This window comes from Cryptomeria japonica, chromosome 6 (assembly GCF_030272615.1).
Source record: "Cryptomeria japonica chromosome 6, Sugi_1.0, whole genome shotgun sequence".
Lineage (NCBI taxonomy): Eukaryota > Viridiplantae > Streptophyta > Pinopsida > Cupressales > Cupressaceae > Cryptomeria > Cryptomeria japonica.
In genome coordinates, this window is record NC_081410.1 from 30,986,228 (window position 1) to 31,130,406 (window position 144,179).

Below are 144,179 nucleotides of genomic sequence, written 5' to 3' on the forward strand. Positions count from 1 at the left end.
GGAACTAGAGGGGACTGTGTTTCAGATGAAGAAAGGAAAGGTCCCTTGCCCTGATGGTTTCCTGATTGAATTCTTTCAAGAATTTTGGGACATTATCAAGTTAGACTTATTGGTAGTGGTTCAAGAGTCTCAGAGGAGTAAACAAATGTTGAGGGCCCTTAATTCTACTTTATTTTCTCTTATTCCCAAGTACAAGGGAGTTGATAGGTCAAGCCACTTTTGTCCCATCTCCCTTTGCAATGTTGTTTATAAAATTATCTCTAAGTTGATTGTTAACAGGTTGAAAAAGTGGCTAAAGGTGTCCATTTCTGAGGAGCAAATCACTTTTGTGGCAAGAAGGCAGATTTTTAATGGAGTTGTGATTGTAACGAATACTATACACTCTATGGATATCTCCAAGGAGAAGGCTATGTTTATTAAGCTGGACATGGCCAAAGCTTATGACAGAGTGTGATGGTCCTTCCTATAGAAGATCCTAGCTATTTTTGGTTTTGGAAAGGAGTAGATTCAATGGGTCATGAGTTGTGTTACTTCGGTCTCTTTCTCTATTTTAATTAATGGGGAGCTCTTTGAACTTTTTGGTGCCTCTCATGGGCTAAGGCAAGGAGACCCTCTCTCTCCCTACTTGTTCCTTCTATTTGTTGAAGGTTTGGGATGTTTGAAGAGAAGGCATGTGGATTTGGGCTTTATTCAAGGGTGGAGGTGGGGAGGTGATTTACCCCCTTAGTTTCATTTGCAGTTTGTGGATGACATCGCTTTGATGGGTATGGCTACTAGTTGTGAGGCTATGAACATGTGTAAGGTCCTGGATATTTATTTGATGGCCTCGGGGCAATTGATTAATGAAGACAAGTCTTCGATATTCTTCTTCAACACTTCAAAAGCTATTCAGAGAAGGATTGCTCACATTTTTCATTTTCAGATTGGGACCCTCCCCCTGTCCTATCTTAGGGTTCCTATATTTGTTGGTTGGTTACCTAGGGAATCGTGGCAACTTATTTTGGACAAATTTTCTATGATAGTTACTCATTGAACCCACCGGTGGCTATCCTTTGCTAGCCAAGTTTAGTTTCTTAAATCAGTGGTTCAGGCTTTACTAATCTATAGGTGTATGATTCAAGTTGCCCCATTGGGTTTTGTTAGGGAGTTAGATTCCCTAGCAAGATAATTTTTATGGGTTGGTAGTTTTTTGTTGTCTAAATGGAACTTGGTCAAATGGGATACAGTGTGTTGCCCAAAGCAGTATGATGGTTTGGGGTTACGACATTCGTTGTTGTCTAGTACAATTTTGGCTGCTAAATTATATTGGTGGTGGTGTGTGGGGTGAGATCGAGGTTAGGCTAGGATTCTTTCTAATAAGTACTTCCATGGTATTCCTCTGAAGGAGATCCCTCGCTATCCTTTGGCTGGGAAGGGTTTGACAATTTGGACTACTGTTAAGAAGGGAGCTTCTCTTGTTAAGGATGGCTTATTTTGGATATGTAAAAAAGGGATATAGGTTTAGTTTGGTATGATTCTTGGGATGACCATCCCCCCATTGTCTTCCAATTTCCCCATTTGTGAAAATTGTGCCAGAGATTTTGTGATGCAGGTTGGTTGAGGGTTAGTGACTTTAAGTCTCTCTCTTTCCAGGGATAGATGATTTCTGCTAGGTGGAAGAATCCCAGTGAGTGGCATATAGTGGATATGGAAGAGGAATGTGAGGAGTTGCATAGTATTCTTTCTAGCAGGCATTGTAGTTCTCTCATGGGGATGGATGTCCTTTCGTGGGCTCCCAACTCGAAGGGTTCCTATACTGTTGCTTTTGAATACCAAAGGTTGTTGTCTCAGAGGATCGAGGGGGTGGAAGTTCAGTTGTGGAAGTTTGTGTGGAACAAATTTTATTGGCCAAAGTGTAATTCCTTTATTTGGACTTTGGCTTGGAATAGGTGCTTGCCATGGGATAATATTCAAAAAAGGGGCTTTTGGGGCCCCTCTATGTGTGTTCATTGCGAGCGTGGGGAGGATGATTCTTCTCACCTATTTTTTTGATGCCCCTTTTCTATATAGCTCTAACACTTTTGGTGGGGAGTTTGGAACAACCCCTGTGTTCATGCTCACTCCTTAGTGGACTTTTGGTCTAGCCTTGGCAGACCCCCCTCCTGCAGGATGTTTGGTATGTTAGGCCTATCTTCTTGTTGTGGCAGGTTTGGCTGGAGAGGAATAGGAGGATCTTCAAAGGTGAAAAATTGTAGGTCCAATAGGTGTGGTATATAGTTTTAAGTATGCTTCATGAGACTATTGAAGCTAAGGGGAGGTGGTGCTACCGTTGAAGAAATGAGATGCTAACATGGTGGATAGGTTGGGTTTTCATGGGTTATCGTCGGGTTTTGTGTGGTGTAGGAGAAGGACACATGTGAGGTACAGAGTTCAGAGGATGGGGAGACCGTAGCCCCCTTCCGACTGACACATTGAAGATTAACACAAATGGTTCTTCCAAGGGCAATCCAGGGCCTACTGGAATTGGTGGTGTTGGTCAGGATTCTCATGGTCCAGTGGTGGTCCTCTTTTCTATCCATAAGGGTGAATAGACTACCAACCTCATGGAAGGTTTTGCGATCCTTCATGCTTTGGAGCAGACCTATGTTCAAGGGTGGTGCAGGATTATATGTGAGTTGGATTCTCAAGTTTTGATTGATTTGATTAATAAAAAAAAGGTGTCAGGCGTTAGTTGGCAGTTGGCGGTGCTGGTGTAGCATATTTTGTAGATTGGCTCCTTGCTGGAGATGGTGTATTTTGTCCATATTCCAAGGGAGTGGAATAGGGTTGCAGACTGTTTGGCCAAATAGGCCTCTAGGCATTTGGACATATGGAAATTTGTTGAGTGGAATCAAATCCCTCATGAGCTTTGTTTGGATTTGGAGAGGGTTCTTGTGGAGGACAAGGTTGATGGGGGCACTAGTTGATAGTGTCATTTTGTTTGGTGGATCTTGTTGTGTTTCTTTGGACTCTAGCCCTTTGTTTGGTTGCAATGCTTTCTTCCGATTAATAAACTTTTTACCCTTTTTATTTAAAAAAAAAAAGGATATTTGTGCATAGAGTTGTAGGTTCCAAATCACTAAAGCCAAACATCCCCTTTAGTGCTAAGAGTGTCATTTTGCTTCTTTTTCTTATGAGTCTGGTCACAACACCACTATCCCCTTTAGTGGAGGGTCATTTAAGTTATCTATGTTAATTTACTTTTTTTTTTTAAATATAATAATTATTTATATTTATTTGTAACTATTTTAATTATGAAGTACATAAAGTCTACTAACTTATATTATGTACTAAAACATGTTTGAATTGTCTAAAATTTTACTTATTATAAGCCATAATTTAGAATTCAAAGTTAAAAAACAAATGGAAAACAAAAGCTTCCTATTCTAAACTATAACAAGCCTCAAATAGAGCATGCAAATGGAATAAAAAAAATGAAACAAATAAAAGTTACCATAAAACTCCATCGCAAAGTATGTTTTTCTCCAAGTGAATTGAGATGTGAATGTACTTTGCATGAAACAAAGCTTGTCATCCTTTGTGAGGAACTCGTTATTGGTTTGTTTGACAACTAGTTGTGAATTTGTAAAGCCTTGTAAATGTTCCATTGTATTTCTAGTTTTAGATCACATACTAATACCTCATATCTTGCTATGTTGTATAACAAGGGAAGCCAATGTGGAGTGCTTTTGGGATGAAATCACCTCAAGGGGTGATCAAAAGGATTTCAATATCTTAGTCATGTGAGGTAAAGGATCCATGAAAGTATAATGTACATGGATTTAATTTATCAATGTGATAAATTCATCTAGAAATTATGTGATCAAAGGATGATGTCTTTGTATGAATTGAGATGTGAATGCTCTTTGTATGAAACAAAGATTGTCATCCTTTGTGAGGATCTCATCATTTATTTATTCAGCAACTACTTGTGAATAGCCAAAGCCTTGTATATTTTGGTGTTTCATTGTATTTATACTTTTAGATCAAATATGAATACCTCATATCTTGCTATGTTCTTTATACAAGGGAAGCAAATGTAGAATTATTTTGGGATGATATCATCTTAAGGGATGATGAAAAGAGTGCCAACATCTTAGCCATGTGAGGTAAAGGATCCTTATAAGTATAATATCCATGGCTTTAATTTTTCAATGTGATGAATTCATTTGGAAATTATATGACAAAAGGATGATGGTCTAGAATTAGACCCTCTACTAAGTAATTTGTAATGATTTACCCTTTAATTACCTTCTAATTTACATACTCGGTATGAAATTCACTAAAGTGCATGACCCACTTTGTTATTTTTCCATTGAGGTTTTCTTTGGATAGTAGATATTTCAAAGGCTTAGTTGTCGAAATGAGATGGGTAGTAGCATCAAGCACATAATGTTAGAGCCTCAATAAGGCAAAACTGCTAAAAGGAAATATTTCTCTGTGGAGGAACAATTGAGCTCACATCCCATTAATGTCATACAAAAGTAATAGATGATATTATCTAATTTAGGTAATTATTGTGATGCACTAAGAAGGAGCCTAATGCATGTTGTGTAACTAAGATACGGAGCAACAAAGGCCTAACTAGTGTAGGTCTACTAGAATTGGTAAATTAGAAAGGCATTTTATGATTAATTCAAATGCTACTTGGCATTACCATTCTCATTTACCATTGACATTATTTTTAAGTAGACATGAAAAATGATGAAACTTATCTACTAACTGGGAAATTTATCAACCGATAACTTGGAGTTTTCCTTGTAAACTATGTAGTTTTGTGACATTCCTATGAGGTTGCATATTTTTGTTACAAATTTTACCTTATTTGGATCTACTTGAATGCCATGTCTAAGAAGAATATAAACCTTAGGAGATTTCCTAATATGACTCCAAAGACACATTTTTGGGGATTTATTCTAACCTTATATTTTTAGTCTCTAGAAGATACACCACAGGATAGGATGTCATCCATATAATCCTCAACAATATCATGTAGCATATTGTGGAATATAACAACCAAGCCTTTCTAATACATAGTGTCAATATTTTTTATGCCAAAAAATATGAATCTTTTGTAGAATGTTCCCAAGGGGTAATAAAAGCTATTCTTTTTGGTCTTCTCGTGATATATGAATTTGGTTGCACCTAAAAAATTCATCCATAAGGGACAACATCTTTTAGCTAGCTGTCAATTTTTTGATCATGTCAATATTGTGAAGAGGTAAATTATCTTTAGGACAAGCATTTTTGGTATCTTTTAAACCTAAATATACATTGATCCCCTTAGTTTTATTTCTTTTTGAAATAAAATTGGACACTCACTCTAGATAATTCATAGGCCAGATAAATCCAACTAGAAACTTTTGAAGTTCTTCCCTCATTAAGAAGGCCACCTTACGATGTATTTCTCTCATATTTTGGTGCAATGGTTTAGTCTTGGATCAAACCATCATATGGTGAATGACCAAGGATGAATCCAATACAAACCATTCAAAATAAGACCATGCAAATATATTTGGATAATCTTAAAGTATTGTGGAGACGTCTCTTTCAAATCATGATCTAAAATGGTTGTTATGTATGCCAACTTAAGTTTTTCCTCTATACCAATATTTATGTCTTTGGATTCATTAACAAGGAGTAGTGATCCATATTGACATGGGACATGATCCAATAGAAGATGGAGCTCACTATCAATGGGTATATTTGTATGAAATGTAGATAATGACAATTCCTTTGAAGGACCTACTTTTTCTCTAGTTCAAGGATAGCCTCATCATAATTGAAACATATCTAAGGTGGGTGATCTTGTTGTTCCCAATTGATGAGTTCTAGATATTGTAGGTTGAGATGGATAGAAAGGACAATATTGTCATGGAATAGGCCTATGCCAATAAGGCTTTTGAAAGGACTATAAATGCCATCTACTTTGATTTCATCAAGGTTGAGGAGAGGTGTGCCTAGTGCTATTGGGAAATTATACAAGGGCATCATAATACTCAACCTGGACACCATATCCTAAGCTAAAAGTACCATTATTACAAATATGTAAGGAAACTAGAAATGTATATTCCTTGAAGTAGGAAACATATTGTTAATATCTATAAATGTGTGGGATCAAAGCCTTCTATGTCTTCATCAGTAAGATAACTGCTAAAAATGAAGGTGGTGGGCCCCTATTATAGGACGAGGAAGGGATCTTGTATTTTTTGGCATGAGTGATTAAAGGATTGTGGCAAGGTGAGAATTTTGACAATATCAAGGGATTTATGGATTTGATATTCTCCACATCCTTTCTCAAGGACTTTAATTGTGGATGTTAAAGATTTCTACTTAGTAGGTGGAATGAAATATGTGGAAGGTAGATTGCTAGGATTGATATATGGTAGATTTTGTGGAGGTAGGTTTTAAAACAACATTAGAGGATGTACAATGGTTATCATATTAGGCTTCCAACATCTCACAATATCAAAAGGGGTGGAAGTTTATAGGAATAGTAACTTTCACATTATTGTATGGAAACTTAAGGCACTAATGGTAGATGGATGGTATGACTTTTCACAATATGAAACCATTGTTGACCAATAAGGAGGTTGTATAGAAGGAACAAATATAAGATATATAATAGAGTATACTACAATTAAGGTCCTAACTCAATAGGAAGGTAAGTGGTTCCAACTAATTCTCTATCTGCATTATCATAGGGCTTGGTAGTGAATCCAAGGCTTCTACTAAATAGCGTAATGTTGCACATATTGAAATGTACAAAATTCTTGACCTGTTATCTATGAGAACACACTTTACTTTATGATTGGAAATATTAGCCTCGATATAAAGGGATGATTATGTGTTTGGAAATGACAACTTAAATAGGAAGGGAAGTCATTTTGAGTGAAGGTGAGATGATGATTGATGGAAAGATGGTCGAACATGGCTTAAACATGCGAGGGATTAATGTTATTAAGCACTCGCATTTTTTGAAGGATTCAATTCAAGATATCCTTATGCATGAGATGTTCAAAGAAAATCAAGGGTGGAAATATGAGTGGGTGTTTGAAATTGAGATGGTTGATGAGGTTGTATTATTTCTTAGGATTCACATTGGATAAAGTGGGCCTTTGGATTATGACTTTTCTATGTCAAGTAGTGACATGGCATAATCATATGCTTTTCTTTTAATGGTATAAACTTTTTTGCCATATTGCCCAACATGTACTTGACGATTGTAGGTGTGAGATATTTTTGGCAATGGATGGTGTTCATACAAGAGTCTTGTCCTCAAGTGTATTGTTGATTATTTTTAAAGAATGGGTTTTGATAAATCCTCAAGTCTTGATTAAGAAAGGAGTTGGATGGTCCTTTGATTTCAATTTCACTTTTATTTATAAGGTGTTGGATATAATGTTTTAATTTCATACACTTGTTTGTTGTTTTACCTTTCATTTGATGGTAATCACAATATTCATCCTCTTTATACTAGGAGGGTTTGGGATAAATATCATTAAAGTGTTTTGTGAGCCAAAAGGTGACCATTTTAGTCGGAAATTGATGGAAAACTACCTCAATAGGCTCTCCTAGGGGTGTGAATTGTCTACTTTTCCTCTCAGGATTAGGAGGTGTAGATGGAATGGTGATGGATGAAGGATATTGGATGGTTTCAACATGTTTCAAGTCAATGATTCCATCTCCAAATACATTTATTTTTCCCTCTTTTGATAAGCTCATAAAATGAAGTGGCACATTAAAACATGTAAGAAACGCCAGATTTTGGATTGAGATTTGTGAGATAGATATATATGATTTGTTTTTATAGCATTGGTCATGGAAAACGAGTAACCAAGGCTCTCCACCATTGAAGACATTATGAAAATGTATTCCTTGATTTTTGTTTGTTATTACATATGTCCATCATGGTTAACTCATGGTCCATGTTATAGATAAAGTGTTAAATGAACTTTTCAACTATGTCTTTAAAGGATGTGATGGACCCCTTAGGTTGGAACAACAACCATTAGAGTACTTTCCAACCTAGGATGTAAAGAAATAAATACAATAGGTATACATCTTTGTTTGCTAATTATTGGCTAGCCACAAAGAATTATTTTACTTGTTTCCGAGGGTCTCTCTTCTATTGTATTTGTTAGATCTAGGAATTCAAAAGGAGGTAGGGAATTAAATTTATGATATGGACCAATAAAAATGGTATGAACATAATTCCACAAAGGTATATGATTTATTATGGCCCCTGGTTAGAGTCCTTAAGTGAGGGTTTCTTTAATGGCCTACCATTCTTGATCGAAAGATGATATAGGTGGAGATGGAGATGAATAGGTGTATTTATGATGTTGCATCTTGCAGTTATTTGGGAGAAGTGAAATGTTGGTGTTGGTTTATGTTACTCGAGGTGTTGAGGTTGATATTAGGTGGAGTTCCAAGATTTAGAATGGTCATATTGGGAGTGGGGATGTGCGAAGTATATTGATTAGAGATGGGAACAAAGATGGAATCCATTTTAATTCCAAGTTGGGTACATATTACTGATGTGGATTGCCTAGTGGATAAAGGATTTTGAAACCCATTATGAGGGGCTGCATGCATCTTAGGTGGGATAAATTCTGGATACAAAATTTTACTTCTAATGGAAAGGGTTTGTTTTTATTAAGAGGGGGGTGTTATGGTCTAAATGAAGGTCAATGTGGTCATGATTGGGATGAGGGATGTTATGTATTATGGTTGAAGGTTTCTCATGGGTATGATCACAATTTGAGAGGTCAATATGCATTACCTGATCAAGATGGGAGCTATCATAACTAGAAGGCAATTTAGCCCATTATGAACAATGACTTACCTAGAAGGATTGCATCTTTATGAACATTTTCAATGAACCTTTCCATGAGATCACACCCTTGTTCATAATTGAGCATGGCATTGGGATTAATAATATATTTCAGTTGATTAGGATTGTCATTATTGTTGGAATATGAAGTCAATTCTAGTGTTATTCCAATAGTGACAAATAATCATCATGGGGTACCACAGTATAGTCTCAGGTTTGCATTTGACCTAGTTGTTGAAAGTAATAAGATTTAAAATGAAGATTGGAGGTCAAGGGTTGCAGGGGGTTGGCTATGCCCCCCCTGCTACATCGAAGGCATTTGGGCAAAGCTATGATTATTTGGTGACTTACTATGTGTTGACGGGTGTTTCGACACACTCACCAACAGTCAGGTAGTTTATGCGACCACTCACCACCTCTCTTGAAAAGAAATAAGTTTCGAGAAACTAACTAATCCAAGGTCTCTATAGTCAGGTCTTGATGGTTATGGGCAACTCAATGGTTGATGTGGTTGTACTTGTTAAGGGGCCTGCTGGTTAAACGAATCCCAATAGCTTTATATTTTTTTGTATTTTATGATTTAAAACTCTTTTGAAATAAAATGCGAAAGATAGATCAAGGAAACAAGAAAATAACAATGAAACTAATGCAATCACAACTTAATGAACTACTCAATTAGTACCCTGCAGTCCAAAAATCATCAATATTATTCAAACCAACATTCAATAATGGACCTCCAATAAACCTGCAAAGTCAGCAACCTCACAAATTCATGGCAAGAATATCACCACAATATCGTCTATCCCAGTAATTCTCCTACACCACTTACATGCACAATATGATTCATAAAGCAATAAACATAAAACCAAAACACATTGTTGATTTCAAACAATAGACGTTACTAGACTGCAAAGAACAAATTAATAGCACATACACATAGATCAGGCAATCTATAAGCTGCTTCTTGCATTAATTTCAAAGAATGTATCACAAAAATATTCTAATTCATAACAATATGCATAAAATAATCTAAAATCTCTAAGTGGGCCTCAAATAATAAATTTGTGGACCCTTACAAATGAATCGAAAACTCCAATTTATAGAGTTTCTTGTCCTACTTTCTAGGAAATAACCCTATCTAAATTAAGCCCTAAAAAAAGAAAGGAGTTGCAGTTGACATGCATGTCTTTGGCTTGAACTCCAGTTAACTATATTACGAAACTAGGACTAGAGGATCATTACGAAAACGGAGCTGCACGATCCAACATTTTGTAACCATGCAAAACCCATTCCATAATCCATGTACATGCTGAAGCAATAGTCAAAGTCCAAGGTCTGGTGTCATGCAATATTCCAAAAACATGATGCTATCATTAACATCTACCTTTTTATTCTTTACTTCTTTTTATAGTTCTTATAATTGCTAATTATGCATGCAACTACTTTCACAGGAGGATCTGCAACATGCTTGATTATGAACTTATACTTCTTCAAAATCTCCTCTGCATTCTTCCTCCTATCTTCTAATTTTCCTATTATTTATGCAACTTGTTGACATTGAGTTATTAAATATGTATATATGTCCATTAACTCAATGTTCAACTCAACAGGAGTTGTAAGATATTGTGCCACATATGCCTCCCATTGATGAAGTACGTTTCCTTCCTCCATGTATCATGCACTACTAAGACCGAGCCCAAAAATACCCAACAACTGGGCTACAAACCTTTCATATTTATTCACTACACCTAGGAGAGGAGAACAAACATCTGTTATATCTTTCTCATATTGTTGAAGCATTTCAATCTTCAACTCCAAAATGTATATATATGATTGCACATTGTCAATGCTTTCCCCTCCTAACAGGTCCTCTCCTAATATGATATTCGCTTCAAGGTTCAAAACCTTATTCAAAACTTGACACTGCTTACCAAAAATGTTAAGCTTCTACTCCCATTACTGAGAACATGAAGCTAAAGTTGTCGCAACCTGTGTAGCTCTCTTATATACCTCCATAGTATTTTGCAAAAATAACCTAATCTTGGAGGTATTTGCTTACACCCATGCCTTTGTAGTGGCTGCCACCTTCCTTACCTCCATAAGTGCTTTCACATCTGCTTCTGGTAGTGATGAGGTTGAAGGTAGGTTATCGTCCATCCGTACATCTAGGGGCTTGCTCATCTCTACCAACAACTGCTTGTACTGCTACAACTGTGCCTTCACCTCAGAGTGAAAAGTGTGTTCCTTTTCTATCCTGCTTCTCACTACACTGGTTGCAAGCTCCAATGTATCCAATTCTCCCTATTTGGTTTGTTTGCCCGATTTTACTTGAGAAACTTGGTATTTGGGGGAGCTCTGGCCTTCAGCTTGTGTCGGAACCACAACATCGACAACCACTTCACTAGAACTAGTTCTTGATAAATGATGCATGGTCTTGGATTTCTTCATTTTCCTTGGCTCTTCAATGATTTCTTGTTGTAGTGTCACCTTAGGCATTACCACTTTCTTTTTCTTATCGAAGGTAAAGCTTAACCATTGCAGCATGTCATCATCCTTCTCACCTTCATGTGGCATGATGTCTGCAGTCACCATATGTACCTTTGACTGCTCTTCTGCTTCATCCTTCTGCTCTTCTTCCTGTTTGGGGATCTGAACATCTTGGGTTGAAGTACCCGGTTGAGCTTGGCTGGTTCGAAGAGCGATATCAATATTTAACTGTTGCTAATTATGCAACTTCCCTAACCTGTCACTTATTTCTTCCTCAAACTCTTTATCCCCTATGTCTGTTCCTTTTATTTCTCCTCCAACAACTATCTCTTTCAACAAATCCTCTTGGTCCTTTGGAGTTAAGACCGATCTCTCATCTTGTGAATCCTTAGGCTCATTTTGTTCCCTTTCTCCCTCAAGTGGTTGCTCAACTAGTAAACCATGTTCATCAATGTCCATGGGGTCAACCGGTACCTATTTCTTGAGCTTGGTAAACTTCTTTTCTTTCTTCTTTTCAGTCCTTCTTTGTACCAACTATACCACAAGTTGCTCATCCTCCTCGTCAGAATCTGACTCAATGTTATGAATGCTGACCTTTTCGGTAGTGGGAATACATTTTTGCATTAAGGAAGGCAATGTTGTCAATATCGTAGCAAAAGTATGAGTTGGGGCAGACACGGGTGCTATCCCAGGAATGGTAGTGGTCGATGTTGGTTGTACTGTGGAAGTAGATGGAGATGTTACCATGGTATCAGGAGGAGTTTGTGTACTTTCATCAACTTTTCCTTACTCATCTTCCTCCTGAGCACCTTCTCTCGGTGTTTGCCTAATCGGTGCTATGATAGGATGCACTTCTACTAGTGGCACAACTCCTAACCCTTCTCTTATTCTAAAATCGCCAGCCTTCTTCAAAATCTTAGCCTTTCTCATCTGCTCCTTGACTTGCTTCAGGAGTTCCTCAATACTTTTTTCAGGTTGGGCAGCTTCCTCTGGGTTCATGGACGTATTCTTTCTGGAGCTAGACCTTGTCATGTAGGCATACTCTTTATGAGCCCTTGACTGAGGAACACCAAAGGTTGATTCCTTTTGCTTCCCTTTTGAGGTGCTTGATCTAATCCTAAAATTCAACCACTGTCTAGTCCTCTCTATAATATTTTGGGTTACTGGATCTATGTCTACCTCCTCCTGTCCTGACCATATTATTGGAGAGAGAGACTTCTTATCAATTTACTGCTCTTTATATTTTGGATCTATTAATTCGCCATCATCCCTCAATTCTTTAGGGAGATTAGTTTCTATTTCAAAATTTCTTATCTGTGGCACTGAGAGTCTAGAATAATTTTTGTCTCACTTCAAAACTATCTTGGAGGTTAGCCCAAAAATCCTCCAACCTTGGCTTATGCCCATCGTATGCTTTTGGCATTATTTGCTTTAGTTTACCATATGGGTCATAACATTCCCAAGTATAATTAAACTCCCTTGGATATAGATCTTGCAGCTCTTTCTCTGCCAAATTTGCTACTTGAATTTTGGAACAAGAAAAATAACCAATCGAAATAGAAAAGTAAACACTTGTCTTGTGCTTTGAAGACAACAAATATTGTAGCCCAAGCATCCGTCTGGCATACTCTAAGAGTATGATTATATCATTACAATATATGGGGAGCAACATGGGGTTCCCTGTGAATCCACTGACCCTGATGTATGTGAAGCGTTGGTTTTGAATGAACCAACATGCCCATTTTCTGATTATTGCCATGGCCTCCGGGCTTATTCTGTACCCTGTATCACCTGTGAGTTTTATTATAATTGGGAAGAGGAAGGCATCATTTATTCTCTTGAATTATGTCTTTGCATTGCTTAGCGAGAGTTGATTATAGTACTCACATACCTTCTTTTGTCCCTCTTCATCTCCGAGCCGACCTTCTGTTTGCAACCCTGGGAATTTGCCTGCTTGGGTAGCTACCTAGATAACATATGAGGTGAAGAAGAATTTCTTCGTTCTGTGTACATCAACCAATTGCTTAATTATATTGTCTGATGATGTTTGAGCCCAATCAAAGTATCATTTCCCGATCAGAATGGTTGTCATGAATTGGAACATCCAAGGATGAAACTGTTAGTAATCTATCTTGTCGAAGGCCTTGCTCAACATAATGATTAGGTCTCGTTGTGGCTCTTTGAAATCAGCCCTTAGAATGTCATCAACCTTCAATCCCGTCTTTCTCTCCTCTTTGAGCCAATTTTGATTCATGTGTCTTTTACAAGAGGCGGTATCATTATTCCACACCTCCCCAACTTCCTCCTCAGTTATCAACAACATGTCTTCCTCTTTTGAAGGAATGCCAAATACAAGCCCTCACATATATGCTGACAAATCTATTATAATTTTGCCTCAATCATCTGTGCACTTCCTAGTGTTTGCGTTATAGAATTGTGCAACAGTCATGATGAACTTGGGGGCTTGGACAAATTTGTGGAAAAATGGTAGCCTCTACTAGCCCTGATCTCCTAATTCTCCTTAAAGGGGCCTCCAACCTCGGTCTTTCCAACTGTGTCCTGATTTCCTCTATTTCAATGTGTTCGACTTTAGTATCCGTCACCCATTTAACCGGATCATCCAGCTTGGAAGCATAAACCTGCCCTTGATAATGGTATTTCATGGTTGTGGGGAGTTTATCCAATTCCTTACCTTTCTTGTTGGAGGTTGGGTCCATCTGATTGCTCTGATCTGCAAGAAAGAACCACAAATTAGCCTATCACATAAAAAATATATCAATAATATCACCCACTTCAGAACTATGGAGTTCCGGGGTGAGCAACTCCTAAAACAACTGACTTCGGAACTCTAGGGTCCTGGGGTTCCGAGGTTCTAGGTAATTTATCGCAACAGGGGGGGTTTGGAAGTTCAGGAATCCAAAGTTCCGGGATGAAGGTGTGACCCCAAAAAGATCAACCTCGAGACTCCGAGTTCCGGGATTCTGAGGTGAAGATAACTATAGAGCCTGAAAATTCGAGGTTTCGGGGATTGAAAACCTAGGGCACGCAGGAAGATAAAAAGACATGCAAAAATGAGGAAAACCAAAAAGAAAAACATATGCTAAAAAACTAAAAAAAATCTAAACAAGAAAACACAAATAGGGAGATAATCCACCAACCTGGTTGAAGAAAGGCCACGAAGAACTTGGCAACACGGAGGCGCGAATTTAGGAGATCACAACTGGGAGGCTAGAAAACATTATTGCACAAATGAACTCAAAAAAAGTTCACTTCTCCTATTTATACCCCCCTGATACTTTGTCCGTACAGTCGCCTTAAACACAACCTCGGGAGTCCAGGGTTTCAGACTTCTGGGATGGAAAACATAAAAACCAAAAGTACACCTCGAAACTCCAGGGTTCCAAGGTAAAACACAAAAAAGAAAAGAACTCACTTCAGGACTTCGGGGTTTCGGGGTACCCAGGCAAAAACAAAGCAAGACACCTCAGGACTCCGGGGTTTCAGAGTTCTGAGGTAAAGACATAACACAAACAGAACATGAAGAACTCAAAATTTTGGGACTCCGGGGCTTTGAGGTAAAACACAAAAACAGAATCCAACCTCGGAACTTCGAGGCTTCGGGGTGAACTTCAAAAACCAAGCAAAGAGCATCTCGGGACTCCGAGGTTCCGAGGTGCAAAAGGCAAAAAACATAAAACAAAAACAAAATAAGGGGACCCATATTTTCAAGACAAGGAAATTAATGGGGCTAGGTATGCAGGGCATAACACTATGTTTAGCCATTTTGACATTTGTTCAACATGTCATTGCACAAGTCATACTTTCTATTTTTGGAAAGTTGTTTCCAGCAAGGACTCTACAACTTGGATGTCCTATGCTATGAGAAATCATGTTTTCTACACACTTTTTTTAATATTATTGTAATTGTGAAATTCCTAAGAAATACAATATGAAATATATTTGCCGGTGGTTTTTCCCTAGTATATTTTTAGCAGGTTTTTCTACATAAATCTATGTGTTTATTGTTTATTGTTTTCTCTACATAATTTTGTAGTATATAAATTTTCATAACAATTGTCGGTTTCACTACCATCATGTTAAGGTTGAGATGGTTCTCCTAGGATGGGAAACCAATCTACGAGGGTTTGATTATGGAAAGGATTTTTGCAACCATTTTGCATCTAGTAGTTTTCCTTGTGCTAGGAGCCATTAGTCTTGTTTTAAGATTTGATGTGGTAGAGGATGGGTTTGGAAGACGATGAAATTCAGACTTGTCAAATAAATGACAAAGGGGAAGTTATTTGGACTCAAAGATTTACGACGAAAGTAAATAGACTTGGATGATTATGCCAAAAATGATAATGAATTTCTAAATGTGTGATAGCCTTAGCTAATCTTTTGAATGAATTTGGAATAACTTGGATGAACAATTAGGATGGATAGGATGATTCTCAAAAATAGGAATCGGTGGTTAGTGGATCATGTGAATCAATTGATTGGGCAAATGTAGATGTTACACTTTTAGATCTTGATGATGCTTTAATTTGAATAGGATTTTGGAATCCATAGATGGTTGTAGTATTCCAAGGATTGGACTACGGGCCCTAAGGTATTTTAAGGGTCCCAGGTGATGGTTTGGATGATTGTTTGATTAAAAAAGATTCGAAGGTGTTGTTTCAAATAATCCAAGAATTACTTTTGAGGATGATAGGATTTTGGATTAGGAAAATGCGTATGGGGGATGGTGATAACTTGATAATCAATGATAACCTAATATTTTTAAAAATTTAGATTTGATTTGAGGATTGATAAGGTTGTGAATCATTTTGGACAATGGATTAGAGATTAAGAAAGGATTGAGCCCCTTGAACCCAAAGGTTTGGATAATGATTGGGAAATGGATACAAATTGAGATTTGGATAATGGATAAAAGATAAAGGCTTCAGGGTTGTGGTTAGGATGAATAACTTGATATGTACTAAGGTTTTGGGTTGGATAAGAGATAGAAGATAGCCCTATATTTAAGACTTTCCAAGAGATTTTGTTCTTTCATTATCACCTATGTTGGTGTAGATATTATTTACAAACATGGATGGTGTCTTTGAATTCACTTGGTGTTGAGTTGCATCTTCAAAGAAATCTTGGCCTAGAATCTCCTGAATCACTATCATAACATCTTCCTCTTGGAGAAAAAAAACTTTTTACCAACTGAGCCATTATTATTTCTCCAATAAAGGATACTAGTTGGACACTGGAACCTAACAAAAATAAAGGTTTTGTGACCATCAAAAAGGAAAGAAATGAATGCATTCCTACTTCAAGTTGAATGAACATACATATTAACATGAGAGAATGAATTTCAAGGCCACCTTCATTAGAAAATGATTGCATCCTCCTTGTCATTATCAAGGAAGTACTAATAAAGATTGTTGAGAAGTAAGGATTACCTCATAATCTATTTAGATCCTTCCACTCTTCCAGTTTATCATCGATGATAATATCATCTAGTTGATCACTGACATGATTGAAAAGAAAAATGGCTATTCTATTACCCTCCTGATAATAATGGTTGATGGAAAAAGAAGGGAGACTATTTAGTAATGACCATGCTTCGTTGAGACTTCCAATTTGCTGAATGCTTATTGTTGAGGCAAATAATGATAATTGTTGAGTTGCCTTCAATAATTATGTTGTTGGGAGAGCAATAATTTATTAGTTGTAATTCAAGCAAGTGCTTTTGCTTTCCCTTCATTATTCATCCAAGGAGTTTTTTTGAAGTTGTTGTAATCAAATTATAGAGGAGTCATGAGTAACACATCCTACCTTGGAGGAACTTGGATTGTCATGGGAAGTACCATCTAAGTTCATCTTCTATCTATTGTTCGGGGGAAGGATCCATTTGATTTTTGATCTATCAATAGAACTAAGATGAGAAAAGGACACCCCATAAATGAGGGAAGGTACACACATGTTCTATTTACTAAAGTACATAATCATTTAATTAAAATCATTTTATTTACTATAATTAAACAAAAATAACCATATATATAAATAAATAATTTTACGACATTTTAAAATTTTCTATCTACATCATACATTTTATTTTCTTAATATTTAACACCGTGAGGCATTCTACAATGACAACAAAGGGTGTACTATGATTGCATGAGTGTGTTTACAAAAACACATAGCTTTTATTTTAATTTTGACAATTATTTACATGCTAAAATAATAATATTTAATAATAAATAGAATATTTTCAAAATAACTCCAAATTGATATCTTTCAACATTTTTTTAAATAAACGCATTTAGGCTCAGTACCATGGAGGAGGGCTTCAATGAGTGTTGACGAAATATTATTTTAGAGTGGGTGGTCCCACGAATTTATTAATGTTGTTGAAGCTTAAAAGTTTAAGCTCCAAAATTTATTATGGAAGTGAAAGATCCCATGAATTTATTATCTAACATATTTAATTTAACAAAACAAATAAATATAAAATAATAAAAAACCAATTGATGAATGAATGTTTTTAATAAAGTCCACAAGGCCAAACAGTCTATGTGACCCATAGATAACTAGCAAAGAGAGCATGCAAAGCCCAAACAAAACACTGTGAGTGGTAAACTTCCTTTTCCTTTAGCATCTTGGATCTTCTACTATGTATCTTGAATAGGAAATTTGCAACTCTTGTTATATTTTCTTTGCCAAAATAGGTTACTCAAGGTGTTTACATTTAGTGTCTTAGCATAGTTGATCCAAATATCACTGTAGGCTGGAGACTCCATGATGTAATGTCATTTTGTCTCCACCACCCCTGGAGTGCAATATCTACATCTTAGAACTATCTTCCCATTCTTCTTTATATATCATCCATCTTCCTATTCCACATCTAAGTTGATGTGAGCTAGTTCTTATCTGAGCAATTAACATTTTTGCTTTCCATTTTATTTCCATTCCTATGTAGTTCTTTTGTTTATGGTCACTTGTGGGATTGAAATGTTTGATATAGTATTCCTTTTTCCTCTCTATTTGACCTTCCACATGTTTTCTTTCAATTTTTCTTGCACATACTTTTTTATTTCTCTATTGTTATTTGGACAATCTTTTATGTTAATATCCCACTTATTCATCCATTTAATATTTTGTTTCATCCACGTGCTCTTCCTTCTGTCTAGTTTCTCTCCCACTGCCATTTTTAGCTAGCAATGTATCTTTATGTTTTCTAATCTTCTTAGATAACATAGTAGCGAGAACACCGATGTCTCAATAGGAAACGCACCACTTCCACTAGGACAATCTTATATGGGATAGATGATTTAATCTTGAGGCTATTCGTAATTAAATGTTTTTGTGATCCTTTATTTGTCTCTATTTCCTTGCTGAAGTGTTGCTGCCCCATACCTCACATCCGCATAGTACCACTAGAACCACAAAAAGCCCAAAAAGAGTTTCCTTAGTTTTCTAGTCGCATAGTTCAACTCTTCTACATCTATTTTGGAGTGAGCATAAGACTTTCCATCCTTGTTGAATCATTTTTGTTCTACATGTTTCCCATCTGAATTTATTGTGAAAGTCAAAACCAAAATACTTATATTCATTGATCATTTATAAGAAATTACCCTAAAAACAATTTCTCTATGAATCTTCTTTCCCTTCAACAAACTTCCTCCATAAAACTTCACATTAACCTCCACTATAATTAGGCCTCTCTATAAGCTACCATCTTATCCAAGCATAAGTTGAAGTTACATATGGCAGACATCATAGACCATGATAACGGCTATTAGCCTTTGGGTATATGATATGTATACTCTTGCCGTAGGCAGATATATATTTCTGTGCAGAGGCGGCGGGGTAATAGATGGCAAGCCCGAGCAACAATAGAGCTGCTGTACAGGGCACGAACGATGACGCCACTGCCAGCAAACTGTATGAACGCCCTCCCCATTTCGCTTAATAAAGGGCTTTAAACTATTTCGTTGATTGAATATGCGTAAAATCGATGTAAGGGAAATTAGCTTTTATAAAAATCAAGGATCTCTGTTTTTTTAATGGTCAAAACTCATACGCCAAATGAGCCCATGTAAACCCCAGATCTTAAATACCCACGGGATGCTTGTTTCTTTGATTGCATTTCTTTTGCCCTGTTTGTTCAGAATCCTAGTTGAGTTTGTAGTTTAGCTTGGGTTAGTGTAATTTTGTTCTTTCTTTGTGATTTTGGTAAATTCGCCCACTAACTTTCAACTAAGTATCCTCCCAGTAAATTGTATGCTGTTTTTACTCAAATTTAACGCTTAAGCATGTCTTGGGACCTGATTCTGATTTGAAAGCGCAGATTCTTTTGCCATTCGAGCTCTCAAGCGGTTCAAAACTATAACATAATTTTGAGAGCAATCGGTAATGTCTTCCCTAAACTTTTTAAGCACGCTGCTTAAAATTTTATGGAACTTTTTTCCGTGGTTTTTTAATTGCTGCTCAGCTTGTAGCATAAAATTATAAAAAAAATTATTAGCGGAAAATGTAGTGTCTAGTTACATGGAGAAAAACTCATAAGCAGTGGCTGCTATTTCAATCCCTCTCTTTGTTCATGGTCAAATTCTTAGTCCCAAACTTTAACTGCTCATCTTTCTAGTAGAACATTCCAAAATTTAGCAAATGGTATCATGGAATCCCTTATAGGAACTATTTTCATGGAGCAGCACCACCATTTTAAACCTGGGTCTCAAGCTTTCATAGAATTTTTGAAACTTCGTCTTTGAAATATCTTGGTGATAAGCGAGAGCAGTTTTTGGAACCAAGAATATAACTCTGCAAGTTGCAAATCACTAGATGACCTTAAATAACATTATAGAATATACAAAAAGAAAGTATTCCATTGGAAACCTTAAAAAACAAAATATATTAAAATTGGTTGTGAGATGTGACATTATTGTAATTGACATGGCGCTTGTAGGGGTGTCACCCTAATTTAAATACCCTTCACCATACCAAGGTGGTGCATGGCCATAATTCTGTTTTACAAATTTGAAGATTCCAGTCCAAGCTTGCCCAGTACTGAGCGTTTGTATCACGAAAACACTAGCATCAAAAAAGCAAGCAGAAAGACATGAGAACATATGAGGCAAAGTTAGGATTTAACTTTTTAGTTGTGCAATTCTTGTGGAATGTAGTTGCTTATTGCTTATTTTTTACGGTTCAGGTGGTCGCACGTAATTTTTTAATATTGCATCTACGACTCAAAACTTTTATAATGAAGTAGCTATAGTTTAGAATTTGAAAGCTCAACTCTGGATGGAGAAAAGGGACCAAATTATGCAGCCTTTGCTTAACCACAAATTTGCCAAGTTCCTTTTCTTATCTTTTAGATTATACCTCCAAAATTCAGTAATTACAAAAAAAAATCATAATTCAGTCATTACTTGAAATAAAATAGAAAAAAACTCATGGAACCACTAGCTCCCCAAAAATCTCCTAAAGATTTTGAGCAGTGCCTGCAACAAATTTAGCTAAGTGGCTGCACAGGACCTTGCTGTAACAATGTGATACCATGTGAGGCTGCTATTTCAATTTTTAAGCCAACAATGGTTCCTGTGACGGGGAGCTACTGTTTCTATTTTTAAGGCACTAGTGTTTCCCATGTGCATTTTTTAAACAGCCTACATTAGTGGATCCATGGAAGAAGGCTTCCTAAAATATCTCAGTGAGTGCTGCCGAAAATGTTTTTAAACACTTAATTATTAAAGGGAACTATTAATCCAAAGGCTTAAAAGAGCGGTTCTTGGCTTCATCTAACATCTTGAATATATTTGGCAAAGATTTTTCAAAGACAGTTTCCAAAACTCCATCCAGAGGCTATATGTGACCATTTATCATATCTATTGTTAACCAAACTGAGTGGGAATGCCACAACTAGGTTCTATAAAGAGGCCAAGAGAACTTTGTTTTCTATTAGTGGAGGTTTCCTAGGGAGGCATTTCAGCCTTATCCATTGTGCCAATGTTAATCCTCAGCCCCATGTTTTACCATTTCATATGTCTTATTGGCTTTTTCCAAAAGAGATTGCTGTCCGTATTGTATATACTATATGGATGAAACGAAATAACCCAATGGTCAACTGTTTTGGATCTCCCCTATCTGCCCATCCAAATTATTCATCCATGATCAAGTGAGGTATTTAGCAAAAATATGAGCCAATGGATTTCCTTGCCTTCTCAAAGGCGTCCCCCCACCTCAAACATTCTATACCTTTGAGCATGTTGAGTGGTGGAGGTGGTGTGGTTCCCAGCTTCCCTATATTAATCAACTATTTTTATCCTTTTAAATCTTGTTCATAATAAGGAAGCTCTTGATTTGGCAAACACATACATTGGAGCGCAAACTTACATGAACAAAATTTGATTTCAAAAGTCATGCAAGAATTTTGTTATTACAGTGGACATATGTTTGTGATGTAAATGTCAGCAAGGATGCAAGGAAGTTTTCTTATTCAATTGAGGAATATGAAGAAAGGAGAAAGAACCTAGAGATATAGAGAAGGCAGAGATAAGCTTCTGGGTAGTTGGTTCCTCCAAATTGAGCACTTATCTGAAAGCCTCTCCATCACCATTTGAATGAATGATGCTCATGAGTCATGCAAGAAGTTTGTCAAACTTGTTATCCTATGTCTTATTCAAATCCATACGCTCGAGCAGCAAACTTACATGAACGGGATTTGATTTCAATAGCATGCTCATGAGGCATGCAAGAATTTTGTCATTATAGTGGACACATGTTAATAATGCTAATTCCTTGGTAAGGATCTAGTGATGTATGCTAATTCCTTGGTCCACCTAGTGATGTATGCTAATTCCTTGGTAAGGACCTGGTGAAGGATGCTAATTCATTAGAGGAATTTGAAGAAAGGAGAAAGAACCTAGATGTGTTGACAAGGGAGAGACAAGACAAACTTTTGGCTAGTTGATTCTTACAAATCAAGCTCCTATGACTTATCCAAAAGCCTCCATATCACCATTTACCCAAAAGCCTCTATATTACCATTTACCCAAAGGCCTCTATATCTCCATTTACCGTGTCGTGATATTCTAAGCTTCAATTGCTCCATTGGCATGCATGTCAACTTCTAGTCTCTCGATTACAATTTGGTTGAAGTTGAAAGAGGTCAGTTCCTTGGTCTCTATGGTTCCAGTAGCTGATTAAGTGAGAATCCACTTGTTGGTGTTAACATCAGCAACGTGGAAGGAATTGAAAACCCTCCTTAGGATATGACCACCAATGGGAGACACAATTTAAAAAGTTCCACTTAACTTAGGTAGGGTAATTATGTGTCAATTTGTTTAACAATGTATACAAGTAGTAGTCACCTATAGCTAGGTAGCATTTTGAAACTTATTCCAAAAAACTTGGTAATAAGCATTCATAGTTTTAGATCTTAGTGATCGATAATACTTGAGTTTTGAGAATGAATTATGGGAATAAATAGCATCAAGGATTTCAGTTTGGTAACAATTTGTGGTTTTGGGTGCAATCTAGTTATTGTTTCAACCAAACATTGATAGGGCCATAGTGAAAGTGGATTTAAAATGGTTGGATTGGGCAATGCCCAATGTCCAAATAAGAAGAGTGTTTGGCCATGGGATGAAGGTGGAAGTATATTGTAGGAACCTTGATCCTTCTAGATCCCAAGTTTGACATGAGTGACCCTACCATTGTTTGGGAGTGTAACGTTGTAAATTGTTACCCCTCACAAGTTCATGCTGTGTTTAGCACTCATTTTGGCATATGTGATTGATCATAATAAAATGTGTTTGTCATGGGCCTTGATTAGCAAACTTGTTCACATCCAACAGTGCCAAATAGGATAGGATAGTAGCGCCCAATGCTAGTGTCCTCCCAATTTGGCCCCAACTTTCAAAGTTTAGATGTCAACTTTGTGCTCTTAACGGTTATGACCTTGTTGTCAGTCTTTCCCAAATAGTTATTTGTGAAAAGATTTTAGTTGCATATAGAAGCAACACATTTGTCTGATTTAGAAGGCCTTCTAAGAATCTCTCTCTCTGAAGCTCTAGAATTCAAGATCAGGCAAGCTAAGAAGTTTGACGCTATTGTCAACGATATTGAGATCTACAATCTGATTTCAGCTAAGCTATTGTTTCTTATCTATTGTTATTATTGTGTTTTTTACGAACACTTTCAGGACTTCATCATCACCTTGTGTGAATCCAAGCAAGGGCTATTATTGTTATTTCAACATTCATGTTATTTGTTTTGCCTCTGCTCCCTCAAGAGCACGTGATTGTTATCATCACCACCATTGTTGTTGTAGAGGTGGGAACACCAACATGGGGTTTGACCAGGCAAGCCTTTTATACAACACGACCTTTTCCCCTCTTTCATGTGTACAGGTGCAGTTTCAGAAGATTCAGACCACAATAGTGGTACAAACAAACAAAACAGGTTATGATAGACAGTTTCAAACTTTGGATGGTGAAAACCCTATGCCATTAGAGCCCCGTGCTAGTGTTTGAACACTTTTGCCACAATATTTGAGGATAGCAACCTAGATCCTTGTTGATAGCCCACTCACATCTCTAATGTTGTGTAGGAGAAGGATTGACCTAGGTTAATGCACATGCTAGTCTAGGATCACTTTTCTCACATTTCAGGGGAGTCTAAAAAAGTAAAAGGAATGGGTGAAGGGTGTTGATGGGATAGACCTTGGGTCTTCAGTAGCCCTATGAGTGATGGTAGGATGAAGCAAGCTATTCCACATGGATCAATGGCATAAGAAGCCAAAGGAAAAGAAATTTGAAGTTTAAATAATAGAAAAGTTGTGGCCTTGAAGGGGGAAGGATGGTGGTAAAATTTTTTCACCTGTTGACAAATGAAAAGGATAATCAATATTTACACAATGTATGGAGGGTTTGGATTTCAAGATATCAAAAGGCAAGGTCATTGCCATTTTAACAATAGGTTCAGTTAATAATAATGACTACACATAGCAGCACCCGAGGCCATCGAATGCTGGGGTATCAAAGATCCCAACTCAAAAGGTGGATGATTAAGTTAAAATGAAAGAGGGCCAATGCATGACAGATGAAACAAAGTGGTTTATACAATTACAAAAGGTCTTCAAAATGCAATAGCTAGAACGCTTGGGAAAATTATTTCTCTTAGGAATTTGTATGTAGGAACTTCAGCTTAAGAGATAGTCTAGGTTGCCCCAAAAATCCATAGTTTTTGGGATTAATTTGGGTACACATCCTTTTATGCATTGGTGTATCAAATGCACCCATGGATGTTAGATTTTTATTTTTTCTATTAGTCAAATAAGGGATTCCCCTGCCGTAAACTTGGTTCTAAATATGGATGGTCTTGTACTCACTTGATCTTGTTGTAACTTGTAGTACAATTGAGCTATTTATGCCACATAGCATTTTTCTTTTATATCTTTATTATAGTTGCCTTCCTTTTCATGCATACTACACATTCAGTTCTATGCCATTGCTCTTTTATAATGTTGTTTTTTGCCCTGGATATCTTACTATTTTGTAATCCATAGAGGTTTGTACCCCATCAAAATCTTTTTAGTCCTTTCCTTTTTTAAAGTGATAATACTGGATTCAGTTGTGTTGTATGCATAGTATTTTGTAAGTTGTCGAGTATCTTTTGGGGATCATTTCAATGAGAGCCTAAATATCTGATTTTCTAAAAGCTTTGGGAGCTTGCATATGGAGTATGATGCTCTCAATTTTATTTTTGTCAGAAGTTAGAATTATTGGCCTGGAAAAGACAAGTTCTACTATTTTTAGCTCAACACAACAATAATGGATGCTTAATTGAGACATTGCGGTGGCAATATTTGGCACAAAAGAAAAATTCGCACTCTGGATGTTCTCATTCTTGCTCCATATTTATGTATAGTTGGAAGCTTGTCAAGATAAATGATTTTGCTATGAATGTTGAGAAAAATGAAAAACATAATTTGGTACACAAATTAGCATGAATTGAAGATATATTCCTTAACAAGGTTACGATCTAAAATCTCATTTAATATAGATGAGTTTAATGGTTTCATGGCTGGTAGGTGAAAGAGAATTTGTTGCATATTTTGCTTATTATTAAAACAAGCTCTAGAGTGTGTTTTTACATTAAGCAACCTGAATTGATTGCCCTTGATTGATTGATTGATAGATTTGCGTATCTTTAGCTTTTAGAGGTGTAAAGTGAACAAAATGCAATAGTTCTCCCCAGGTTTGGTTGGTGAGACAAATACTATTTACTAGAAGTGGGAATTGCAGTAGGTGTCCATGGGCAGTTAACCCTTTTAAAATATATTACATTGAATGAGGATGGCAATCCATAGAAAGACAACCATCATGACCTTTCACATTCCTCTTCCATTCTGATGTCATGACCCCAACCAGATTCAACAATATCTAATTAGAAATTGTCTGATGATAGTGAGACTTAACAATTTCTTTATCGTAAGACTGTCTACAGCAGCCTGTAATCACTACCCTGAACAAAATCATAACCACTGTGTATTGATCATGTTCATAACTAGGAGCGTTGCCTTATGAATCACCTCTCTCTCCTCTGCAAACAACGATCTTACCTTGACCAATGGCACGATTAAGCATTAATCAATGGGTAACTCAGGCATTAACTGATAGAGTGATTAACAAACACAAATTAAAGGAGGTGATTAGGTGAGAGGAGGTGCGATGGGAAAATACACAAACATGACCCTCACATCGGTTATGATCCTACAAGAAAGACACCACTTTATGCACCCAATGGAAGGAATATATATATATATATATATATATATATGATCAAGATCCAGCAGTTCAAAGATACACAAGGAAAAAAGGGAATCAAATCACAAGGAAGATATAATACTCAGTAGTGCGATTTATATATATTGGTTGTGGTATGGATTTCCATTCATAATGTAATAATTTTGTGTATATCTGCATACTCCTGAATTAATATGCATTGCTGTTTATGTTATCTGACATAGCATAATAGACATATTGTTGATTCATGGCTTGCTACTATCTACGACTGATTTAATATAGGAAATATGTGATTATGATATAAGATGTTATGCATATTTATTTTGTCTGACAGCTGTAACCAGCCATGGTAGAGAAATTGAGGAATTACAAGTAGGGAAACGGTGATGGGGTCATCTTCTAGGTATGCCACTACATGGTATAAGACCGGGGAGTATCATGGGGCCAAAGGGGTACAAAGGGTCTGCCTTTGGGCTTAGAAAGGATGGACTTCCAGGGCACTCTATTGTGAATGCTCCTCATGCTCTCTATCATGGTAAATGAATGCATTAAGAATGTTCAATCATGGGAAGTAGGATAGAAGTGGCAAGATTGAGGGAAATGGTCATAGGACACCTCACTAGGTATTCCACCTCATATGGATGGCATGGGCCACATGAGGCCAAGGGGGATAGTGTTCTGCCCTTGGGTCCAGGGTAGAGGATCTCTAGGGCACCCTATCAAGTTGCCCTATCTTAGCTCTTCTATGGTTGAGCCTTCTCAAACTGATTTAAGCAATCTTGTATTCTAATATATGTTTGATGATTTCTAATTAAAAGATCTATTTTATGAATTATGATTGTAAATGATTCCTAACTTATTTGTTGGATCTCAATCAAAGTGAAAGGAATCTCTAACCCTACTTTGTTTCTAATTAAAAATTTTGATCTAGTGCAAAAAATTTGGGTATTTATAATTTGGGGACATTACATCTGAAGTTTTAATGTTTCCTATTTTGTCAATTTGCTTATTTCTAAATTTGAGGGTGTCTCAAATGAGATGCATGGCTGCCTTACACTCTATTAAATATTTCTATTGTTTAAAACTCAAACTAACTTTACATTGGATGAACTATCCAACTCATCTCCTGTGATCCAAACTTGTTTTTTCACCGTCTTTGAAGATGCCTAAACTTCTCGAATTTGACTTTGTCCATTGAAGATATCTCCAACCTCTTATATTTTTAGGACAAGTAGATGTGATCATTTACCTCTTTTATCTCCAATATTCTTACATGGTGATATTTCACATCAATTTGTTTTGTTTTTGCATGTACAATTGGGTTTTTGATATTTTGCAATTGTGAAATATATTTTGCTTTGAAAATGAAAAATAGCATTTGGTTTTTGATTTATCTCAATTTCTGGATGGTGGTAATGAATTCCCAATCAGTCGTTTCAAATCTTTCTCTTAATTGTCATTTCATAACCTAGTTATGTTCTTCATCACTTCCTATCAGCAAGAGATCATCATGACCACAAATTTGTTTCTTTGTACCCTGATGTAAAAAGTATTGTTTGACTCACTTCTTACAAAGGCAAATTGGCATAGATATCTGTCAATTTTTGCATACAATGTTGTTGGAGCTTGTTTCAACTCATGCAAAGCTTTTACATTACCACATACCTTGCTTTTTGACATTTTATTTTTAAAACCTTTAGGTTGAGTCATGTATACAGTTTCTTGCAAATTTCCATTCAAGAACACACTTTTGATGTCCATCTGATGAAATTTCCAGTTATTTGGTGCTGCCAATGGAAGTATCATCAGAACCATGTTCCATTTTGTTGCGTGGGCAAAAGCTTCCTCATGGTCGATATCTTCTTGCGCATGTCTTTTTGTAAACCAGTACAGCCTTATGTTTGCCCACTTTGCTTTGTTTGTTAGAATTGAATCATATTCTTTTGTCATTGCATCTTATCATTCTTTCAAATTTGTTGCTTCTGCAAATGATGAAGGCTCAACAGTCATTGCAGTTAAGAGTGCTTACTTCACATATTTCCTTACGTTCCATGGGCAAAGTGAATCCACTTGTTTCTTTGCCCACTTAGTCTTTGAAGAATTCTATTTAGGAGTGTTGAACACAACATAGGACTGGGAGGGAGGGGTAAATCAGTCTGGACCTTAAAACATTTAACCATAAACTTTATCTTTCCAAAACACAATTAACTAAACTTCAACTTTATCAGCAGCAATGAAGAATAGAGCAATGAAACACCAATGCACAAGAGAACACCGGATTTACATGGAAAACTCAAGCAGGGAAAAAGCACGGTGAGAGTCTCACAATATATGAAATGATTACAAATCCATTTTAGGCTCACTGCCACCTAAAAGACTTGCAGGTTGAGATGCACCATCCATGGGCAAGATACACAAGGACTTGCAGGCTGAAGCTCATGGCTCCAAGGCAAGATACATCAGGATATGCAGGTTGAAGTTCACTACTCTAGGGCAAGATACAAAGACTTGCAGGCTGAAGATCACCTCTCCAGGACAAGATACAATATCTTAATATTTGAATCAGTAAGATAAAGACTTCTCCAGATATGAAGCTGCACTTTAACTATTGTCACAAATAGCCAACTCTAACAATAATCACCACCCCACTGTCACTGCCTTTGCATCACATAACTCTGCAAATCATATGATCATGAAAGCACATTCACACGTATTCTGATTTCCACACTTACATCACAACAACCACACTTCTCAACTCCAAATTGATCTTCTATAAATACCATCTTCTTCAATACAAACATCAACTAGGTCGGCCAAAACAAAGGATAAGCATAGGTCCTATTAAGCTGACCACCAAACATAATTGTGGTGAATGCGGTCCAATCTAGGAGATAGAGAGGACCTAAAATATCATATTATACTTCTTAAAGCTCCAAATAATATACACGCTAGTGCACATCCAAGGATGACAACTAGGTAATGTGTAGATAAACAATGTAACACATAACTGGTTGGCCCAAAAACATAGCATCCAAATGAATAAGCTCAACGCAGATCCTCACACGCCAAAGGTAGGAGCCAAATACAACTTAACTGACTCCAAAGTTGACAAATATCATTAAGATCATAGCACAAGTTGGAAAACAAAACTCTGTCGGCCAAACCACAACAATTACCCAAAAGACAACATCAGACACAATGTAGCACCATCCAGAACATTGAACACCATGCGGAACACATAAGGACATTCCCAAAACATCCAACAAAATTCCTAAATACTTCTTTCTCATTGTCACATCTATACGTGTTGGCGCAACACAAATAGACACATAACACTTCATTGCTAGAATGCTAGGGAACACAATCTTGAACAAAACATCCATAAATCTTCTTGCTAAACACTTCAACACCTAAAACTGGAATTAAGACAAAGCACAAATATCACAAGCATGTCCTCCAAGTCGCAGCACTTGAAACATCAATGCGGAGCATTTTTTGGACCAATCAAATCCACTTCTGATAGACAACCAGGCTGTCAACAAACAACAATCACTAGGTACATCAGCTGCAACACTAGGAACTTGAAAAGATAGTAGTGCAATGTCCACAGAGCATAAACATTATGTCCAAATCCGCAGGACCAAATTCTCAAATGCAGAGGAATGCGGAGCATTCTTCCAACTAGACTTTAAATACTCTATCTTGCATATCACATCTCATAGTGAAAATATTCCAAAAACAATATTAACGTGAACAAGAGTGCCAGGGCCAAGGAAAGCACATCCTAGTCATCATCATCACCATGCTACAACATTGCTTCAACATTACATGCTACAACATTGCTTCAACATTATACTACCATCATTAACATATCAACACCTCATATTGAATGTAGACATTAGACATCGAGGTTGTGGACATCCACAACCTAAAGCTATTGCAGTTAGTAATAACTAGCTCCTCAAACCAATACAAAACATATTTGACATCCCAATACAAGCTGCAGGTTGACAACAAATGACATCACTGCCAACACTCTCTCCATTGACATCATCAACAACACAACAACATCAATGACCATATAACAACTGCTCAACACCAAGAACACTCAAGGACAACACATATAGTCAGACATCAAGTTGACATCAATGACAACACATATTGCCAACAAGGAGTTCGCTCTTAAGGCATCTTTGAAGATTAAATGTGTAGACTATCTCTAAACTCGTCGTCCTCCCGAGGTTGAGAATCAATAGTGCCATTAGAAATGTATTGTCTGGGAATAAACACTCTTGATGAACTAGAATTTGGTTCGGTAATTGAATTCAATCCACTAGTGGAGCTGGAAGATGCTAGTGGAGGTGTTGAACTTCAACCGTTTTCCACAACCTTCTTAGAGTCTACAACTTTCTTTATTTTTTCCCTTAAAAGACTTCTTGTAATGTCCCTTTTTGGAATTTACTTGAATTTAGTCTTGAAACAATAATTCCAACTTGTTGGCGTACGTTTTATCATATACCGAACATTAGAATAAGATACCCAAAGGTATTCTATCCTCTCCTGAAAAATCACTGCTGATTCCAAGGTCTATATGTGCGAACAAGCGACTATAGTGGGATAGCTACTTGGGTAGTGTATGCTGAAAATCTCAAGGGGGACTTACGTTTACGAATGTCTTCCAAGCTTTTGGACTTAGATGGATTGATCAATTTTAGGCTCTCTTTTTTTGGATTTTCCGGGATTTAGACTTTCAAAAAGGGGAAAAGGGGATAGGGTTAAGAAAGCTGATCTAAACCTACGAATTCTGGAGACAGTATTAACTGGGTGTTCTCGGGAAACTGCATTTTGCTTCGCCACACTAAGGACAAGTACACAAAGCGGGTGCAATCTTCAATGGGTTGTGCTTATGATTGAAGTTTTGGTATACACCGGGGATGGGCTCAGACTAACTTTGCACAGTGAAATGGAAATCATCCATTCGCAAAAAGTATGAGCCGATATACATCGTTAATTAATACTTATCAAATCCTTTATTCAACTCTAACAACTTTGAAAGAAAATCTAAATTAACTTCTAATTAATGTGTTGAGGAAATTGAAACCATGCTAATCACTCAAATAACAAAGATTACAAAGCCTTAAGAGAAAGTGCACATGCAATGTATTATTTGAAAAATGACCTTCAAGCGACAATATATCAAAAACCTCACACTCTCCAAATGAGAGGAGGTAGCCTTATATAGTTTTTCAGAAAATAATGAACGACCAAGATCAAACAGTGATCAAGGGCCCAGATTGAAAGTTATAAACCTTAATTAGGGTTTCCCAAAACTCTAACAGTTAGAATGAACAAGAAGAAGACAAGTGGCGTAGCTGCTATTATTATTGAGGTGAGTGTCTAGTTTCCCCTTTTGCAGATTCAATGTATCTGGACACAATAAGTTGCATTTCCTCTATGGTCACACTGGCAAATTGCTGATTTGGAAATCGACCATATCCACGTCATCAGTACAGGTGGCGAGAGTATCTTCCCAGCCGAGTGATTGTGTCAGGAAATCTTCGTCTATGTGCATGAAGCTCAAGACTCTGGAGAGATTTTCCTTGAGAACTGGCCTTGTAACTTTGAAGAAGTTTCCTTGAACTTTGTCCCTCAAATTCTTTGCACGCAGATGCTTCTCTCGCACCTCCTCCTGTTGCAATATCTCAGCTGCCACAAGGAAAACCTTGTCTTGAATATCTTTGACGGTTTTTTCAATATCCACACACTTAGCCTCGAATTTTCTCAGAGATTCAGCCCTTGTAACCAAGGCAAAGTACCAAGTACTGAAATCATACAGGTCACCAGGATGGATGACTTTTTTGTTTACAAGATCCTGCCGAGAAAGTCCTCTGATTACCTTCAGATATGGAATAATCCTCTTCTGAATATTCTCCATATCTTCCCAAGTTTCAGCTATGTCTCGAATTCTGCTTGATAAGGAAGATGTGGATTCATGTGCTGCTATTAGGTTCTCAATGAGTATGTCAGCACGTTTTGAAGCATCCACAGTCCATTCTCTCACTTCTTTGAAGGTTGCCTTCATGTCTTCATAATCTTTTAACGACTCTTGTGGAAGAGGTATGGGCGGAGTAACAGGTACCTCCTCTCGATCTAGAGGTTTCGTCAAATGTTGAACATATTTCTTCCATTGTTGATTCTCTTTCTCAACCTTCATTCTTTTTTCCTTCTCCTTGGCTAGTCTTGCCTTGGGGGTGTTGCAAGAATCATCAAAATACTGGATCTCTTGAGCTTGAGTAGGCTTACCCAACTCTACTGTAGCGATCTTATAATCTTTCGGAGCAACATTCTCGCATGTTTTACCTTCTTTAGGTACAACTACCTGCATTGTTCTGAATCTTGCAGTATCTCTTTGAATTAAAGAGAATCTCTTGGCTGGTTTGGGCGGGGTCTTATCTCAATCGGTTTCCTCACCATAGCCAAGAATGCTGATGTGTTCTCCTCTGAATGATCCTCTTTAGGAGCCTGAGCCTTTATTCTTTCCTTTAGCCAATCTGGAATGGTTGACTGCTCCATGCCACTTTCATCAAACTTATCCTCTGTTTCCTTTGGTCCTGTAACTATACCATCTAGGAATTCCCTTGGAAACTCAGATTCTTTAGTTTCTACATTCCTAGCAGAATTTGGCTCTTGTGCTGGTTCTTCCATTACCTCTTCCACTGAAGGGGAAGGGATACAGTGCTTAAGGTCGAATGACCCTCATCAGATTTATATTTTTTGCTTGAATCCCCAACTACTTTCTTTCCTTTACACCTCAAAAAATTTTCAGTGGGTTCTTTCCTTTTTCTAGATCCAACACTTGACGAAACACCATGGTTTGAAGACATTGATTCATTGGTCCCCATGAGATCATATGTGAGATTGGTACCTTTGGATTTGAGATCCTTTGTCTTCTCACTTTCCCACCATTTCGAATATTCAATTATTGGTCTCATAAGGTTACTCAAGTTTGACCTTTCAGAATCTCACCAATTAACCAAGGCAAGGGGCTCATTTCTCAATTTGTCAAAGTGATGCTGCTCAAACTCGGGATCATCTTCAAGCTGATCTGCTACTCTAAACACTTCTGTTGCTCTAATCAAATTCAGGGGAGGTTTGGATCACAATCTCTTTCTAACTTCAAAATTGTCAGCTGCATCAGCCCAATAGTCTATGAGATCTAGTCTATGCTCAAATATTTCTCCATCAACCTTTTTCATCTGGTTAAAAGGGTCAAAATGTGTTCTAGCCTTATACTGGAAGAATAGGTACCAAGCAAGCTCCTTTTCAACACTAGCAGTAGCCTGTGACGATGGATATGTCTCCAATCCATTTCCAATAGTGAGAGAAGATGTTCTTGCCTTCTTCTGCTTCTCTCTCTGAACAATCATATAATTTTCTAGCTGCCTAACAACTTCAAGCAACAGTACCTTGTTGGTGGGATACACAGGTAACTTGTAAGGAGATCCAGAGAATCCTTGAATTCTTAGATAAGCAAACTTAGGATACTGGATGTACCATTGCTCGAATTTGTTGATAAAATCTTTAGATTCCTGGGAGAGCCTTTGATGTAGACCATCTTGGAGTGTCCTAGTAATGTGCATTAAGAATGCATCATTGACTCTTTTGAAGTGAAATTTTTCCTCTAAGTGCAATTGCGGGTAGCAATCGCAAGCAACAAACTAATTTTCTTTATTTCCCACTTCTCCTCTACAGGTGAGTCCTCTATATCTGTAGGTTCGAGCAAGAGTGTACACCAGATAGGAACTCATATAGAATGTCCTGTTTTTCTCTAAATTCTTCAGTTGGTTATCAAGATTATCACTTATAATCCTTGCTCAATCAATCATCTTCACTCCGGTATTTATCTCATTGATGAAGTAGTACATCCAAGGCTCAAATGGTGCGCCTTTTGGACTACCTATGACCCTGTTTAACAAGACTATCAAATCTCCAATATCTTCCTTGAAATATGCTCTTACAAGATCCTTAGGTAACTTGGAAGCACCTTTCCTTGGCTTTTCCTACCATTGATGATTGATGTTGGCCTCATATTCTTCGATGTTATCCTGGTACAACTGTGTTGCTTCTTCCTTGGTCATGTAAACAGGGCTATGATATTCAGGGATGCGGAAAGCTTCCCTGATAGCAACATCATTGACATTTGCCAAGACTCTCTCGGCTTATAGAATTGTAGTGCTTAGAGCATTCTACTACCAACTCAATACACTGCATCGTTGGAAGGAAACCAACAGCCTGCACAATTCCATTTCTCATCATCTTTCTGGCAGTTGCTGTAGGCATCAAGTTGTCTAGGCCATACATTCGCTTCTTGAACTCCCTCAGGTTGATATGTCCCAGGTTCGTGTCTCCGACCAGCTTCCACTTAGACCTCATTTGGATTCCGGAGGGGAATCATTATCCACCTGAAACTTCATTGCGACCGGAATTTGCGAAAACATATGAAGCCTAAGTTAGAAATCAGAATGTAAACTTAAAATTTGAGGCTTTGGATGATTAAGTGGTTGAAGTTTTACTTTCATGGAGTTTCCACATGTAGGAATTTTGAAAATGATACTAAAACTCCGCACTAAATTCTGATTTTAATCCAAAAACCAGGTCTACAATCGAATGAATCTTATCCAAACTTGCTTTGAAAGGCGGGAAATAAGAAAGAAGGTATGAATATTCATTCCAAGATGATCTTTCTTATTGAAATTTTGGACAAATCTGACAAAATTACCTCCAACAAACTCAGAGAACTCAGAAAATCTAATAAATCTGCCTTCAAAACCAACTTCACCTTTGATAGAATGAGAAGAAAAAAGACAAGAAGATAGAAGGAACTCGATAAAAACTCAGGAAACTAGATGAATCTGCCTTCTATCAGCTGGTCTAACTCCAAAATCTGAGAATGCTAAGGTTTGGAATGATAGTCAAACTCAGAACCTGCAAAAACTTCTTCAAATCTCCCTCAACTTGCAAGAAAAATGCTCTCAGCTCCTCTAGAATTCGAACTATTGTGTAAAAATGAAGGAAAGAATGTCTTATTTGTATTGAAGTTGAATTTGATAATTAGAAACACACAGATCCTCTTCCAATTCATGTTTCTAATTGAATTTCAGTCTTAGATATTCATGGAGAAAGCTTCTAATTTAATTTTGAGTTGCATTGTCATCCATATCTAGTTTCGAATGAAAGTTTCTAATTTGATTTCTAGTTTCAAAATCCACTCAATCTGCCAGATTCATCCCACAAGAAACTTTCTATTTTCACTTCTCAGTTCGCATTTTCCAAGATCTTGTTAACATCACTCAGAATATTCCAATTTTCAAACTTAGTCAACAATCTTTGACTTGTTTTGACTTCAATTGTGAGCAGGGCAGACCTTTGGAGTTGGAGTTTTATCCTTCATCAGTTTCAAGGCGGACTTTTCTCTCTTCCATGGTGGACTTTATTTGGCTTCCTTGTATTTTTCACTTGTTTCCTACCTTAGGGCGGACTTCTTACACCTCACCTTTGGCGGACTTTGGAGTTTCCCTCTTGTATTGTCTTCCAAAGCGGACTTTACTCAAGTTGAGAACTAGGGAGGGCGGACTTCGTTTGGCTTCGGCACCATAGTCTTTGACCAAGGGTGAACTTTGTTTGTCTCCTCTCCTTCTTGGGGCGGACTTTTCTGATCTTGAGTACCTTTCACTTGCAACCTAGGCGAACTTTTCACTTCCTCATACCTTAACTATTCATGGCGGACTTTGAATATCTTGGGAACTTTGGAGGGCGGACTTTTTAAATCTTGTTCAAGGCAAGGGAAGGGCGGACTTTTGGAGCTACTTTGAGGAGGTTATGACCATGCTCCTTTCACCCTTAGGCGAACTTTGTTTCAATGCACTTCATACATCTTCCTCCTAGGGCGGACTTTCTTGCCTCCTTGGACCTCTTTCATGGGCGGAGTTTGTGAGACTTATGCACTTTCACTTCACCTTGGGCGGACTTTATGAATCTCGTTCAAGGCAAGGGAAGGGCGGACTTTTTCATGTCCACTTCCCACTCACCATCTCCTTAGCTAGACTTTCTTATGCCCATGCCACTTTGCTTGCTTCCTCCAAACACTTTCAACTTAGACAAGGCGGACTTCTTGAGTTAGGCACCCTTACTCACCACTTTGCTTGGGCGGACTTTTTGAAGTTCACACACCCCTTTGCTTGGGCGGACTTCTTGAATTTCATGATCTTCTCCATCATCCATAGGGCGGAGTTTATAGAGCTTGATCCTTTGGAGGGCGGACTTTTGGAGTTCACCTTCTTGCATGTGGTGGACTTCATCTTACTTAGGTGCTGCTGATTGCAAAGCAGGGCGAACTTTGAGATGACCATGACCATGCTTTTGTACCTTGAAGGCGAACTTTTGGAGTTCCTATGACAACATTAAACACCATACATTAATTAGCCAGACTTAGAGAAGTATTTGGAAAACTTTAAAATTTGATAACTTCATCAATTTTAGCCAGGTTAACATGAAATTTGAAATCCATACTTAGGTAACCTATCTGAAGCGTCATGACCCCTAAAATATAGGAACTTAGCTTTTTGGGTCAAAACTTGAAAGTTCTCGATCGCGATTGATACAGGTCAGTGGTGTTGGTGTAAACCCTAGGTCCCCACTCTGAAAAAGCAAAAAGCAAACATCCCAAAAAAATAGGGAAAACTTTCTAAAAATAGCCATCTCGGTGATCGAGCTAAAAATGCCAAAAACGAAACTTCCTAAAAAATAGGAAAAAGCAAAAAAGCAAACTTTCCAAAAATGTTAAAGTCCCAGGTATAGTCTGTATATTTATTATTATTATTATCTTCCTCACCTCAATGAGATCACACATCTCATAATATATATGCAAGAGGTGCCCTTCCACCAAGGGACACCATACTTTATTATAATATTAAATAATTAAATATTAATGATTATATATTAATATAATATTATTATATTATTATATATTATAATTTTAGTTATTATTATCACAATTAATAATATAATAATTATAAAATAATTAAATTGTAACATAATATAATTATATTATCTCATAACTAATAATATAATAATTATATTATCAATATAATTATTATCAATATAATCACAAGCTTAGTGTTATTTAGTAGGCTTGTGGATTCCGACCACAGCTACAATAAAATCAACACTCCCTCTTAGCTAGGGAGGAATCCTACTATCGTTCAATAAGTAATAGCACCTTATAGTAAACACAATAGCTCCATTTATTGTGTGAGAGAAAGATATTACCTCACTGTTATATCAGAGGTTATGACATATCCATGGATATCACGTCACATGATATCCACCATAACCACATAATTTAATATCCACCATTATGGCTTGTCCACAGATATCACGTCTCATGATATCCACCATTATGGCATTTAAGGATATTACTTCATGGCATGTCCACAGATATTACGTCACATAATATCCACCATGAATATCTCTCTATGTAATATCAACCTTCATTGCTTATCCACAAATATCACATCTCATGATATCCATCATGATGGTATGGTCAATCAATATTGCAAGATCGTCACCTTACAATAATGATCAAAAGTACAAGTGTTCATCATTGTGAGATCGTTACCTCTCAATAATGTTCACAAGGGCTCAACAAGCACTGAACCAATGAAGTCATGGAGTCACACACATGACATCCACCATGAACCATATCAGAGGGTGGAGATAAGGACTTTCACCTCAAGTCTCTCTCAAAGAGAAATATATTATTAAATCACACAAGATCACTAATGTTGCCTCCCTCTCAATTAGAGCTTCATTTTTCCCTATCTCCAAGCTTGTCTCGAAGGTTTGTATCACCCTTGGTGAATCCCAAGCCCACCAAGTATCCATCCATCTAGGGATATCACATGGAACTCTATCTCATGAATCATAGATTCTTCTAACTGCTACAATTTCCTAATCACTAGAGAAACCATCTCGACATGGTGTACTCCCTCTAAATCAATATGATCAATATCCTTGGAAATCAAATAAAGCAGATTCTCTAGCTGCTCCCTCTGAAGCTTGAAGTACTAACCTCAACCTCCTGACCTTCTCGTCCAAGGTTGCTTCTGTAGGTTTGTTAGACTCCCTCTGAATCTCCAAGTACTTGCATCAACCTTTTGCTTTTCGATTCGTTTAGTGTGTAAGGATCCCCAGCCATTTGAGTGGAGTTGCGACGAAATCTGTCCTTGTGAGTAATAATAGTCCCACAATTCTGGAAAGCAGGTATGCTCTCATCAGACACACCCAACTTATAGTGTTCACCACCAGTATACACAACTCCAGTTCTCAAGTCATACCAGTACTGTGAACCTGGAAAGTAGATTATGACAGAAGTAGCTCCTTCATTGAAGATACCCTGCCTCTAACCATACATGCCTCTTCATTAGAAAATGTCAATTCATCATTTTGGGAACTCCATCCATAGGGGAAGCATGACTGGAGCTCCACTAATGCTAGCCTCTCTAAATAGTGTGTAATAGTAAGGAAGCAATGCATAATGATTTCCTCTCGAATCAACTCAGTCATTCGATCCCCAAACAACCAGATTCCTTGGTGACTTGATGTGCATGAGCTCTAAAGAAAGGGTAGTAGGCACCTAAATGACACCAACGAAGAATAATTCAGGCTCGGGATTTTGAAAGAATCCACCTCCTCGTCTCAGAAGATCATCAGCCGAAGCCATGTTAAAGTAATAACCATATGCATTGTGAACATTGCGATGCTCAACATCTCCATAATGAAGAGCATCTCTAGGCATGGTCAGCTCGGGACCATTGAACACAAAAGACTCGTTTATATCATTCTATATGTATAGAGAAGGTGTCGAACCACCATAGTTGCCAAGGAAGTTATAACTCGATAACAGATCAAATAAAGTGCTGATCCCAAACCAATATACACGGGCCTATGGATTGGCCAAGTTTGGCATGGACCTGTTGTGACCTAATCACACATCACCCCATCCTAGATAGGGACCCCCCTAGCTTTTAGGCCCTTTCGGTTGTTTGGTCTTGGTTTTTGTGTGTTGGTAGCAGTCTCTTCAATCTCTCCGCGTTGCGGTTGTTCGGGGGTCAGTTAGTGTTAGTTTGCTTCTCTGTTGAGCGAGTTCTGTGAAGTCTAAGGCCTGTTTTGTCCTTTTTCTAGGGTTTTGCCTTTTGTCCTAGATTTTAGGGGTTCTTGTTAGGGTTTCGGGAAAACTAAGCATACGACTGTAGTCAGGACCCTTCAAGGGACCTCCTAGCAAAATTTCAGCCCAAATGGAACAACTTTCTGTTTTTATAAAGTCCCTATTTTTTAGGGATTTTTTCGAGTCCCGGAATGTCGCCATTTTGCCAAAACTCAAACTTGCTATTTTTAGTAATTTCTATTTTTAGTAAGTTTCTATTTATAGCAAGTCATTATTGCACCCTGTTCGGGGATCTAATGCTGACACCTGGAAAGTTTCTATTTTTGGAAAGTTATTACAGGCAGGGTCAGTCAGCCAAGGCGACAAGGATCAGGCATTCACAGGCATTTCTAATTCCGGAAAGTCAGATAGCAGACAAAGGTAGCTAGAAATGGGTCAAGTGCTGGAAATCCATGCCTAAAATGGAAAGCTTAGGAAAACACTCCAAAAGCACAGGAGGTCAAAATATTCTAAGTCTGGAAGCCATTCACAGAAGGAAAATTCCATGTGTCCATGGATATGTTGAAAATGCGCCCAAGGCTGGGTTGGGGCGCTAAATTGATGAAGCCATTCACAAGTAGGAAAATCCACCAGTCCATGGACATGGCCAAAATGCGCCCAGGTCTGGGCTGGGGCGCTGAATTCATGAAGCCATTCACAGAAGGAAAATTCCATGTGTCCATGGACATGGCCAAAATGCGCCCAAGTCTGGGTTGGGGCGCTGAATTGAAGAATGCATTGAGGAAAAATCCATGTGTCCATGGACATGGCCAAAATGGGCCCAAGTCTAGGCTGGGGCACTAAATTGATAAAGCCATTCACAAGTGCAAAATTCCATGTATCCATGGACATGTCTAAAATGCGCCCAAGTCTGGGCTGGGGCGCCAAAATCAAAAATGCATTCACAAAAAAAAATTCCATGTATCCATGGACAAGGCTAAAATGCGCCCAAGTTTGGAAAATTGAAAATTTCGCCCAAGGTATGGAATCCAAGAAGCTAGGGAAGAGTAAAAAAAAAGCAAATTTCCCCTCGGGCGAATTTTCGAATATGCTATTTTTAGACATCAAATCTCGACCAAATATGGAAATTTTTATAGATTCAGAATCGGGATGAAATTCTCCATCCAATGAGCCTCACTCCTAAATTTTAGGAAGATCCCTAAAAAATAGGGATGTTGAAAAAGACATGAAAATTCCTTCGAAAGCAGGAGATGACAAGTTGGAGTAGACTCGAGCAAATCCTGGGAAAGATCCTTCAAAATTGGAAAGAATGAAATCAACGAGTTGGCAAAGAAGAATCTTGGAGCATTTAGGGAAAATTCTAAATTTGAACTCACACGCATGGGAAACTGCCTTTGCATGGCGTAGTAATTGAGGAAAGTATGACGCGTCATGAATGCGGTTACTAATTAATGCTTCGTATGAATTCTATATAAGTTGAGAATGGCATTTCATTTCTCACGTGCAAGATTCAAGAAAGAAGAAGTGCAATGAAGAATATTCATACTTAGTCTCTATTTTCATCATTTCGAAGTACTTCCAAGATGGCAGAGCCTAGCAAGGTAGCTACTATCTCCAGGCAGGCGTTGATCAAAGCGGAGATGAAGGGTTTTCTTCCCCATTCTTGGTTGAATTCAAGATGGGAAGAAATCAGCGATACTAACCTTGGCACGCTCAACTGGGCTGCATTCAACATACGAATGTTCGGAACAGCAGGGCACAATCCATCCTTGACAGCTGTCAAAATTGTGAGAAGTGGAATAGTTGCAGCAGCTGGCTTTCCTCTCGCTATTCAATGCCTAGATCTGGTCTTGGAATGTGCAACACGTTACAATCTGGAGCGGAAAACAATCTCAACGCCAGATGGCAAGTTACTTGCAACATTGACTCCAAAGTCAATTGGTGAAGCCTTCAGAATCCCTTCACATTATTCCATGACGTACAGGACCAGCAGCGGAGCTCAAGCAGTATATGAAGCATGCCACCACAGGATGGAGAATCTTCTTGCATGTCGCCGTCGCTTGGAGAGTGATAGGCATTTATGACGACGTCAGTTATATTCTGGGCATGATCATCATCATGGGGTGCACTTAATGTGCTAATGGGCGCTATTTTAGGCTCTTTTAAATTTATTGTAAATGGGCGTAATGGGTTATTTAATGCAGATTCCCACCTTGTTGCACCTTGAGTGGGGAATCTTTAGGGCAAACCCTAATTAGGGTTTTGCATGTAATCATGGCTTGAGGCCTATATAAGGGGGTGACCCCCCCATTTGTAAGGAGGAGAGACTATCGTCAGAGATTGTTGCTAAGAGTTTTTGAAGCAAACACTTAATACATTGTTCAATTGTTGGTGTGTTCTTGTGTTGTTTTGGAGCTCGCATGGTCTCATTCTCTTCATAGATTAGATTTGCTTTCATGCTGTTAGACGAATTGGATTTGATAGGATTGCTCGTTGCAAAATTCGTGCTCATACTTTTGGTATGCAACTGATTGTTGCATACCGTGCAAAGTTAGCCCGAGCCTCCATTATATGTGTATGTTTAACTTCGATTATCAGGAGAGATTGTTCGACTTGATGGTTTCTCTTGATGATTTGAAAATCCTTAAACACCCCCCCCTGAAGATTGCACCGCCTTCGTGTAGTTGTGCGTCGCTGGCAAAGCGAAGCGTGGTTGGATTTTGCGCAAGTTATCCCGTCTCTTTGTTCATAGGTTTAGATTACTTTTAGTTTAGTCTTTCTCTGCCCTATTCCTATTTACTTTTTGCACATTTCAAAGTCCAAAGATCCAAAACAAGAGCTTTTATTGCAAAATCATCCGTACAAAAGATTCTTGAGCTTGTATAAGTTTCTTCAACATACGTAAGGCCCCTTGGGTTATCAACAAACCCATCAAACAACTGAGTCACATCCACGCACTGAAGGAACCTTGGGAATTAGCTGTTTGAACTTTAAGTAATCCTAGCATACGGACTAATCTTGATCAAGAGAGGATAAGGTGACTGTTGGTGACTTTATTCTGTGTTAGACGCGGTCATAAAAAACACGTCAACAGGACCAACCACTATACTTGTAAGCAACTCTGGTCAATCCTCAAGACAACAAAAATGAACTAGGTGAATGAATGGCTAAGATTGTGTTGTTGAGCCACTCTTTGATGGGGCCGCAAGAAGGAAGATACAGACCACAACCAAATGTAATGCGATCTGCCAAAATCAAAATGATAAGACCACCAATCCTCTTGTGCACCACAACTCTTAAAAGAACCTCCAACTTGATTATGAACCAGAAACTGTAGCATTATCCAAATGTTAAATTGGTCAATCTTGGTGGAGAGGTGGATCTATGTGGTGATTGCGACCATAGGAAACAAAATTCTGAAACCGCACGATCATAGCACTTGCTGCAAAAGACAAGCAGGATCTTACTCCACGCTAGGATTATGAATATGAAAATCATTAATATTAGCCGGAACATGAAATCCCCATGCATAGGCATCCCATCTGGTGCTCTGAGATATTGCTGATATAGGATACCATGTTGTTTTTAATTACTGGTATTCTTCAATTCATTTGATCTGAGAATTTAGGTTTACAGGTTGAATATGTGCAGCATATAATCCACAAAGATTATCAGGCTGTGTGCTCAACATATATATAATTTACTAGTCACAAGGTATATATTGTATATCACAACATACGTCACATGTAATGATCGCCAGTAATGATGCCTTCAACAGTCGCATGCAATCCTTTAGATCGCAGATACCCAAAGTTGCTGCTTGATATGAGTTGCAGGATGAAATTGTAGCAAGCATGCATAGCGTTGATAGGTAAAAGTAAAGTCGCAGAGGTTGAGATAAATCTGTCGATGAAGATAGTGAATTTGCTCCCCAAACTCTCATCAAAGTATAACCAATGGTGTCTATGATTACCAGTTGAAGGTGGCAGTACATTAATCACACAAGGATGATAATCACACCTCCTGCAGTTTGCAAACACAAAGAGATATCGTTTTGTTAAGTCGATCAAATGGAATGATCGATTTTGTATTTATGACCGCATGGCTGAGATGGTCGATAACCCTTCACACATCGCTCAACATTAAATATATATGGCACCATGTATTGACTAATCGATGCTCAAACTTGACCAAATCTAACCGCTAACGTCCAAAAGGTGAATTTGCTGATATGGAAGATCATAATCGCTGCCTCTAGATGATCAAAATTTACCGTTTGAAACTTAGTTGCTGAGAAACAGTCAAAACGGAAATGCACAGCCAATATCGATTCAAAGTTGATCATTTCATTTGATCAACTTGAAGATTGCAGTTGCTTAATGAGATTGATACCCCATCATAGACCATAAGCGATTTCATTAAATGAAATGCATTTGAGATTGTAATCTTCTACGTCTTTGCTTACTCGTGAATGTGGGTTACTCCTTTCTACAACTTTGTCTCTCTCATAGACTTCACGAAGTTGATCAATCGCTTCAAGAGGGGAATTTATTCCTTCTGCTTTGTGAATTTACACTTCCACTTATTCGTGAATCCTCACAGGCTGGTAAGGAATCTGCTTTGATACCATGTTAAAGTCCTAGGTATAGTCTTTATATTTATTATTATTATTATTATTATTATTATTATTATCTTCCTCACCTCAATGAGATCACACATCTCATAATATATATGCAAGAGGTGCCCTTCCACCAAGGGACACCATACTTTATTATAATATTAAATAATTAAATATTGATGATTATATATTAATATAATATTATTATATTCTTATATTATTAATTGTGATAATAATAACTATAGTTATTATTATCACAATTAATAATATAATAATTATAAAATAATTATATTCTAACATAATATAATTATATTATCTCACAACTAATAATATAATAATTATATTATCAATATAATTATTATCAATATAATCACAAGCTTAGTGTTATTTAGTAGTCCTGTGGATTCCGACCACAACTACAATAAAATCAACAAAAAATAGAAAGTTGTCCGAATTCGCTCAAATCAATTGCGTTCTTCATCCTTTGGCCTTTCTAGGCACTTTGACGGTGTCTAGACTCTATTATCACTTGGCTTGCAAAAACTAACTTTCAATCCTTAAGACTCAAACTGTTCAAAACCTGACAGAACTGAGCAAAACTGAAACGGAAGGCAATGGGACACTAACAAAAGTCCCCATTCTCAATGGGGTGATGTGTGAAGAAGGTCACAACACAACTTTAGACGAGAATCACATTATCTTTATTAATATAAACTTATAATAAAATTGCCAATTGTAAGGTCCCTTTTGGAATATTTCTGGTTTATGGCCTGAACACACTATTAATTGCCAGAAACTCATATTAGGACCTTAAACATTAAGAATCCATAATAACTTTTTAAACTATATATATATTCATCATTAATATCTAATTCAATACAACATATGTAAAGTTATTTCAATTTCAATTAAAGAACAAGTTATGAACTATGTATGCTATATATGGATATGAGGAATTATGTCAATGTCTAATAATTCTGATTTTTATCTGCAGGTCTGAAGGAGAGAGATCATTTAATATTTTCTATGTCTTCTCCAAATGAATTCAATTGGCATATATATCATTTAGGCAACCGGTCAATTGGTGTATTGATAGATCAGTCATTATATTATGATATTACAATATGCTATCGGGGGTTTTTGAACTGATAATCAGCATTATGTTAATGGTATAAATGTAAAGGCACCGATCAATGGGTGCATTGATCGGTGCCTTTACATTTATACCATTAACACAATGCTGATTATCAGTTCAAAAACCCCCGATAGCATATTGTAATATCATAATATAATGACTGATCTATTTAATGAATCGGTTCAGATAAACATTGATGATTCAAAGTGCACGATGAATATAATCCAACCGTTGCATTTGTTAACCAATGTTTAATGCCAAATGAAGCGGTGTATTCATTAAACCCGATAACAAATATGCTCGATATAATTAAGCCCGATAACAGATGTGAATCGGTGCCAATGTTTATGCATCCGATAGCAAGTATGTATCGACTAATTTAACCCGATAACTTAATGATAAGCAATGTTAGTACAATCCGATAATCATATGTAATATAAATCAGACATGAAGCATGTAGATGAATAACAAAACAGGAAGGTTAGGAAGATCTTATCTTGCATAAGCTACCATGCATTAACACTCCCTCTTAGCTTTGGAAGATAGATAAGGCAACCTGCATCACATTTCCTTTTCATAACTAAGATAATGTCAGTCAGCAAAAATCATTTATACATGAGAAGTACCAGCAAGACATATGATACAAAATAGAAGAACATCACTTGAGCATGTGACAAAGTATTATTTTAACATGTGATAAAAGTAAGAGAATCATCACCTGATCATGTGAGAAATCACCAAAACATGTGATCTGTAAGATTCATCAAGATATCACCTAACACATGATATCAGTATTGCCTAACACGCAATACTTAATGATAAGTCTATGAGAAAGGTTAGTTTCTCATCATATCCAAGTTGTGATAAGTGCAATAACATTTATAAATGTTTATCACAACATAGTCATGGCACATCCATGACTTACCAAAGATCCAACATGATCAATGGTTGAGATATCACCTACACGTGATATCAATATTGCCTAACATGCAACACAAGGATAACCATATGAGAAGTGCTAAGTTCTCATCATATCCAAGTTGTGATAATGCAATAACATTTGTACAAATGTTGTATCACAACATAGTCATGGCACATCCATGACTTACTAGTGATCCAACATGATTACTGGTTTGACTATCATAAGATCGTCACCTTATGATGTCTACATACAAGTGTTCAGTATCTGAGAGATCGTCACCTCTTAGATATGAACACAAGTGGCAAGAAGCCAAGAGATAGTCCAAACATGACAAAGAAGTTTACACCTTAAACATTTTAAATATATGTAAGTATAGATTACAAAGCAGATTATCTTTCTATCATACCTAAACCCTTTCTGAAGTGATCAACCTTCACTCTGGAAAGTGGTTTGGTCAAAATATCTGCAGTCTGATCTCCTGTACACACATATTCTAACTTTATCACATTCCTGTCAACCATATCTCGTACATAGTGATATGGAATCTCAATATGTTTGGACCTATCATGAAATATTGGATTTATAGAAAGTTTTATACAGCTCTGATTATCACACTGAATGACTGTAGGTTTCATAGGTTCTCCAAATAATCCCACAAGCAATTTCCTTAGCCATACTGCTTCTCGGGCAGCCATTGAAGCTGGAATATATTCAGCCTCTGTGGAACTCTGAGCTACTGAAGATTGTTTTCTGCTGATCCAGGATATCATGGCTGACCCTAAACTGAAGCAGCACCCTGAAGTGCTCTTTCTGTCAGTCACACTGCCAGCCCAATCTGAATCTGTAAATCCATGTAGATCTATGTCAACCTTTTCATATTTGAGACCAAGCTTTAGGGTACCTTGTAGATATCTCATTATATGCTTTACTGCAACCAGGTGTATCTCCTTAGGTTCACACATGAACTGACTTAAGGCATTAACAACATAGCAGATATCTGGCCTTGTATTTACTAGATACATCAGGGATCCAATCATCTGCCTGTATTGAGTGGGGTTAGTAGGTCTTGATTTTGCTGCTGCTTCTTTAAGTTTATGGAAGTTGGTTTCCATAGGAGAGGTCATGGGTCTGCAGTTTAGCATTCCAAATCTTGTTAATATGTCCAGGGTGTACTTCCCTTGGTTCAGTACAATATTATCAGAATTCTGCCATACTTCCAATCCTAGGAAGTAATGAAGAAGCCCCAAGTCTTTCATATCAAATTCTGTGGATAGATCTTTCTTGCATTGATCTATTAGGTGATCATCTCCTGTAATTAATAAGTCATCAACATATAAAATTAATATTAACATATCACCTTTATTTCTTTTGAGGTAGAGATTAGGATCTGCATCATTTTTAGAGAAACCCAGCTTTGAGAGATAGGTGTCAATTCTTTCATACCAAACTCTGGGAGCCTGTTTGAGCCCATAAAGAGCTTTCTTGAGTCTACACACATGAGACTTTGCATCATGAATTTCAAACCCTTCAGGTTGCTCTAAGTAGACTTCTTCCACGATCTCGCCATTTAGGAATGCTGTCTTAACATCCATCTGATGTACCTTCCACCCCTTTGCTGCTGCAATGGCTAGGACAGCTCTTACTGATGTGTACCTGGCAACAGGTGCAAATGTTTCTTCGTAATCTATTCCTTCCTTTTGTGAGAACCCTCTAGCTACAAATCTGGCCTTGTGTTTTTCAATACTGCCATCTGCAGCATGCTTGATTTTAAACAACCATTTAGAAGACACGACAGACTTCTTGGTTGGCCTAGGAACAATCTCCCAAACATCAATCTTCATAATGGACTGATATTCTTCAGTCATGGCATCTATCCATACTTGATGTTTGAGTGCATCTGAAACATTGTCAGGTTCAGCTTTAGAGAGATCATTCATAAGTGCAACATAGTTGATGAATTTATTAGGCCTCTTGCTTTCCCTGAAGGTTCCTGAAGGAGCAGCGAATTTCTGAGCTTCTGCTATAGTTTTGGTGGCCCATAGTGGTCTTTTCTTGCGATTATCTATAGGTGGGTCTTGTGTTTCACTTATAGTTTCCTCAAGATACTCCCTCTGAAGCTCAGGAGTAGGTTCTTCTTCTAGGTTAGGAGTAGGATTATGAATTTCAGGTTCTATTGTATTTTGGGCCCTTTTGAAGGCTAAGTCTTCTTCGAAGATTACATCCCTACTGAGTTCAATATTTCTCTGCCCTTGTACATAGATTCTGTAGGCTTTCGAAGTTTCACTGTATCCTACAAGTATTCCCCTTTTTCCAGAGGGTTCTAGTTTTAGTCTTTTCTCTTTAGGTACATGAATATAGACCGGACACCCAAATATCCTAAGATGGCTGATATCTGGTTTTGTCTTGGTAAAGACTTCCTCAGGAGTTTTATCTTCAAGGTGTGAATGAGGACATCTATTTTGTATGTACACAGCAGTGTTAGTTGCTTCTGCCCAAAGGTTCAAGTTTAGATTTTGATCTAGTATCATGGCTTTGGCAGTTTCTACTATGGTCCTATTTTTCCTTTCAGCTACTCTATTTTGTTGTGGATTATAAGGTATTGTCAACTCCCTCTTAATCCCAGAATTTCTACAAAAATCTTTAAATAGTTCTGATGTGTATTCCCCCCCATTGTCGGTTCTTAAGGTTTTAATTTTGTTTTCAGAGAGATTTTCTGTTAATGTTTTAAACTCTTTGAACCTACTTAGGATCTCTTCTGATTCTTTACATTTCAGAAAGTAGATCCACGTCTTCCTAGAGTAGTCATCAACAAAAATTACATAGTACAAAAATCCCTCTAGCAAGGGTACAGACATAGGTCCACATACATCAGAATGAATTAACTCCAAAACTTTGCTAGTTTTCCTAGTACTATTTTGAAATGCATTTTTGGTATTTTTACCTAAGGCACACCCTTTTCATGCCTCTGAATGATATTGCTTCAACTTAGGTAGACCTGTGACAAGGTTTCCCATGGTTGACAAAGCTCTATAATTCAGATGGCCTAATCTCCTGTGCCATACTTCATTTGCATTAGTTGCTTCATGGATCAATGCTAGATTGGGCTCTGTACATAGCTCATACAAATAGCCTTGTCTTCGACCAATGACCTTAGCGTCTTTGATGGAGGATCTCTCTGGCCAAGCCAACACCTTGTTTTCCATGAAGGTCACTCTGTATCCTTGATCTTCTAGTGCTGATATGGAGATTAGATTTCTTTTGATGCCTGGAACATATAGTACTTCTTCAAGTCGTAGTGACATGCCTGACTTCAGTTTGATGGTGCAGGTTCCAATTCCTCTGACTAGATGTGAAGAATCATCTCTGATGGTTACTTCCTCATCATCTTTCTCTATCATGGAGTCTAGTATTTCTCTAAAGCCGGTGATGTGTCTGGATGAACCACTGTCGATCACCCATGAGTTAGATTTGTTTGAAGTATGGCTTGTAAGTGCTGAGTAGAGGACATAGTTATCGGAGTCATTTTCTTTTCTAGATTTCTTCACTTTTGCAAATGTGGCTTGCTTCCCTTTCTCCGGACAGTTTGCAACATAGTGTCCGAATTTGTCACACCTATAACATTGAACATGTGATAGGTCTTTCTTACGAGTGTTCTTGCCTTGTTTAGCTTTTCTTTTCTTGAATTGCTTCTTTTTGTACTTTTTATTGATGTTTGTATTTAGGACTTGCAAGTCTTCATCTATATTCTTCTGTTTTATTCCTACCTTGTTCAATCGGGATTCTTCTTGTAGACAGTCATCTCTTAGTCTTTCAAACTTAGGATATTTGGACCTTGCACTGATGCCTTGGACGAATGTGCTCCATCCACTAGGCAACCCATCTAAAGCAATGAGTGTTAGTTCTTTGCCTCGGATCTCGTAGTCCAGAGTTGCAAGTTCATCTTTTAGAACTGATATCCGCATGAAGTAGGCGTTGATTGTCTCCCCTTTGTTCATGGTGATATGATTTATTTCTCGTTTTAGTGCTAGAGTACGACTTGCATTTGATATCTCAAATGTCTTTTCAAGTGCCTTGAACATTTTATAAGCTGTCTCCTGCTTTCTAATGATGGGCATTATATTATTTCTTACCCCATCCACTATTATTTTAATAGCCTTATCATTTCCCTCGATCCATGTGGATTTCTCGGTTTCATCTTCTGGTTGTGCACTTTCAGTTTGGACATATGAATCAACTTTGTTTTCTCTTAAAATCATTTTGATTCTAAACTTCCAAGCTGAAAAATCTTCACTACCTCCGAGTCTATCTTCGAATCTGATAGCGTTGGCCATTATGGAAATGTGATGTAGTTTGTAACTTAGTCCTTGAATTTTATCAAAATTGAATAGCCTAAGGTTTGATTACCTTGGCTCTGATACCATGTAAAGTTATTTCAATTTCAATTAAAGAACAAGTTATGAACTATGTATGCTATATATGGATATGAGGAATTATGTCAATGTCTAATAATTCTGAATTTTATCTGCAGGTCTGAAGGAGAGAGATCATTTAATATTTTCTATGTCTTCTCCAAATGAATTCAATTGGCATATATATCATTTAGGCACCCGGTGAATTGGTGTATTGACCGGTCATGCCTTTTAGGCATGACCGATCAATGCACCCATTGATCGGTGCCTTTACATTTATACCATTAACACAATGCTAATTATCGGTTCAAAAACCCCCGATAGCATATTGTAATATCATAATATAATGACTGATCTATTTAATGAATCGGTTCAGATAAACATTGATGATTCAAAGTGCACGATGAATATAATCCAACCGGTGCATTTGTTAACCAATGTTTAATGCCAAATGAAGCGGTGTATTCATTAAACCCGATAACAAATATGCTCGATATAATTAAGCCCGATAACAGATGTGAATCGGTGCCAATGTTTATGCATCCGATAGCAAGTATGTATCGACTAATTTAACCCGATAACTTAATGATAAGCAATGTTAGTACAATCCGATAATCATATGTCATATAAATCAGACATGAAGCATGTAGATGAATAACAGAACAGGAAGGTTAGGAAGATCTTATCTTGCATAAGCTACCATGCATTAACAACATATACATTATTACTATTTTGCTCAAAGCATATTCCTCTAGTCAATCGTACTATGAATTCCTTAGGAATATTTGCAAAACGCAATCTCAAGGATGGTTGTCCTTGTATTGCCAAAGCATGGGTGAATTCCTTGTCCATCCATCTCGGGATAATGTACTTGAGAAGGCCATCAAGCCCAAGAGCACTCATTTGCCTCTTGTCCCACGAATATGGTAGGATCTCAGGTCCACTCCATCCCTCAGTCCATCTTGGAGGTTGTCCATCCTCCTTGATCAAGCCTAGGAGCACTCATTCACCTCCCAACCTGCGAGCGTGGCAAGATCTCTAGTCCATCCATCTTGGGGTGGCATACTTGATAAGACCCTCAAGCCCAAGGGCATGATTGAATTTATGGTCCTCAACAGTCCCTGACTAGAGCATGACAGGGTTTTTGCTCCATCCATCTTGGGGTGGTTTGCTTGATATCTCGTGAACTCGAAAGGATGGCCGTCCTTGTTTGCAATATATTGCTATAAATTCAAAATAGATTGCAGATTGTATTAGGACGAATTTAAACACTTATTTCAAATCTGCACAGAAGCCTACTTTTGATAAAAGTGGTCTTGGATTTGTAGAAGGGAAAAATTCCAAAGCACCTAGAATGTTCTAGAAATTAAATGAAGAAAAACAAACAAGCTATGCTGAAAGTCTTAAAAATGGTGGAAACAAAGAAAAAGACAGCCAAAAGACAAGTACAAATTCTGGAATTAGAAATGAAGGCTTCAGAAAACCTCTTCCATCTAGGCAAGCACAAACAACTAGGTTTAATAACTCCTTTTATGTTTGTCATCTTGGTCATAGGGCATTGGATTGTAGAGTATGTGCAAGAAATAATTTCAGTCATAGAGCTAGGAATTATGGAGCATATCCTAGAAATGATCATGCATGGAATATGAACCGAAGTCAAGGTTTCATGAGTAGGGATTCTTTTTCTCCTTTAATGAATTTCAATATCATGTGCTACAAGTGCAATAATTTTAGTCATATTGCAAAAGTTTGTAGAAGTAATTTTGTAGAACCCCTTAGACAAAGTGAGAAGGAAGAGAATAAGATTTGGAGAAAGAAGAAATCAGCAGAAAAAGAAAACTCTATGATTGTTCAAACAACCTTGCATGTAAGTGCAGTAAAGAGGATATTCAAATATTTGAAAGTACTATGGATTTCAGTTTATGATATCCAATGAGTGGAGGTGCATTCTTTCTAGGAAATTATCTTGTTTCATGGTTGAGTAAGAAACAAGAGTCAATTTATTTGTCTACAGCTGAAGCTGAATACATTGCAGTAGTTTCTTGTTGCACGTAGCTTCTATGGATGAAGCAAACGTTGAATGACATCAAGGTAGAGTTTGATTATCCCATCTCTATTTTCTATGATAATACATACAAGTGCAATTAATATATCCAAGAAGCCAACTATGCACTCCAGGACTAAACATATTCCAATGAAGTATCATTTTTTAAGAGAGCAAGTTGTTGACAATCAAGTAAAGTTAGAATATGTTGCCACCAAAGAACAAGTTGCAGATATCTTCGCCAAGCCTCTTCCAAAGGAAACTTTTGAGTACCCGAGGAAGAAGTTGGGAGTGATGTCACACTCATCTTGTCAGTAAGGAAGAGTATTGATTAAGGGGGAGCTTATAATTGTCATATCCTATAGCTTCATGTGAAGAAGTTGCAAAGTTATTATCTCCTTTGCCATTGATGTCAAAGAGGGAGACTTAGAGATAGGAGGAGCAGGAGCAGGTTGCATTTTCAGGTTTGTAAGCTTGAAGTTGTCATCAATGACAAAGGGGGAGCATGAGCAGGTTGCATTTTCAGGTTTGTAACCTTAAAGTTGTCATCAATGACAAAGGGGGAAATTGTTAGATAAATGTCATTGATGTCAAAGCTTGATGTATAAATCAGTTTTTACAGCTGCCAAGAAAGGAATGCAAATCACAAAGCTGGTTGCCACTTTTAGAAGGAAACAAGAAAAGACTGTTTGAGGATGTGAGCTGCCAAGAAAGGAATGCAAATCACATAAAGATGGCCACCACTTTTAGATGAAACAAGACAAGAATGTTTGAGGATATGATTGATTAAAACTGAAACACTTTTATGTCATAAAATGAAAGATTTAATGTGACATGAAAAGAAAGTTTTAAAAATCTGATTTATTGCGACATAAAAAGAAAGATTTAATGTGATGTAAAAAGAAAGATTTAATGTGACATAAAAAGAAAGATTTGATGCAGATCTAAAAGCAGATTTGATAAGGTTTCGTGATCAGATTTGGGCACCCAAAATATTTAAGAAATCTTTCATTTTTGAGAATCCAAACAACAATGCTATTTTTAGTTGGTTCTATTCTTGAAGAGTTTAATGGATATTAATGAAACAAAACAAAATATTAAGAAGGCCATGCGCCTAATGCATGGAGTGTTTTTGGTTGTTGAGTGAAGTGTTTTCAAAAAACAAAAAAAAAAAGAAAATGTGCATCTGCTTGTAGATTTTGATTTTGACTAAGAGATAGAGGGTGATGACCAGAGTAGAAAGTATAGATTTATGAAGATTGAGCAAAGTACAGTAAAAGTTTTTAAATTGAGTTTATTGGAGGTCGGTGCTCAAAGGGAGTTGGTGCTTCAAGTGAGTTGGAGCTCATGTTTGTAAGATCAATCTCTTATGTGGGTTGTTGCTAACAGTTTGTAAGAAGTTAATAAAAGCAATATTTTGCCGTGGTCTTTTCCCTTAGGGTTTTTCCACGTAATTTCTATTTTCTTGCACATGTTGTTTGCTTGATGGTTTTGAAGTTACATTTGCAGATTTGAAATAAGTGTTAAAATTCGTCCTAATATTGATTCACCCCCCCTCTCGGTATTAGCGTGTGCTCTTCATAGTTGATGTTTGAATGATTGATACTAGACTTATGGAATTGAAGGAAGAATTGATTGTTGATATGTTTGCTTGATTCCTTTATTCTTGATTGATGATTGATGGATGATTGAATGTTCTCCTTTGATTTGATGATTTGATATATTGGTGAATGATGATTGAATGAATGTTGAATTCGTAGAGTGTGAGTGATGATTGAGTGAGTGCTGATTCGATTTACTGGTGAGTGATGATCGATAAGTGACCCTTGAATGCTTGGAATGCCCTTTATACTTTATTGGTGAAAGAGTTACCACCTTCCATAAGAATTTGAGTCACCACTTTTCTTTGCTGCCTTTGAAAATAATAAATTATTTTCCAAATTGATCTCCCTTGGATGTCCTCCCGAAATGAAACCTTCTCCCCTTTATATCTTCCAATGTGAGGGAGAGTCACACCTCTTCATCATGTTTGCCCTTTGCAAGGGTCACAACCTTTCACAATTACCATCCTTTGAAAGAGTACAACCTTTCATAATTTCTGCCCTTTGGAAGAATCACAACCTTTCATAATTACCACCCTTTGGAAGAATCACAACCTTTCATAATTACCACCCTTTGAAAGAGTACAACCCTCTATCATTTCTCCCCTTTGAAAGAGTCACTTCCTTATTTTCTTCCCATTCCTTTCTTCTTGCATTAATCCTTCCTTAATTTCCATGGTCCATTCTTCCTTACTCCATATCCCTATTCAAATGAACTCTTCTCCCTTTTATATCTCATGTTTGAGGGAGCCACAACTCTTCATTACATGCCTCTTGACCATTCATTAAACTTAATTAAATAATTATAATAATATTATATATATTTTTTAATATTTTAATTTTATTATTAATACTATTATTTATTATTAACTCGTGCTACCTCTGGTCAAGTTGAAGTGTACCCATGGCTTTCATTTTATCAAACTACTTATCTTGGCAAATAATGAACTTTTTTATTGCTTCAATTAACAATATGAATATATACTTTATTCTCTTGATTAACCTTTGAAAATACATTTGATGCTTCTTGCATTGATTGTTTTCTTGTGTTTGTCTAGTATGGGGCATAAAAGGTTGAACCAAAAACTCTGAAATAGTTTACTCTTGGCTTGTATTCATGGCAAAGCTTGAAGAAAGTTTTCCCTTGAATTGACAAAGTAGGAGCTCAGTTTCTAAATGGGCAGCTGTATCCATTGTTTCTACCAAAAACCTTGTATCCATATTTTTCTATTTCATTATAGCCCTAGCCACGCCTTCTAATGTCTTGTGCATCCTCTTTGTAACTTCATTTTGTTGTGGTGTATGTCAATTGTCAATTGCTTCCTTATCCCATGTTCCTAATAGAGACCTTGGAATTCATCAAACTAGTATTCTCTTCCATTTCTCTACCTAATGTCAAAATTTTTATGTTTGCCTATCTTTCAACTAGGTTTTTAAACTCCATGAACCAAGCAAATAATTTTGTATATGAGAAAGTGTACCCATGTCACAAATATCATTGTGAGTTAATTGCAAACATTTGTTTGTTCTCCATTTTGACTTCTTGGGAAATTGCTCTCAGTTCTGGTCACCCCTCTCCCCCCCACAAACAAAACATCATGTTTGAGAAAGGTAGGCAATCTCATGATCATTCCATTTCTTTGTAAATCCTTCAAACTTTGAACATTCAAGTTTCCAAACCTTAGGCACCATAGTCTTTGAGGAGAAATGTATATTTTTTTCAATCACCACTATATATTCTTCATCTCTTGGCAACACTTTACAATGTTTTCGTAACAAGTTTCCATCTTCATAACCTATATACTTTATTCTATATCTATCTTTTATTGAATTGATTTTTAGTATCTCTTATTCAAAAATATTATGGTATCCCATTTTCTAAATGGTTACTGATGATAGCAAATGCTTTTTGGTTGTGTAGTCGTATAGAACACACCATGAATCAGAACTACCAAGTCATTTGGAAATTTCACTCACTTCCATATCCAATTGTTTTATAGTTATTTTATTAGTCAGTCTTATTGGACTCAAATTTGATTCCTTAAAAGTTTAGAAAACATCTTTCCTATAATGTTGTGTGCTTTGTTGCATTGATATCTGTGACACAAACTTTAGTCAACATCATAGTTTTTCATTGAATAATCCAAAGGTCAATATTAGGTGTGCGATTCAACTTGCAAATCCTAAGTCTTGTGAATTGTATGTTTTTGATTAGGATAAAATAGGTTTTGAAGGGGCCTTGAAACCCTTACAACCAGAGACCTGCCATCAAATAATGATTAAGGCTACTTAGCAGCGAAACATAGATTTTAGAAAGGATCTGAAACCTTTTGGACTTACGGGCATCCAGAGCCCAAGACACAACGACTGCAACAAAAATTAAACATCAATCAACGCAGCTGCGACTAGCCAACACTAGTCAACCATCATAAGAAAGACATTACAGAATAGGCTGGAGCAAGGAACGGATCTGGGTCAGCAAATGATCGACCTCAGAAAAACAGAGAACAAGGGTTTTTCAGGCACCCTCAGCCAACAAGGGTTTTCCCAGGCTCCCATAACCTGTAACAAAATCTCTGGGCCACAAAACACCACAAAACCCATGCTTAATTGAAAACAAACATTGGCCAAATTGGGCCCTTGAAAACTATTAGCATCCAACAATCCCCTGAAAGAAACAAAGACGATAGGGTTTTTCTAGGCTCTCTCAACCATGAATGTGGGTTTTACAAGGCTCCCACAACCAAACAAGGCCTAGACCACAACGATACAACCTAAAAGAACAATCTAGGACACAAGGTTTTGAAAAGGCACTCGAAACCTTTTACATAAGAAACCAAGAGGGTTTTTACAGGCTCCCTCAACCCACAAAACAAACTGAGAAATTGGGTTTTGACAGGGAACCCAAACCCTTCTATGAAGAGCACCATGAGAGTGTTGACAGGCAACTTGAACCAGCAGCACAAACAATAGTAGCCAAAATGCCCCCTCACCCCTTCTCTCCACCTCAATAGGAGAAAGTGCCACCTCAATAAGATAAGGAGGAAAATAGACCGATAGCCTAGAAACCCCTTTCGCAGCAAGTAGAAGCCGAACCACTCCCTCACACCTAGTCTCCACCTCAATAGGAGAAAGGGCCACCTCAATAAGACAAAGAGGAGAGCAGGTCGACTGCTCAGACAATCGTCTCACAGCCCAACACATAAGCGGCCTCTCCACCTTCATAGGAGAGAAAACCACCACCGACAAAGATCCAAGAAATCAGGGAGAAAGAGCAGAAGAAACCCTCACTAAAGATAAAACGAGGAAAGGACAGAGGGTCTTCTCACACCCATAACCAAGGGCTCCCACCAAAACAGCCACACAACCCCCAAACTAAGTAATGCCCTGCTCCCAGCATGCAAAGACCACAGAAAGCACCCGATGCCTGCCAAGGATAGCAAGGAAGAGCAGGAAGAGGGGAGAAGAAATGCAAAAGCCACAAATGCCACCCTCAACATCGCCAAACTCATACTCAACAGGTACAAAAAGCCTCCCTCCCCTCCACACCCAGCCTTGGCCTCTCCCACACCATCAACCATGCGGAACAGGGCAACGAGCACAGGATCAAAGATTGCGCACAGATAAAAGCACTAAACATCATGGAGTGGAGACATTATTTTTGGGATACTTGGAATATTGTGTAAAAAGACATTGAAAGGGAGGTTACTTAGAAAAGGTCAAATGGGAGTTATAGATGATCTTTCCAAGATAGGTTTTATGACAAGGCGGTTTTATGACAAAGCATTGATTGAGTGTCTAAGATTTGTTGCATTGATATCTGTGACACAAACTTTAGTCAACATCATATTTTTTTGTTGAATAACCAAAAGGTTAGTATTAGGTGTGCCATTCAACTTGCAAATCCAAGTCTTGTGAATTGTATTTTATTATGTAGATGATAAATAATATATGATCTCCAAACATCTTGGAGTGGAGACATTATTTATTTTTGGGATACTTGGAATATTGTGTAAGAAGACATTGAAGGGGAGGTTACTTAGAAAAGGTCAAATGGGAGTTATAGATGATCTTTCCAAGATAGGTTTTATGACAAGGCATTAATTATCCTCATGGAGTGCCTAAGATTGGAAAATTGGTCAATATGATGGTTATTATAGAATCTATGACATGTGAACATGTAAGAGTTACTTTCTATTTCAGGTTGCTTGACCATGACTATGGCAGATTGGAGTTTTGCATGAGGAAGATAGGTACCTAATTTTGGGTCCATTGTTTTGACTCATGTTTTTGAAACTATTCTTGGTTTGTAGTTTCTGATTTCATATTATTGAGGCCTAGAATAATGGATTCATAAGTTTCTTTACAGGTACTCTTATGTCATTGGATCATTGTTAGAGGAATGAGAGGTTGTATTGGTGTATTCTTTGTTAAGATTAATACAAGCATAGTCATATTTGGTGGTGGAGTTTTTTCACAAGGTTTTCTCCACATATATTTGGTGTACATATGGCAAAGGGTTTCTCCATGCATGCTTGGTGTCTATATGTTTTGCTCATTTGTGTATTCTTCTCTTTTGTTTCATTATTCTCTTATAGTTTAATCACACGTTAATCATATTTGAATTCTTTTGATTAATGGTGTTATTGTGTTGTCTACCCTATTTTTCAACATTTGTCAGAGCCACAACTTGATTTTAGAGAGGGGAACCTTTTTTGTAGTGTTGTTGAGTTTTTGTGGTTGTAGTGGAATCATTTGATTTGGTTGTTTTGTAAATTTGATTGTGATTATGGAATCATGTCAAGCACAACCGTTTTGGAGATTAAGTTCAGTAGCTCTAGGTACAAAATGTGGAAACTAGAAGTAGAAGATCTCTTCAACATTTGTTAGAGCCTCAACTTGATTTTAGAGAGGGGAACCTTTTTTGTAGTGTTTTTGAGTTTTTGTGGTTGGAAGCATTTGATTTGGTTGTTTTGTAAATTTGGTTGTGATTATGGAATCATGTCAAGCACATCCGTTTTGGAGATTAAGTTCAGTAGCTCTAGGTACAAAATGTGGAAACTAGAAGTAGAAGATCTCTTGGAGTAAATAAATTGATGGAGAGTTGTGACAAATAAAGAAAAGTCAGAGCCACAACTTGATTTTAGAGAGGGGAACCTTTTTTGTAGTGTTGTGGTTGAATCGTTTGATTTGGTTGTTTTGTAAATTTGATTGTGATTAAGGAATCATGTCAAGCACATCCATTTTGGAGATTAAGCTCAGTGCTCTAGGTACAAAATGTGGAAACTAGAAATAGAAGATCTCTTGGATTAAATAAATCGATGGAGAGTTGTGACAAATAAAGGAAAAGCTTGCCAGGTTATCGGATGAAGATTGGAAGAAGCTCGACAAAAAGGTACAATTTATCTCTTTGATTTTATCCTTCTAAATGTTTATGAGGAGAATACCTCATATAGTTTGTGGAGAAGGGTAGGTTAAATTTATCAAACAAAAAGTTTGCTAAATAATTTATATTTAAAATAGGAGTGAAGAATTGGCTTGGGTTGGGGTGGGGTGGGGTGGGGGCCAGAATAAAGGGCTCATGAAGTTGCTAGAAGAATAGCCCCTACTATCTATAAGGTGCCTAGGGTTGGAAAGCCCTCTAGTTCTTTCCTTGCCCTCCAAGATAATGTTAAAGTTGCTAAACTCAATCCCAGGCGAGATGACCTAGGATGACCAAAGGTAGTGTTGGACTTGAGTTGCTCCAAAAAGGCCATATTGGGATCTCGAGAACCAAACTAGATTGGTTTGTAGACCCGGCTTGTGAAAGATACCTTAACTCAATTTCTAGTGCTTGTGCAACAGCTGTGAACTCAATTTCTTTCCTTCTGCACTTTTTAACTGCATGCACAGGGGCATTTTTAACACTTGAAAAAAATCTTTGGTATAGATTTAGGTGATTCCTAAAATGCTATTTTTATTAAAAGATGGTCAGATGTTTTAAATTTTTGAATAGCTGCACCTCTCGTCTGATCTTCTGGGATGTGTTTCATGTCCTCCTGCCTATGACTTTCCCCCCTTTCTCTACCTCCCAGTCTGCAATCTTAAAGTGGCACTCTCCTTTCTTTTTTGTTGCTGATGGCCTTTGGAGTGTTTTCATGGCCTTCCTAACCGTGGCACCTTTTGTTTGTTCAAATGGTGCCACAAAAGGAGTAAGCATCCCAAAAAATGAACTAAACAGATGAACGACTCCTTACTACCATCAACATTGCTTACAACAGCTTGCATTTCACACCAAACTTGAACAAACTAGCCTGAATGGTTTTCTGTAGTTTGAATACTTTAGTAGCAAACATACACCCAAATTTGCGAGAAATTTGGATCTTTAGAACCCATTAATCCACAAAAAGTTTCTTTGCTGACACTTGAATGAAATATGGTTCTCCTGATTTCTAGTTGATGAGACAAAATTTGTTTATCAGAAGAGAAAATTAGTGTGGGTGTCCATAGGCAGGTTACCATAAAAAAAAAAATATTACATTGCATGTGGATGTTATCCCATGGAAAGAACCATTACTATTTTCCACATTCTTCTGCCATTCTAAATTCTTATTTTTCCTGTTTTTCTAATTTATTAATTTCTAAATGTGAGGGTGTCTCAAATGGGATGCATTACTTAAAAGTTGTTAAACTTTTCTAATGTCTTAAGCTTACTTTGCTTTGCATCAAACATCCAACATGCATCATTTGGATATTGTGGTAACCTATACAATGGTGATAGTAGCGTTTGATAGTTCTTTTTGCAAGTGGCCCACATGATTCTCTCTTCAGGCATGGACACTTGGCTACTTCTCATGTAGAAGGCCACCTATTGGCCCTAGCTTAGCTCATAGTCCTGACTATGGGGATATGAGCATCACTGGCCTTTTGCCTATTTAAAGAGGAATGTCTAGCACCATGGTTCATAGGAAAGTGTACTTGATGATTACCATGCTTGCTTTTGGGACTAATCGATCCCTCTTAGTACAGCCAACTCTCATGTGGACATTGATCTCGTCTTGGCTCTTGTGGTGATTACAAGGATGTTGGGAATTCTTCAGCGCTGGACTTGTACATATTGGAGCTGACCCGAGTTTCCATTGGCTCTCTGATCTTAATTTCTTTGGCTGAGAGGGTTTACTTTCACTTGGTTATCTGTACTGTATTTCATGTCTTGTTTGTAAATCATCAAGGGTTTACCCGTACCCATTTTGGGTTTATCCCCTCTAGTTATAATCATTTACCATTTTAGTTTTAGCTACTTTTTGATCAGTGGAGTTATTTTTAACATTCATACATGCTCATGTATTCTTCTGTACATTTGAGTCCCATTGACTTTCTTTGGTTATTTGTGAATGTTGATAATTATTTTTCTCTTTTTTTTGCACAATTGTTGTGAGTAGCACTTTTGGTTGGTGAGGAATATTGGGCATCCTTGCTGTCTCTCTTTCATTTTGATGCATACATTTCCCATTGACCTACTTTGGTCATTCATCAATGAAAATTGAAGAAAATTCTTCTTTTTTCTGTATTACTTGCACATTCTTCTTGTGAGTAGCTTGTGATATAGGGAAATCTAAGAGTTTCTCTTTTTCTGTAACACTTATAAGTTATATACTGTTTAACTTTATGTTGCTTCTTTTATGTGCTGCAATGAGCAGAATATAAATTTGCTGCCTAGAAGAGTGGTATGTGGACTGCATTTTGGTGTCATTAGCATGTTCAATGTAACTAAGTTATTAAATTAGCACGTTCCATGTAACTAAGTTATTAAATCCATCTTTACGTTGCCATGATATACATAGCTCTTTTATTTATTGTGAAAAAATAAAAGACCAAATGACAATGTTCAGATTTGCTTAGACGATGGACAGATTTTCAAGATTGACCCACAGCAGAACTTCTTAGGTGGCTTTAACACTTACTTTTTAAGTTTCTATAAGCCATACTACTTTTAAAATAGCTGATTCTCACTTATGTTTTGTCTTTTTCTTCTAAGTTAAAACCTTGCATTGCAAATTAGAGTTTTACATCTTTTCTATAAAAGTTTATATAGTAATAATCAAATTGCTGAAATTCTATGTTGCTTTGTCTCTTGTTTTAAGTACTTATAAAGTTCACACTTTGCTTTTGGTGCCTGATCTAACATGTGTTGATTTCCTTCTTCTTGTGTAGTTCCTGTGTGAAAAAGGGTTACATAAAGGACAACTATGTTCATCTATTTGTTAGAAGACCAATGAAGAGATCTCCAATCATTAATCGTGGTATGCATTTCTGTAGTCTTTTGATTTATCATATATCCTTGTGGCCATGAAAGCTGACAAGAATATCAACCTTTGGTGTACAAATTGGAAAATGTTGAGGTTATTATGCCCGATGGGCTGCAATACGGAAGTTACTTTTTCAGTTTCTTGATGCTGGAATGGAAACTGTTGATAATACCCCATTGAAAAAACAAGTGATTTCCCTTGGAGCTGGCTATGACACAACCTTCTTCCAACTTCAGGTTCGATACCTTTTTACTGTGTGGGGAAGTTATTTTTCTGTATCATGAAATTGTTCCAATGGGATGAGTTTGTCTATAATCTTATGCACATATTTTGAAGGTTTTATGATTCATATTATGTGGTGATTGGTTATAACCTTCCTTTTTTACAGATATTATAGATTATTAAATGATCTTCTGTGTTATATGCTTTTATATTGGTGTATAAGTATTGTTGTTAAATAATCACTGCAAATCTCCTTGATAAATGCAGTTGAGATTTATAATTCATATTTTGAAGGTTTTATAATTCATATTATGTGGTGATTGATTATGACCTTTTTTACAGATAATATAGATTATTACATTATCTTATGTATTATATGATTTTATATTTGTACATAAGTATTGCTGGTAAATGATTACTGCAAATCTCCATGATAAATGCTGTTGAGATTCTCTAACTTGAGCCTCTACTAACTTAAGGTGGATTTAAACTGTGATGTGTGTTTGTTTTCTTTTACAAAATAAGTCATGTTTATGTTACAACAAGGGATACATTAGCTTTAAGATACTCTAGAGAGAGTCAAGTTATATATGAGCTTGAGGCAGCTGTGGCAATTTTTTCCTTGGTCCATGGGGATGAGTTGTACAGATGCAAAGGCATAGACACCACCAGCAGTAGAGTAAACAGCGAAGACATAGGCACATGCAGAGCACTGTAAACAACTGATGTCCCCAGGATGCAGGGACGGGCAGGGATGAAACATTTTCTGCCAACTCTCTCCACTATGCCTATTGGGTGGGATGTCCCATCCTATAGGGGGCGGTTAGGGATGGTTAGGGACTTCCTGTTGCCACTGGGACTGCTAGGAGACCTATCCCTTAAAAAAACAAAAAGACAAAAAACATTTTATATCACATTTTAGCTCTTTAAATCCTGAATTGACTTTAATTTTTGAAAATCATGGTTAAGGTTGTGAATTTTCTTTTTGTAAATTTCTGAATTCTCCTTATGTTTTGGAATCCAAAATAGTTAAAATCAAGAACATTTATTTATTAATTCTCCCGAGTCCTTAACTGTTGCAAGTTTGGAATGTGATAGTTTTGAAAATAGATATGATTTTGTCTTTAGGGGCTCCATGGCTCCTACTTTAATTCCTGTTGCTGGGGGCCTTCAGTTAATTGAGGTTGCAACATGTGCGTAGTCAACCTTCCCACCAACTTTGAAGATGGTGAGCTATGGACATTGGAAAAAGAGCATACATGATATGTCCAACTTAGGGTATAGAGTACACCTAGGATTGTCTTGGCTAGGGATTTGTGTTGAGTGGTTGCTTTATTGTGCATGTTTTTCATGCCGTGTTTTTTGTTTCCTCCTAGAGTGTGCTATAGCTATGAGGGTCAAAAACATGAAATCTTCTTGAGGTGAGAGTGGATGTTTTGAGTTATATATGTATCTTATGGTATCCATTTTAGTGAGTTAATTATTTACTTTATAGTCCTTATTAACTTATCACATGTTGTAGTTTGCATTGGTTATTTACATCTATTTTTATATCATTACTTATTCTCTATTATCTTTACTCTAGTATTAACTATGTAATTCTGCTGCTAATAATTAAATAATTTTGGGAAAATTAGCATCACATGAACTATGTAGTGCTGTTGAGGGCTCTTTTTCCATACCCGACTTGGCTAAAAAGTTAGCCACCATGGCAACTTGTAATAGTATGAAAATCAAATTCCTCAAAGGAGAACAAATAACTCTAGCCCCATCCAAGAAACGTCAGTGTCTCTAGTTGGGACAATTAGCCTTATGAATACCCTTGTTCACATTCAAAGAGTCTTCTTCCACCACTGCCTTTTTAAAGCCTGAAGGAGAAGCCAACACAATTCACTCAATTGCAGCCTCCATTTCACTTCATTGCTAGTGCAACATCATAGAAACAGGGAGCCCCCATGAATAAAGCTCCTGTAATCATCTTTAAGCAAAGCACTTACACTTTCTGAACCAGGGTTGCCGTTAGAAGCCCCATCAAATGATAAAATATATGGAAATAACAACACAAATATGAAGCCAATATATTGAAATATATATTGTTGATTTTTCACAAATTATTTACTTAATGTTTGCACACATGGAATACAAGTATATAACCAAAATAAAATGTTGGAGCTGATTTGTATTGATCAAATAACAGCAAATGTTGCTTCAACTCAGAAATTACAGCAATCCATTTGATAACAAGATTTGGAAATAAACTATGAATGATGTAGCTTCCTTCTACATAATCCTGCAATCATAAATATGAGAAACTATGCTGAAAATCTCAAAGTGTCGTTTCCTTCAAAATAAGAACTCTCATCAAAACTGAAATGTTCAATTATAGTTTAAACCAAATACGGATTTTGAAATGATTTTACTCCCGAGGTTCAATCCGTTAATACAAAACTAAAAATAAGCACACCTTTGAACCTTGTAAGAATTCACTTCATATTGGCTAGGAAGAAAACCTTCTTCAAAACCAATTTTCCTTGAGGGTTTCTGTCTTCGGATTTCAACTTGAGGTAAGATGCCCAAACTCCACAATAGAAGATGAAATTGTCAAAAGATCCAAATCTCTCCTTTGCAGACCCGTTTTATAATTCTTTTTTGAACATTTGAGAAATTATACTTTATTTCCCCCATAAAGTGACTTTATAATTTCAATTTTCTTTTTTGGGCCCCGAAATAAGTCACTTCAATATAAAATATTCGTCTTTATTAAAATAGTTAATTGAATATAAGTTGTCTGTAAAAATAATAATTCAAGACAATTTAATTGAATTTGTTAATTATTCTTTTCCATGAATCCCAATTAGCCTACAGGAATGAAAATAAGCTAAGGCTAGGGTCCCGTGGAGGGGGCTTTCTAAAAAAATTCAGTGGGTGCTGCTGAGATTATATTAGGACTAGTTTAAACTAGATGGTCCCATGAATTTTGTAGTGCAGTTTTAGCTCCAAAATTTATGGAAGCTAATGGTCTCATGAATTTTATTATTTAGCATATTTGATTCAACAAAGTTATAAATATAAAACAATAAAAAATAAATTGATAAAAAATGAAAAACTTGAGAAGATTGACAAGTGGCAGGCAAAAAGCTTAAGTTGGTGGGACAATTTCTAGCCCTCCACCTTGACCACCCTCTCAAATCTGCAGTCCCTACACCTTCACCACCCTCTCAAATCTGCAGTCCTGAAAAGTAGGGGCAGCTAGTTTTCAGGAAAAGATTTCAATTAATCTTGTAGCAATTTGTTTTTTGCTCCATATGACGACCTTCTCCTAAAAAATAGATCCCAAAGCTGCACATCGGACCTTGTTGTGACATATTCACACATCGCCCCATTGCAAATGGGGACCCCTATTTTTTTTGCTTTCTGGGGTTTGTTTTCTAGGTCTTTTAGGGTTTTGTCTGTTAGCCTTTGCAGGATGAGTGTTGTCGAGGGGATCGTTGGATTGCAAGCTTTGCTTGAGCCAGGGTGAGTCCACAGGGCCCCGGAATTAGGGTTTCTTTGAAAGTCTTCCTTAGGGCCTGGTTTTGCTCTTGTTGCTAATTGTGTCTTGCTTGGTGAGTGAGTATCATTCTTGAAGGTCCGAGCTAGGTCAAGTTGGTGAGTGACGAAGTCTGGAATGTCATCCTGATCTTCAAAATGCCCTGAAATTTGGCTAAGTCTAGAATGTCCTGATCTTGAAATTTGGCTGTTTGGAATGCCCTAATCCTGAAATTTGACTAAGTCTGGAAAACTGAAGAATCCTCCAAAAACTAGACTTTGCAATAACTCCTGGAGGTCCGAAACCACTCTCAAACATCCTGGAAGTATATATGGAATATAACTTAGAGTATAAGTGACATTTCCTTATATCTTCTCACTTATACTTAAAGGTTATATTCCATAAAATGATCTTGACGGAGAGTCCAAAATGTCAAATTTCGCTCCTGACCCTTCCAGAGGGTCCAAAGCGAATTTCGCTCCTGACCCTTCCAAAGGGGCTAGAGCGAAATTCTCCATAAGACATTCTACTTTGAACAAAACCTAGAACTAACACATTCCCAATCTTGAATGAAGGTAAAGCGCTTGTTTGAATGAAGAAATGTGAAAATGAAGTCAGGATCTTGACCAAGAATAGGGATTTCGCTCCTGACCCTTCCAAAGGGTCCAGAGCGAAAATCCTTGAAGACCTCAAATTCTCACTTATCAAGGCCAAATTTCTAGTTCCTAAGGCATGTTTGAAGGTTTTTTTTGAATGTTCTAGCTTTGTCAAGATTGAAAGATGCAAGATTTTGGCCTAAAGGAGAATTTCGCTCCTGACCCTTCCAAAGGGTCCAGAGCGAAATTCATCATAAACCCTATTTGTTGCCTTGAATGGACTAGAAACCTTGTTCCTAAGGTGGAAAATGATCCAATTTTGCCTTATGAGGTGGTTTGAAGCTTGAAAAGTGAGCAATCTAGCCTGGAATGAGATTTTCGCTCCTGACCCTTCCAAAGGGTCCAGAGCGAAAATCTTCTTAAAGCTCATTTCCTCCTAAGTTTGGCTAATTTTTGATTTGTAGGGTATCTTGGAAGGAAGGTTAGACATCCTTGTTGCCTTTGAAGGTTTGAAAGCATACGAAAATGAAGGATTTTGGACCAAAAAGGAAATTTCGCTCTTGACCCTTCCAAAGGGTCCAGAGCAAAATTCCTAAAAACTCATATTTTTGCATTGAAGAAGGTCAAGGTTTTGATTTGTTATGACATGGATGGAAGAAAAATAACTTGTCTTTGCCTCTTGAGGTCATTTTAAAAGGAAGAAATGAAGGATCTAGCCCAAGTCAAGATTTTCGCTCCTGACCCTTCCAAAGGGTCCAGAGTGAAAATCTCTCTAAGAGACATTTCTTGCCTTATTTGGCCAAATTTTGGTGTCCAAGACATGATGAGAAGAAGAATGAACATGTTGGAATCCTTGGGGATGTTTAGAAGTTGTGAAAATGAAGGATTCTAGCCAGGAAAGGAAATTTCGCTCCTGACCCTTCCAAAGGGTCCAGAGCGAAATTCCTTATAAACCTACTTTTTGACCTTTCTTGGACATGAAACCTTGTTTCTAGGGCAATGAAAGATGAAATCCTACCTTGCAAAGAAGTTTCAAGTTGAAAAAATGATGATTTTTGGTCAAGAATGAGAATTTTGCTCCTGACCCTTCCAAAGGGTCCAGAGCGAATTTTCTCAAAACCTCTTTTTGCTATCAAGTTTTTGCTAGATCAAGTGTGGGATAAGGTAAAATCAAGATGAAATTGCCCCTAAGATTGACTTTGAATTGCTATAAACCATGAAAGATGAAGGAATTGAGCCTAAAAGTGATTTTCGCTCCTGACCCTTCCAAAGGGTCCAGGGCGAAAATCCTAAAAACTCCTATTTTGCCTTGCAAAATCAAATCAAACTTGGATTGGGTGAAAGAAGAGAACTATTTCCTAGCCTTGTGAGGTGGATTGAAGTTGAAATGATGAAAAATGAGCTACAAGCAAAGAAATTCGCTCCTGACCCTTCCAGAGGGTCCAGGGCGAAAATTCTTCAACCACCTATTTCCCCTTGCAAAATCATGTCAAACTTGGGTTGGATGTGAGAGGAGAAGTGTTTTCTAGCCTATTGAGGTGAATTCAACTTGAAATGATGGAGGAATAAGCCTAAATTAAGAAATTCGCTCCTGACCCTTCCAAAGGGTCTAGAGCGAATTTTCTCTAAATCACCTTTTTTCCCAATTTTGTGCCAAGCCAAATGCTGACTAGGGCGATTTTTGATGGGAGAGGTCCTTAGGAATGACTTTGACTTGGCAATGATTATCAAACTTGAAGGAATTGAGCCAAAAAGTGATTTTCGCTCCTGACCCTTCCAAAGGGTCCAGAGCGAAAATCTTAAAAACACCTATTTTCCTTGCAAGTCTAGTCAAACGTTAGGTTTTCATGGTTTGGATGGATGCGAGGAGACATGTTCTTGCCTTTTGAAGTTAATTGGTGTTGAAAAATGATGGAAATTAGCCCAAAACAAGATTTTCGCTCCTGACCCTTCCAAAGGGTCCAGAGCGAAAATCCTAAAACCCATCATTTTCTCTAAAATTTGTGCCAGGCCAAGCTTAGACCTAGGTAAGACAAGCCCTTAAGATTGCCTTTGAATGGATTTTGGCCACCAAAAATGTAGATTTTGAGCTAAGCAAGGATTTCGCTCCTGACCCTTCCAAAGGGTCCAGAGCGAAATCCTAGATAGGTCCTGTTCCTGGCTAAGTTTTTGAGCGAATTCTCCTTTTTGGGCCTTATGAAGATCAAACCAATGTTGCCAAGTTGAGGAGTAGATTCGATATGAGGGAGTCTAGATGAAGTGAAGAAGATGAAGGACCAAGCTTAAAACTTGAATTTTGCTCTTGACCCTTCCAAAGGGTCCAGAGCGAAATTCCCAAAATCACCTAGTTTGCCCGTGAGGAAGGTCAGGTTGTAGATTCCTAGCCTTTGGTGAGGAGAAGGATAGCGTATGCTTGCCTTGGAAGACATTTTGGAGTAGAGACATGATGGAATTTGTCCAAAAATGCAAAATTCGCTCCTGACCCTTCCAGAGGGTCCAGGGCAAAATTCTTATAGGGCCTGTCCCTGAAAAGAGGTCTTGAACTAACTTCATTTTAATATCTTTTGTTGTGATTTAAGGTGTGAAATACTATCTTGAAATGAATTTATTATGTCCTTAATCATCTTTTGATTTGTTTTTGCAAATGAAAGAAGATCAAGCCAAGACAAGGACGGCCTTCTCCAGTCCAGCATCAACAAGGACGGCCTTCTCCAGTCCAACATCAACAAGGACGGCCTTCTCCAGCCCAGCATCAACAAGGATGACCTTCTCCAGTCTAGCATCATCAAGGACGACGTCTTCCAGTCCAGCATTCCAAGGAAAGGTACACCATTCATCCTGCACATCGAAGACAAAGGAGGTTAAAGCAAGGGTTCGTTGAAGAAGCAGACAGTTTCAGAAGAGTTAATTAAAGTTAGCTTCTCAACATCATCAAATTGAATATCTACCAAGTTGCAAGTGTCAAACAAGGTGGCATCCCAGTCATCACTCCTCCAGTCAGATTGGTCCACCTCAGCGTGTCCAGATTCAATGTACCTGACTCATCAAAGATGGCACTAACTTCGACGTACCTACCCCGGTTATCCATTGGTTGAATATTCCAAAGAAGACATGTGTCCAAATAATGCAATTATTTCATTGGCCGGAATTGAGTTTGTTGTAACAAACCCTAATTAGGGTTTTCATTGTAAAATCTCGGCCATTGATCTCAAATTGATCTGAGCCATTGAATTGTATTGAGAGCACTATATAAGCCCTGGCTCCTCATTTGTAAAGGCTAATAGTGAGTCAATAGCTAGAAGGTTAATAGTTAGTTCTTAGAGGTTAAGAATAGCTAATGATTAATAGCAAATAGAATAGCAGTTAGAGTAGAATAGAAGGAGAAGGCAAAGATTGTTGCCAAGATGCTGTTGTAAAAGACTTGTAAACTTCATTGAAGAAATGGTGAAATCTATGGGTCGATTCAACAATTTGCATGGTCTCTATACTTCTCAGATTTGATTTCATGTTATTAGATGAGTGGAAGAAATGTGTTTGATTGATGGTGAAATTTGTATATCCATACTACCAGCAGTTTGTTGATTGCAGACTTGCCTTGCGTAGTCAACTGGAATCATTCAGCTTAAGCTTAACTTCAATTGTCGCTTCTTCATTGACATGCATCAGCCTGATGGTGTCTATGCCTGTAGCGATGATCTGAACATCATAAAGCTTTCCTCCGAAGATCACACTAACCTTGTGGAGATGGTCCTGGGATGTCAAAACAAGACTTAGTTAGAATTTCATCAAAGGTCATTCATTGCTCCTACATTCTGAGTGTCAGAATTAGATCCTTCCCTCGCCCTCATCCTTTTTTCCTTTTTTCAAAATCTAGGCTAGTGAAATCCTGTGTTCCAGTAAATTCAAAGCAAATCAGACGTTCAGGTCATCGAGTGTAAGTCCCCTTGTGATTCCAGCAAAATCACATCATACCATAGAGAGCTTATCCATGAGTAGAGAACCTACATACAAGAACCTTGGAGTTGCCTCGACTGATCCTTTTTTGCGATATCTTCAGCAGTCGGGAAACTTTGCTCAAGAGAGGATAAGGTACCTTTAGGTATTTTATTCTGTGTTCGTATGTGCATAAAAAACACGTCAACAGACCCCAGCCTAAGTGTCTTTGTCAATGCTCACCCCAAGGAAGGGGATGCTACATACTAATTTCATATTGCAACCTAGGAGGAATTATTGGCAATTAAATGAAATTAGTGACTGAATTAACTATGGCATCGGCATCTCTGGGCATCTCTGTTATCTTTTCCTGTGATTTGAAATCTGCCAAACACTTCAAAATATTCAATTTTTATTCCAGATTGCAGTCATTTATTGATTCAGTCTATCATTTCAAGTTGGACATTTGTTTGTCACTTAATTGGTTTATGGTCTCTATGGAACCCAACCTTATCGGCACACGGGATGAAAGTTTGTTGACATCTTTTTTGTTTACAATTGAAAGAAGACAAGTGCATGAAGTCATATTGTTAAGGTGTCCTTAAATGCAAGTTCAAGATAACCAGTAGTGAAATCAACCTGGGTGCTCTGTTATGATAAGAGCTTCTGAGGGATAATTGGAATCAAAGTTCTTATAGTAATAAAACAATGTGCTATATCCTCCTTTCCTATTGAAAAAACAGTCTAGCAAACATTAGATTATGCATTTGTTTCTAAATTTCTCCCCTATACCTGAGTTATATATATATTTTCTTGTTACAAATTTCTTTAATTTATTCTTTTTTTTGTTTTAAATGATGTGTACAGAAAATTTTGATTATATCAAGACTTATGGATATCATATACTTGCACAACTTAACTTGTTTTATGGAACATTGCTATTAATGATGTTATTTACTGTGTTTAAATCATGCAGGAAGAAGGGAAAGCTCCAACACTATATGTTGAGTTAGACTTCAAGGAGGTAGTATCATCTTTGTTGATTAATACCATTTTCTTTTTCTGAAATTAATTTATCCTGGTTCTTTTATGCTTTTGGGAGATTTATTAGTCATTTTGTCATGTTAGTTTGCGGCTTATTACATTCATTTGATAGCATTATACTATTACATGCAATTTTTGCAGTTACAAATCTAGGATTTCATTTTGTTCCTTTTATTTTGCCTTTTAAAAAATTTCAGTTGTGCTGAATCTTGGCAATCAGAACTGATCACTGACCCATGGAGGACATGAGCCTAGCTTAATTTGATATAGATATTTCATATTAGTACCCACAAATATCCAATAATGGACAAAGGGACTGCAAACATTACATTAGTGAAATTGATAAGCAGGAGTGTCTGGCACATCTCCAATGATGGACTGAAAGGAAAATAGGATGGACTGAAAGGAAGATAGGATGGAGAGTATAGAAGACTAGAAAAGGCATCCAAATGGATACAAAAAGACCCTGATGATAATAAAGATATGCAAAAAACCCTAAGGTAGGCCCAGGTGTCTGGTTGAAGTTTCTTCAACCTACGTTGGCTGACTGATTTTATATTTCTAGTTGACATGCAATATAAACAAAATCTGTTTTAAAACAAATAGAAAGGATGGATTGTAGAATGTTGTTTATGACAGCTCTGTTTTCTGCCAAGGTTAAGGAGGCCTTTCCAATTTCGCTTCCATGTAATAGTGGGCAAATCCTTACACCTCTTATTCAGTGCAAGACTAGTTCAAGATTATATAATGCCTCTAGGATGGCCTCCACATCAAGACAAGATGGATTTTGGAGGTGTTCGGCTGAAGTTTCTTCCACCTACACTCTGAATGATTTGGAATGGGCAAATAATGATTAAGGGGTAAATTGGTAATTAAATTATAACTGAGTTATTTGAAGCTAGTGTTCTGACTTGATTGTCTGTCATATATATAGAGCACTCTGAATCAACAAAATAACAATAGCTCACTCGATAAAGGGTTTTGAGTGAGATGCTCTGGGAATAAATTATGAGCCAGGCCACTATCAATTCATAGTACATGTCAAATTAATATGTATCTGATCTAAATGTCTGTTTTATATTCTTTTAACTATTGTTGTAAAAATGCAATGTCATTCCATAAACATGTTCACTTCTGTAAAGTTGTGGGACATGCAATTTGCTCTATATATTTTGACTAAATTGAAATAAAATGGACTAACAGTCCATAAAAATGCTCACTCTAAAGCAAAAATGCAGGAAATAGAACATAATAGCACACTATTGTGAAATGCGCAAACCTGAATATTGCAGGACAGAAGATTTGCTATCTGTATTTTGACTAAATTGAAATAAAGTGTACTAAAGTCCATTAACAAGTGCATACTGTGTACAAATTGCAGGCAATGGAATGCCAATAACATGACAGTATATAACTACCAATAAAAAAACATATAATTGTGCAATCTTTGCAGTAGTCCAAAAGCATGAATATAGTTCATTTGAAACATCAAAATTGAATTAAATAGGGGAAGCAAAACTAATAGTCAACTTTTACAAGCAACAATCGAGTTAATGATGCCATGCTTCAATGTGCATGGACTTTTCTTGCTACTGTTCAGTTTTGCAACAAAGTTTTAATGAGTTTTGCTATAGTCAAGGTAAAAAGCGAGTAAGACATCTCATTTATAGTGTTTAATATTGAAGAAAATGAGACTTAGAAAGTTGTGAAACATATAATGTTCAAATAAAGTTGAGTTGTCCATGAAATCAAATTTAAAATCTATGTGAATTACAATGAGAAGACCTTTATGGGGAAGATCATATGTTTAACTCAAAAATAGGTCCTTTCTGGAAATGTGCCAGAAACTAGAAGGGAAGAACCAGTTCATCAAAGAAAACTATAAATTAAATACATGGAGGGCTGATAAACAATGGAATAGTTAGTATCTTTATTTCCTTGGCATATAAACTGTTATTCTAACACCAGCATCTATATGCTAGGTCCATTTCTGTGCATTCTACAAATTATGGTTGGGCACTGAACAACAACAATTGTATTTCATTACAGAACTCTAACTGATGTTTATATATTGTTTATTTTCCCTTGTGTTCATTAAGCATAAGGGCCAAACATTGAGCGAGGATCTTCACCTTTTGAGGGGGATAGGTCTAGCAAATTCTTTATTTTTTTCATTATTTTGTACTTTGGATTTTAGATCTGGTGACCTTATGATACCATGATTAAAATCAAGACAATTATTGACTTGGCAATATTACACAAACTTTTTTGGGAGGATATACTTCAATTTTTTAGATACACTTATTTAGACCCTTTTTGCCTCATATTGTACCCCTTTTAGTGCATGGTTTTCTAACAGTGCTTATTTGTAGATGCATGGAGAGATTGTTTTTAAAATCCACAAATGACCAAAAGTAGGTCAATAGGACTAGGGGTTACAATAGTTAGCACTAGAAAGTTCTAGAATGATGTAATGTCCCCTAATTAGTTATACTTTAAATTAACCTAAATTTGCTCAAATCTAAAATAGGTAATTAAGTTTTAGGGGAGTACCTTTGTAAACTGTTTTCCTGCAACACAAAATTAGAGAACAGATATGAAGTAATACTTATAAACTGAAAACATATGCTAATGAATTATACTGAATGATATCAATTTTGTTGTATTAATTACCATTAGTATTATATTTGTTAGATAGAATCATATTATTATATTTCTTAGACGAAATCAGATTGTTATGCTTGTTAAATAAAATCAGATTGTAAGTTAGTTGCCAATCTTTATTATCCAATTTCTTAGTACACTAGGGTAGGCTGGTCGGATAGGGTGTCCAAGAAATCCTCCCTCTTAGGCCCAAGAGCAGATACCATATCCCTATTGGCTCCATATGGCAGGTGTTAAGCATCCATCATGGAGTGGCATACCCAGTGAGGTGTTCTATCACCGATCCCCCACATCCAACCACCTCCTCTCTTAAGCCCAAGAGCAGATGCTTCATCCCCCTTGGCTCCATGTGGCAGGGATTAGGCATCCATCATGGAGTGGTATACCTAAGAGATGGTCCCATATTAAGCAGTAATATGCAGTTGATTTGATTAATTAATTAAACAATCTCATATAGATTATAAGTTCCATTGTAGAGTTACATCAGTTTACTGTTAGTATCATCACATTTATGACAGCCTTACTTATCAATGATAGCTTAGATTTTTGTATTATATCAGATTCTGTGATAGTCTTTAGATTACATTTATCATCAGATTTATGGTAAACTAAATTCATTCCATTATATTATCACATTTTTATGTTAACAGCATTTTAAAGTTCCTCTTCATCACATTCGTATTCCTCACTAATGACATTATATTTGATTATGTTCATTAACTGTCTTCAGTATCAAATTATATTTACAGGTCATTTATCAGATGATCGATTGCATGATTAAACCATATTTACTGTGGGTGATCATTTACCAGATGATCGTTTGCATTATCAGATTGTAGTGACTGTGTCATTGTGTATATATTTCCAAGTAAGACTAGGGTAATACAGAATCCATACCTTTGCTGAGTGCATTCTGATGGAGCAGCTCCTCTGTCTTTCCCTCCTCTCTTATCCTTCCTGGCAATTTCTATGTATATTCCTTGCTGGCAGACTTCATAATTTCCTCTATGTATTATGAATATATATGAAATTAAGTATGACGCCAAGAACCAAGATGCTACTGCCTGTAACTTAATAACAGTCCTGATCTGATCCAATCCATGGTGATGTTCCTGGATGCTTTGATTTCTTTCCTTTATATCTCTCAATGTGAGGGAGAGGTCACATCTCTTCATCATGCATGCCCTTTGGCAAGAGACACACCCTTTCACCATTAGTATCTTTTTGAAAGAGTGCAACTCTTCATTATTTCTGCCCTTTGAAAGGGACATAACCTTTCATAATCAGGTCTGTACTTCTTATTTAAATCAGATGTGCACTTCTCATTTCCCCATTTATCCCCCTCTCAAATGAGGTTCTCTTCTCCCTTTTATATCTCATTGTTGAGGGAGTCACAACTTTTCCTTCCATGTCTTTTGACCATTCATTAACTTAATTAAATTGTAATTAATTATATTTAATTATATTCTTTTATATTTTAACTTAATTTCTAATATTTAAATTTTATTATTATTATTTATTATTAAATTCTATTTCAAAGTGGGGACATTAAAAAAGTGAAAAATATACAATCAAAATAATAAAAGTACATAACAAAGTATTGTGTCAATAACTAATAGCAATATAAATAGCATGAAGGGCTAACAAGATCCCCAAAAGCATGTGTTGGTGAAGATTGGAAGGAAATCCCATCAATATCCCTATTTGCATTTGAATTGGAGTTGTCTTCTAAGCCATCGTTGGTAATTGTGAGAGATATGCTTGTTTGGGAGTATCTAAGGTAGAAAGGTCACTTTGGTATCCCCTACGAGTAATCAAAGCACTTCTCTAGAAACTCCCCTTAAGGTCAATGCAACTCCCGTAGTAGAAAAGAAGCTCGTAATATGAATCTCCCCTTGTGGTTTGGAGGGTGGTTAGTGTTAAATTTGTGACCTAGTTCAGTAATCAGCTTTGGAGCATTTAATTATTTGCTAACATTAAGTAGACCGTAATCAACTAAATGCAAGAATGAAAACAAGAGAGCAAGAGACCAACACAAATACCCTGGGAAAACCTCCAAGGAGGAAAAACCCAGCACTAAAGACCCACAGGTCAGATTATGTATTTAATCTTAGTTGTATCAATACAATACTTAGCTTGACTCTTCAGACCTGCTCCCTTTTAACATATCAGATCTGCCCCTTCTAATTACACCAAGTCTGCATCAAGGAATACCAAATGCCTTCTATCTTCTTGAACTAATTCGCACGGTCCTCTTCTATATTTCGCACCTTTAATTGCAGAGTTATTTCGCTGATTGCATGAGGAATGATTGATTGATTTGAGTTTGCATTTGATCTTTATTTATATGAGCTCTTAACCCATATAACTCCTAAGTCGGCCTTAATGGATTTTGGCGCCTATTTGATTTAATTGTGGTGTGGTACATATGTGGCGTGGAGAACTGGGGCTGGTCCTGTCTTGGGGGCACGTTACCCTTTCTAGGATAGGACCCAGTCCTATATGGGTTTGGATGTTGCCTTAAGGCAATCCAAACCCTTCTTACCTAGTTATAAACAACAGTTAGTAAGTAATATTCCCATGTCGTAGGAATGGGGCCAAATCATGTTGATAGGAATGAGTAGAGACATGATGCTGAGGAATACTGGGATATGTAGTTGGAGGAACATGTATACTCATGGTGTGTTGAGAGAAACATTGCATAAATGAGCTATTTGATATATGAAGGATTAGTATCAAAAGATTGTAATGTCCCGACTCCCCTACTAAGTTTAGGCTTGTTTTAACCATAATTAATCTATCTCAACCAACTTATGACTTAAACTAAATTGATTAGGAGACAAGTAATGTCCCCTACTAAGTTTAGGCTTGTTTTAACCATAATTATTCTATCTCAACTTACTTATGACTTAAACTAAATTGATTAGGAGACAAAACTATCTTTAACATGAATCCATTCAATGATAACAAAGAAGCATAGTCTTCTTTCTGACATTAATTTAAGGATTCTATCTGATTTATATTCTAATATTTATTATTAATATACATATATCTTTATTTATACATGTTATTTGTTCTCAGATATTGTCATTATATATTAAAGGCTACAACAGATGTCGTTCTTATAAAACATTATTATTATTATTATTATTGTTATTATTATTTTATCACTATTAAATTCTGCACAAAAACGTTATCGGACTTCATATATTAAGCACATCCCCATGTATACCACCAAGAACACAGATGTTACTGCCTGTAACGCAATAACCGTTCTGATCTGAGCTGTATGATTTTCAGACTATTAACCTCTCTTATCTCCCCTTGATCCAATAAGGATGTAAAAAGAATTAGGAGTAATCGATGATCCCCCTCAAATAAATTTAATTCATTTGTATATCTTTTCATATGCTGAAGAAGACACACCTCTTGAATAAGAGACATCTCTACGTAAGAGTCACCATGCTTTTTAACATAACCAATTAGTTATCGGGCTCCCAAACTATTTATTAATCTCACCTTTATAAGATTACATGGCATCCCTCTTTTCCTTTTAACAAATTGCACTTCATAAGATGTCTAATATAGACTCATTGTTTGTTGAATTATAGTTTGGAATTTGGATGTAATTAACACGATAATTATAATTTACGCTCGCATATCATATCATTTAAAAAAAACTTGTATTATATAGTATTAAATTATCAACCAGCTGCAAGTGATGACACCAATCAAAGTATTAAAGCGCGTTTCTCCATTCAGTAGGAATCAAATATTATAGATATTAATGTATTGGTCATACTGTGATTCTGTATATATTATGGCAATCGACTATATTGGATTGGTAAAAATGTCACTGGGAGGAGAAATAAATAATAATTAGGATAGAATCATTGGCACTTATGTTTTCTTTAATATATATTGCTGCGTATATATCAATGGTACGAAATCGGCAATATTGCTGATAACCAAAATCACTGTCTTCATTAAATGTAAATTATGTTTATGATTTATAATATATGGTTATAATATAGTATTAATTTATGTTTACTTGAATATTATTAGTAATAAATAAATAAATTTCAAATAACAATAATTGATATATATATATATATATATGATGATCAAGGAGGGGACATCAGGGGACATGACAAAGATCTTTTTGTGTTGCTTGTTGCTTGGGTGGGTTGGAAAAAGAGGTGATCGACATAGGGACTCTAGAGCCTCTCGATTACCCCCCTTTAGGGATATACGTTGGAGTGTGATGGGCTCATAGAGAAAAAGAACAAGACAACATTGTTCTTAGTGTTTGAAGAAAGTAGAGGTAGGCAAATCTTCTCTAGATCTCATAGTAAATGGTGCATCTGAAAATGAAGTGTTCCTTGGTCTTCACCACCTAGAGGGAGCAAAGACAATAGATCTAGTCTTGACGAAGGATGTGATGATCAATTTTGACTTGTTACTATTGAGAATGCACTCTCAATTGGCTAAGGGGAAACCTCAAGTTGTGGCACTAGTGAAATTTGAGATAGTAAGGTAAATGAATAAAACCATTCACCATCTATAAGAAATGCGTGGGGTAGAAAACCAGCTTGGGGTTGAGTAACTTATGGGAGGAGATCTAGTTGGTCTCAATATACTGTTTACAGATGTCCTTTCTAGCGTTTCTAGTGATGACATGAAAGAGGGTAGCCTATCAATTAAGATGCCAATGATAAAAGAAGCAACTTGGTCTCCAAGTACCAGTAATGTTGGCATTTACGAGGACCAAGGAAGCAATGGGGACAAGTGAAGCAATCCTCTTAGAGAAGCAAAGTGCTAAAGATGTATCTCTCATAAACACAAATTGAGGCGTCAATGGACTGGAGTCTTTGGATGTAAAAAGTAAGCTTGAAGGTGTAGTGTTTGGGTGGTATATTTTGCTTGGGTGATCCACTAAGGAATCATCCATTTGCAATGGATCATGCACTACAGTATGAGAGTTTGGACCTCCTCAATACAGGTCCATACAATAGTGTGCAAGCTAGGTTCTTAAATTGTTGAATCATATTAAATTGTAAGCTTGATGATTGTATCAAAATTGTGGAATTTGGAGGGAATGTTTTGGAAGTGAATCTAAAAACACTGATGTTCCAAGTCAGAATTGGAGGCCTACCCCTTGCAAAGGTGCGAGTGAGAGGTAGAGATTATGCTAAAGGATGGACCAAAAAATTCGACCCCCAAGTATGTGTGTAGTATGATGTGAACTTTAGAAGTTATCCTTTGTATAGAAATTGGAATTTGGAGAGAGATCACTAGGAGATATTGAACATAATGACCTAAGTTTTACTAATGTTAACCACAATTTGTCAAAGTTCATAAAAGCGAAGATGGCAAGTTGTCACTGTAAGTCTTCAATAGAGTGAGAGAAGTTCAACATTCTTGGTAAAAAGAATAGCTATAACCACCAAATGTAGATACAACTGTCATGGTATGCTGCCAAAGAAATTCCTCTAAGTTGTTTATGCAAATGTGAAATAGGATTGGTGAGAGGTCCACTCTAGAGGGGTTGCCCTTTCTCTGGGTGTTTTTATTCGTAATTAAAAAAACATTTCCCAGCATGTCTTGTCCCCTTTGGTCATGGAATAGTATGCTAGGTACATAAGTATAGATATTTCTTTTTATAGAGTTCATTGAATGGACCCATCATAATTAGCAGTGAGTTGATTCTGATAACAAACTCATCAAATGAGTGTTTAAAAAAGAAATATTTAGCCACTGAATCATAAATGCATAAAGTTAAAAGGACTGGTGGAAAACAAGAAAAGGCTACAAGTTTTAAAAGTAATAAAGAAATGTCTCATTGTGGAATATATTATCCCCAACAAGAACTAAGAAAATGTGTAAGGTTTTATGGGCTGAAATGTAAAAGTGTTGCTTTTGCGAATTAAAGGATGCTGGAAACCATTGCCTGGTGGAGAGGACCACTGCCAAGGTACTGTTATCAATACAGAGCACCTCAAAAGAGTCAAAATTAAGTAGGGAGAACAGTGCCAAGTAAGGGAATATCATGACCATAAACAGAAAAGAATTATGTTCGCAGTATGATCATTGCTTACATTTAATGCTGCCTGCCTCTGGTGTACAATAGTGGCAGCCTGAAGAGGGCCTAGAAGCATATTTGTTTCTCAGATGTTATCAGTGCTATCAGGTATGAATATCATTGACAAAGGTAACCCAAATAAAGAAAGGAAAAATTTATTTACTTATATCTTGGATTAAGATCAAAGCAAAATTGAGGCTTAACTTTTCTTGTTTTCCATTCATCCAAATTTTAAAAGTAAATGCTCTGCTTTAAATGCTTTTACTTTCTACCCATTATATCAATTGACTTGCCATTCTTTTGCTTTTATTTGCTCCTTTGGAAGTTACTTTTCCTGATAACGGGTCCTTGAAGTAATACCTGATTTTTGAAACATTGATATCCAATCTCTTTCTATACAGTTTCTTCAAGAGGTGCTTTTTTTGAAAATATTGACTGGAGAAATTTAAAATCTCTAATTATTAAAAAGATAGAAATTTATGTGAAGTGGCTATTGTACTATCACTTTCTTTTTGTGGCTTTTTTTCATCAGCAGTTAGATCTTTGTACACTTTTCACAGTTTCAAACTTCCAAGTAGCTGTTGCAATCATTTCTTTCTGTTTCTTTTTTCTTCAATAACCCTCTGTAAGGTTCAGTGTTTAATTTATTTATATCAACTGGCTATATAGATATTTTAAATTTTATACTTGATTTAAAAAATTTGTTATCTTGATGCTGATATTAAGATGAACTTATCATTCATTGCCCTTGCTTTTTCTAAAAAGTGATTATACATTTTCGATTGAATCTCAATGTAAATATTGAACTTTGGGTATTTATTCTTTGTTGCTTAGTTAGCAGACTTGGTGAGACACTGAGTACTTGCCAAAAAAATTTCAATGCAAATTTTTCCAGAGTTAACTTGCAGATTTTTATGGCAAGTTTTTGATGATTTTTGGTGAGTTTTTCAACAATTACTTAGCGAGTCTGAGCCCGTGACTTGTGCCATGTATCTAAAACATGGATTAAACACTCCAAAAATCTGTTTTATTTGGCTTTATAAGCATTGTTTCTGCCTTTGAAATAATTATGGTGTGTGCCACGAAGGTCTGTGTGGTTTTGAAGGGCTTCATTTGGTAGATCCCCATCAAACTCATTTGATATTTATTTAGCTGTATTTTGCATATGATTTGTATTTTTTTCCAAACATTTAAGTGTTTTTTAAGTTGCCAAGTTTTTGCTTGGTCAGAAATTTCTGGTCTGCTGAGTCCAAGTTTGCAAACTATCTCTGATGGATGTCTAATTTTTATCCCTTCAAAATACTTAGCTGATTCTGATATAGAATGTGTTGTTTGTATAGGTGACCAGTAAAAAGGCGGCAATAATTAATTCTCATGAACAGTTAAGGGATAAGATTGGCAAGTCACCAATTATTTCACAAGGTAAGATTCCGTGTATATAAATCTACTAGTATTCATTAGTTAAGGAAGAAAAAATAGCTTATATGCTTCTCCATTCTCCCTCGTCCTGTATAAATACCTTACAAGAAAGCTGTTTTAGCTTCCTTGTATGAAGTCAAATTTAGATCCCTTCTGGTTCCTGAAACCAACCTCAAAAGATCCTTAAATTGTTGTATTATTAAGGACTTTATTTTAGCTAACTTGTATGAAGCCAATAGATCTCATCTGGATTGCTGAAATCAAGCTCAAAAGATCCTTTAACTTGTTGTTTTATTAGGGACAGTCTTCAGTGTTTCAAAAGGTAAAATTCTAAGCTGTTAGCCTTCCATGCAGAAAGAGGAGAAGTGCACAGTGAGAAGTATAAGCTTCTGCCAGTTGATCTGTGTAATATCAAGGAACTTGATGCAATTTTTGATCTGGCTCAGCTGGATTCTAGGTAAGGAGGGAAATAGAAATTTCCTGTAATATATGGTTTTTATTTTGTAGCACATTCTTCTACCAAGTTTACTAATATTGAAGTTTGACAGATTTATGTGTCTTGAAAATTAAATGTTTGAGATAATCTTGTTAGGGTATGGAAGGTTTGGTCCATTGGGCTTTGGTTGAGCGCTAATTTTGACTGGCTACTTCATTGATGACTTAGGATCAAGACGAGCAGGCATTTTCACTGTGATAATGCAAGTTGTTTTGTGTAATTTCTAAAATAAGGTTAAATTTGCTTTCCTATGTTCAAAAGGGACTCTGATTGGCAAAGAGAGGGCAGGATGGGTGTAACTTGCTTCTTTTTCATTTGATGTTTTTAATTGGGTCTTCTTGTTGAAGTTAGAACCATAGAGGATAATTCTATTCGAGGAAGTAGATGTGATATTGTAAAGACATAAAGGATAATTCTATTTGAGGAAATAGACGTGTTATTTCAAAGACATAATGGCTCAAATTATTCTAGTTATTTACATTCTTATTCATCTTCTTGAAACACATGAAGTGGTTGTCTTTCAACTCTAAAATTCATGAGTTATTAGTTGGTATTGAGTTTGCCTTTAGCTTTCTTTCAAATTTTTCCCTCGGATGTTTTTGTTTTTGTCTGTCATCTTCTCATTTTGAAATTATATTTTAATGAGGAGAGACCTTCAATGTGCTTGCAACTAACAACATGATTAAGCTGTTTCTATTTTGATGTTGTCATCAGCTTGCCGACCTTTATCATTGCAGAATGCGTTCTTGTCTACTTGGAGCCACGTGCGAGCCGTGCAGTAGTCAAGTGGGCAGCAGAGAAGTTCTCCAGTTCTGTTTTTGTCATATATGAACAGGTTTCCTTATGTACTAAAACAAATAAGAATTTTTGATTTAATACTAATCTATACTATCAAATTGATTTGACTCATTCCTGTCAATATGAACTGTATTTTCATTTGCATTTGAGAACTGAAATAAGCTGTTTCTTCAGATTCATCCAGAGGATGCATTTGGACAACAAATGATCAAAAACTTGGAGGTATAGGGAATTTTATTAGTTATTTTTGAAGTTCTAGAAGCAACCGTATGGTAGTGTTTGTGAATGTAACTTTGCCTTTTGCAGCTACTTATCTTTGACAGTGATTGGTTTTAAATTTAAATTTGCAAGTCCTTTGTCACAATACTGAAGCGGCCTAAGATTGAATATTAACCAAGCTTAAGGATTAAGGATGACTTTAAAACTCAACATTGCAATTTTTCTGTTCCAAAAAAGATTTGAATGGTGGTTAATCAAACAGTTTTTTTCTCATTGGTTGTACCTCGTTGGAACCTTACTATGTATATGACACCATATTACTAAAGTCTAGAAAGTAACCCTAAAATCTTCCCAGGCACAGCTCCTAGAGTCTTCTATAATATATTCCTTTGCTATGTCATGATTGAGTTCTCATTTTAATGACAAATATGTCATTAACATAAAAAATATGTGCAATGGTTTTGTGTAACATGTTGGAATCTCACAAATTTATATTGTTAAGAGTATTTTCAGATTCCACTGACAATGGTACTATACATTTTCTTTGGCATGTGCCGGTCACAATTTGCAATGGTTTTCTATCGTGCATAGTCTCTAGGAAACCAGGGTTCAGTGAGGAGAACTTTATCCTTGTACATGTACGGTGTACCCACATCTTGTGGTGACAATATTTAAAAAATTAAATGTAATATACCCTTTACCTTTATTATTATAATCCCATACCCCAATTTAAAATTACAACCCCTCTCCCATGCTTGCTATCTATATTCCACCTCTCTAGGTGAAAATGGTATTTTATATATAAGATTCATATGTTGCATCTGAGGTCTTTCAGAATTAACTTATTTCTTCATATTTCTTAACATGTGGCAGAGTCGTGGCTGTCCTCTTCTTAGTCTGCATGATACACCATCCTTGGAGGCAAAGCAATTGCTGTTCACAGATTCAGGATGGCAGGTGCACATGCTATTTTAAAGCAATATGAATCAAGAATTCAAATTATTGGATATGCATGCTTATTTAGTCATTCCTCCATGGCATGGTCTTAATTGATTTAATTTATTAACTTTAAAGTGTTTATATTAAAATTTTGGACCATAGTGTTTATAAATTATAGGTTTTGTTTACAGTGTTCGGAAACAAAAAGATGACTGACCTTTGAACTACTGGACTCTTGGTGAAAGACCATACGGAGCTTCTGAAGTTGCCCAGAACAATTAAAATTAATTGGATGGTGTTCATAAGCACTTTGACATATTTCACATGTTCTAGAGCTGAACTCATTAAATGTGTATCGAATTTTTGTAGAAAACATTGTTTCTTATTTTGACTGACTTTTGGCTGGCCAAAAATTCTTCCAAAGTTGGATTCACTGAATTTTCTCGGGAATCTGGACTTGCTCCGTTTCTGATTGGTATTTTTAAGGTAAAATAATGTGCTTCCATTACTGCTTCACTTACTTTGCAACCCTGTTTTTAAAAGCAATGCTGACAAGAAAGTTTGGATTTGAAGAAATCCATTTTTTTTTAATAATGGATGGTGCAATATTGGAGAAAAATGTAATTGCAATGCTCTGGCTATAGAGGCAGAATCAGTAGTACACCATTACAGTTCACTTTCAATTTGAGTCCATCCTCCATTTTTTCCTCCCTTTGAGCACAGGTGGGGGGACCCATGGGGATTCAAACTTGATAGCTCACTGTCATGACGGCAGCATTTTGCTGCTACATCACAGACCCAAACCTTGTAGAAATAAAAAATACTTTATTAGGAAAAAAACATTAAATCTACTGAAAGTAATGACACACAATGTTAGGATATAATCCACTTTCAACTTGATCTGTATATAAGGCTATTGGACATCTTATTTGTATGGATTTGATCTCCATGAGTAGCTGTTACTCTAATTACACCTTTCCTCATTTATGTTGGTGGTAATAGTTACAACATGAGGAGAGCCACTTCGAACACGCTTTAAGCATTTGTATCAGGGTGGAGAACAGCCAATGCAATCCATCACTTTGGAATTTTAAGCAATAGTTTTTTTAAGGACATTTCTATTCATAAAATATATATATGGTAAATATGAGTTAGTTACTCACAAACATTGCTTACATAGGGAAACAATTCAACTCTTACACTCTTATGAAGGATGCCTCATAGAAGCAATTCAAATTTACTAACACTAAGATGCCACATGTCACCAACTCATTGACTGCATTTACTAACACTAATATGCCTCTGTTAACTTGAGTTTTGGGATCACAAGATGGAAAATTTCAAAACACACAGGCATCCTCCCTAAAATTTTATTGGGGGAGACGAGGTGGAAAGTGTAAATACATGCTGACATTCTTCCTCGAAGTTACTAAATGAAACAAGATGCAAAGGTCTCATTACCTAACACTCCCCTTAATGAAAAGCTTTCCTCAATTATAATATAAATCTCAAAGATGATTCCATTAAAAAATGGCATGTTACAGAAAACCCCTATGTAGTTGGGTATGATTTGTTTTGAAATCAGATATGTATAGGAAGCACCTTTGGAATTGTCCAGAGTATGTTTTTTTTCATTTTAGGAGCAGAATTTTTCTGATTAGTTGATAAGCATGTTCATTCGAGTCTAGCTTGGTTGAGGCATATGCAGGTTTTGAAAATGCTAAAATTTGTTAAAAATATCATAAAACTAGTTGTATGCGATTTTTCAAAAGAAAACATAATAAAAATTGCTGAAAATATCTTTCATGCTATTTTGTTTTTCCATCAGCTCGCACTGTTAAATGATTTCTGTGCACGAGGTTTTTTATTCGAAGGAGTTCAGGTCTCTTTCACAATTAATGCCTAAAGATGTTTTGTTTTCCGGTTTTAACTTTTAGGTTCTATTTTGCCTTCTAAAATATATACAATTTGTTTTTATCTTTTATGTTTTATTTCACTTTTCTATTTTATGTTGTTTATATTTGTATAATTTTGTTTTAAAATTAGAAACTTTTATTAAATAAAGATTTTAATTTTTGAATAATTGAACTTTTCTATTTTATGATTTATAAATCTTTATGTCTTTTGTTTATTGGTTTTAATTTTGAAATTATTATTTTTATTAATATTTATGATCTTATTATTAATCAACGTATTATTAAATTTTCTTCCTTCATCTGCTTTTGGTTCTCCTCCTTCTGACTCAGACTCAAAGGATGCTAATTCTTCGCTCACTGCCAGATTCCTTAGGTAATAAAAATTGTGGTCTGCTTTCACTTTGATCAGCCATCCTCTCCCTAGCAATGTGTCGTATGCCTTCTTCTGCGATGGGATTACAAAAAAGTTCAACAGGAACTGTTGTATCCCAATAGCCCATTGACTAGTTGGTTCCCCAACTTCTCCAACAACTCTTTGAGCCTATGATTGTAAGCTCTTCTCGTGTTTTCCTTGTTTGATATTATAGATCTTTGCCACAATCTCATTGTTATCCCACAACAGATCAAGTTTTGCCTCAAACGCTTTCTTCAATGCGTCCCATGAGATTGTCGTTTCTGCTTTAAGTTCTATGAACATTGAACCAATCTATGGCTGTGCCCCATAGCGTCATTGGAAATGCTCTCAACTAATAGTCTGTCTTCTTGTCCCCTTGCTATTTAAATGGTTTTGCACATCTTGTAGTGCTACATAGGATCTTTAGACTTGTTCCTTGTGAATTTCAGGAGTTTTCATTTCTCCACATTTGGACTTTCTTGGGGAGTCACCATTTTTGTTGCTCGACTTTGTCCCTGTGCGTTGGACTTGGGTGGACTGTCTTTGATCTATACATTCCAGTGCCTGCCTTGCACTCTCGGCCACTTATGGGTCTTCTACATGTCTTCCTTTAATGTCACTTGCACTCCAGATCTCTTCAGGCTTGTTCTGCAGTCCCTTCGTCCAGGGGTCTTTGGCTTGATTCCTCCAATTCTTAGTTCTTCAAAGATGAATATCCTCTCAATGTGGTATATGTTATTCTTGAATATCTTAGTTAGTTTGGAGTTTCTTTCTTTCATTCTCATATGATGTTTGATTGTACAAATGAATTGTTTGCTTGGTCGACAAGGTCTTGGTGTACTTCGTTCGAGAGTGGTAAGTGTCTAGCAATTTTTTCCCACTCACTATGTATGCTCTTAACTAGATATCTGCCTTTCTTCTCCGCTATGACATCGGTTGACTCTTTGGCTCTTACTTCTTCGTGGGCATTCAGATTCATCGACAATTCTTCTCAATCATCTTTGTCATTCACTTTGTTCTCTCAATCAAAGAGATATTCTCATCGATCGCTCCGTCACTTAATGACTGCTTGGGATTCGTGTTCTGTCTTTGTTTGGCTACACGTTGAAATGCCCCCCTTAGTTTTATTTTTATTTTTAGCACAACATTCAACACCCGTTAGCATTAGCAAAATATCATCTCAACCACTTATGCAATGGGAGGAACAATTGAAATACTACATGATGGCGGTTGGACCAGCCACTTCCACTTGTTCAGTGGGAGATCTACAAATTTATTAAAGCTTGAATAACAAAAACTTGGCGGTATAACCAGCCACTTCCACTTGTATGGTGGGAATACAAAGTACTGAATTTTAACAACAGACTCGGTGGTATAACCAGCCACTTCCACTTGCACATTGGGGAAAGTTAGCTTCCAGAAAATGAGTACGAAATATTGTTTAGTAGTACTAAACAAATTATTACATACACTAACTGTGCAAGGAAGATAAAACTAAAATCAGAAATGCAATGACCAAGTTACCAGCCCAAAAATCAGCAAATCGAACTAGGGCAAACGGCAGCAACTCGATTTGGAATAAGAATTCAGCCACTCCACCAAAAACCACCAAAGTATGAGCAAATGGGCGCCAAGAGCACACGCAACTTTTGAATCCGTACCCACAAAAATTCGAATGAAAGCTCCAACCAGAATGAGCAGAAATGTAGATCAGCTGTAGGGTTTCTTCACCAATTTATCACACCAAACTCCTTGAAATCCATTGGTAATCTCTGAATGAGATCACTTTGTGAGCTAGGAGTTATCTTTCAAACTCGAAACTGAAGATGAGCTAGGAAGGCACGCAACCTCGAAGCCAAGTCTCTGAAAGCAATTCAGCAGCACTTCGTTATCAAATTCTAGCATAACAAAATTAAGGAGAGAAGGGTCTTATTTATAGACTCGAGCCCCAGAAATTCGAATTCACTTTTCCCTCCAAAGTGTACGCCTCATTAGGAAATAAAATATAACTTATATCTTTTGTTTCTTTTTATTTTTTCCCAAAGTTGGATGCCAAATATAAATTTCCATTTAAAAAAATATTTCCTTATTCTCTAAGTCTAGCTTGGACACCCAAAAACACCTTTTTTTGACTTTACAAAAAAAAATTATTGCCCAAGTAAAGTCATATGAAAATAATATTAAATAAATAACCAAAGTTATTTATTTACCAAAAATAGATTCCAAGAATCTTGTAGAGATCACTGCTGAATAGGATTGTTGAGAATAGAACCCAAGTGTTACTTTGCTGCACAGCTGCACTTACTAAAAATAGCATTTACTAAAAAATAGCACTTATTAAAAATAGCACTACTAAAAATAGTAAGTGACTCCAATCTCCATTTGAGCATATTCTGAGCAGCCGTCATGACTCACTAAAAATAGTAAGTCCGGAAATCATCTCCGAAGAATTTGCATGTCAAACCATGCTGGAGCTCTCAAAAATCTTAGAAAAACCCTATAAAGCAAACAATTGTCAACCTGTCGCAATTTAATAGTAAATTTAGAAATCTTCTCTGATTGGAAGGCATGTTATGTTAATTTTAAGCAATCTGATGTTAATCTTAAATAATCAGGTTATAACAGAACAATAACAGCAATAAAACACAAAACAAGACACACCAATACCCTGGGAAAACCCAACCACAAAGTACAATATGTATTATCTTAAATGTACAATATGTGTTATCTTAAATGTAGGCAATTACAAGGCAAGTGTGCTTATCTCAGATTGCTGTTCAACCAGCAAGATAGCAGATCTGAATTCCTCTTTATATGATAATGGAGATTGCAGCCCTTATCATCAACATCAAATTCGCTCAAGGGAAGTCTTCATTAGCTTCGCAAGATCTTGATAGCATCACCTAACAACCAACCTTCACACAATGGATGAGGAGCAAGTTCGCACAAGAGAGAGAGAGAGAGATCGCCAAATGTTGGAGAGCAGATTACATGTGTTGACGGCCTTAAGAATGATTCACCTTGTATGTTATTGATTCATTATGCCATGCAAATGACTTGCTTATATACTTGACTTGTGGTGTCAAGTCTCAAGTTGGCCTGCCTTGTTAATTTAATAATAATATTATGTATATCGTCCAAATAGGTCTTGACCTATTAAGACATTATTGCTTGATTGCCTTTATCACACGCTACATGAGTTTGGGCCCAACCCAATTACATAATCGCTCAAAATACATATTGGGCCTACCCTATCTACAAGTTACATTCAATATAGGACCACAATTTACATCACCCAATTAGGGTCAGACCAAATTACAAGTTACATTTATAGGGCCTGTCCTATCCACAAGTTACATTATATATAGGTCTTGCCCAAGCAAGACATAATTACAAGTTACATGTATTTGGGCCGAGCCCTAAGTTCGATTTACATAATAGATAATACATGTGTATTTTAATTGTCATTGACAACATTAAAATACAATAGATAGGTATCCAAGCTAGCTACTATTTCAACACTCCCTATTAGCTAGGGAGGATAGCTGCCACTTGTCATGATCCATTCATGACCTTCATCTTGCATTGCCCGCAAGGATGAATGTATAAGCTCCATAGAGTATACCTGCAATAAAGCACATAAATATCATGAACTCATTTCATGATGTCCATCTTGCATTGCCCGCAGAGGATGGATGTATAAGCTCCATAGAGTATACCTGCAATAAAACACATAAATATCATGAACTCATTTCATGATGTCCATCTTGCATTGCTCGCAGAGGATGGATCCACCTTGCATTGCCCGCAGAGGGTGCAAGAGGTCTTACACCTCAGCCTTCTCCCAGAGAAGGATACATTGTCATAATCTTCCATCTTGCACCCAAGCATAGAGTGAAAACATAGTCCTCCATCTTGCACACAAGCATAGAATGAAATCTAATAAACATAATCCTCCATCTTGCACACAATCAAAGAATGGAATAAACATAATCTCCATCTTGCACACAAGCAAAGAATGGATCCACCTTACATTGCCCGCAGAGGGTGGAGAGGAACTTTTCTACCATATTACATTGCCCATAGAGGATGGTTACATTTGATCATCTCCCTGAGAAGAGTACAATACCACCTTGCATTGCTTGCAAAAGGTGGTTGATACAACACAATGTATCACTGAGGTTGAGACTCCCTCTCAACCAACCAAGGCAATGTTCTCCACAGCTCCAAGTCTATCTTTTGAGGTACTCAAGCTTCAAGAGACTTGGTGAGAACATCTACAACACAGGATTGTCCTGCCATAAAACACTGAATTGTCAGGCATCTCTATACGACCCTGATAATAAATCAAAACAACATAACAAGAATTTTGAGAAACCACACTGCTTCTCTTGATGCAGCACTTGCAACAATGTATTTAGTTTCAGCAATACTCAATGCAACTGAGGACTGTTCTTGTAAGTGCAAGAGATCGTAGCGGGTGAATGCTTGAAGTGTTTTCCTTGTCCGTAACATTTTTTGACCAATCTGAACCTAAGTAGTCTTCTAATGTGATGGCAACTTCAGCCCATAATTTATTGTCTTGCAAATATATCAAGATATGCTTGGCTGCAACAAAATGCTTAGCTTTGATTAGCTCAAGCACTCACCAATCAACCCGCCTCTATTAAGATGAATCTACAAAATCATAGTTGGCTGCAGACATACTCAACTTCTTCAAGTTAGTTTACATATAGGTTTACAATCCATAATTCTAACTCTTTCAACATATCAATAGAAAACTTGACTTAGAATAATTTCATTAGATCCTTGCCACACTTCTAACCTAGAAGTAATGCATTTTAGATTTAGATATTCCATCTCAGTTCTGAGCTAATTCTTTCTTATATCAAATTATGAGACTATCAGTCAGAGTTAGATCATCCACATAAGAAATCAGAATTATCATTTCAAATACTTTAAGAAACAGGTTAGAATCTTTACAAAACCCTAGGCTTATCAAGTAATTGTCAATTCTTCCATACCAAGTGTTTTATTGAAGATCATAGGTCTCCCTCATAATCCTCAATATTAGACTGATAGCCAAGCATCATGATATCATAAGTATTCATAAACAAGGATGAGAAATGCCAACTTCACCTTTTATGAATTGGACCCATGGCGCAATTATGATCATGACATATTTTCTAACTTCTTCTAATTGAGTGTGAAGATCCTTATGCCTTATTTCAAAGCTCCCTCTGAAGCCACATCAATCCAAGCTTATGGATTTCTGATGTCAGTTTGGTCTTGGCCCTCGCCATACATCATCTACTATATGAGGTTATATAAAAAATGACCTTGGGTGAGAATTACAACATTCATGATAAGTTAGATGCATCCCTATAACAATATAACCAATGATACATAGAATGCTGAGACAATACTTATGTGACACAAATTAAAAAAGAGTCAGCGTATAACATACAACCTGAAACTTGTACATCACCATACAGGTTATAACAAAAATCTAATTTTCATGAAGGATGTACAAAGAAACTCATAAGGATTAAGTCATGTTCATTTTCTGCCTCACCAGGGTTTCCACCAATTTGAAAGTACATGCGTTCAACCATTAGTATGACCTAATAGAGTCTACAATTAGCTCACAAAAGTACGATAGTTATTAACTAGAACAATTCTAAGTCAGTAATTGAGGATATAGTGTATATCATTAATTTCCATAATACTTCACACTTCATGATAACAAATTTTTCAACTGAAAAGTCAGTTTTATGTAACTAATATAGAATCATTCAATTGATGGTCAAAACTCAATCAGATCATAGATGAGGAAGTACTAATACCTTCTAATAATGAAGTACCACATGATGGTGACATAGAATGTTTACAAGGAGAGTGAAGTATACTTACCAATGAAGATACTAACCAAGCAATGATAGTGAGAGCCTGATAGAGAACTATACTTCCATGAATCAATAGCAATTAGTAAGCTGCAGTATATATAATTAAAATGACAAACCAACTAAGGTTGATACATGACAACCTATAATGTATGCTTTCAAATCACAGGGCTAGAATCAAGCTACCACGGTGCCATAGCTCATGACATTCACTGAAGCTATCAACTGTACCACCAACTATGCATGGAAAGTCAATGAGAGAGATCTTAACATTAATATATGGTTGGTAACTGAGTTGTCCCAAAATGGTGCAGGAAGGACAATATACTACCGTCTTTTCCAATCCTATATCTTGAACATAATTTATCATGTGAGAATGAAATGTTGCAATAGTATTCAACAATAAACCTGCGAGAATGACCTTGCAACCTAAACAGTAACTAGACTTCCAACAGTATTCAGTTAACTTGTAGATTCAAAATTTTCAGATTAAGCATGCAGATTCAGAACATTAGCTCAGAAAATATTTATTCGCTTAATTCAACAATTTCAGACTCAATTCAGATCTTAAACACTACATAAATATGCAGGCCAAATGAAATAATAAACCCTTAACAACAACCTTAATTAACCAAGAACCCTCTTATAATATTTGGTTTGACAAGGACTAAAAGGAGATTCTTTAACAAGTAGTAAATATAAGAATCTCTCAATAAGACGACTTTGATGACAATGAAAACATTAAATGTTAAATGAACGAATCTTTTATTTTAAATTATTGAGAGAATACACCTGAATGTGCCAGATTCACTATCAACCTGACGAAGACTTCCACACGAATTGCAAATACTACCATGCAGGCTTATCCATTGGTCGAAGGTGAATCATATCCTAATTGTTGCAAATGCGCCCTCATTTGCATTAGGTTCGCTGATCAATGAAACTTGTTTCCAGCCTAAGGAAGATGTTCATAGTTTGACGACCTAATTCATTGACCAACATGCGATAACCTAATTCTTTCATTTGGTTTCAGTGTTGCTTCAGATCTGATTTCTATTTGAACCTGTCACCAAAGAAGGAAGAAACAAGAGACTGAAATTACATGATTAAATCTGATCACTGGTTAGTACAAATTTGGCTCTGATACCATGTTAATTTTAAGCAATTAGATGTTAATCTTAAATAATCAGGTTATAACAGAACAGTAACAGCAATAAAACACAAAACAAGACACACCAATGCCCTGGGAAAACCTCCCTCTTGGAGGTGAAAAACCCAGCCACAAAGTACAATATGTATTATCTTAAATGTAGGCAATTACAAGGCAAGTGTGCTTATCTCAGATTGCTGTTTAACCGGCAAGATAGCAGATCTGAATTCCTCTTTATATGATAATGGAGATTGCAGCCCTTATCATCAACATCAAATTCACTCAAGGCAAGTCTTCATTAGCTTCGCAAGATCTTGATAGCATCACCTAACAGCCAACCTTCACACAATGGATGAGGAGCAAGTTCGCACAAGAGAGAGAGATAGATCGCCAAATGTTGGAGAGCAGATTACATGTGTTGACAGCCTTAAGAATGATTCGCCTTGTATGTTATTGATTCATTATGCCATGCAAATGACTTGCTTATATACTTGACTCGTGGTGTCAAGTCTCAAGTCGGCCTGCCTTGTTAATTTAATAATAATATTATGTATATCATCCAAATAGGTCTTGACCTATTAAGACGTTATTGCTTGATTGCCTTTATCACAGGCTACATGAGTTTGGGCCCAGCCCAATTACATAATCGCTCAAAATACATATTGGGGCTACCCTATCTACAAGTTACATTCAATATAGGACCACCAGTTACATCACCCAATTAGGGTCAGACCAAATTACAAGTTACATTTATAGGGCCTGTCCTATCCACAAGTTACATTATATATAGGTCTTGCCCAAGCAAGACATAATTACAAGTTACATGTATTTGGGCCGAGCCCTAAGTTCGATTTACATAATAGATAATACATGTGTATTTTAATTGTCATTGACAACATTAAAATACAATAGATAGGTATCTGAGCTAGCTACTATTTCAACATGTTATACCATCCTGAAGCTCATGAAAAACCTAGAAAGAATCCAGAGAGCAAATTGTAAAACTCCTGCAAACACCCCTTTGAAAACCTTCCAAAGACAAAAACCCTAATTTAGTCTTTGGTTAACCTACAAGTTTGCAAAATAGGCTAAGACTCCATCCATCAGTCTAGAATTGAGAAGGGCACGTGCATTAATTCTTCGAGGTATGTCTCCAACCGGTGTCACGTTCTTCCTCTTCCCATGGGTTCCTTTCCTTGTACCATTGCAATATTTGTTGCCTTCACTGCTTTCATTCCCTCTCTTCCTGAAGGTCTCGAAGGATGATGAAGTGGTGTACAATCAACCTTGGTAGTCTGTGCAAGAGACTATTAACTTCATTGTTGATGGTGAGGTTATATAACATGGCATGTTGAGGAAACTCCTTAGGGAGAGCTTCCCTTCGAACGTACTCCCATAATAAGATGTCCAAGAGATTTATCAAGTCTTGAGTCAATTGATCCTCTCGTTCTTCATTGGCTTGTACTGGTTCGTCAACGGGTTGTCCCATTAGATTGCCATGATTCTCCTCCATGAGTTATGTTATGCTAGAGTTGCAACCAACGGTCCCATTTAACTATCATGATTTCCTTCTAATTGTGTATGACCTTGTTTCTACAATGTACAAGCCTTGCTGCAGTGCTTCGTTGATCCCATAGAGTATGATTTATTTGTTCATGCAAAAAACATAATGGCAACAATGGAAAATACACCAAAGACTTGCAATAGAAACAGCCTACAATAGGATCAGCAGTAAACTTTTACTAAATCCAAATCTAAATGTATATATTATTTTTATGATTTTTGGGTTATGAAAATGAACAAAATGAAGTGAAAACAATTAAAGGAGCGGGCAATATGAAAAGATAATAGAAACAAAACATAGATCGATGATGAATGTCAGCAAATTCACATGTGGTTTGCTCTGCAAAATTGTTGGTGAAATACATGAATAGTGGATGGGAAAAACAATGGCTGTCTCACATGGTTTTTGTTGCATCACTGTTGTATGAATTGTTTTGGAGAATGAAGGGTGACAGAGATTTCCAAAAAACTTGCAATGATACTATATTAAAATTACAACACGAAGAAGAGCTAGAGGCTCCAACACACCAATCAGTCAATCATTCATCTTCAACACATTACAATGCTGTTATAAAGCCTTTCTTTTTCCTAACTACCCCAACCACCACACAACAAACACCTATTAATAATTAAAAATAGAATGTTAATTTAATATTTATTACATCAGAAATACATATTATTCTATGTCATGCACAAATAAATCCCTAACAATTTGTTCCCAAGATATGAACCGCATTAAATGCATAGGTCACTCGAAAATGATATGATCTATAAAGAAAGAAATGTAATGCCAGCTCATATTTCAATCCAATTTTTTTCGGCAAATTTGGAATTTGAGGTCTAATACAAGGCAAGACATAAATTACAATACTTAAATTTTATGCAACTCACTTGTGAGATTTTATTTGCTTAAGGTCTCTAAGCTAAGCTACTCAGTACTTTCAAATTGTCGTTTGAAGTTGTCCATGAACCCCCATGCAGCTGTCCTTATTTCTAATAAAGGTTGCCACTTTTTGTCTTCTTTAAGTCACCAATAGTGTACGGCAAAATGACCGGTGAGGATAATTCATTAGACTTGTGTAATGATATCATGGAACTTCTTTCCTTGGCGTACTTGCGGGGTAGCCTTTAATGCTAAATGTCTAAAAGAAACATCTCCAAGGCTGAGCTTAGAGCCCAAGAATGCTTATTAAAAGCCTAGACCTTTTGGTAACAAAAGCAGAGAAAGATGATGCTATAATGGGTATGGATAAAACTAAATAGTTGTCCAAATTCCAAAATGATAGACCATTTAAAAGCCAGTGGTAGCTATAGACAGTAAGAGATTAATCTCACCTTTAATACTTTTAAATGAGTAACTGAGGTTATTAAACATTTGATTTCAGAAGAGAATGCCAAGAAGAGTTCTTTTTCAAATATAGTAATTATCCTTAGGATTAACGGAATGTCAAAAATCTACAGAGAAGTTCCTTGAAGACTAATGGTGGACAGTAGAGATTATTTAACCCACAAGCTAGTGATTTTATTGACATAGAATCTTAAACCTTTAGTGATCTTCTCTCCTCAATTCATTTTATGCTTGATGCTCCTTTTCAGGTTTCTCAAGGAAGAATTTTGGTAGTTTTCACATACTTTCCTCTTCACTAAGATCTTGATTGACAAGGAAGTGTTTTTAGTTGAAAGAAAAACAGAGGTATGCGATAACACTTATAATTGAACATTGTTTAAAGTATAAACTTTAATATTCACTTTCTTCAGCTTTCAAAGTGGTTTCCATGAGCAGACAATAAATACGGGCTTTGATTTGCCTCTTCTGCTAATGGTAGCCAACCTCTTTATGGAACTCTCTAAAGCGATTGCCCTTAATGCCATCCCTTTATAACCAAAATGGTGGAAAAGTTGTGTGGATGTTGCTATGCAAATTTGCCACGTGGCAAAGAGGAATTAGAAAAGCTTATTTAGCACTTCAACATTTGTAGTGGCATTAAATTCAAAAATTTGGAGCTTGGCAAAAATCTGTCCTTTAAAAATCTGTTCTTAAAAGACAAGATGATGGCTCTCTTGCCCTACAAGTTGTCAGGAAGGGAAGACATGAGCTACTAGTGCTTTCAGGGAGACCTCAAATTTCAGATGAGCAGCATGTGATGTCCCTAGCTTTTTTTGCTACTATTTTTAATTAAATAAATAAATATTGAATAAATAATAAATTGAAATTATAAATGAATGTTTATTATTGTTAATTTTAACAAAATTGCCCCTAGGGCTGACTTGTGGCAATATTATTAATTTCTATAATTATCCTTTGGGCCGAGCTTTTCTCTTTCTGGCAGTTATATCCTGGGCCGACCTTGTGACAGTTGGGCGAATTTGTATATGTATTGGTTGTTGGGGGAAAAGGGCATGCTGATTCTTGTTTTGTTACGTAGAGCACATGAGTCTTTCTAGGATGAAATCCCTAGAGAGTGATTGCAGGCAGGATGACCATTCGCTTGTTTCTTATTTTCTATTGCTTTTCCATTAATTGAAATCCACTTAGGGCTATGCACAACTACAGGTAAGAGAAGATTTAAGGGTGAACTGATACCAGAAGTGAGGAGGTCAGACGCGTAGCAGAACTGATGGGATATTCCAAGGGCGATAGTTATTCCCTTCTTTGCTGTTGTCAAGGATTGGAGGTGCTGAGTGAATTCACTTAGAAAGGAGTAGCAGAAAGCAAGGAGCTATCTATAATGGCTAATTTTGCAATGGACAGAATATTACAGCTAGGTCTTAAGTGATTGTCTCTTTAAGTGCTCCCCTCCACTCCCTGCTCTGCTAATATGTTGACCTGAAAGAAATTAAATAATCAATATAAGGCACTGCATGTCTGCAATCCATATTTACATTATGAGGATGAGATGTCAATAAACGATCTCACACATGTGCTCTCTTGAAGCTTTGTTCTGCTATCTTTGTTTCTTCAACACTTTAATTATAATTGCTGAACCTTTTTCTGCCTATGTTTCATGGTGTTTGGGGATGGTAGTCCAGGGGCTAAGTTTTGGGAATGGTGGGGAATGACAGTATATATAAAATAGGGTGGGGGGATGGCAGTCCAGGGGCCATTTTTTGGGATAGCCATTCCCAAAAAATGGCCCTTGCACTGCTGTCCTCCGCCCTATATATAGGGATGGTCAAATTTCTACAAGTTTCAATATACATGACATCAAAATTATTACAGTGACATCTGTATAGCAGCAATAAATATATCATGACGGCAGTGACAGTAGTATATATGATTAGAACAGCAACAATAATAAATAAAAATTTAAATTAAGAGAGCAACAACAGTGACAGTAGTATAATAGCAATAAATATATCACAATTCAGATTCATAGCTAAGTTTATATCACTGACAGTGACAGCAATGTAGCAGCAATTAAAAATGAAGATAGAAATTTCTGTTTCATAGTTCAAACTTCAAACTCAAACTATTCAGTAAATAGCAGCATAAAAAACTATAATGCTACTCCTAAGGACAACTATGCCTCATCTGGCTATCAATATCAAAAGAGCTCTTTGAATCTAGGTCACTTTGTGGCTAAAGCTGTGGCTCATCCAATGGAAGCCTGACCAATCCTGATTGCAACTCCTTGACAATCTACCTAACATCTTTAGGATCAACATCTCAACCTGCGGTGGACTTCGTTGATCTTGAAGTGTCAAGGCATTATAAATTGCAACCAGCTTATTTGTTTGTGTAGAGGTAAACTTGTTCTTTTTAAATGAATTGGATGAAACCATAGGTGGATCAATTCTGTTACTTTAGGTTTGGGGTGCCCTTTGCATGAAATTTGTACCATCTAATAGGTTTTCTCTTGTGCAATGGTGACTCTATTTATCCTAGCCTTTAGTTTGTTGAATGTAAGAGCCTGTTCAATTTTCCATTTCTTCCTAGTGTGGTTGCATCCTTAGTGCTCTACATCTTCCAGAGGGCTTTCTCAGAGAAGAAACTTGGCTAGGTCTAGCTGCATATCACTTGATATTTTTGATAGCATGCTTGATCAAATAAGGCAACCCATCCATTTAATTGTTTAAATGCTGCTTGCAAATATATTTGTGCTTTCGTATCAGCTAAAGTGAAAGTAATCAGCTATGCAAATACAAACTCTCCTAGTCTTGAAGAGATTTATGATATTTTTGATAGCCGCTTGATCAAATGAGGCAAGCAGCCCATGACAAGGATCCCAAATTACAATTCTACGAGCGTAAGAGTCTTATGTCACACAAAAGTGGAGTCTATTTTCCTGAGACTTTGGTTGCCCTGTTTTACTTGACTACTTATTGATGTTCGAATATTTGTGTCATACAGTTTATTATTTAGATTTGTTGTTACTCAAATGATATTTTTTGGTTATTTTCAGAAAGCTACAGCTTTGGACATGGATGCTATATACAATAAGTGCCTTGATATGCAGGAAAGACACAGGTACAATTTATTCTGAGAAATATAGTAATACTGCTGACTCTAAATTTATTCAATCATGCTAATGTTTATGAAGTTTGAGAAATTCACAACAAAGAATATTTGTGTAACACCAACTTATTTTCCTTGCATATCAGGATTGAGCGCTTGGAAATATTTGATGAATTTGAGGAATGGCATATCATGCAGGCATGTATCTACAGAAATCTAGGTTTCCATATCACAAGTTAATCAATATGTCCAGTGCCGCATACATGCTGCTGTTATGCCCTCTCTGAGGTTAAAAGTGCTTTAGTTTGGTTTTTCAATTGTTTTGCGCTGTTTGCAAATGGCGGGCCCTAGCTCACAGCTGTGATATTTTCTTATTTAATAGCCATAACATTACTAGGGTTGTTCCATTATCTAGGTTGGCAGTGACCAGACTATTTTGACAATAGGGCCTTTCAGTTCCCAGTAGATATATCTGATTGGCAAACCCAATGTACATATTTTGTTCTAATAACAGCATTAGATATTGATTATAGCATTGGATTGCCGAATCTCTGAAGTTACAATTTCTCTCTAATAAATCCTAAAATTTGTTTCAATTTGATTGACAAAACCATTGATCGATTCATTTTATGATGATTTCGCGAGTGATAATTTTCTTATCAATCATTATATTGGAACTTCAGGAACATTACTGTGTTGCTTATGCGGTCAAGGATCTAAAGGTAAGATCCCACACTTCTGTAAACACCATTCGTGAATAATGATGGTGCCTATAATTTTTAAGTGGGTCATAAAAGCAGTGTAATTGATGAAATCTCCTGTACTGATGAACGGTTATTGTGTGTCCAACAGGGTTTATTCCAAACGTTTGGCTTTTGCAATGTGTAGCATGAAGGTAGACACACTAAATATTTCGTTATGGTAGTAGGTCATTATCCGTGGATAATTTTTCTTCAAAATTCACCGTATACTAATAGTCTGCTAAAATACTAAACTCTTAGGCAGGAAGAAATTCTTGCCTGTGCAGTTGTTAGTGTTATATTCTTACCCAGGAATTTTTGTTTATGTTTAAGTCAGATGTGGAGCCCTCTTCTCTTGTTTTATTATTTCTGACATAAAGATGACCCTGATTTGAGGTTTTGTATTGTTTACAGGAAAACTGATACTGTTTTAATATGATGGAGTGGAAGTAGATATCAAAATTTGAAGCATTGCTTGCAGCCATTATGTATTTTTCAGCAGATGGCTGTCCGAGCTTGCTTGCTGAAGCAAAGGATTTCCATTCATTAAAATTTGTAAGCAATGAATATAGATATTTATGCAAGCTAGAGAAAAATATGGATAATGTTATTTTGTTTGTTTAGAAGTCTGGATTACTTGCTCAAATAACATACTGACACATCAAAATTACAGTTAATGTGTATAGATAAATTAGATAAAGTAGGAATCAAATTCCGAAGACTCATTCTTCTTTGGCATCTCATACAATGGTGCCAAGGGATATTGAACTTGTATCTTTTGGCGATGCCAAGTTGTGATGAAATTCTCAAAACATATCGAGTGGGAAAAGAATGGGATAGAACAGAATCCATAGTCATCTTGTGCCTTGAACCATAAGGTCATTATGTTTCAGGAATAGAGCGATTCATGTTGACTAGGTTTCTCCGTACACCAATACATCAATGGAGTTGATCTGAAGGGATTTTGTGGAGAGGATCTAATAACATTAAGAGCAGTAGTCCCAAGCTATCTGTTAAATCTCATATTTTTTAAAGCAAGTTACTCGTAAGTTTTCAGATATTATTTCATCATCTTATGTACAATACAAAAATGAATTGTCAATGGACAAGGTGCCTTCATGGTTGGATTAAATCATAATTCGTAGACTTGGACTCAAAAGAGTATTTGGAAACCCATTTTAAAAAAAAAAAAAAAAAAAACTTTTGTACTTCAAAAGTACTTGAATTTATTTTGGAAACAATTTTTTTTTTGTTGCAAATTTCAATTACAAAATGTATTTCAAAAAAACAATGGGGAAGTGCTTTCTATTAAATATGATTGTTGAATACAAATGGATTTTAAGATGGCATCATATGGAATTGGATACGATAGCCAAGTCTAACCGATAACTATTATGAATTAATGTTGATTTTTCTTGAAAATCATTGTAAATTGCATATCGAAAAAATTTCAAAGTTTCTACATTTTCGTTGTTCTTGCGTAGCGAAAAATAGGTGGTAGAGGGTTTAGTTTTCATATTCAATTGTGGGTTTCTAATTGCAGAAGCTCTTTAAGCTTGGTATGATTTCTCATCAAGTTAAGAATCCACCAAGGATTTTAAATATATTTTGTTATATTCTTTGCATCTCTATCATCAATTTCATCCAATCCATTTTGTTTTGTTCTTCAAAAGGAGGCCAAGGTGATGGGCTACACAAGGGTCCGAACGAGTGATGGTAACAACTTGAACGAGTGATGGTAACAAATTGTACAACGTTTTGTAATTTCATCTCCAGCACACCTCCAACTTCAAGCTCAAAGTTTTTATGTTCCTTATTTTATTAAAGGTATTAATTGACAAAAAAAAAAAAAAAAAGCTCACCGTTTGAAGTTATGTGGTTCTTTCCTTCTATCGGCCCATTTAAAGCCACTAAAAGATTAAGACTATGGTTCCTTCATCTATTCATCCATTTGAGAAAATTAAGCTTCCAAACTTTTACCGTTGTTTCTTATGATGTACGTCTTTTTGAAGCAACTTAGTCTTTTATTCGTCAAAGTTTATCACTAGATATTCTTAGTATGGACTCCTTGCCACATTGAAGAGAATATTGTGATACAAAAAAATTATACACGTTTTATCAACTTTATTTTGTCTCCCTTTGTTCTACCCTGTGACTTCCAATGAAGGCTGTACTTTATATATGTTTCTAAACGCAAAAACTTTATGATTGAGCTTAACTTGTGTTGCATGAATTGCATGTGTCATGTATGGGTGGATTGGAATTAGATCCCATTAGATTTTATTGACAAACTATGAGCAATGGTTGCTTATGTTCCAACTCTCTCCAATTTCTTTTCATTCATTTCACCTCTTTTGAGGTCATTGCATACAGTTTGAAATCATGATTATGAAAGTCTAGAAGATGGTATTTGAGGCAATTATGCAACATGTTTCCATTAGTTTCATTGCAATATGTTTTTAAGTTTGAAATCATGATTATGAATGTCTAGAAGATGGTATTTGAGGCAATTATGCAACATGTTTCCATTAGTTTCATTGCAATATGTTTTTAAGTAAGGTCGTGACTTCTAGGTGGGTTTAGTTCCAATGGGATGACTTCCACTTGTCGAATCTAATTGTGATGTAGACAAGTAGAGTCAAAACTTCATGTAGATCTAAATGACATTGTATATTACGTACAATATGAAAAAAAAAACAAAAAAAAGTTTCAAATAAATATCATAATTTGAACATAAATTTTACATATCATCATATAAAATTTAAATGTATAAAGGTAATATAGTAATTGAATTAATGAATTTGACAAAAAAAAAACATCCTTCAACCTAATCTTTATATTTGAATTAATGTATATCATTCAAATTTTAATCAACAAATAAATTCATAAATTGAATCAATTTAATGGAATACTATATATATTAAAAAAGAAAATATGTTTTATGTGCATGGGTGAAAAAAATGAATTAACTTCCATCTTTTTCAAATCCCCTAAAAAAGTCTTTACAATTTGCTATAAAATTCTCTAATTTTGTTGTGTGTTTGACATGGGTTAATAGATATTTTAAAGGTTAAAATGATGTTTTCTTATGTTTGTTGTGTGCGATAAGTTAATTGATGAAGTATATTGATAAGCATCAAAATTTTCATAAAACTCAATTTTGAAATCCCACAAGTTAACATTTCAATCACTTGATGGAAAAAAAACAAACTTGCAAGTACTCAATGAGTTCACATGAGTGTTTAAATTAAGTTATCAATGTGTTATAAAATAAAGTTATGTAAGTACATATTAAGTTGTTGAGAAACAACTTAATTATACCAAATGCATTCCCTATATGAAGTAAACCACTTACTTTGTGAAATCAACATTCAAAACTGAGAAGGATGTAAAACTATAGAATTGATCTCAAACATATACAAGAAATCTTCTATGATAAAAAAATTAAAAAATATATATTTTAATACTGTTAATTATTAAAAGAATATTCATAAAAGAAAAAATCTAATAAGAATTTTTTGTCAATATTATTTCTTTTTACTAAGACATTCTATCTTGTTTTCTAAGTTTCTAAAAAGAAAAAGAAAAAATTAAAATAAATATTTTTTTAAGTTTCTACAAAGGAAAAAATATTAAAAGAGTAATTAGCTTTATTCCAATTCATCTTCTCGTTTTTCTTTTAATGATTAATTTTCATTAAGTGAAATTTATTTTATTTCTGTGTCTTTTTATGAAATTACAAATAATAATTAAAAATTATTAAAATTAATTATTATAATTATTTGTCTTATCAAAATGTTAGTTATTGTCGAATACTCATATTTTAAATAAAAATATTTCTTTAATTACTATTTTTTTTGATGAGAATATTTTAATGTTATCTTTTTTTATTAGATATTCTATTTTTTTTGATTTATTTTAATTCTACTTTTTTTTCAAGATTTTTTTTTTTTTTTTGATCGATAACATATAGTATTATATTGCTTTGAAAGAGAAGTATTACAAATGAGGGGCAGAAAAACAATCTGTGAGTCCAAGGGGTCACGCCCCAACTACAAAAAACCCAAGCTTCTACTTACTAAGACCCATAGTCACAAAAAGGGTCGCTTACGAATACAAAAAGGACCACACCACTAACCCCAGCTAGCCCAGCCTAACTACGAAAGCATCCCAAAGCTTCCTCTCTTGAGAAATTGGGAACACCCCTATTGGACCCAACCACCTGCTACTCACCCCCACCACCAGGCACCGTTTCAGGGCTTCCTCCACACAACGACCCACGCTCCACCACCTTCTTTGGTTTCTTTGGGAGCTGATGCCGAACCAGAGGCCTCCCATTCTCGTCCAGGGGGGCCTCAGACCGAATGGGAGTCACCTTCCTGCGGATGTTGAAACGCTCAGTCGGCCCCAACTGGCGAACAAAGTTCACAGTCTCCGCCCAACCATTTCTTGCATCCTCCACCTGCGCAGCAACTGGTCGAGAAGCAGACCAAACTACAAAAGGCTACAATTCCCCAACCTCCACGCCAATCCTCCTGCTCGGGCCCTTCGCCATTCTCAACCCCACACCAATCTCAGAACGGGCCACCACATCCTGCAAGCCTCCTGAACATTTGGGTCGTAAAACCAGTGAAGAGATCCGCTGCACTTCCTCCTTCGACTTCCCCACCTGCAAGGCCAAAGTAGTAAATAGAGACGAGATGTCAAGATTTGTTATGGGTTGCCAGTCCTGAGAAAGAAATTCCTCTCCCAACAGGAGCCGAATTGCCCTCCAGAAGACATCTCTGTACACTCTGAAAATGTTCGAAAGCCCAATGCTCAAAATCAGCCCTCAAAAAGCAGGCAGTTGTCCGTCCGACTCCAATGAAAAATTCGACTCCATTCTATCTCTCCGCTACACAGAAATCAACCCTGAGCACTCCGTCAAAACCAAGCTTTCCCACAAAATGCCAGGAATCAACACACAAGGGACTTAAAGGCTGCCTCCATCTCTTGTCATGAAAGCATCACACGCTTCACGTTACTCCCAACATCATCGCTAGTCACTCCCTCCGCACACCTCCATCATCAACCAACACTTCGAGGCCACTTGCAACAAGATTGAAGAACACACACCATGAGGGACTTAAATTCCCACAGTGCTAAGGTTGCGAGTGGTCACAACAATTCGAACTTGGGTTCACTTTTCCAAAGCCATCAACTCGAGTCTTACTCAAGAAGACTACAATCTTTAAAGTCCTCAAACATGCTAAACAAATTTTCCAAGGAACCATTTTCTCCCACATTAGAAAGTTTGTCAGCTTCCGAATTAGCCTCCCTCAGGACATTGGTAATTTTAAAATCTTCAAAATTGTTCAGTAGCAATTGCATCCTATGCACCTGCTTATCTAGAAACCATGCTTCCAATTTCCCTCGCACAATCCCATTCACCACTACTTGAGAATCACCTTCTAAATGAAGTTTCTTGACTCCCAACTTCCCAGCCATAAGTATTGCTTCCACCGCAGCTTGACATTCGGCAACATTGTTCAATCCATCCACCAATCGCTTGGCCGCAATGGCTAGAATGTTGCCATGATCATCTCGAGCAATCACCCCAACACTCGAGGGCCCTAGATTGCCCCTCGATGCTTCGTCAAAATTAATCTTAATCCACCCCTTCTCAGGTGGAGTCCACTTTGGGGTTGGATTGCCCTTACTCTGAAGCTTAGCCCTCAGCAGCCCATTAACAGGCCTGAATTTGACAAGAGGCCAATTCAACAAAAAATTAGCATCTGCTTGTGAGAAAGGAGTCTTGGCTAGATTCACATTAGAGGCAACATTCGTAATCAGTTCTGAGATGGCCCTCTCTAGTCTAGTAAAAAATCGCTCACAATTTTCCGCTCTACCATCAAACACTCTCCGGTTTCGCTCCTTCCAAAGTTCCCATAACACGGTAGAGGGCAAGATCTTCCAAATAGCAGCAAAGATGGAATTTTTACCCAAACTTGGCCAAGATTCTGGCCTTTCACTAAATTTCCCGGCCATGGGGCCCATCCAATTCAATCTCTGCAACCCGAAAAGCCACGCCTTCTGAGCAAATTCGCAATTTAGCAAAAGATGATCCACATCCTCCTCAGCCTTTTCACATAGAACACAGCGAAAAGGACCTGCAAACCCCATTTTCATCAGGCAATCTCCAGAAAGAATCTGCTTATTGCCAGCCAGCCACGCAAAGGCTCCAGCTTTCAGAAGGCACACATTGTTCCAACAAATCTAAGATTCCCATTCCTTCGTCTTGGGATCCCTTTCCAAAAGGGTGATCCCCACTTTCACCAAGTAACAACCATTCTTCGACCCGCACCAAATAATTTCATCCTCCTCCTTTGAGAAAGAAACCTCACGGTTACCCATGATCTTGCGCAGATACCTTTCCTCCGCTTCGCCCAAATTTAAATCCCAAGGGTCTTTCCAGCTCCTTATCTGCCCCGGCAGGGGCGTATCATTCGACAAAAAATCGCACACCTTAGAGCCCCAAACCTGTCCAATCTTTAAAACTGTCTACTGAAGAGCCTGGGATTCTAGAGATGGATGTCCATCCCAAGAATCCTGCCAAAAGTTCGCCTTACGCCCATCACCAATACGCCAAGAAATGTGATTTGTTATCAGGCTTCTACAACTCACCAAAAAATTCCTCAAAGTTGACCCTCTTGGGGGATCTCTCACTGTTAGGATCCTTTCCTTTTCCTTGCTATCCAAATACTTAGCTTGTAAAATTCTGACCCATCTTTGTTCTGGTTTACTACACATTTGCCAAACCAACTTAGCCCCCATGGCCTCATTAATAATCTTCCAATCACGGAGTCCCGCCCCTCCCCCACCTTTGGGTTTACAAACTCTATCCCAAGCCATGAGAGAAACTTTATTCTGATCCTGACTACCATTCCACAAAAACTTCCTCATCTTCTGCTGCATATTCTTGATGATAGAGGCTGGTAGTTTGAAGCAAGCCATTGGGAAAATAGGCATAGCCGAAACAACTGTCTTCAGCATTAGGATATGCCCAGCAAAAGAAAGCCACTTACTCTTCTAGCCCTCCATCTTAGCTTTACAACCATCAAGCAACCCTTTCCACATTTCCGACTTTCCTGCTCCAGCAAAGAGCGACATGCCAAGGAACTTACTAGGGAGTTGACCAATCTTTATCCTGAACACTCTAGCAATAGCTCTTTGTGACCAACCTTCCGTATGAAAGAAAAAAACCTCTGATTTGAGCCAGTTTATCTCCTGACCAGTCGCTCCCGAGAATCTATCCAAGAATTTCTTCATGACCGAGGCCTCACGCATAGAAGCAACACCGAAAAGACAAGTGTCATCCACAAACTGAGAATGAGTTGTGGGGACAACCCTTTGAGCAATCTCAATACCCTTCCACAACCCTTGATCTCTCTTACTAGCAATCGATTGCCCAAGAACTTCAACCATCAAAATGAAGAGAAAGGGGGATATTGGATCCCCTTGCCGAATACCCCTAGACGTTGAAAAGAAGCCATGAGGGCTGCCATTAACTAAAACCGAAGTTGAGAACTGCATAATCATATTGGAAATCCACTTAATCCAGGACTTACCAAAACCAAATCTTTCCAACACAGCCACAAGAAAAGACCTGTCCACCCTATCATAGGCTTTCCGGATATCAAGCTTTAAAATCATTCTCCTTTGTCTACCCTTCATTGCCGTATGAATAGCTTCATGGGCTACAATCACCCCATCCACAATATTCCTTCCAGGGGTAAAACCACTTTGCTCACAGGAGATCAACTTATCAAGAATTAACTTAAGCCTATTGGCAACAACTTTAGAAATGATTTTGTAGATGGTGTTGCACAATGAAATAGGACGAAACTCCTCCATCCCAACCGACTTGGCCTTTTTAGGAATGAGCGCCACCATCGTACAGTTGAATTCCTTCAAAACAAAGCCTATGGATCTAGACTCTTCAACCATTGCAAGCAGCTCTTCTCCAAGCACCTCCTAGAAGGATTGGAAAAAGAACGCTTGAAACCCATTTGGGCCTGGTGCCTTCTCCCCACCCAACCCAAACACCGCGGCTTTAACTTCCTTCAGTGAAACAGGCTCCTCCAGCATGGAGTTGTCCTCCCTAGAAACTAAAGGAGGGATCAGCTCCAGAAGCTCCACTTGAACCCCCAGCTGGGCTATCCCATTCTTCTTCCACAAATTTTCAAAGAAACTCACAACCTCTTTACCTATACTATCTGGGTCTTCAACAACCGAACCATCCTCAAGCCTCAAAGAAAGAATTTTGTTAAGACTTCACCTCGCTTTCACCGAACTATGAAAGAATTTTGTATTTCTGTCACCCTCTTTCAGCCAATTAACACACAACTTCTATTTCCAATAGATCTCCTCTCTTTGCAAAATTTCTCCATACCTACTAAGAAGGTCTTTTTTCGTCAGGAAATCCACTTCATCCATTCCATCTGCCATGACTTTAGCATTCAAGGCCCCCAGATCACCTTCTAGTCTTCTCTTCTCATCAAAAATATTACCAAACACCTCCCTATTCCAAGATTTTGAATTCTGCTTCACATAGCTAAGCTTTTTGAAAAATTGATAGGCCAGAAACCCTTCCACCACTGGGGCTTCTTTCCACCACCCCACTACCAACTCTTTAAAACTCGGTTCCCTAAACCACATCTTTTCCATCTTGAAGGGACATCGAATTGGCACAACATCATTCTGCACAACCAAGGAGACCAGAAAATGGTTTGACCCTGAGATGGCAAGTACCTCAGCCTAAAAAACAACAGGGGCAACACTCCAATCTCCATCTATCCAATTTCTCAGCAATATTGGAAAAACCTCTACGCCTATTAGTCCAAGTAAAACCCCCTCCTTTAGCAACCACTTCTAGAAGAGCATTGTCATTAACAAAGGATTGGAAATCCAAATGTGACTGACTCAATCTCCTCACCCCTCCACGCTTCTCAGAGGAAGAGAGGGTGGCATTGAAATCTCCAGCCACGATGGCTAGAAGGGGCCTCACTTCCTCAAGGCGCCTGGAGACCTCCTCCCATAATCTACACTTCTCTATAGCCAAAGTCGGCCCATAGACATTAACAAGAAAGCAAGAGAAATTCACAGTCTTCGAAATCACCTTAACCATCTGCCAATTCTTAGAGCTTGACACAACTTCCACATGAACAACCAACGGGTTCCACAGAATGTCCAAACCACTTGACACCCCATCTAAATCCACAAAGTGACCAAACCATTTCTGCCTAACCCCAAAGATGCAAGCAACAACATCATGACCCAACTTAGTTTCTTGAATACAAATTACTTCCGGCTTGGCCTGGTCAAAACCTCTTTTGACCAGACAATGCTTGTTAGGGGCATTGTAGCCCCTGACATTCTAGGTTAGGAACTTCATTGCTGCCCAGGAGAGAATAAGTCTATCCCGGATCTCAGAAGCCTTGTCTAGCCCTTCATGTTGCCTGCTTCCTCAAGCATTTTCTGTCTATTCTTTCTTCCTCTCAAATTTCCTTTAGACTTAGGGGGGTTTAAATTAGACTGTTTGATGGCCCTAACTTCTGACTCCCCTACTTTTGCCAACAGTCCCAGAGAATCGTCACTTAAACCTTCCTCCTCCTTAGACTCCAACTCTCATGTAGCTCCATTGCCCTTGCTCGGGGACATGTGAATGTCCTTGTATCTGATTAAATTTCCTTTTGCATTCTCACTAGAGTCCTCAACCACTACCAGTAACTTTGCACTTTCACCCATCTCCTGATGCTTCAACCCATCCGCCGAGGTGTTGTAGAATCTATGCTGAGATGGATACCCTCCCCCTATATCGCTTTCCTTTTCAACAGGCCCAACACCTATCTCCAACTGCTTCCCTACAATTTGAGAAACACCATCCCATCCACTGCCCTTACACACTTGATCCTCTTTTTCTTCTCCCAAACTACATCCTTGCCTGTGAGAGACCTCAACAACCTGTTCGTGCAATCCACCCGCCACCAGCGCAATGGACTTATCTCCATCCAACACAGAGGCCTGGAGCAGCTTCTCCTGACCTGGGTTGGAGTCAAAAAGTTCTTCCACCCCTACTTGCAAATCTGAGCAAAGGCGGATGACCTCATCGCTTGCAGCCTCCGATACAAAACTCGGATTGATCATTCCCAAGCTCTGATCTGCAACTGCACCAACTAATAGCTTCTCCTCCAAAGCACGATCTACCTTTCCTTTAACCTTTTGACCTGACAAACAGTCTCGATCCTCATGGCCCCATTCTTTACAAATCTTGCACTTGACTATGATTTCCTTGATTTCTATATCTTGTCTCCATACTCCTTCTGGAGACCTCATTTCAACAACCTTTGGTATCCCAAGATGCGGCTTCCACATGACATAGATCCGTGCATACATGCATGAACTGAGCTTATCAACCGCTTCATCTGACTTGATAAATCTCCCTATTTTCTCCCCTACACTCTTAAAGATTTCCTCCTTCCAATACTCATGAGGGAGATTGTACAGTCTTATCCACACAGGGATTTCCTCAATAGTAGCTTGTCTTGGGTCGAAATTAGGGGTCCAATCCCTTATATAAAATCCAACTCCTGACATCAAATACAACCCCGAGTCCATCAAAGCAGTCTTCTCCTTAGTCGAGCCAGCAATGATAAGAGAAAACCCATTAGTAAGAGTTTTTATCTCAAAGTGGTTACCCCATTCTTCATTGACCCAGTTTCTCACTCTGGGAAAAGCTGGCCATTCACCTCCCCATTTCATGAAGAAGGCTCTTTCGCGCAGAAAAAGTACCGATTCCTTCCAGGCCTCCAATTCAATGCAGATACTTACGGACCTATTCTCAGTCGTTGTCGTTATCCCACCCAGAGAGGGGTCTTTCAGGGGGCGCTAGAGTTTCTTCTTTATCCTTTCCTCCGACTGCTGTTTGGTCCATTTCGGGAAGTTCAGATACCTTGAATGGCCCCATTTGGCTTTATCGTGCTCAAAAGGAAAACAGTTAGTCCCCCTATTGCGAGCCTCCCTCCGACTCCTTCCCGACTCTTGTCAATGCCACTGGTTTGAACGCGGAGGACACCATGGCCGCCGATACACCCTCTGTCCAAAGTCCTGATCCCATCCCCGCACTTGAGCCACACCTCCACCTGGAAACCCTAGCATCCTCAAATTTGTCTCCATCCCTCTCGTTCAAGATTATTTATTTATTAAGTTAAATTTAATTTTAATTATTTATGTCTTTTTATGGAATTACAAATACTAATTAAAAGATGTTAGAATTAATCTGTATTTTTTGTCTTATTAAAATTGTTTATTGTAGAGTAATTAAATATTTATAATTTATTTTGAATTATATAATAAAATAAATTCTGACTTAAAACCTAAATTAAACGTTTAGAACAAGAGAGCAACCAACTATTAATTAGTCATTTCATACCAATAATTTAGGGATAGTTGCATCCTCAAAGCGTTATACTGAGGGTAACATGTCATTTGATTATTATCTTCATCTATATCTCTCTTCAAACGATCTATATCTCCTTACCTCTCCCTATATCTCTCTCATTTCCCCCTCTATCCTTCCCACTCTATCTATCTCTATATCTCTCCCCCTCTCCCTCACTATATGCACAGACACATAATCCCTATTTCTCCCTCTCCCTTACTATATCTCTCTATCTCTAGATCTTATACACTCCTCTTCTTTCATCTCCTACTCTCTCTCTCTCTCTATCCCTCTCTAGCTCTTCACATATCACCTCATATATCTTTATCTTTTTCTATCTCCCCCTCTCTCATTGTTGCCCTCTTTCTATCTCTATGTCTCCCTCTTGTTAGAGTCACTGATGGACTCAATCTCCCAAGATCACCTGCAAAACCAAGATCAACCTTCTACACGAGAGAAACAAAGAGGATGAAATGTTGAAACATGGTTCTAATAATAGACTGATGATATTATCACACCCCAAAAGATAAAATATGGATCAACACTCCCTTGTATTGACTGAGCTGATATGAACTCAATTGAGTTAGCTCTGAATTAGTTCATAAGGGAGAGGTGAGTACTGATTATATGGCAAAATGTGGGCACATAATTCCAAGAGGAATAATAACTCCCAAATAACCAAATTTGGTCGGAGTTGTGCCTACTTGGAAAATGCCAAACATGTGGCAAAGCAACTCAAGTAGGGAAATGGTAATGGGGAGGTGGCAAATGAGTCCAAAAGAGGGCGTGACATTCAACCACCCAAATGTGCGTGTGAGTGACACATGTAAATGTAGGACTATGCCATGTGTCCTCATATAAACCATCTTAATATAACCTAAGTATGCTTAATAATGTGTAGAAAAAATAAATATAAAAATCTACACTAACACCTCTCCCCCTTTCTATCTCCTTCCATCTCTTCCTCTCTCACACTACCTTTATATTTTACAAGTCATATCTACTCTCTCCTTTCTATCCCTATCTTCATATCTTTTCATCCCTATATATCCCTCTCTCCCTCTTTCTATCTTATCTCTTCCTCTCTTCCTCTCTTCCCATTGCCCCCTCTTCTTATATCTCTCTACTTCTACTCTTTCAGATGTGTCTACACATACACTCTCTGCTTCTCCCTCTGTATATCAGTTTTATCTCTCTATTTTTCCCCTTCCCTATTTCTCTCCCTCTTTCTGAGGTCTAAACCTTTTTGTTTATTACTTGTCTTTGTCGCCTTCTTTATCTCTTACTCTTTCCCCCTCTATCTCTATTTCCATACATCTCTCTCCCCCTCTGTATCTCTATATCATTATCTTTACCTCTCCCTCTTATTCACTCTATCTTTCTTGCACGATATCTCGTGTTCTCTATTTCTCTCAGTCTCTCACTCCTCTCTATCTATTTATATGCATATATCTTTATATCTTCATATCCTTTTCTATCTATATTTCCCTTTATCTATATCAGTCACTCTTCCTTTCTCTATCTATTGATCTATCTTTCATCTATCTCTTTATATATATATATATATATATATATATATATATCCCCCCTCCCCTGGACCTCCATCTCTCTATCTTCTCCTCTCTATTTCTCCCATCTCTCCCTCCCTCATTCACTTCCGATCCCCTCCCCCCCCTCTCCTCTCTCTCTCTCTCTCTCTCTCTCTCTCTCTCTCTCTTCCTGTATATCTCTATATTTCTCTTCTAATATATGTGCATTTCTCCCTATATCTCCCCCTATTTATCTCACCCTCTTTCCATCTCTATTTGTCTATCTCTAGTTCTCCTTGTTTTTCAATCTCTTTATCTCTCTCCCTCTACCCTATCTCTATATGTCCTTATATATCTATCTCTCAAACTCTATCTCACCATCTATTTATATCTATAGATATAAATATATTGTGAGATAGATTTTGAGAGATAGATCTCTCTCAATCTCTTCCTCTATATCCCCCTATCTTTCTATCTTTCTATCTCCCTCTACCTCTCTCTATCTCTCTATCTATTTTCCCTCTTCCTCTCTTTCTCTATCTTCTTCTCTCCCCTATATGTCTAGACATGCATCCTTCTATCCATCCATCTCTCTCCCTCTCTCTCTCCTTTTTTTAGACCTCTATATTTATATCTCTTTTCCTTTCTATATCTATCTATGCCTATCACTTCTTTTATCTATCCCTCTATCTCTATCTAGTTATCTTTATCTCTCTCTACCACTACATCTCTCCCTCTCTTTATATATCACTTACTATCTCTATCTTTATCTTTTTATCTCTCCCTCTATTTATTTTTCTTTTCCATCTTTATCTATTCCTCTCCTCTTTCTCTTTTATCTCTCCATATATCTCTCCTCCTCGCCATATTCCTCTCCTTATTCTCCATCTCTATCTCCAACTCTATCTATATCTCTATCTTTATCTCTTTATCCATCTCTCTCTCGCTCTTCCCCCCCTCCATCTCTCCCTCTTTCTAGCATTATCTCAATTTCTTTCTCGCTCTCACCATATTCTGTTGGTAATGAAATTTGATTTTCTTGTCAATTTAAAGGTTTTGTTTCCGTTATGATTGGATCATTGTAGGTGGATGCATAGTTGACTTGAAACTACCATCTCTCTAATGAGAACTTCATTGCACAAACAACATTATGAACTACCAAGTGACCTCATGTACTACCCAATTATATACAAAAAGAATAGACTATTTTTTTCCTTAATTGACCTTACACACCTCTTTTGACATACCCATTGCAAACCAAGGTGCAATTGCTAGTATTATATTATTGTGAAAGTGTAATATTATGTGAACATAGATATTTAGTAGTGAAAAAACGAGGGAGATAATCAAGATGGTTGAATAACCCACATAGATTTAAAATAAGAAGTTAATAAAGTAGTTAAAGGAGTTAATATTATTCATTCTATATAGTTGTAGAAGCATTGAACAAGTGTATAATCTCTATCAAGAGCATGATACTTCTATTATATCATGGCTCAAAACTATTTTCCATGATTGCATGGTCAAGTCATATGATGCCTCATTGTTGTTGAATGAGTCAGAGTGTGGTATATAAGAAGGCATCTAATAGAAGCTTCAAATTGGATAGAGTGGAGTTGGCCGAGTGCAAGAAACATGGCATTACGGTGGGCAATACTCTTAATGTATTGATTGACTATTGATGTGGTGGATCTAGCCATGGGTCTCATGCTCGATTCCCTTTGCCAAATTTCTACTTATGATTGCTATGTTCATCAAGGCCTATGGCAACATAAGAGAGAATGTAAGTATGGAAAATGTGTTGGAATAGTTGGAATTGGATGTATTGGTTCAACTATAGATAAGAAAGTATAAGATTTTGATTACAACATTGCCTACTACTCAAAGTCTAGAAAAAATTTATGCATCTTTCATTATTTATTCATTTTATAGAATCCATTTTTCTATGAAAGTGTATTTTGGAGTGCATGTTTGCTATTATGTGACACTCTCATGGTTTGTAAAAGAGTTCACATCAAAGGGGACATTCTAAAAATGACCCTCCAAGTCAAATTTGTTAAGTAGAAGATCATTTGGAGGCAAGAGGCAACAAAGGAAAGAGGATACTTAGCGATCTCTTGTGAATCATCAATGATGATAACACTTATTCGTGTTGGTGGCATTTTATTTTATATTGTGTAATAATTGGAGATCGAGTGACATGATCAACAAAAAAAGGTTATTCCTATTCATGTGTGTCATTTCCTTATGTAATCTCCTAGTGTCAAAAAATGTAATGAGCAAAAACACTAGTCTAGTGTAGTTCGTGGATCTTGAAAAGGTTAGTGGTAATCCAAAGAACCATATGAGGTGAATAAATGAGCGTGTTCTTGTTCATGTCAAAATTTGTGATGAACTTGTGTAAAATCCATGAAAGGTTGATGAGAGGTGCCTTTTGCTTAAATCAAGATTATGAGATAGAATTATTAAAGTTTGAAAAGATGAGAAACAATTGTATAGGAGAGAAATTGACTATAGAGATTCTCTAACTGTCAGACTTCTTGGAAGTATGGTTCACTAGAAGTAAAAGGAAACAAGTTCTCATATGTAGGTGATCATGTGTAGAAAAACCCAAATAGTAGTATGTAGACCTAAAAGTATGCATAGACATATGATTTTGTTTCTAGTTCATGTGATGTACTTTCTCCCGATCTTCACACTAAGAGGGGTGTTAAGAATTAGTTTTCACACAAGTGTTTAGGTTAAGTAAATATAAGAATGTTCTCAACCTTGATTTCCATTTATCGTATGTTGTGACCGCATAATCCTACACTAGTCTAATTTATGCTCTCTATATTATTTATATTTTTCATTTATACTAACTATGGTCACAATTATTAGTAGCAAGTCACTTCATTTTGCATATCATTTATGTCAGCACTAGAAAAATAATGAGAGAACTTAGCAGTTATTATGAGGGATGGTAAAATTGCAGCTATAATGATAATAATTCTCACCATACAGTTCTTGACCAATTTTTTAATCTCTATTATTTTGAACGAATTATTTAAACTCATTTCTTCACACAAAGTTTATTCACCCATCTTCACAAAAGATGGCCCTTTTCACACAATTTCTTGAGCTAAGTCATGAAGAGATAGATCAATTTTACAAATACTCAAGGTAAAATATGTCTTGGAGAATTATTCGATAGAAAGTTGGGTAATGAGGACTTAAAATGGAGGAGTGAAATATTAAAATCCAAGCTTTTGTAATTAGGCTCTCAACTTACCTTGATTGCAAAACAACTTTCCTTATACTAATTAACTTTTTCATTGCCCTATTACTTGTGACTTTCTATTAGCTATTACTTGTAACTTGCATCTCAACCACAAGGTTGTGCACTTACTCTTTAAATGACACATCTATTAGGAAATTCAAACTAGCTTGCTAATGTGTGTCTAGTAATCAAGATATTATTTTATCAATTGTTTACATGTGAATTCATAAGGTTTTTTAGACTAGGGAAACTACATATGTTTATCCAAAATAGTTTTATATCAATTAACAGGCATAATAATCACAAATCAATGGAATCCTTAAGCATTCATAGATATTTATAAGCCATTATCAATTAAAAATAAGATATGATAATAATACATTGTCACCAAGGTTAATATCACAGATATTATGAATGTACATTAATTATCCTGTTTTGGGTCAAACGTCTCATTAATAATCAAGGCAATTTCATGAGGGACTGCAACAAATAAATTTGCAATTGATTCCTCCATTTTAGTTGAAGAAGGGAGGACATAATCTTATAGTAGCAAAGTTCCTCATAACTTCCTAAAGAAGTATTAACTATTCAAGATTTATATTTTATATGTGGACCTTATTCTTGATTTCTTCTCTTCTTCTCACATTTTTCTCCTCACTTTCTAGCATCTTCCTTCTTTCCTCTCATGTACTTCCCTTCCTACACATTACTCTGCATTCCCTTTTCTTCCAACTCTCTCTTTGATCTCTCCAACCAACTACATTTGTTTAAAGGTTTTTGATAGCTTTTCAACAAAACCATTTCATGCATTTTCTACAACCATTATGATGCACGAGAATATACTCATTACACCCACCTAGACATTCTTCCTCATCGTTCTTCTCTCTATTTTTTAAAATATTTTTTCTCATTCCCCTCACTTCATTATCTTCCCTTCCTCTCTGCACTTTTCTTTTGTACGAACTAACTCAACTATTTTCATGGTCTCTCCCCCTCTCCTCCCTCAACCTTAAACCATATACACTAAGCAACATATTAATTCTAGAAAACGTCAGTCAACTTTGAGTGTTTAACACTTTTAAGTCTAAAAGTCAAAATGTAGTGTGTGATTTAAGTTGTTTGCTCCATTATTGTTGTGCAAACGGAAGCAAAAACCCCATATAGTTAAATATTGTAGAACAAGTTATATACAAAGAAATATTGCAGAAAAGAAATGAAACACAAAACAACACACAAGACACAAATTTACGTGGTAAAACCTTGAAAAAATGCCAAGGAAACATCCACGGGGCAAGGTATAGGTATTCTTATTTCTTAGGAGAAAATAATTACAAACTTCACAACTACTACTCTCTTGCAATCTTGATGCAGGGGCATCCCGAAAATTCATCCAGTTGGATAATTTAGCAGTGAGTTGCTTGGAGATTGTTGTGTTTCTTCATTTTTGCAAATTTAGAGTTGCGGATATGGATTTAGCATCTGGAGATCGTTGTCTTAAACATATTTGAGATTCATGGCATTTGGGTTTGATCCCAGTGAGATATCAATTCCACTATGGTTCCAAATCGGCTTGTTCTTGCTGTGTTGAGTTGGTAGAGTGTGAATTGGGTTGCAGATGGTTTCTATAACTTGCAGATCATATGATAATGTTGTTTTGGACCTAGCCAATGTTTGTGGAGTTTCGCGTGAATTTATAAGCATTTTTGGATGTGTTCTTGGTGATTTGACCGACATGTTTATGTTTACACGTTTCATCATAAACCAGAACATTTTGGCCGACTTGATTAAGTTGGTGAGGCTTGCGAATGGTATAAAAGGGAAGTAAAGAGATTCATTTGAATAGACAGAGACCCGCAAAAGATAAGAATCAAGAAAAATTTAGATTCCAGAGGATTGTAGTATTCTGGTCAGGTGGATTGACGCCCAGATCAACAAAGCATTGCCTGAGGCAGAGTTGTGGAGCAGATGATCTACAAATCATAGATTTGAATTATTTGAATGATTTTGTTATCTTGGGCTACGGCTTAACACTTGTAAATCCTAAGGGCATATGTAATTCATTAAATTACTATAAGGATTGCTCTTTTTCTATTTTCCCCGGTTATATATTGTGTTGTGTGAACCGGTTACCAGTATCTTTCATGGTGTTTATGTTTTAGGTTGCAAGGTGGGCCTGCCCTTCATTGGACCTCCCTACCTTGACTGCATCAGATGGTATCAGAGCTGGTTATGAACCTGTTGGTGGAGGAAGAGTTGGTTGTGATCCGGTTGGATGAAAAGAACTTGAGGGAGCTTGAAGACTTGTTCAGATCACCAAACGTTGAGGCAATGCAAGGCTTGCAAGCATACCATTGAACCTAGGAGCATGAGCTTGAGGTAGTTGACAGGTGGACTTGAACAAATCGCCGAATTGAGGTAGGTTGCAAGTACCTGTGAACATATCACTAAAACAGATTTGATGTAGAATTGGTTGTGGCATGTTGAAGATCAAGTGATGGGACTCCCTTTTCAATTAACCTCGAGAGTTTGATGTAGGGGCATCCTAGAAATTCTTCCAATTGGAGCAATTAGCAATGAGTTGCTTGGAGATTGTTGCATTTCTTCATATTTGTGAATTTAGAGTTGCGGATTTGGATTTAGCATTTGGAGATCATTGTCTTAAACATATTCGAGATTCATGGAATTTGGGTTTGATTCCGGTATGGTCTAGATTGGCTTGGTCTTGCTGTGTTGAGCTGGCAGAGTGTGAATTGGGTTGCAGATGGTTTCCGTAAGTTGTAGATCATATGGGAGTGTTGTCCTTGGTCGATGTTCATGGAGGTCCGTGCGAATTTCTAAGAATTTTTGGATGTGTTCTTGGTGATTTGACTAACGTGTTTGTGTTTGCACATTTCATCATAAACCGAAGCATCTTGGCCGACTTGATTAAGTTGTTGAGGCTTGCAGATGGTCTAAAGGGGAAGTAAGGAGATTCATTTGAACATACAAAGATCCATGAAAGATAAGAATAATGAAAGATGTAGATTCTAGAGAACTACAATGTTCTGGTCTGGTGGCTTGAGGCCCAGATCAACAGAGCATTATCGGAGGCAAAGTTGTTGAGCAGATGATCTATGGATCATAGATTTGAGTTGTTTAAATGATTTTGTTATCTTGGGTTGCGGCCTAGCACTTGTAAAGCCTAAGGGCATATGTAATTCATTAAATTATTATAAGGATTTCTCTTTTTCTATTTTCCCCGGTTATATCTTGTGTTGTGTGAACTGATTACTGATATCTTTCATGGTGTTTATGTTTTAGGCTGCAAGGTGGGGCTTCCCTTCATTGGACCTCCCTACCTTGTCTGCATTGAATGGTATCATAGCTAGTTATGAACCTGTTGATGGAGGAAGAGCTAGTTGTGAACCGGTTGGATGAAAAGAACTTGAGGCATCTTGAATCCTTGTTTAGATCATCGAACATTAAGGCAATGCAAGGCTTGCAAGCAAACCGCCAAACCTAGGAGCATGAGCTTGAGGCAGTTGACAGGTGGACTTGAACAGATCACCGAATTGAGGCAGGTTGCAAGTACTTGTGAATAGATCATCGAAATAGATTTGATGTAGCATTGGTTGTGCCATGTTGTAGATCAAGTGATGGGACTCACTTTTCAATTAACCCCGAGAGTCTGATACAGGGGCATCCTATAAATTCATCTAGTTGGAGCAGTTAGCAGTGAGTTGCTTGGAGATTGTTGTGTTTCTTCATGTTTGCGAATTTAGAGTTGTGGATTTGGATTTAGAATCTGGAGATCGTTGTCTTAAAAATATTCAAGATTCATGGCATTTGGGTTTTATTCAAGTGAGATATCAATTCCAATATGGTTTTGGATTGGCTTGTTCTTATTGTGTTGAGCTGGCAGAGTGTGAATTGGGCTACAGATGGTTTTTGTAACTTGCGAATCATATGGGAGTGTTGTTTTGGACTTGGCCGATGTTCGTGGAGGTTCATGCAAAGTTATAAGCATATTTGGATGTGTTCTTGGTGATTTGACTGACGTGTTTGTGTCTGCACGTTTCATCATAAACCAAAGCATTTTGACTGACTTGATTAAGTTGTTGAGGCTTGCGGATGGTATAAAGGGGAAGTAAGGAGATTCATTTGAATAGACAAAAATTTGTGAAAGATAAGAATCAGGAAAGATGTAGATTCCGGAGGACTGCGGTGTTCTGGTCTGGTGGACTGAGGCCCGGATCAACAGAGCATTACCAGAGGCAGAGTTGTTGAGCAAATGATCTGCAGACCATAGATTTGAGTTGTTTGAATGATTTTGTTATCCTGGGTTGTGGCCTAGCACCTGTAAAGCCTAAGGGCATATGTAATTCATTAAATTATCATAAGGATTGCTCTTTTTAAATTTTCCCCGATTATATCTTGTGTTGTGTGAACTGGTTACCAGTATCTTTCATGGTGTTTATGTTTTAGGCTGCAAGGTGGGGTTGCCATTCATTGGACCTCCCTACCTTGACTGCATCAAGTCTAAATTTGCAAAAAATAACAACAATAGTTAGATCATTTTTCCTTCACAAGCAACATAGATATATACAAAAAATCTTCCAAATACAACCGCCACCAACATAGAAATAACCCACTCAACTCCTTAAAATAAAGTAGGAACTTTCTCACAAAGAAGAACTGTTTAAAAGAGTGTATGAACTTTCTCACAAAGAAGAAGTGCTATTCTGAAGGTGAGAAGATATTAGGGATTTATGATTTCTATTGTTTCCATGTTTCTAATTTTTGCCATTGTCTAACAATCTCCACCTTGACAACAATTTACTTGATACATGCTCAAAACCACCATCAGCCCTTTTGCAAGCCAAGAGAAGCCACGATCCACTTCAACTTCTCTACCAATATTGGTTTAGTAAACATTTCTACACAATTTTTAGGTGTATGAAATTTCTCAAGGATTACTCCACCTCCATCAATAACCTGCCATATAAAATGGTACTTAATTTCAATATGCTTGGTTCTACTGTGATAAACTAAATTTTTAGCCAAATGAATAGTACTTTTACTATCATAGAATACAATCACTTTGTCCTACACTTTTCCAAGCTCACCCAAAAAACCCTTCAACTAAATTGCCTCTTTACATGCATGTGAGACAACCATATACTTTGCCTCAGTTGTGGATAAAGCAACCGTTTCATGAAACTTTGACTTCCAACAAATAGCTCCACCTGCAAGAGTAAAGACATAACCTTATGTAGATTTCATTTTGTCCAAATCACCTACAAAATTAGATTCAACATAACCACATTGAACTACTGTAACCATCATAGGTGATATAATAATCACTTATGCCTCTGAGATACTGAAGCACCTATTTCACTATTGCCCAGTGCTCTTTACCTAGATTTGCCATGTATCTACTAACAACACCAATTGCATGTGAAATATCTGGTCTTGTACATACCATCGCATACATTAAACTTCCTACCACATTAGCATACGGTACATGAGACATATAATCCTTTTCTTTCTTAGTACTAGGACATAAACTTGAAGAAAGCTTAAAATGGGAAGCCAAAGGGATATTTATAGGTTTCACATCTTGCATACTAAATCTTATGAGGATCTTATCCACATATTTTTGTTGTGATAATCAAATCTTACCATGTTCCCTATCCTTGTGTATCTCAATGCCCAAAACTTGTTTTAATGCTCCTAGATCCTTCATATCAAATGTCATAGTGGTGCAGTCACGGTTGAGAGGGACCTCAATGAGATCTATTTGGACCATGCAACAAGAATAAACACAATGAAAGAAAGACAAGATGATGGAGGCAGTGTGGAATTGAATGAATTAGATCATGAAAATTGATTACAAATAACCGATAACATCCGGACTACAAGATTCGATTCACTGGCCTGCAACATACATGCTCAATTATAGAATCGGTCAACTCCGGACCTCTAAATATTAAGATACATCTTCTATATTCTCTCTAATGAATTATGATGCTTAATGAAATTGATTTATATGGTCTAGAGGGATCCACATCAGCCCAAGAGGGATGAAATACTGAAGAACAAGATCAAATGTCAAAAACCACTAGGTCGGCCTCCGCCAAAGAGAATCCTCTGAAAAAACCAAAGGAAAAGGTGTGGATCAAAGGGAAGGTCAACCACACGCCAAGGAACATTGGAATAAATGAACTGAAGCTCTGCAAGCTACATGAAGGATCCGCAAGATTCATCAATAGAAAATAGGCCCAAGCGGTTATGGTGTTCTAAGCCAGAAAAAAATCTCGAAATCCAGAAGCAATAACTTGCTGGAAAAAGATCTAGCCATCCCGCAGTTCAAGAATAAGGAAGATAATCATGTTTAAAAGAAAAATCTAGCTTTGCAAGATCCGGTGAGCAAATCCAAGGAAATGCCGGGAGAGATGCTAAAACTGCAAAACAAAAAATAAACTGAAAGGAAATGTTTTTTGGTTGATGCAAGATTGCCAAGAACCAGGGATGCTCCTACATCAGACATCCAAGGTTGTTTAAAAAAGTGAGTCTCTCACTTTACTGGGGTCAAAGGAAAACCAAGGCGGTCCACCTTTTCCTTTGAAATCCAAGATGAATCTTCATCTGGTCTGTCTTTCCATTTCACAAGATATTGATGGTATGATGAAAGAGTAAGTATCTGGTAGAATACTGAGAGGGGGGGTGAATCAATATATTGAAAAATTCATACAAATTTCCCAAACTCAAACTCAGTCAAACAAAGTAAACATATCCGAGTCAAGATCAATATTCATAAGAATACTTGACATCAACCGGTTTAATTTTTATGACAACTTTAATAGTAAACAACTTCAATCTTGTAAACATCAACAATGCTTCATCATAACTCAACATATTCAACTCTCAATGCTTCTACTTAACATGCCTTATCAGAAGTTAACCAAATCAACAAATAAGATCACAACCACAAAAGCATTCACCACTTGACACAAATGTTTATACATGGAAAACCCAAATAGGTAAAAACCATGGTGAGATGAGACTCACAAGGATAGCTATCTGAACTCTTCTGAAGTTCGCCTTGTTAGGAGCCAAAGATTTACAATAAGTCCTGTTAAGAACTAATTCCAGTTAGGAATCATCTGGTTAAGGGATTTACAAATATGCCTAGATGAAAAGCACAATACCCTGTTAGGAGTAACCTCACTGGAGGATTTAAGAATCCAAGCTAATGGACCACCTTTTTAGAGGATTTAATAAGTAACCAAGCTTGTTAGAGCTTACCCGGTTAAGGGATTTGACTTATGTTGTAATTGTTAGAAAACAACAGGTTTTCTTGATCTGTCTGAGTAGCACTACATTTGCTTGATCAGATCCTTCTAAGCTTCAATCTGCCTTCACTCAAAGTGCAGATCCATTCATTGATTAGGCAACTACACACTCAACAAGTTTCTATCAATCTTGCCAACAACCTTTACAAACAACTTCATCAACCTTAAATAGAAATTAATTAGGTCGGTAACACAACAAAAACCTAATTCTCATCACCGAGATTACAAACAAGTCGGTACAATCTTGACTGTTAGAAATCATGACAATCTCTTCACATTCTTCAAGAAAATTCCAACTATTCTATGATCGCCACTTCATCAGACTTTTTAACTCATCACGTGTTGTGCATTAGATGCAATCCACTTTGCTCCTTCCCTAAACAAAAAACAAATGTGCCAAAACAATTTGAACATATCCTCATTCAATGATCACATGTGTCTCCATCATTACCGCTTACCAGATAATAAACCATCAAACTTGATCGGTTAGAGTTTAACAACTGATAAGGTTTATCGGTTACATTACATATAAAGGTTTAGCCCTTTACACTTGTTCACTGGTTCAACTCACAAACTTTACATACCGGTTTACAACATCTTCCACAAAGCTCTTCTTACCAGTTACTACCCAATATAAAAAACAATAATACCAACAATAACATGAGTACCATTACCGGTTCAATTGACATCAATGACAACATATCATTAATGCAATCTCTATGTAAAATACCAACAAACTCAAAATGCCAACAAATACTCCTTGTATTGATTGCTCCGGGTGCTACGCCCAATCCTACTGTCCAAAATGTCTTCAATCTAATCTAGATCCTTTTGGGGTAACTGCTTCTCCAAGTCTACAATACTGTCTTCACTGAATTCTGATTCATGATATTGATGTAGATCTGCAATGTTGAATATAGGTGAAATAATCAAACTATCTGGTAACTCCACTTCATATGCATTTCTAGAACTGAACTTCCTCAAGATCTTGCAAGGTCCAAACTTTCTCATCTGCAACTTATTATAGGTTCCAATTGGAAATCTATCTTTTCTCGGATACACCATCACTTGATCGCCAATTTCAAATTCCTTATGTCTTCTATTCTCATATGCTTTCTCCTTATATTTTTTGTTCATGTCCTCCAATTGTTGTTTAACCTAAATATGTGAGGCCTCCATGTGATCTGCAAATTCTTCTACTTCTGCACTCTGCTTGTCTTCATTACTGATATCTCTCAATTCTGATATACCTCTAGGGTGTGCTCCAGTAACAATCTCAAAAGGTATTTTTCCGGTACTCCTATTTAATGAGTTATTGTAGGCAAACTCTGCTTGTGCAAGAATCAAATCCCAACTTTTGGTCTTCTCTCCAACTAAGCATCTCAATAAATTTCTGAAACTTCGGTTTACTACCTTTGTTTGTCCATCAGTTTGTGGGTGAAAAGTAGAACTAGATTTCAAATCTATCTTCATCTTCCTTCAAAGTGTTCTCCAAAATAACCAACAAACTTAGTGTCTTTGACTAAAATTATTCTCTTAGGCAATCCATGCAATCTCACTACCTCCTTAAAAAATAGGTCAGCTACATGCACCGCATCTAATGTTTTCTTACAAGGTATGAAATGAGCCATCTTCAAGAATCTATCCACTACCATAAATATTAAATCATTTCCTCTCTATGTCTTAGGTAATCCAAGTATGAAATCCATGCTTATGTCCTCCCAAGGTCTCTCTGGTACTGTCAAACGTGTATACAATCCCACATTCTGACTACTACCTTTTGCAACCTAACAAACTCTGTAGCTTTGCACAAATTTCCTGACATGCTTATGAATCTGAGGCCAAAAGTAACGTTCACTCACCAATGCTATTGTTTTGTCAACACCAAAGTGTTTGACTAATCCTCCACTATGCTTCTCCTTTATCAGATTTTTCCTCATAGAACTCTTAGGTATACACAACTGAACTCTTCTGAATAACATCCCATCCTGAATGAAATAGTCCAACCACTTACTTCTATCCATCATAACCGGTTCTCTAAATGCTTTCCAAGGTTCTACAAAAATCCGGGTCATCATCATACAAGGTCTTCAATTCCTCAAATCCTAACACTATCACTCTCATCTCGATCAATGAATTCCTCCTACTTAATGCATTCAACACAAAGGTGTAACTTTGCAATAACTCTACCCATCTCATATGTCTCTAATTTAATTTACTCTGACTGTTCAAATACAACAAGGCTTGATGATTAGTATACAACACAAATTGCTTAAGCAATAGGTAGTGTCTCCACTTCTTCAAGGCTTGAACTATAGCATAAAATTCTTGATCATACACCAAATATATGCTCTTGGCATCATTCAACTTTTCACTAAAATAAGCTACTACTCTCCCTTTCCAACTTAACACGGCTCCAATTGCATTTCCATTTGCATCACAGTCCACTTGAAATACTTTGTTGAAATCAGACAAAGCTAACACAGGTTGTTCAGTCATCTTCTACTTCAACAATTCAAAGCTCTTATTTTCTCTAGTGGTCCACTTGAATTCCTTCTTATCTCTTCTCATTGTCTCAGTCATAGGGCTACAAACTGAACTGAAATTTTTGATAAACTTCTGGTAGAAACTAGCCGATCCATGAAATGATCTTACCTCTCCAATGCTTTTTGGTGTAGGCCATTCAACAATTGCTCTTACCTTCTTAGGGTCCATCTTCAATCCATCTGCAAACATAACAAATCCCAAATAGACTAACTCTTCCTTCATGAAAGTACATTTCTTAAGATTTATTAGCAACTTCTCTCTCAACCACTGTAAAACTTGTCTTAAATGCAACAGATGGTCCTCTTTTGTCTTACTGAAAATTAGAATGTCATCCAAATATAAAATAACAAACTTACCCAATAATTTCTTCAATACCTCATTTATCAACCTCATGAAAGTACTTGGTGCATTTGTAAATCCAAAAGGCATCACCAACCATTAATATAATCCTTCGTTTGTCTTGAATTTTGTTTTCAACTCATCTGCTTCTCTGATTCTGATATGATGATATCCACTCTTCAAGTCTATCTTCGTGTAGTATTTGGCTCCACTCAAACAATCCATTATGTCATCCATCCTAGGCAAAGGAAACCAGTACTTCAATGTGATCTTTTTTATTGCTCTGGAGTCCCTACACATCCTCAATTCTCCACTCTTCTTAGGTGCTAACATTGCTGGTACTGCACATGGACTCAAACTGTCTCTAATCAAACCTTTCTTCAACAATTTATGCACTTGTCTATTTAGCTCCTCATTCTCTGCAGATGTCATCTAGTGTGCGGCTTTGTTAGGCAAACTAGCTCTGAGAACCATGTCCATGCAATGACTGATACTCCTCAAAGGTGGTAATCCATCAAGCACATTATCTGAAATAATGTCTTCATACTCTATTAGCAACTCCTTTATCTCATCTAGTTGTTCTTCATCATACTCTGGATCCTCAATCTTCTTAGGAACTAAGGCAAAACACACATTCTCATGTCCCATTCCATCCAAGATTTTCCTTCTATCCACCAAATAGATTCTGGCATTTGTACAAACTTCACTCTTCAGGGGATCCTCCAATGGTAACAAGGTTTGTTTCATCCCATTCTCCACAATAGTGTATATGTTCTTTCTCCCATCATGTATTGCCTGTCTATCAAACTGCCAAGGTCTACCCAACAAAATATGACAAATATCCATAGGCATAATATCACACAAAAATTCATCATGATAATTTCCAATTTTCATTTTCACCATGAATTTCTCATTCATGTACAACTTATGATCATCCTGAATCCATGCTGTTTGGTAAGGCTTATGGTGTTTCAATCTTTCCAAATTCAATTTATTTAGCATTTCTTCTGAAACAATATTGTTCGAACTAAAACTAACAATAACTACTTTATAACATCACTTACCAGATACCTTACACCTGGTCTTGAACATATTTATCCTTTGCAAGGGCTCTTCATCCTCTCTGGTATGACATAAGGATCTCCTCATCATTAACGATTCCCCATCTTCTGATTTGTTAGCTGACCCGGTGGGGCTTTCTTCTACCAATGTTTTTCTCCTAGTGTTCTTTGCCTTCTTACATTCGAAAGCACGATGTCCTTCTCCTCCACACTCAAAGAAAGTTCCTCTAAACACTCTCTTATCTTGTCTTTGTCATCTTTTCAAAAACCTTCATTCTGGTAACCATCAGACTCTCTTCTCTAGTAGAAATTTATGTCATCCTTCCGGTATAAACTACCATCTTTTCTTACTTCCTTGTCTTTGTTCTGATCTGTACATGTTCCTCTTCCTCCGAAATATCCTCTTCCTCCCTAAAATATTCCTCCAAAAAACCTTCCACCTGTCCCTCTCCGTGTCTGCTCATGTCTTCTGATCAACTTCTGTTATGCTTTCAAGGCATATTGGTAAGCTTCTTCAACACTCTGCAATTTGGTCAAACCAAGTTCATCCTGTATAGACATCTGCAATCCATTCAAATATCTCGTAACTTGTTCAACCTCATCATCAACATGTCTAGATCTGATATTCAACTTGTAGGATGCTTCGGTTTACTCCTTCACACTTGATTCTTTTTGCTTCAAGTTCAACAACTTCCAAAACAAGTTCACTTGATAATCAACTAGCATAAACTTTGATTTCAACTTGGCAATCATCTGCTCCCATGATTTGATCTTTTCTTTGCCTCTTCTCTATCTATCAACCTACAAATGTTTCCACCAAAGAGATGCATGACCTTTCAATCGGGTACAGACATATTTCACCTTCCTTTCTTCCGTGTTGTTCTAAAAATTAAAATAATTCTCCATCTCTGAGATCCAAGCCATTAATTCATCCGAATCCAACTTACCGTCATACTTCGATTGGATAAAATGAGGTTTAGTGTTCTCCCTACTCTAAACCCTCAAAAACCTCTCTTCATTTGGATCAATCATCGATGGGTTTGCTACTTGTTTTGCCGGTGCTTCTTCTTCCTCATCTTCACTCACATCTTCAATATGTCAACCTGTTCTATGGGCTGTCTCAACAACTTCTAATTGGGCTACAATTCCTCTCAATATCTCCATCACAATAGGGTTTGCATTCCCACGTGCTCCACCATTCCTATTTCCTCTTCATGCCATCTTCACGCTAGTCCTCTGTAGTCGTAGGTCAGATCCACAATCCACCACCCCACAACAAAATCTTTAGGACAATGCAATCTTTGGAATGAAATCTCACTCTGATACCACTTGGTGTAGTCACGATTGAGAGGGGCCTCAATGAGATCTATCCGGACCGTGCAACAAGAGTAAACACAATGAAAGAAAGACAAGATGATGGAGGAAATGCAAAATTGAATATTAGATCATGATAACTAATTACAAATAACCAGTAACATCTGGACTATAAGATTTAGTTCACTGGCCTGCTACATACATGCTCACTTACAAAATCGGTCAACTCCGGACCTCTAAATCTTATGATACATCTTCTATGTTCTCTCTAATGAATTATGATGCTTAATTACATTGATTTATATGGTCTAGAGAGATCCATATCGGCCCAAGAGGCATCAAATACCGAAGAACAAGATCAAATGTGAAAAACCACCAGGTCGGCCTCCTGCCAAAGAGAATAGGTGAGGATCAGAGGGAAGGTCAGCCACACTCCAAGGAACATTGGAATCAATGAAATATTGAAGCTTCACAAGCTACGGAAAAGATCCACAAGAGTCACCAATAGCAAATAGGCCCAAGTGGTTATGATGTTCTAAGCCATAAAACTGTCTCGGAATCCAAAAGTGATAACTTGTTGGAAAAAGATTCGAACGTCCCCCAGTTGAGGAATAAGGAAGATAATCATGTTTAAAATCAAAATCAAACTCCGCAAGATCCGGTGAGAAAATACAAGAAAATATAGGGAGAGATGCTAAAACTGCAAAAGAGAAAACAAATTGAAAGGAAATGTTTTTTTGGTTCATGCAAGATTGCCAAGAACCGAGGATGCTCCCACATCACATAGCCAATTGAGCCTTTATCTTATTGATTTCATCCATTCTTTTACTTGTTACAAGAATATCATCAATGTATAACACTGAGATAATGAATAAGCCATTTTCCAAACTTTTAAAGTAAACACAATGGCCATACTCACTTCTTACAAAGTCTTGGCTCACCATAAAGGAATCAAAATTCTTGCACCACTTCTTGGGTGACTGCTTCAAGCCATACAATGACTTCTTGAGTTTGCAAACAAATTTTCTGTTACGATCTCCTCATCCAAATCTCCATGTAAAAATGTTGTTTTAACATCTAGTTTCTCTAACTCAAGATAAATTAATTAAACTAATGCTAATACAACTCGAATAGAAGCAAGCTTAACAACTAGTGAAAAAGCTCATGAAAATCAATACCATCTTTATGAGAATATCCTTTTACTACCAGCCTTGCTTTTTACCTAATAATTTTATCATCAACACCCTTCTTCAATTTGTAGTCCCACTTGCAACCAAATTTCCTAGCCTTTAGAAGTTCTACCAAGTCCCATGTCTTATTATTCTCTAAGGCATCCATTACTTCTTTCATTTCTATTTTCCATTTAGCATTTTTAGTGCCATTCACTACTTGATAACAACTTGGTTCCCCATCGTTAGAAATCAAAACAACCAATGAAACATAATCACCATACCTTTTAGGAGGATTTATGACTCATGCATATCTCCTTAGAGATGATTGTGGTGATTCTACACTTTCTTGTATGTCTTCTAAATCTGCACCTTCTTCTTTAGAAGGATTTTCTTGCTCCATCTTTTTAGTAGATGGATGAATCTCCAACTAAACTTGTTGATATTGCAGTGCTTGTTCCTATTCCAAATCATTTTATACAATGTCTCATTTTGTTAGAGAAGATTCATCAAATAATACATCTCTACTAATTATGATTTTGTGGGCAGTAGTATCCCACAATCTATATCCCTTAACTCCATCACCATAACCAACAAAGGAGTTTTTCTTGTATTTAGGGTCTAATTTAGAACATCGATCCTTGGAAACAAGAGCATAAGAATCACAACAGAAAAAATTTAGATTTGAATAATCACATGAATGACTTGTCCATACCTCTTCAAGAATCTTACAATCTATTGCAACTGATGGTGACCAATTTACCAGATAACATGTTGTGTTAACTGCTTCTGCCCACAACTCTGGCTACAATTTGGAATTACTAAGCATGCTTCTTGCTTTCTCTAGAAGAGTCCTATTCATGTGTTCAACAACACGATTTAGTCGAGGAGAGTAAACCATGGTTTTATGCCTTACGATCCCATCTTCCTTGCAATAATTTTCAAACTTCAAAGATGTGAACTCACCTCCATTGTCTATTATTAGACACTTCATTGATCTGTCACTACTCTTTTCAACCAAAACTCTAAATTACTTGAGTACACTAGACACATCAACTTTTATTTTAATAAAACAAACCCATACCTTTCTGGAGTAGTCATCTATAAATGTCACAAAATATGATGCTCCTCCAAAAGAAACTATAGGGGATGGACCCCAAGCATCTGAATGGACATAGTTTAGAACACCTTTACTTGTATGAGTACTTGATTTAAAATTTTGTCTTCATTGCTTCCCAAAGACACAATGTTGGCAAAAATTCAAATTCAAAGTTTTTAAACTTGGAAGTAACTTACGGTTTACCAGTATCTTTAGCCCTTTCTCACTCATATGACCTAGTTGTTGATGCCATAAAAAAGTAGATTCATCTACTTCCTTAGATACCATTGTTGCCTCATTTACTCCAATACTCCCTTCTAGCTTGTAAATATTTCCAATTTTTGTATCCTTCATGACCACTAAAATGCCCTTGGACACTCTAAGTACTCCACCTTGACAAGAGAATTTATAACCACCAGAATCCAAAACATCCAAGGAAATCAAATTCTTTTCTAGCTTTGGTACATGTCTAACTTCTGTTAACATCTTTACAACACCATCAAACATCTTGATTCTAATGCTCCTAATTCCAAGAGTCTTACAAGAAGAATTATTTCCCATAAGAAAAATAGCTCTGTCAATAGGGTGGTGAGTGGAAAACCAACTCCTATGTGGAAACATGTGATCAGAAGAACCATAATCTAAAATACATTCATCTTGATGCTGTAAAATATTACAAACAAATAACACATCACCAACCATACCTGAACCGGTCTCAGCAAAATTTTCTTCCTTTTTGGATCCATCATTCTTCTCTTTCCTTTTCCAACAAGCTTCCTTGAGATGCCATAATTTATTGCAATACCAACATTTCATACCCTTTTTTCCTCTTGACTTAGATCTGGATTTACCTCTCGACCCTCCCCCTTTCTATTGATTGACCTCTTGTTACCATTGCTTTTGATTTGGAGGTTTCTACATTAGACTTCCTTCGCACCTTTTCAGAAAACAAAACTCCCACAAGTGAATCAAATTCAAGAGAGTCGGTTGCATTAAACCTAATAGAAGTGACTATGTGATTCTAAGATTCAGCCAAAGAACATAACAGTGTGACTGCTTTGTCTTCATCTTTGATTTTTACATCCATACTTCCCAACTGACAAATAAGAGCATTGAAACCATTTAAATGATCAACAATTTTTGTACCTTCCTTCATTCGCAAACTATACAGTTGCCTCTTCAACTACAATCGGTTTGTCAAGGATTTTGTCATGTAAAGACTCTCCATTTTGCTCCATAAATTTGCTATTGTATCTTCTCCAACAATATTAAAGAGAACCTCATCTGCCAAACACAACCGAATTGTGCTTAGAACTCTCATTTCCAAATCTTCCCAGTCCTCATGGAACATATATGTAGGCTTATTTGATTTTCCAGCCAATGCCTTGTGCGAACTCTCATTCCCAAATCTTTCGAGTCCTCGTTGAACATATCTATAGGTTTCTTTGATTTTCCAGCTAGTGCCTTGTGCAATCCTTGCTGCACTAACAAATTCGTATCTTGGACTTCCATAGCTCAAATTTAATTTTGCTATTAAATTTCTCCACCTCAAACCTAGTGTTTGAAACCTATGCCATTTGATGCTGGAAAACTCAACACCAAATTCTAACATAGCCACTGCAAAAAATAAATGCTCTAATACCACTTATTGTGCAAGCGGAAGCAAAAACCATAGATAATTAAATATTGTAGAACAAGTTAGATGCAAAAAATTATTGAAGAAAAGAAATGAAACACAAAACAACACACAATGTGCGAATTTACATGGTAAAACCTTGACAAAATGCCAATGAAACATCCACAGGGTAAGGTATAGATATTCTTATTGCTCAAGAGAAAATAATCACAAACTTCACAACCACTACTCTCTTGCAGTCTAAGTTTTCAAAACACAACAACAATTATATCGTCTTTCCTTCACAGACAACATAGATATATAAAAAAAATCTTTCAAATACAACCACCACCAACATAGAAATACCCTGCTCAACTCCTTAAAATAAAGTAAGAACTTTGTCACAAAAAGAACTGCTTAAAAGAAAGTAGGAACTTTCTCACAAAGAAAAACTTTCTCAAAAAGAAGAATAGCGTGTTATTTTGAAGATAAGAAGAAATTAGAAATTTCTAATTTCTTTTGTTTCCATGTTTCTAATTGTTGTCATTATCTAACAATTGTCTCTTTCCCAACAAATATAATATTTTTTCCCACAAAAAAGCCTCAACTACTAAAAATCACTTCAATTTCAATTTCCCTCTCCCATGTGATCTCTCTTTCTCTCTTTCCCACACCCTCACAATCTCTCTCTAGAGATAAAGATTCCAACAAGAATGCTTATTAATGGCACGACTCCCTCCCAGCATACCCACACCCCTCTCTTTTGAGGAAATATCTTTGATGGACAACCATGTCTCTTAATCGCATTGTTAGGTCTCCCATGTCATTTATTGCATTTATTTATTTTTATTTTTCCACATTCTTCCACCGTGTAAATAAAACTAGTGTTAAGGTTAAAATGAATTCTTGTGGATAATGGTATGATGAAAGAATAAGAATCCGGTTGACTACTGAGAGGGGGGGGTGAATCAATAGATAGAAAAACTGATACTAACTTCACCAATCTCAAAATCAATCTCGCAAAGTAAACTTAGAACTATCAATGCAATATCACAGTCAGGATAAAAACCCTCAAGATAAACCGGTTGACTGTTACAACAAACTAACAATAAACAAATTCAAACTCATAAACATCCAAATGCTTTTACTGACATAAGTAAAACTTCATTTCACAATGCTTCCGATTATCATGAATTATCAAAATGGGTTAAGTAGTTAAGCAAATCAACCATAAGATCATAACCACAAAAACATTCACCACTCAACACAATATTTTTAACGTGGAAACCCAAATGGGAAAAACCACGGTGAGATGAGACTCACAAGATAACTATCTGAACTCTTCTGAAGTTCGCCCTGTTAGGAGCCTAGCCTGTTAAAGCTTTACGAAAGTCTTGTTAAGAACAGATTTTGTTAGGGACCACTCGGTTAAGGAATTGATTATAATGCCTTGTTATAAGAGATACCCTGTAAGGAGTAACCTCGGTAGAGGATTTGAAATCCAAGCTAATGGATCACCTGATTAGAGGATTTGAATAGCACCAAGCTTGTTAGAGCTTACCCTGTTAGGGGATTTCAATTATGCTGTAATTGTTAGAAAACAACAGGAGTTTGCTGATATGTTTGAATAGAACTACACTTGCTTGTTAAGATCCTTTTCATGCTCCTATCCGCCTTTACTCAAATTGCCGATACATCATCCGGTTCGAAAACCACACACTCAACTACAAATTTGCTAACTTTGAAACTAAACAACTCATTGACCTTAAAAATAAATCAATTAGGTCAGTAACACAACAAAAACCTAATTCTCTCATAGAGATTACAAACAAGCCAGTTCAAGTATGACCGTTGGATTACATAGCAATCTCTGCACATCAATCAAGAAAATCTCGATTGCTCCTTGATCACCCCTTCATCAAACTTAGTAACTCATCACATGCTTTGCATTACATGCAATATACTTTCTCATTCCCTAGACAAAAACTATTTCACCAACGCACCAAAATCACTTTGAAACTCTCTTCATACAATAATCATATGTGTCATAATCATTATCGCTCATCATCATATCATAAATTAATATAACCAATTCACCAAACTTAATTCGTTAGGGTTTATCAAATCAACATGTAGGGTTTACCGATTCAACTCTCCAATACATATCAATACCTGTTCACTCCACAAATTCTTCCTACCAGTTATAGTTTCCTTCACTAGCTCTTCCTATCAGTTACAAAACATCATTACAACAATATCAACAATATCATTACCGGTTAATTGACATCAATGACAACATAACATATCATTAATGCAATCTTCATGAAAATTCTAATAATCTTCCCCTTTGGCATTGATAGAAATACAAATATCAATACCATTGATTGTTGTGATTGTGAATAGGAATCCTGGTTTACATTACCAAGTATTCACCTTGTCTTCAACTTGTCTTCCTTCTCTCTATCAATCATACAAATCACATAGTTCTTCTCCCCCTTGGAAAACAATGCCAAATTGAAAGTAAAACATGTAATGTCAAATATTAGTGTTCAACATCAACAACCTGCAACTTGATGCTCCCCCTGTGGAATAAATCCACTTCTACACCAATCCTGCTGTAAAATTCTGCAAGTAGCTCCGAGACTGATGTAATCTACATCATGCTCAACTGACCTCATTAAGGGGTACAACCCCTAGCTGACTTCTAAGATACTCAAAAGTAGTCTTAGGAAGAGGTTTAGTAAAGATATCTGCAAGTTGCTCCTTGGTAGAAACATGCTCCAAGATCACATCTTTACTCTGCACTTTTTCCCTTAAGAAATGATACTTCAATTCAATATGCTTGGTTCATGCGTGCAAAACAGGGCTTTTGGAAATATTTATGGCACTTGTATTATCACATAAGATCTTTATAGGTTCTGAAATCTTCATCTTAAAACCTTCCAAAATGTGCCTCATCCAAATAGCCTGGGTACAATTCATGTAAGCTGCAACATACTCAGCTTCAATAGTAAATTGTGATGTACAACTCTAGTTCTTACTACTCCATGAAACAACTCTTCCTCCAAGAAAAAATGCTCCACCGGTTGTGCTTTTCCTGTCATCAACATTTCCTGCCCAATGTGCATCTATGTATACTTTTAAGTCAAAGTTTCCTCCATATGGATACCATAATCCATAGTCAATGATACCTTTCAAATATCTAAAAAATCTTCTTGGTTGTTATCAAATGTGTTTCCTTAGGATTCTTTTGGAATCTAGCAACTAGCCCAAATGCATGAGCTATATCCGGTATGTTGTGAACAACATAGTGCAATTTTCCATAATTGACCTTTATTCCTTCTCATCAACAGATGTGGATTCATCTTCCTTAGACAACTTACAACTTGTAACCATTGGTGTCCCAACTGGTTTCCAGTCACTCATACCAAATGTCTTCAAGACCTCTTTCACATACTTAGACTGTGTGATGAAAATACCATTCTTCATTTGCTATATTTGCAAGCCTATGAATTTTTTTATTTCACCCACTAGAGACATTTCAAACTCTTTTTTCATTTTGTCTCAAAATCATTTCTCATGTCATCATTACCTCCAAATACGATATCATCCACAAATACTTCGCTGACCAATATTTTATCTCCTTCAGATTTGAGATATATGTTGTTATCTTCACTGGTTCTCAAAAAACCTATCTTCATCAGATGTATATGAAGCCTTTCATACCATGCTCTTGGTGCCTGCTTTAATCCATATAAAGCCTTATGCAATCTGCATGCCATGTCTTTCTCATCAGTCAAAGCATAACCATCTAGCTTCTCAATGTATACTTCATCTTCATGTTGGCATTTGCATGAAGATTGCATTAATGATATGTTATGTTGTCATTGATGTCAATTAAACTGGTAATAATATTGTTTATATTTGTTGTAATATTGTTACCTGTAACCGATAGGAAGAATTTATGGATTGAACCGGTAATCGGTGTAAACCTTATCTATTGTTGTAACCAGTAAACCCTACCTATTGTTTTGATAAACCCTAACCGATTAAGTTTGGTGAATTAGTTATATTGGTTTATGTTTTGATGATGAACGGTAATGATGATGACACACATGATTATTGTATGAAGGCAATTCCAAGAGATTATGGCGAGTTGTTGTAATGGTTTGTGTCTAGGGAATGAGCAAATGTATTGCATCTAATGCAGAGTGTGTGATGAGTTACTAAGTTCAATGAAGCAGTGATCAAGGAGCGATGAGGGTTTTCTTGATTCATGTGCAGAGATTGCTATGTAATCCAATGGTCATACTTGAATCGAATTTGTTTGTAATCTCGATGAGAGTTTGGTTTTTGTTGTATTACCTACTTGATTGATTTGTATTTAAGGTCGATGAAGTTGTTTAGTTTTACAGAGTTGGAAAATAGATAGACACAGTTCAGTTGAGTGTGTGGTTGCTGAACTGGATGATGTATCTGCAGTTTGAGTAAATGTAGATAGGAGCATGAAATGGATATGATCAAGCAAGTGTAGTTCTATTCAGACATATCAACAAAATCCTGTTGTTTTCTAACAATTACAGCAGAATTGAAATCCCCTAATTGGGTAAGCTCTAACAAGCTTGGTGTTATTCAAATCCTCTAACAAGGTGGTCCATTAGATTGGATTTTCAAATCCTCTACCGAGGTTACTCCTTACAGGGTATTGCTTCTAACAAGGCATTTGTAGTCAATCCCTTAACCAGGTGGTTCGTAACAGGATCAATTCTTAATAGGACTTTTTGTAAAGCTTTAACAGGCTAGGCTCCTAACATGGCAAAATTGAGAAGAGTTCAGATAGTTATCTTGTGAGTCTCATCTCATTGTGGTTTTTACCTATTTGGGTTTCCACGTCAAAAATATTTGTGTCAAGTGGTGAATGTTTTTGTGGTTATGTTTTCATGGTTGATTTACTTAACTACTTAACTATTTTTGATAAGTCATGATAACCGAAAGCATTAAGATATGAATAAGTTGTTTACTATTAATTTGTTGTAACAGACAACCGGTTTATCTTATGAGTTTTTATCTTGACAAAAATACTATTCTAAGTTTACTTTGAGAGATTGATTGGTGAAGTTTATTATCAATTTTTCTATCTATTTTTTACCCCCCCTCTCAGTAGTTGACCGAATACTTATTCTTTCTTCAAACCATCAATTGGTATCAAAGCAATTCGGGTCCTCTAAGGTCTAATCCTAACAACTTGAGGTAAAGATCTATTGATCATGATGAAGAAGGAAGGTCCAAAGTTTAATAGAGAGAACTACAGGATATGGAGTGACAAAATGAAAATTTATATCAAGAGTCTGGGAAGTCAGTATTGGGAACATGTCGATACTAAGTATGTTGCACCTATTGGGATATTGAGTGATGATCAAAAGAAAGAGCAACAGGAAAATCATCAAGCATTGGAGGCTATTATTAGTTCTTTGTCTCATGCAGAGTATGTAGATGTTCATGGTCTTGAAACTGCATATGAGGTATGGAAAAAACTTGAAGAGATCTATAGCGGTGATGAAAATGTTAAGATTTATAAAGAGGAGAGTCTAAGAGCAAAGTTTGATGACATGCGCATGGCTGAAGGTGAGAATATCTAGCATTATGGTCAAAGAATAAAAGAGATAGTCGGTAAAATTAAAGAGTGCAGGAGGTAAGGTGGAAGATTCCACAGTGATTAGTAAGCTACTGAGAACCCTGCTACCAATCTACACTATCCGAGTTGTAACTATTCAGGAGTTGAAGTCCATTGACAAAACTAAGGTAACTCTTGACTCCATCATTGACAAGCTTACTGCTTTTCAATTAAATGGTTATGATGGTAGTGTACAGAAATCTGAGTCTACATTTAGAGCTTCTGTTTCTAACCCATTTGTGAGGAAAATTAGAGATGCTAGTCACAGTTGTGAATCTAGATCCAGTAGCGAAGCTGATGATGAAGACAATTTAGTTGAGATTGAAGCATTGTTGGCCAAGTTGTTGCCTAGAGGTACATGTAAATATAGAGGTAAATTACCTTTGAAATGTTTTGTATGCAACAAGATTGGACACATTGCTGCTAATTGTCCTAATGGTGATAATGAGCACACATGAGAGAAATTCAACAAGTACAAGGGTAAAGGCAAAAGAGATTGTCTTATTGTTGTTGATGATGGTATCAATGATGAGGAATCTGATGGTGATTCTAATGAAGACAACGTGTTTCTAGCCATTAAAGAAGAGATGTCAGACTAGAAGGCATTAGTATCTAGGATGGATAACTTTGATGATTGGATCATTGATAGTGGTTGTTCACATCACATGACCGGTGATCGGAGCAAATTTCTTTCTCCGAAGGAATTTGATGGTGGAGTTGTAAGATTTGGTAATGACTCACCCTGTATGGTTAAAGGTAAGGGAACTATTTCTCTTAATGGAAAGAGCGGTGCAGATGATGTCTACTGGGTTGAAGGTCTAAAGCACAATCTTTTGAGTGTGGCACAACTCAATGATAGAGGATACCCATTGGAATTTAAAAATAGTATGTTCAAGATCTATGACAATAAAGGTGAACTGATTGCAACCGGGAAGCAAACCAAAGGTAACTTGTTTCATCTTAATCCTAAAGTTAGCAACTGTCTAATTGCAAAGATAGATGATAGTTGGCTTTGGAATAGGAGATTTTGTCATATAAACTTTGATAACATTGTTAAAGTGAGTAAGTCCAAGATAGTGAGAGGTTTGCCTCAGTTAGACAAACCGGTTAATGCTCTATGCAAAGAATATCAGTTGGGAAAGATGACATCCTTAACTTTCAAGAGCAAATCTTTTTCAGCGGAATATTTGTTAGATTTGGTTCATACAGATCTTTGTGGACCAATAAGAACAAAAAGTATTCAAGGTGACAAATATTTCATGATCTTCATTGATGATTGCTCAAGGATGATGTGGGCCACATTCTTGAAGGATAAGAATGAAGCTTTTGGTAAGTTCAAGGCATTCAGGGCCTTAGTTGAGAAAGAGAGTGGTAAGAAGATAAAGTGTCTAAGGATAGATCAGGGTGTTGAATTTACTTCTGAGGAATTCACTAGGTATTGTGAAGGAAATGGTATCAAACGATAACTTTTTTGCACCAAGGACACCACAATAGAATGGAATCGCAGAGAGAAAGAGTCAGTCAGTTGTTGAAGCTACTAGGATGATGTTGATACAAGGAGGAGTAGCAATTTTTTTTGGAGAGAAGCTGTCAGCACAACTGTCTACACTATGAACTGGACTCTGGTAAAGAGAGGTAAGGACAAGACTCCATATGAATATTGGTATGGTAGATCACCTGATGTTAGTTATTTCAAAATATTTGGAAGCAAATGTTTTATTAAGAGAGGTGATTATACTAGCAAATTTGAGGCTAAAAGTGATGAAGGTATATTTCTTGGCTATTCCACCAAGATTAAGGCCTACAAGTGTTTTAACAACCAGACACAGAGAATTGTTGAGAGTGCTGATGTTCTAGTGGATGAATTTCTTAAAGTCTCAGAGGAAACCAGTTAAGAGAAAAAGGATGAAGATCCTTGCATTTTGTTTTGGAACCAGAAACTGTGAAATCTGAAACCAGCAAAGCAAATATTGATGTACCAGTCCAACCAGAACAGATAAATTCAGAAGAAGATGATGATAATGAAGAAGCTGAACCTGAAGATAATGATCATATTATTCCAAGATATGTGAGACTGAATCACAATCCTGAACAGATTATAGGGGATAAGGATGCTAGAGTAATAACTAGGAGAAGAATCAAAGAAAATTCTTGCATGATCTCCACTATTGAACCAAGAAATTCTAAGAAAGCATTTGGTGATGATTATTGGGTTAAAGCTATGGAGGAGGAATTAGATCAAATTAATAAGAAGAACACATGGACCCTGGTACCTTGACCGGTAAATAAAAATGTGATAGGAACTAAGTGGGTTTTCAAGAACAAGTTGAATGAAGATGGTGTTGTAGTTCGCAATAAAGCTAGGTTGGTTTGTAAATGTTATGAATAAGAGGAATAAGAAGATTATGGTGAGACTTTTGCACTAGTGGCAAGACCATAAGGTGTCGGAACTTTACTTGCATTTGCAACACACAAGAAATTCAAGGTATACCAGATGCATGTTAAGTCAATGTTTTTGAATGGGATACTTGAAGAAGAAGTATACATTGAGCAACCAAATGGTTATTCTCTGATGGATAAGAAAGACATGGTATGCAGATTGTATAAAGCTTTATATGGATTAAAGCAGGCACCTAGAGCATGTTATGAAAGGCTTCATACACATGGTATGGTAGTAACATATATCTCAAATCTGAAGGAGATAAAATACTAGTCAACGAATTTTTTGTTGAATCATATTTGGAGGTAATGATGACATGAGAAACAATTTTGCAAATGAAATGAAAAATGAGTTTGAAATGTCTTTAGTGGGGGAAATAAAAATTTTCATAGGCTTACAAATACAACAAATGAAGAGTGGTATTTTCATCACACAGTCTAAGTATGTGAAAGAGGTGTTGAAGACATTTGGCATGAGTGACTGTAAACCAGTTGGGACACCTATGATTATAGGTTGTAAGTTGTCTAAGGAAGATGAGTCCAAATCTGTTGATGAGAAGGAATACAAGTCAATGACTGGAAAATTACACTATGTTGTTCACTGCATACCAGACATAGCTCATGTAGTTGGCATAGTTGCTAGATTCTAGAAGAATCCTAAGGAAACACATCTGATAGCAACCAAAAGAATTTTTAGATACTTGAAAGGTATTGTTAATTATGGGTTATGGTATCCATATGGAAGAAATTTTGACTTGAAGGTGTACACAGATGCAGATTGGGGAGGAAATGTTCATGACCGAAAAAGAACAACCGATGAAGCATTTTTTCTTGGAGGAAGGCTTGTTTCATGGTGTAGTAAGAATCAGGGTTGTACTTCACAATCTACTGCTGAGGCAGAGTATGTTGCAACTTACATGAATTGCACATAGGCTATATGGATGAGGCACATTTTGGAAGGTTTTAAGATGAAGATTTTAGAACCTATAAAGATTTTATGTGATAACACAAGTGCCATAAATATTTCCAAGAACCCTGTTTTGCACGCACGAAACAAACATATTGAATTGAAGTATCATTTCTTGAGGGAAAAAGTTCAGTGTAAAGATGTTATCTTGGAGCATGTTTCTACCAAGGAGCAGCTTGCAAATATTTTTACTAAACCTCTGCCTAAGATTACTTTTGAGTATCTTATAAGTCAGTTAGGGGTTGTCCCTCTTCATGAAGTCAGTTAAGTATGATGTAGATTACATCATTCCTAGAGCTACTTGCAAAATTTTACAGGAGGATTGATGTAGAAGTGTATGTATTCCACAGGGGAGCATCAAGTTACAAATTGTTGATGATGCATACTGAAATTTGACATTACATGTTTTACTTTCAATTTGGCATTGTTGTCAAAGGGGGAGAAGAATTATGTGATTATGGGAAGGAGAACCAGTGGTAAGCTGAAGATATAGTGAGCATGGTGAATACTTGGTAATGTAAACCAAGATTCCTATTCACAATCATACAACCATCAATGGTATTGATATTTGTATTGCCATTTCATACCATGCTCTTGGTGCCTGCTTTAATCCATATAAATCCTTATGCAATCTGAATACCATGTCTTTCTCATTAGTCAAAGCATAAGCATCTGGCTGCTCAATGTATATTTCTTCTTCTAGTAACCCATTCAAAAATGCTAACTTAACATCCATCTGGTATACCTTTAATTTCTTATGTGCTGCAAATGCAAGTAAAGTTCTAACACCTTCCAGTCTTGCCACTGGTGTAAAAGTCTCACCATAATCTTCTCCTTCCTCTTGTGCATAACCTTTGCAAACCAACCTAACTTTGTTGCAAACTACAACACCATCTTCATTCAACTTGTTTCTGAAAATACCTACCACATTTTTATTTACCGATCTGGGTAATAGGGTCAATGTGTTGTTCTTCTCAATTTGATCTAGTTCCTCCTCCATAGCTTTAACCCAATGATCATCACCAAATGCTTCCTTAGCGGTTCTTGGTTCAATAGTGGAGATCATGTAGGAATTCTCTCTGATTCTTCTTCTGGTTAGTACTCCAACATCCTTATCTCTAATAATCTTCTTGGGATTGTGATTGAGTCTCACATATCTCAGAATAACATGATCATTATCTTCAGGTTCATCTTCTTCTGAATTTATCTGTTCCGGTTGAATTGGTACATCAGTATTTGCTTTACCGGTTTCAGGTTTCACAGTTTCTGGTTCCAAAAATAAAATGCAAGGATCTTCATCCTTTTTCTCCAAACTGGTTTCCTCTGAGACTTAAGGATATTCATCCACTCAAACATCAACACTCTTAATAATTCTCTATGTCGATTTGTTAAAACACTTGTAGGCCTTGCTCTTGGTGGAATAACCAAGAAATATACCTTCATCACTTTTAGCCTCAAATTTGCTAACATATTCACCTTTCTTAATAAAACATTTGCTTGCAAATATCTTGAAATAAATAACATTAGATGATATCCCATACTAGTATTCATAAAGAGTCTTGTCCTTACCTCTCTTTACGAGAATCTGGTTCATAGTGTAGACAGTTGTGCTGACAACTTCCCTCCAAAAAGTTTTCGCTACACCTCCTTGTATCAACATCGTCCTAGCAGCTTCAACAACTAACCAATTGTTTCTCTCTATGATACCATTCTGTTGTGGTGTCCTCGGTGCAGAAAGTTGTCGTTTGATACCATTTTCTTCACAATATCTAGTGAATTCCTCAGAAGTAAATTCATTGCCTTGATCTGTCCTTAGACACTTTATCTTCTTACTGCTCTCCTTCTTAGTTAAGGCCCTGAATGCATTGAAGTTACTAAAAGCTTCAGTATTATCCTTCAAGAATGTG

General features: G+C 36.7%; 2 protein-coding genes across 4 annotated transcripts; one reads left to right on the forward strand and one right to left on the reverse strand.

Annotated features, from left to right (window-relative positions):
• The first annotated feature begins 19,065 nt into the window (after positions 1-19,065).
• Positions 19,066-101,585, forward strand: LOC131069994 (leucine carboxyl methyltransferase 1 homolog). Of its 3 annotated transcripts, XM_058005543.2 has the most exons (15): positions 19,074-19,273; positions 19,680-19,741; positions 62,290-62,378; positions 62,478-62,620; positions 71,641-71,688; positions 81,795-81,876; positions 82,228-82,330; positions 83,084-83,204; positions 83,342-83,389; positions 84,260-84,343; positions 99,655-99,719; positions 99,854-99,905; positions 100,391-100,429; positions 100,560-100,602; positions 100,862-101,585. In XM_058005543.2, the coding sequence occupies exons 3-14, from the start codon at positions 62,351-62,353 to the stop codon at positions 100,593-100,595; spliced, it is 849 nt and encodes a 282-aa protein (XP_057861526.1). In that variant the 5' UTR covers positions 19,074-19,273; positions 19,680-19,741; positions 62,290-62,350; the 3' UTR covers positions 100,596-100,602; positions 100,862-101,585. The 3 variants fall into 3 exon arrangements, 2 of the variants coding, with proteins under 2 accessions (XP_057861525.1, XP_057861526.1); XR_009112258.2 differs by lacking the exon at positions 19,680-19,741 and having other exon boundaries at positions 19,066-19,273; positions 99,854-99,995; XM_058005542.2 differs by lacking the exon at positions 19,680-19,741 and having other exon boundaries at positions 19,068-19,273.
• Positions 101,586-108,460: 6,875 nt separating this feature from the next.
• On the reverse strand, positions 108,461-109,613 carry LOC131876475 (uncharacterized). The gene is made up of 3 exons (XM_059221888.1): positions 109,310-109,613; positions 108,879-109,221; positions 108,461-108,734 (listed from the first exon to the last, which is right to left on the reverse strand). Exons 1-3 carry the CDS (start codon positions 109,611-109,613, stop codon positions 108,461-108,463), a joined length of 921 nt encoding a protein of 306 aa, XP_059077871.1.
• Between the last annotated feature and the right edge of the window lie 34,566 nt (positions 109,614-144,179).

Bases quoted from the DNA above. Each gene is read 5' to 3' on its own strand.
- LOC131069994 (XM_058005542.2), top strand. From the start codon at position 19,206: ATGGCAAGCCCGAGCAACAATAGAGCTGCTGTACAGGGCACGAACGAT. The intron at 62,379-62,477 runs GTATGCATTTCT...GAAAATGTTGAG, and splicing joins ATCTCCAATCATTAATCGTG to GTTATTATGCCCGATGGGCT. The intron at 99,720-99,853 runs GTACAATTTATT...CTTGCATATCAG, and splicing joins GATATGCAGGAAAGACACAG to GATTGAGCGCTTGGAAATAT.
- LOC131876475 (XM_059221888.1), bottom strand. From the start codon at position 109,613: ATGGTTAAGGTGATTTCGAAGACTGTGAATTTCTCTTGCTTTCTTGTT. The intron at 109,222-109,309 runs GTTTTTCCAATA...TTGCCATCTCAG, and splicing joins TTGGACTAATAGGCGTAGAG to GGTCAAACCATTTTCTGGTC. The intron at 108,735-108,878 runs GTATGGAGAAAT...TCTTTCTTTGAG, and splicing joins AAAAAAGACCTTCTTAGTAG to GCTTGAGGATGGTTCGGTTG.